The sequence below is a fragment of the Cornus florida genome, unplaced genomic scaffold (assembly GCF_030987335.1).
Source record: "Cornus florida cultivar Cherokee Brave unplaced genomic scaffold, ASM3098733v1 CherokeeBrave_3.0.0_Hap2_Chr03, whole genome shotgun sequence".
Lineage (NCBI taxonomy): Eukaryota > Viridiplantae > Streptophyta > Magnoliopsida > Cornales > Cornaceae > Cornus > Cornus florida.
Window position 1 is genome coordinate 21361321 of NW_026775573.1, and position 144179 is coordinate 21505499.

The following is a 144179-nucleotide window of genomic DNA, read 5'->3' on the forward strand; positions in this document are numbered from 1 at the left end:
TATTTAGGCTCTGTTAATTAAGAATACTGGGAAGTAAATTTTGTATTTACAAACACAGCTTCTCGGGGTTAAGTATTAGTTCCTGTGATGTGTTCTACGAGATGGTTTTTATGTAACGGTATTATATAAGCATGTAAATATTATATTTATTATGTTTTCATGCTTATCATGGAATGGTTGAAATTGATATTTATTTTGTCAATGCTCCATCAACTGCTGGATTGATTTAAGCATATTTGATAATGTATTTTAAAATGCTTAGTATGAGATTGTTGATATTGTTATTGTAAATACTTTGTTAACTTTTGGATGGATGAGATTGTATGCACCGGTATGGGACGGTGTCATACTAGGTTTAGATTAGCACAAATTGCTAAGTACAACCTATTTTGGGAATAAGGGCACGGGTTATTAAATACAATCCTCCTTATATATATAAGTCGGTACGGTTGGATACGCCGAATGACTTACTAGATTCCTTGTGGATGGTTAGGAACGGAGTTTAGATATATTCTTATGATACCGTGTCATGAGCGTGAGTCTCAGTGTCGACGGTTAGGGTGCGTATATGCAATTGGATGTGTAGCTGACTGTGAGGGTTGAGGTATACCCTGTTTAGGTTTAGGTACTCATGCCCACTCAGGTGCGTATTGTGTGATGCCTTCTATCCAGGTTGAGACCCTCTTCATTGTCTAGCAGTAGTGTGGATATATTTATGTATGGAGTATTAGTTATTGTTGAACTATTTAGTATGTACATGCATATCGAGTATCTGCTTGGATTGTAGTAGGATAGAACTTGTTCGTAGGCCTGACCCACTTCTATTTTTCAGGTGTACGTCAGTTCCAGGCCTGAGCTTGTTTGTGCTAAGCAGAGACGATCTTCCACTCTACCAACAATGTAGGACTTCTTTCCAGATAATAGATTTGGATTTTATCTTTAGCTTTACTTTCACTTCAGTTTGGGATTTTATTAAGGGTCCACTGGAGATGGATTCCCAAGTTGTTTAAATTATGGAGTTTTGGATTATCAGATTTAAGTATTTAATTATTAAAGGATTTTATATTTTAGTTTCTTCCAGCTTTTAAAACTTAATTCTTATTTCTTTTGTAATCTGTGTTCGTTATAACGTATTAATTGTTTAATATCACTCGGGTTTGGGGCTGGGCCTGATCAACCCGTGTCTCAGATCTGAGGGGTATCACAGTTGGTATCAGAGCACTCCAGGTTCAAGTGTCTCTAGGATGTTTCGTATTAAGTCTTCTGCGTAGCGTTTTCTCTTGATTAGAGCTTAAGTGAGGATTCATTGTATTCTTTACGGTTCGTATAGAAATGGTACTGATGTCTGTCTTTTCGTGTTAACAGATGGTTAACGCTAGAAACGGACAGAACATGCAAGGAACTAGGAAGGAAAGAAGAGCGGTACGTAGGCAACAATATCTTCTACGACGTCAGCAAATGGAGGAAGAACAGCGAATGCCTGGGTTTCAGGATAACATGGGTCAGTTTCAGGAGGAACAGGAGGAAGTTCAACAGGCTCAGGATCGGGTCAGGGATCCAAAGATTCCTCCACACCTCAATGACCTTGTTGCTCGGGCTATAGAAGTGGGGTAACAGTGATAAGCGCCGAATATTGCATATTCAAGCGCCCTTAATTGCATTAGTTAAGTCCATTGTTCGTTTAATTATGTAGATTACTTTCATTTGTATGTTTTTGTGCATTTTCAGGTTCAATTGCAATAAAGGAGCAAGAAGGGTGTTTTGTAGAGTTTTTGAATATCAAGGTGCCAATTCTGAAATTCTGGCAGCAGTGAAGCCCAAACTTGTTCGACATTTTGACCTACCAAACTCGAGAAATGGACTTCCCTCTTAACATGAAAGATTTAGATCTCTAAATCAGCTTTCCAAATCTTCAAGCGGTTCGTCATTCGGAGTTTGGAGTAGAAAGTTATGATCTTCTTATTAGAGGTGCTTAGAACTGCCTAGCAGCAATGAGTTTCTGCCTTGCTCTTCAATTTCGACCAACCAGACTTGAGAATTGGATCTTTACCAAATATAAAGTTTTTAGAGCTCTGAATTAGCTTTCTAAATCTTTAAACGGTTCATCATTTGGAGTTCGGACCAGAAAGTTATGGTCATTTTACCAAAGTATCTCAAAGCTGAGTAAGTTGACTTCGAGCGCTCGAAGTGCTTAGTTCGAGCGCTCGAACTATGGGCAGAATACTCTCCGGGAACCATCACTTTAGCCCACTTGCACCTTGTTTCCCTCATTTCTGATTTCTATCTTTATGGGTTGGTTGGAGATGTTTTTGGAGGGGAGAGGAGCCTTGTTTGGAGGTAGATAAGGGGAGGAAAGCCACACAATCTCATATCTCACTTTTGGATCAGATTTTTGGAGAGAGAAAGAGGAACAAGAAGAGAGTTCTTGGAGAAAAACCAAGGGAGCTCGAAAATGAAGGAAAAGGGCAAGCTTTTTCCTTCATCTAGGGCCACCATGGGTAACTAAACCCTCTTCTAGGGAGGTGATGAAACTCCTCCTTGTAAGCATGTCTAGTTTTTGATTTATTTTAGGGAATGAAATGTGTATTTGACTAGTTCCATAATCTAGAGCATGTTACATAATGTAATGGATGTTTTAATGTTCTAAAGATCATGTTGCATTAAATACTCTTGTCTTAGATGATTTAATCTCATGGTTGTATGGCTTGTAGTTTCATAGTGTCAATGGAGCTAAGACTGTGGAATGGTTTTAATGGCATGATTTTGAGTAGCTTGTTAATTCATTGCTTAAGAATTTCTTTTGATGGATTAACCTTGTGACTTGTTATCATGTGCTCTCATCAATTGATTACTTGTTTGACAATCTCTAGTTTAGTGAGCATGTTGAGGATTGCACCATAGTTTAGGTAATTTAAGCATGTGGAGCTTTGATAGGTCGTTCTTACATTTTAATTAATTGAATTTCTTGAAGATGTTATAGTAGTCATGAATTGTTATTCATCAAGGTCATTTCTACATTAATTTCCCAAATCAATCATATAATTAGCTTGTGTAGAGGTTTGGAGTGGATTCACTTCCCTAGACTTCCTTCTCTAAATCTTCTCTTTTAATCTCCTTCAATTTATTGTTTTATGCATTCTGAATTTGTAGTTTAGTGACAAACAAAAAAAACCCTCTATGAACACCCCTTATCACTCTAAAATGACTCTAGACACTTAGGTTGCCATAGATTAGCGCAGTCCCAGTGGTTCGACTTACCCGTCCAATAGCCCTATTTTACAATGATTCGTGCTATTGCGAAGGTTGATGTTTAATTGACTAACCGATCAAACAGCTGCACTTTGGAATCAGCCTCAGGTACAGCCGATACCGCTACCAGCACCGGTTGTTCAGACAGATTTTTGGGAAAAGGCTAGGAGTTCTTTCACAAAGGGGAGTCCATCTGAGTTTAAAGGCTCAACCGATGCGAGAGCAGCTCACCAGTGGAAACAGGACATTGAGCGACATCTTCGCTTGGTTCAGTGCACGGAGGTTCAAAAGCAGATGCTTGCTACCTTCAAGCTAGTCAGGGATGCACTACAGTGGTGGGAGTCAGTTACCACCGCAGAGGAGAGGATGGCATTGACTTACGATCAGTTCAGTGCACGCTTTGATGAAAAGTACTTCCCTTATGCAGTCAGGGCAGCTATGAAGACTGAGTTGCTAAATCTGCAGTAGGGGAACATGACAGTGGCGGAATATGAGCAGCAGTTCACACGCTTATCTCTCTTTGCACCGGAGGAAGTGGATACAGAAGATAAAAAGTGCAACAGTTTCGTCAAGGGACTGATGTGGTCTATCAAGAGAGCTATTACAGGTAGTCCAGTCTATACTACCTATGCTCAGGTGGTGGACGCCACTCTACAGCAGTATCAGTTGACCGTGGACATCAGACAGGCCAAGGGTGAGAAGCGGGGTGACAGAAACTCTGCTAACCAGTCAGCTGAGAAGGGGAATGGAAACGGACACCGACAGAATGACAAGGGCAGATTCCAGGGACAACAGCCTTAGAAGAAGCACAAGGGTGGTTCGGATGCTCCCGGGGATGTGGTACCTGTTCAGCGACAGCAAAATGGGGGACCACAGGCAAGACAGGGTCAACCACAGGCTAACCGACAGAGGAGGCCATTCGGTACTTTCCAGGGTAGTTGTTACACTTGTGAGGAGTATGGTCACACTTCCAGGCAGTGTTCTACAGTCACACAGGGACAATGACAGAGATAGGGACAGAGACAGCATGTGCAGTAGGGACAGAGGGCGTCAGTGCCTTTACCAGCTCCACAGGTTCCTCGAATTTAGGGACAGACACATCTGGCTTTTCCGACACCACCGCAGCCTCAGGGACAGGCACCGCAGCAGTTACATTATGGCAGGGTGTACAACCCTAAGCCACAGGATATGCAGGCACCTCAGGCTGTTGAGGGTAAGTTTCCTATACATGGTTTTCATGGACGTGTTTTATTTGATACGGGTGCTACACATTCATTTGTAGCTAGGACTTTTGTTGTTTTATCTGAGATGAAGATGAGGGTATGCACTAGACCTTAGGGTATTTCTACACCATTGGGCGATACAGCTATTATACATGAGAGTGATGGGCCTGTGGCACTAGATATTGGCAGACTCAGGTTTTTAGCTAATCTATTGGTCCTGGACATGCACACTTATGATGTGATACTTGGGATGGATTGGTTGTCTCACTACCATGCCCAAGTTAATTGTTTGGATAGGTCTATTGTGTTTACCATACCTGGTCAGAACATGTATGTCGTCGCCATGCCGCGTTCTAGCGGGGTCATTAGCACCTATTTGTTCCATGTGGAGGAGGAAACGGAGGAGGGGACTACTGTATCGTTGGATAACATACCGATTGTACAGGATTTCCCGGATGTATTTTAGGAGATTCTAGGGTTGCCACCTAGTCGCAAGATCGATTTTATGATAGACTTAGCTCCAGGCACTACTCCTATTGCTAGGGCACCCTATAGGATGACACCGGTAAAGATGAGAGAGCTGAGGGATCAGATTCAGCAGTCACTCAGCCCGGGTTTTATTCGTAGGAGTACATCACCATGGGGAACACCGGTTCTATTTGTAAAGAAGAAGGATGGTTCACTTCGCCTGTGTATAGATTACAGGGAGTTGAACAAGGTTACTATTCGTAACAACTTCCCTTTACCCAGGATCGATGATTTGGTTGATCAGTTACGGGGAGCCACATACTTCTCCAAGATTTATCTGCGTTCTGGGTATCATCAACTGAGGGTTAGGGAGAAGGATGTTCCTAAGACAGCGTTTCTCACGAGATATGGTTCTTATGAGTTCCGTGTCATGCCGTTTGGGACGACTAATGCACCTGCAGTGTTCATGGATTTAATGAACAGAGTCTTTCGGGCTTATTTGGATCAGTTTGTCATTGTCTTTATTGATGATATCTTGATCTATTCTAGGTCCGAGGATGATCATGCTAGACATTTTCGCATAGTCTTGCAGACGCTTCGTGAGCACCAGTTATATGCCAAGTTCAAAAAATGTGAATTTTGGCAGCGGGAAGTGAAGTTTCTGGGTCATGTGTTGTCAAGAAGGGGGATAGCGGTTGATCCAGCCAAGGTTTCAGCTGTGGTTGAGTGGGGACAGCCTACTTCACCTACTGAGATTCAGTGTTTTCTCGGTTTGGTAGGATATTATCGTCGGTTCATCCAGGGGTTTTCCAAGATAGCAAGACCACTCACTTATCTGACCAAGAAAGGTGTACAGTTCGTGTGGGATGAGCACTGTCAGCGAGCTTTTGATAAGCTGAAAAGGAAGTTGACTTCTGCACCAGTTCTGGCTACTCCACAGAGCGGGATAGAGTATCTTGTCTACACGGATGCTTCATTGCAGGGTCTTGGATGTGTTTTGATGCAAGAGGAGCGACCGATTTCTTATGGATCTCGGAAGCTTAAGCCTCATGAGCTTAATTATCCAACACATGATTTGGAGTTTGCAGCTGTGGTTTTTGCTTTACGTATTTAGAGGCATTATCTGTTGGGTGAGTCCTTCAGGTTATTTAGTGATCACAAGAGTCTGCAGTACTTGTTCACTCAGCGGGAGCTGAATATGAGACAATGTAGGTGGTTAGAGTTTGTGAAAGACTATCATTTTTCTATACAGTACCATCCAGGGAAAGCGAATGTGGTGGCGGATGCACTCAGTCGCCGACCTGTTGGTAGTCTTTTTGCTCTATTCACTACTGAGTGGAATGCGTTGAAGACGATGGATGAATTGTCAAATGCATTCATGGCTTGTATGGTAGTTACACCTTCTATCATTCACAAGGTTTTGAAGGCACAACTCACGGATCAACAGTGCATTGACAAGGTTACAGAGATAGCTTCCGGAGAGGTTCCATTCTACTATGTTGGGACTGATAGAGGTTTGAGGTACAAGGGACGGTTAGTGGTACCTTCTGCTGATGATTTGAGGAAGGATGTGATGACTAAGACTCACCACTCTGAGTTCTCTGTTCATCTAGGAGGCGATAAGATGTATCAGGATATGAAGCGGTAGTTTTGGTGGGACAGTATGAAGAAGGACATTGCTCTTTTTGTCTCACGATGTAGTACTTGTCGGATGGTCAAGATCGATCATCAGAGGCCGTCAGGAGCTCTACAGTCACTACCAATACCGGAGTGGAAATGGGAGAGCATTTCTATGGATTTTGTGGAGGGATTGCCAAACTCTTTCAAGGATCACAACTCTATTTGGGTTATCGTGGACAGACTGACGAAATCAGCTCACTTTTTGCCTATTCGTATTGACTACACTTCGGAGCAGTTGGCGAGACTTTACATTGCCGAGATTGTGAAGTTGCACAACATTCCATTGTCTATCATATCGGACAGGGATTCAAGCTTTGTGTCTGGATTTTAGAAGAGTTTTCAGCAGGCTTTGGTTACGGAGTTGCACCTTAATACTGTTTATCATCCGCAGACTGATGGACAGACGGAGAGAGTGAATCAGATTATGGAGGATATGCTTCGGTCATGTGTTCTTGATTTTAAGGGCCACGAGGAGGATTACGTACCGCTTATGGAGTTTGCTTATAACAATAGCTTCCAGAAGACTATTGGGATGGCACCATTTGAGGCGTTATACGGCAGACCGTGTCGATCGCCTGTTTGTTGGTTGGAGGTTGGTGAGAGCATATTCTTGGGTCCTGAGTTCATCAAGGATACTTCAGAGAAGATTGCTCTTATTCAAGATCGTATGCGTACTGCTCAAAGTAGGCAGAAGAGCTATGCTGATCGTCGCACTCGTGCTTTGGAGTTTCAGGTTGGGGATCAGGTTCTACTCAAAGTGTCACCTATGAAGGGTGTAATGCGCTTTGGGAAGAAAGGGAAGTTGTCACCGCGGTTTGTCAGTCCATTTATGATTACGGATCGCGTTGGAGCTGTCGCATATCAGTTGGCACTTCCAGATAATTTGGATCGTGTCCATAATGTGTTCCATGTTTCTATGTTGCGGAAATTTCTGCAAGATGAGGATCGGTATCAGCATATCGAAGTTGGGGAGATTGAGTTGCAGCTGGATGCAACTTATCTAGAGTTACCGTGTCGTATTGTAGATTATCGGGATCAGATTCTTTGTAATAAGGTTATTTCTTTAGTTCGTGTCTAGTGGAGTCATCACAATGAGGCTGAGTCTACTTAGGAACGGGAGGACGTCATTCGCTCGCAATTTCTTGAAATTTTGGAAGAAGGTAAGAGCGAATTCCAAGGACGGAATTCCTTTCGTTAGGGGGAAAGAATGTAATACCCCTAAGTTTCAAAAGGATAGTCTCGGTATTAATTAATTATTTTCTTTAATGCTTTAATTGTTTTCTTTTAATTAGTTGTTTTCATTAATGCTTTAATTGGTTTAATTGTAATTAGTTGTTTGGGTTAATCGGTTTATTGACTTTAATTATTTAATTGTTTTACTTGATTTAATTTTATTTGCTTAATTGTGTTATTTAATTATTTGTTAAATGTTTTATTTAGTTTTTGGTTAATTGGTAATTAAAGTAAGTTAAAGTTAATTGTTTTTCTAAATTCACGTTATGATAGGGTTGATTCGTTACAGTAGGGTTGGTGGTAAGTAGCCGACATGTTTTTTTCACTTAGATGGTGTTATGGGCCGATTAGGTTTCATGATTGGGGCTTCAATTAGGTTTAGGTTTTGTGTAACCTTATAAATAGATGTAATAAGGTTGTACCTAGGGTTTTAAAAACAAAACAAAAACCCAAGACACGTCTGTGGAAATAGAGAGGAGAAACAAAGGAAGTTTGCAGTAGGAATTGCCGGAAACGACGTGGAGATTTTTAACAAAAGTCTCAAAGGCAAGTTCTGTCTTAACTCTCTCCCTTAGGCTTCGTGTTCTTTGCATGCTTATATAGTTTCAGGATGAATTACATGTTTTAACGAAGAAATATATGATAACTGTTTCCATGATTTCAAACTGTTGGTCGTAAGTATTATGGGATAAACTGTTTAAAACTTGAAACTTTCCTGCATTGTTTTCTGTTTAAATCCATGTCAGTAAATATAATAAGGACTTAAACTAGGGTTGGAACGTACTGGGATCTAGTTACAGTTCCTAGGAACCTAAATAGAAAAGGGCCGGAGGAGTAGACGATGCTAGAAAAGAGAACACGGAGAAGAGGAGGGAGAGAGCCGGCTCCCTTTTGGATTGGAGCCGGCTCCTTTGGACTTGGAGGTGGCTCCAAGTGTTTTTAGAGCCTGCTCCATATTTTGTTTTCCAGTTTTTACGTTTTGTTATTTTTCTGTTGGTTTGCAGTGAGACAGATTCATGTGTATGGAATTTCTAAGTTTTCTAATAGAAACTAAATACTGTAATGGATGGTTTAACAGTGGTTTGGAGTGGGGTTAAAGTTCCCAGGGATTGAATAATACAGATTTAAACACCTAGTTTAATCATCAAAACTGTATAGAATTTTTTGTGTGCCTTGTAGACTTGTTTGGTTTTGGACAGTGTAGTTCGCAATTGTTTTAGGAGTTTCTGTGAGGGGTTCACTGCAAATTTCATATTCAAAGAATAGAAATAGATGCTAGGAATCTATGTCATCTTAAGCTTAAGTGGTAGTTAAATTCTTAGAATGTAGTGCATTAATCTGTTGAGCAGAAATTTATACGTATGAGAATTTACTGATATTTCTGTTGCATGTCATGGAATTGAACGAGACAAAATCTATTTAGGCTCTCTTAATTAAGAATACTGGGAAGTAAATTTTCTATTTACAAATACAGCTTCTCGGGGTCAAGTATTAGTTCCTGTGATGTGTTTTACGAGATGGTTTTTATGTAACGGTATTATATAAGCATGTAAATATTATATTTATTATGTTTTCATGCTTATCCTAGAATGGTTGAAATTGATATTTATTTTGTCAATGCTCTATCAATTTCTGGATTGATTTAAGCATATTTGATAATGTATTCTAAAATGCTTAGTATGGGATTGTTGGTATTGTTATTGTAAATACTTTGTCAACTATTGGATGGATGAGATTGTATGCACTGGTATGGGACGGTGTCATACTAGGTTTGGATTAGGTTAAATTGCTAAGTCCTACCTATTTTGGGAATAAGGGCACGGGTTATTAAATACAATCCTCCTTATATATATAAGTCGGTACGGTTGAATACGCTGAATGACTTACTGGATTCCTTGTGGATGGTTAGGAACGGAGTTTAGATATATTCTTATGATACCGTGTCATGAGCTTGAGTCTCAGTGTCGACGGTTAGGGTGCGTATATGTAATTGGATGTGTAGCTGACTGTGAGGGTTGAGGTATACCCTGTTTAGGTTTAGGTACTCATGCCCACTCAGGTACGTATTGTGTGATGCCTTCTATCCAGGTTGAGACCCTCTTCATTGTCTAGCGAGAGTCCAGTAGTGTGGATATATTTATGTATGGAGTATTAGTTATTGTTGAACTATTTAGTATGTACATGCGTATCGAGTCTCTGCTTGGATTGTAGTAGGATAGAATTTGTTCGTTGGCCTGACCCATTTCTATTTTTCAGGTGTACGTCAGTTCCAGGCTTAAGCTTGTTCGTGCTAAGCAGAGATGATCTTCCGCTCTACCAACGATGTAGGACTTCTTTCCAGATAATAGATTTGGATTTTATCTTTAGCTTTACTTTCATTTCAGTTTGGGATTTTATTAAGGGTCCACTAGAGATGGATTCCTGAGTTGTTTAAATTATGAAGTTTTGGATTATCAGATTTAAGTATTTAATTATTAAAGGATTTTATATTTTAGTTTCTTCCAGCTTTTAAAACTTAATTCTTATTTCTTTTGTAATCTGTGTTCGTTATAACGTATTAATTGTTTGATATCGCTCGGGTTTGGGCCTAGGCCTGATCAACCCGTGTCTCGGATCTGAGGGTATCACAGTCCATCAGTCTGAGGATGATAAGCAGTACTAAGGTGCAACTCTGTACCCAATGCCTACTGAAAACTTTTCTAGAATCCTGACACAAAGCTCGAATCCCTGTCTGATATAATAGACAATGGAATGCCGTGCAACTTCACAATCTCTGAGATGTAAAGCCTCGCCAACTGCTCCGAGGTGAAGTTAGTGCGAATAGGCAAGAAATGAGCTGATTTCATCAATTTATCCACAATAACCCAAATAGAGTTGTGATCCTTGAAGGAATTTGGCAACCCTTCCACAAAGTTCGTAGAAATGCTCTCCCATTTCCACTCCGGTATCGGCAATGGCTGTAAAGCTCCTGGCGGCCTCTGATGATCAATCTTGACCATCTGACAAGTACTACATCGTGAGACAAATAGAGCAATGTCCCTTTTCATACCTGCCCACTAAAACTGCCGCTTCATATCCTGATACATCTTATCGCCTCCTAGATGAACAGAGAACTCAGAGTGGTGAGTCTCAGTCATCACATCCTTCCTTAAATCATCAGCAGAAGGTACCACTAACCGTCCCTTGTACCTCAAACCTCCATCAGCCCTAACATAGTAGAATGATATCTCCCCGGAAGCTATTCTGCAACTTTATCAATGCACTGCTGATCAGTGAGTTGTGCTGTCAAAACCTTGTGAATAATAGAAGGTGTAACTACCATACAAGCCATGAAAGCATTTGATAACCCATCCACCGTCCTCAACGCATTCCACTCAGTAGCGAATATAGCAGAAAGACTACCGACAGGTCGGCGACTGAGTGCATCCACCACCACATTCGCTTTCCCTGGATGATACTGTATGAAAAAGTGATAGTCTTTCATAAACTCCAACCATCTGCGCTGTCTCATATTCAACTCCCGCTGAGTGAACAAATACTGTAGACTCTTGTGATCACTAAACAACCTGAAGGACTCACCCAACAGAAAATGCCTCCAAATGCGTAAGGTATAGACCACAGCTGCCAATTCCAAATCATGTGTTGGATAATTAAGCTCATGAGGCTTAAGCTTCCGAGATCCATAAGAAATTGGTCGCTCCTCCTGCATCAAAACACATCCAAGACCCTGCAACGAAGCATCCGTGTAGACAAGATACTCTATCCTACTCTGTGGAGTAGATAAAACAGGTGCAGAAGTCAACTTAGTCTTTAACTCATTAAAAGCTTTCTGACAATGTTAATCCCACACGAATCGTACACCCTTCTTAGTCAGATGACTGAGTGGTCCTGCTATCTTTGAGAACCCCTGGATGAACCTCCTATAATATCCTACTAGACCGAGAAAACTCCGAATCTTGGTAGGTGAAGTAGGCTGTCCCCACTCAACCACCGCTGAAACCTTGGCCGGATCCACCGCTATTCCCCTTTCTGACACCACATGACCCAGAAACTTCACCTTCCATTGCCAGAATTCACACTTCTCGAACTTGGCATACAACTGGTGCTCTTGAAGCATCTGCAAGACTATCCGTAGATGTCTAGCGTGATCATCCTCAGACCTAGAGTAGATCAAAATATCATCAATGAAAACAATGACAAATTGATCCAAATAAGCCCTGAAGACTCAATTCATCAGGTCCATGAAAACTACTGGTGCGTTAGCCGTCTCAAACGGCATGACACGGAACTCATAAGATCCATATCTCGTAAGAAATGCTGTCTTATGAACATCCTGCTCCCTAACCCTTAACTGATGATATCTAGAACGCAGATCAATCTTGGAGAAATATGTGGCTCCCCTTAACTGATCAAATAGATCATCAATCCTGGGTAAAGGATACTTGTTACGAATCGTAACCTTGTTCAACTCCCTGTAATCTATACACAGTCGGAGCGAACCATCTTTCTTTTTCACAAATAACACTGGTGCTCCCCAGGGTGAAGTACTTCGGCGAATAAAATCCTGACTGAGTAGCTGCTGAATCTGATCCCTCAGCTCGCGCATCTCCACTGGTGCTATCCTATAGGGTGCCCTAGCAATAGGCGTAGTGCCTGGAGCTAAGTCTATAACAAAGTTGATCTCACGACTAGGTGGCAACCTTAGAATCTCCTAAAATACGTCCAGGAAATCCTATACAATCGGTATGTTATTCAATGATACAGTAGTCCCCTCCTCTATCCGAAACAAATAGGTGCTAGTGTCCTGTTAAAACATGGCATTGCAACGACGTAAACATCTTAACTAGGTATGGCAACCACAATAGACCCATCCAAAACAAATAACTTGAGTATGGAAGTGATAACCAATCCATTCCAAGTATCACGTTATAAGTGTGCATGTCCAGGACAAAAGATTGGCTAGAAATCCGAGTCTACCACTATCTAATGTCACAGGCCCATCATTCTCCTGGAATATGGCAGTATTGCCTAACAGTGTCAAAATATCCTAAGGTCTATTGCATATGTGTGTCACCACCCAATCCATGAAAATCCCCTATTTTCGAATACTCCGTAAAGCAAAAACACACAAGATAAAACGAAATGCCTGCAATCGTCCCATTTTAGATTATCATTCTATCCTGGGACATCCCCATTCCAAACCAAACCTACCATAATGATTTATACAAGTTCTCTTACAAACTCCTTAGAAATCATCCTGTCTCAACACCATGTACTTACAAGCAATTATCTATTCGCCTGTTCAAAACCAACCACTCCACTGTGATCAATCATTGATTAGCGCATCATACACATACCAATACAGTTTAAGAAAACCATACGTGTATAGAACACAAAAATACTATCACATAACACAGTAAGGATAGCCAAAACCACTAGTTCACTTTATTAAGAACATCGTTGGATCATAAACCTTCAAAGGAAAAATAATTGTAAAATATCCTTTAATAAAATACCAATGTATGTGATCAAATCCGTACCACTTTATTAAAATCTCTATTACTACTAGCAATAATTATTACTCTTAAAAGAGTCTTTCTCCTTATTATCCGGTACCCTCCTGCTTGGACGGCCCGATATCTCCTCGTCTAGGGCACTGCCTGGTAGTGTGGCCGTACTCTCCATAAGCATAGCAAGTACCCTTAAAAGTACCAAATGGCCTCCCCTACTGGTTAGCCTGTGGCTGATCTCGTCCTGCAGGCGGTCCCCTATTCTGTTGTCTCTGAGATAACCCAGGACATTGGTTGGATGTATGCCCATCCTCTCCGCAACCAAAACAATGAACTTGAACTGTAGTTTGCACCACTGGTTCTGCTTCGAGTGTCCGCTGCACGGGTGACTGATTCTGAAATGCAGTTGCTACACCTGCAGCTACAACCTGAGCAATGATGTATACTAACTGGGGAGAAAATGTTGGATTAGTGCCGTGACTGTAACCTTGATCCTGAGACCCCTGAGTCTGTTGTACATCTTCCTACTCGGTACGCAACTGACCTCCTTCCCCCGGCTCCTTGTCTTGAAAGCTAGGTAGTTGCTGCTCTTCCTCACTTTGCTGACGCCGCAGGAGATATTGTTGCCTACGTGCTGCTCTCTTTTCCTTTCTAGATCCTTGCATGTTCAGTCCTCTAATAGCGTTAACCATCTATTAACACGAAACGACAGACATCAGTACCATTTTTAAACAAACAGTAAGAAGTACATGGAATCCTAAACTTAAGCTCTAATAAAGAGAAAACGCTACGCGGAAGTCTTATACGATAAAATCCTAGAGACACTTAAACCTGGAGTGCTCTGATACCAACTGTGATACCCCTCGATTCTAGAGCCACGGGTGATCAAGTCCGAGCACAGATCCGAGAGATACCAAACAATTAATATGTAAAACGAACACGGAATACAAAACTGAATTTAAAAAGAAATAAATAATATAGCTGAAAAGAAATCTAATTACAAAATCCTCAAAGGTTATTATTGTAAAACCAAAACTCCAAAACTCCACAAGGTTAACAACTCGGGAATCCATCCAGTGGACCCCTTTTTAAAAATCCCAATAGAACCTAAAATAACAGAAATAAAATCTAAAGCTAAACATAGAAAGAATTCCTACGTAGTCGGAGGAATAAATGTTTGTATCTGCACTGCACGTCCAAACTCTAACCCTGGAACTGACGAATACCTAAAAAATAAGAGAGTGGGTCAGGCCCACATGCAAGTCCTATTCTACTACAATCTATACAGTAATCCGATACGCAGATACATCATAGGAAGACTCAACAATATCTAGAGTAGTCCATATGTAAATATATAATACACACTATAGGACGCTCGCTAGTCCAGTAGGTCTGTCTCAGCCTGAGTAGAGATACCATGCAAATCGCACATAATGTGGTCATGTGTACCTAGACCTACCAGGGAACAACACCTATGTCCAGTTATCCATCCTAGGCGATATACGCGCCTTAACCATGGTCTTGAGACTCAAGCTCATACCATGGCACCATAACATAAATATATAAAGTCCGTGTCCTCCTAATACAGAATATCATCCATCTGATATAGTGGCGTGATATCTGTATAACAATTCATCCCAGAAATCCGAGTGTGGCATTCAGTTATTTACTGACCTGACACCAACAGAACTCGGACTTAACTTTTATTTTTAATCCGAACCTCAATCCAGATTAGGTAGGCTTAGTGTCAGAACTAGTCCGTACCTAGTATGCCACCATCCTATACCGGTGCACACCATCCTCCATTTACCATAGTTGACAAAACAATTAAATAGTTATCAACTACATTCCAAAATAAGCACAATTACAATCTAACATGCGTAAAACTGAATCATGCATCTAATAATAGATTTAGAAATCCTGTTCCAATCCTTTAAATTAACGAAGTACAACTACGCATTTAACTCCTCCAACCAGTCCATAGATTTACACAGTTATGTATATTTCCACATCAAACACTCTAAATTAAGCATAAATATTTCAAGTAACCAACTATGCTCAATATAGTGTTACAACACGATTAACAGTATTAAATCATGTAAACATAAATTGCTAAACAAATTTTAGTAAGCCATTTAAAGTAACTGTCCAACCTTCCACATGCAAGCTTCCTGTTTAACCCTATGTTGTTTCATGCTATAACATAATTATATTAACATGCTTCCCAGTATTTCTACATGCTTATAACAGTTACATAGACCATAAACTGAAATCTAAACAACTTAAAATTAATCCAAACTGCACAACCGAACCCCAAACCATCAAAAAATCACAAAACCGGAGAAAAATAGGGTTTGAGCTACCTCCAGAACATTGGAGCTGGCTCCCCCCTAGGTGGAGCCGCCTCCACTTTATGTGGAGCCGGCTTTACCCCTTGTAGAGCCGGCTCTACAAACCCTAGAGCCGGCTCAACCCTTTTGGTGAACCGGCTCTCCTCTTTTGAGAGCTGTATCCCCTAACCTGTTCGTCTTCTTCGCCTCCGGTGAAGTCCAGAGTCACCATACAGTTTTTAAAACTTATTCCAGGGTTCAATTGATGTCCTAGACTTAATTAAAAGCATGCATTCAATTCTAAATACACAAAGGTTAAGCAAGATTACAATCAGTGCAAACAGATTCTTAAACAAGAATAACTTCTTACACAAAACAGATTTATGCAACGATTTAAAAATTGATTCAAACATGCTTAGAAGATCAAAATTAACTTTAATTTAATCTGTTTTAATGCTTGATTAATCCATGGGGTCTAAATAGGCATGCACAGAATACGAATTAAAGGGAATGAATAGAATAGTGACTTGCCTTGAGTTTCAGTTTTGAAACTCTAAACCACTGTCTCTAAAACTTCTGTCCACGTTCGAGACTCTTATTCTAAATCTCAAGTGCTCTTGGTTCAATCCAGAAGCACTCCGTCCAGTGTATCCTTGAACCTCTCCGTCAACCTTACTAGTTTTCACTCTCTATATCTCTCTGACTCACGGTATACGTATCAATGAATAGGGTTTTTCTATGTAACCCTTAACCAACGTATAATACTGTATTTATAGGCTTTAGCACAACCCTAATTCTAATACAAAACCAACCTTAAGTCGGTTACATCCGTGTCAATAAAACCCTAATATAAATACATATGTGCCTCCATACAGTCACGTTAAAACAATTTAAATATAATTAACTTAATTCAATTAATTCAATTAAAATAACTAAATTACATCAGTTAAACAATTATCTAATAATTAATTCAATACAATTTATTCAAATATAAACAATTTCAAATAATGCAAATATAAGCAAACCGCCAGTTAAATAAATAAAACAAATAACAACAATTAAATAAATAATCAAATAAACAATTAAACAAAAATAAATGCAATGTAAACAATATTTATTAATTGATATGAAAGAGTTTATATATATATATATATATATATATATATATATATATATATAACTCTAAAATCTATCTGATAAAATTAAAATTAACCTATTTATTATTATGAATTTTTTAATAAAAGAAAATATAATTTTCACAGTAAAATATAGAAGCTCTGCCAAGGTGTTTCAGTATTTATTTATTTATATAAAAAATATTTATTAATTGATATAAAAAAGTTTTTAGCTATACTATTATTAAATGTGTAAAGAGTTTCAGTATTTAAGTATCTATTTATATAAAAAATATTTATTAATTGATATGCAAAGAGTTTTTTTTAGAAAATAAAAAAAAGTCTATCAAACTTTAAAATCTATCTAATAAAATTTAAATTAACCTATTTATCTATTTATTATTATGAATTTTTGAATAAAAGAAAATCTATTTAGACAAAAATTATTAATATAAAAAATATTTATTAATTGATATATTTTAAAATAATTTTTCTAAAACTCTACCACAAATTAACTTTTATTATGAGTTTCTTAATAAAATTAAATCTAATTAGACAAGGATATATTTAAAGAAAATAAAATATTTTATATAAAACTCTATCACAAATTAAATATTTTATTTTCAATAAAACACTATCACACTAGAGAAAGATATAATATTTAAAGGGTTTCTATAAAATTCTAACACAAATTACCTATTTATATATTTATTAATAGTTTTTTAATAATAGAAAATCTTATTAGACAAGTATTATTAATATAAAAAATTATTTATTAATTGATCTAAAAGATGGTTTTAAAAGATTTTCTACAAAACTCTAACACAAATTACCTATTTATCTATTTATTATGAGTTTTTTAATAAAAGAAAATTTAATTAGACAAGAATTATTAATATAAAAAATATTCTTTAATAATTATTAATATAAAAAATATTTATTAATTGATATAAAAAGTGTTTTTAAAAGAGTTTATATTAAACTCTAAAACAAATTACCTATTTATTTATTTATTATAAGATTTTTAATAAACGAAAATCTATTTAGACTAGAATTATTAATGTAAAAAATATTTTATTTTCAATAAAACTCTATCACATTAGAGAAGGATATATTTAAAGAGTTTCTATAAAACTCTAACACAAATTACTTATTTATCTATTTATTATGAGTTTTTTTAATAAAAGGAAATCTAATTAGACAAGCATTATTAAGATTAAAAAATTATTTATTAATTGATATAAAAAGAGGTTTGAAAAGAGTTTCTATAAAACTCTAACACAAATTACCTATTAATCTATTTATTATTAGTGTTCTAAAAAAAGGAAATCTAATTAAACAAGAATTATTAATATAAAAAATTTTATTAATTGATATAAAAAAAAAGTTTTTTAAAGAGCTTCTATTAAACTGTAACAAAAATTACCTATTTATCTATTTATTATAAATAGATTTTCAGAAAATAAAATAATTTCTATAAAACTGTACCAAAAATTATCTATTTTATTTTCATTAAAACTCTATTACATATAACCTGTTTTTATCTATTTATTATGAGTTTTTTTAATGAAGGAAATCAAATTAGACAATGATATATTTAAAGAAAATAAAATATTTTTTTAGAAGAGTTTATATAAAACTCTAATACAAATTACCTATTTATGTATTTATTATGAGTTTTTTAATAAAAGAAAATATAATAACTAGAGAAGAATTATTAATATAAAAAATATTTAATAATAGATATAAAAATAAAATAATTTTTCTAAAACTGTAGCTCAAATTACCTTTTAGTATGAGTTTTTTAATAAAAGAAAATAAAAACAAGCTATATATGGATTTATTTAAAGAAAATAAAATAATTTCTATTAAACTCTACCACAAATGACAAATTATTTTATAAAACTTTACCACAAATTATCTATTTTATTTTCTATAAAACTCTATCACATTAGACAATGATATATTTAAAGAAAATATATATTAATATAATAATACATATAAATAAAGTATAAAAGTGTAAAGATTTTAGCATTTCTGTATTTATTTTTTAATATAAAAAAATTTATTAATTAATTCTAAAATAGTTATCTATCACATATAACCTATGTATTTATCTATTTAATATAAGTTTTTTAATAAAAGAAAATCTAATTAGATAAGGATATATATAAATAAAATAAAATAATTTTTATAAAATAATTACAAAATATATAAAAAGAAAAATTCGATAAGTTACAAAATATTCATCACGTGCATCGCACGTGCCTTTTACTAGTGTGTATATATATATATATATATATATATATAATTTGATACGTAATTTGACAGTGGGAGCCCATATTTGGCAAATATATAATAATATAATAATACATATAAATAAAGTATAAAAGTGTAAAGATTTTAGCATTTCTGTATTTATTTTTTAATATAAAAAAATTTATTAATTAATTTTAAAATAGTTATCTATCACATATAACCTATGTATTTATCTATTTAATATAAGTTTTTTAATAAAAGAAAATCTAATTAGATAAGGATATATATAAATAAAATAAAATAATTTTTATAAAATAATTACAAAATATATAAAAAGAAAAATTCGATAAGTTACAAAATATTCATCACGTGCATCGCACGTGCCTTTTACTAGTGTATATATATATATATATATATATATATATATATATATATATATAATTTGATACGTAATTTGACAGTGGGAGCCCATATTTGGCACATTTCACTCCTTGAAGTGGAATGACATAAATATCCTTAACTAATAAATAGATAAGAAAAAAATAAAAATAGAAAAGAAAGAATGCATATTTCATCTTCCTTTAATAATATGAGAAAATCTGAATTTAAATTTAACTTTTAATTTGTCATTTTAATTTTACTTTTACCAAAAATTCAGTGCATACATATGTTCAAAATTCAAATCAGACATATCAACCCCCTTTTGCTTTTCGGGCCCATAAGTGATGATATTCCATTGCTCAGTGGGTCAACCCGATTGCAATCCAAAAACTCAATTCCGGGAGGGCATTCTTATAGACCAGTCTAAACGGTGTATAATCATCCTCAATACCAAAAGTCTTATCCCCTCGTCTAAAAACCCTAAACTTTCAGAAATTGTTCAATTTTCAGGCGGTACAATCATATCAGCTTTCTGCGTCCCCACGATCAATGAGCTTTCAAACGGAGGTACCTTTACTCTCTATCACTCTATATATATATATTGTATATGTGTGTGTATTTTACACATACCTGTGGGTCTCTATGTGTGCACACACTTACATTGACTATGCCATTTACTTCTGTTAATTGATCATTTGTCTAACACCTGTGTCACTATATTAATTTTTTATTTTAGATTTTAAGTAGTGTTGTCTAAAAAAAGAATTGTTCTTTATAATGTGTGCACACACAATATTGTTTTGCTGGTAGTCAACTTTTTTTTTAAAATTGGGTTGAATGCAATGTCTATCCTGTTTCAGCTGAAGAGAACAAAAAATAAACAAAGAAAGAGAGTGTTTTTTTTTCCAACTTCAACTTGCATAATTAACAATTGAAAATGACTTCGCTCTGAATATATTTTTATATAAAGGTGGGGAAATCAATAACCTGATATGGGTTGAAAGAGCAAATATGTGGAACTTTTTTACAGAAAGGGTGGGAAAAATATAAATAAATAAAGAAGAAGAATTCACGGCCAAAAGTTTCAAATGTTATGAGAAATGAATTAAGTTGGTCCGTTCTCTTTTTTTTTTTTTTTTTTTTTCATAAGTAAATCACACACCAATTCCTCGAACCCTCAACATTTGAAGCAGGAAATACCAATTGGGTTGAGCGCGTAAACCTTTTGTAATTAGTTTGTTTTTCAAGCTATATATAAAGAAAACGAATCCGAATTAAAGATGAAATCTAGAGAGACGAATGAAGCTGGAGTAAATGAAGTTGCAGAATCTGGTCCAATAATCTGAAACCTGTTACTTATTCAATAATTTGAGTTATTATAGAATGGTGAGCAAACGAAACTATACAACCTGGTTCTTTGGCAGTTAGGGATCTTTTTTATACTATCTGAATGGTTGATGAACTTGATGGTTAAAACACGGTAAACACCCAAGATTTAATATCTTGAAAATAATCAGTAACTAGTTCCAAATTTCCAATTATGTTATATGTATTTTTATTTGAAACCATTAAGTTATTATTTTTTGAAATTATTTTAGTATTGTGGGCATTTGGATGCTGTGACTTCAATGTGTTGTGCCTGGCTTCATGCTGATTAATGGGAGTCCCAATCAGAGCTTTGGGACAAGCATGAGCTGCAGCTACTTCAATGTAATTTGGAATTAGTATAAATATCCTAACTTCTAGATTGATGGTTCATTAAGTTCATATGTGTTGACTATTCAAGTACTTAAGTTACACCACTTTGATAATTTACACTTCTTGAAAAGTTGTTCATAACAAAGAATAATTCCCGTGCAGCCGGTTAAGTGCGGATCATCCATATGTTGTGATAGTCAATACGAATGTGTGTTAGGCTTGGAGGGAAGTTTGTCTGACTACACATAAGGGATCATGTTGATAACATAATTACTTAACATCCTTTAGTTACTTGATCTTTTAGAATAATAGCTGTTGACATGATATTGAAGCAGAAATATATTGAACTCAAATCTTATCATCTTAATTGTAAAATATATATATATATATATATATATATATATATATATATATATATATAATTTTTATTTTGGCAAGCAACTCACACACACTGGTTGCCCCTATAGGACTTGAACCCTCAACCTCCACTTTGAGAGGTAGAGGAGATACCACTGACTACATCCATTGGTAGTAACAGTTTGTAGCTATGCTTTCTTAAAATTATATTTATGGAAACAAAAGAACTAGTGTCACGCCCCGCAAATTCTAACACAAGAATCCTTGTCTTATACTAAAACTTGGTACGTGACTCACATCATTCATCCACCATAATCCATGATTAAATCAATAAGAAAACATTTTTTATTCAAAAATCTATCAATCCAAATGAAATTTATTACATCCCCAACTAATTCAAAATTCCACCAACTAAGTGAATCTTATTACAAAGTGTTCACTAAGAAACAATAATAAAATCATAATGTAGAAATCCGGAAATCTCCTTCTCTCACTGAGCCTCCTTTGCAAGCTAATCCATATGCACCTGAAAGTAATAAAGGGGTGAGCTCACAAGCTCAGCAAGAAATTGCTAAACACTATCATCGTTCAGCAAGCTAATCCTTACTTAAAATCCGTATATATATACATATATAAGTGACCGCGAAATATTTACTAATCATCGTCATTCTAAAATATTAACTCAACCTGTGAAATTGTAACCCATCTAGAATTTAAATTACTAAAATTCCCACTTACCTCACATGAGCCCCTGGCTCCCCTCAATCAGTTGGCGTTTTAATGCCATTACCTCACATGAGCCCCTAGCTCTACTCCGAATAAATGGTGTGAATTGCATAGTCCTGACTACCAAATACACACATGTGGCTGGGTTGTACGTCTACTCACCCAGATGGCCCCTGACCACGTCCATATGCTAAGGGCACCTTTAGCCCAATGGCCATAACAAAAGAGTAATTCACTCCTGTAGACAGTCCCTGACTGCGCTCAACAAACTCATTATCGTGTAAGTCCCAGACCGCTACTGCTCCAACTTGTTTAATCACTTCAATTAAACACTAAATATATTTAAACAATTCCCACTCATAATATTATGAGTTTATCCAATACCATAATTAATAATTAATTTATTAATTAATAAATACCAACATACCAACTCATAGCCCTAATTACATTAGGTTGTAACCTATACTCTAAATTTCAACTTCAATATCATTAAATTTGTATACTACCTGCTATACCAACAAATTTAAGGTCTGCCATCAACATAAAGCCAACCTTAAATATCTAATTCTAATGGCTCCAAAATGTACCAGTAACTATGGGCTTAAAGAAAAATTATATATATATCAATGACTGTATTAATTCATGACATGCAAAACCTCACAACCCATTTACTGCCAACACCACCTTCATCCTTAATCTAAATTTAATTCATTCATTACTCCAATTAATAGGTCACTTGCATTTCTTAAACTTCTTCTGCACCTACTGACATAAGTAAAAAAAAAAAGACATACATATATATATATATATATATACACACACATACATATAAGTGACCATAACAATAAAAACACACTCGCGATGGGCAGGTCCTGGACCGTGCCTAACTAAATCAATAGTTCGACTAATCATTACCATTTATTCTGTTTTCGCCATTTACTGCACTCACTTGCATCAATCCCAAGTATTTAGTTGTTGTAAAGCCTACTACTAGCTTATGGTTTCTTACTGAAGCTCCCAATTCTTGATCTGGACTCATTCAATAATGGCTAGTATTTACCCGGACAACATTCTAACATAATCACTGAGCTATTTTCTAAATCGGTTTTGCTACCCTACCTAGTATGGTATCTTGCAATTCAGATGACACATATGACAACTTTCTAAACCAGTATAACCAGCCAATATGTACTCCCAATCATGATTAATTGGCTCACACTAATTCATGACTATATAAAGAAAAACTGAGTTCATCTATCAAACTTAATATAAAACTAACAATCTTAATATGATTGAAAACTACACCGTAACCATACACTTGCACATTGCATTATTGAACTGTTGTATAAATCCACTAGTAAATTAATAAACCCCGCAAACAGTATAAAACATCATATAGTTCCTTATCATCAATTTAATTCTACACTTACATATGCAATCTCCAAAGCTCAGACTAAAATCAATTTCCACTTGATCTATATTCAAATCATAAACATTCATGATAATAACCACACCAAAAATATACATAAAGAAATATAAGCAAGAATTAACTTGCCTGACAATGGAATCTGCTTAAGCCTCTTCGTTACTCACAGAATAGTATTGCGCCTCTTCATTACTCACAGAATAGTATTGCCCGTAAAAAAAATAATGCCGATACACCAAGTCTAGATATATATCTAGTAGTTGAGTTCTATATGGACTCTTAAAAAAAAAAAAAAAAAAAAAAAAAAATCAACTAAACTGATAGCCTGATATCTCTCAAATTCCATTATACGATAACCCTCATAATTCCACATAGATATATATTATATGGATAAACATGAATTCAAAAATTAAAATATATATATATATATATATATATATATATATATACACAATATATATCTGGTTGTTACAACTAGCTTACTCATATACCAAAAATAAATAACTAGCTACAATATAAGAACCAGCTTACTCAAATTTGGAGTCGTAGGAGTCAGAATTTAATAGGGGATATGATTATATGTAGTATCAATTTTGGCGGCTGTATAATTCAGAATAATAAAAAGCATTTAACTGAATGCAACACCTTATGAGGCTTCCCTGGTGTTACAACCTCTTGGATTGGAAGTATGACTAGAAGATTATTCAGCATGCCTTGTCTTATCATTGATGGTAGTTTCAACTGTACTTATGTGATTTCGATGCTTGCTTTGGTCTTTTAAGTGTTGTCTGTATATTTTGATTTTCTATGTATTGTTTACATTTTTGCTGATATATATATGTGTGTATATATATATATATTTCGAAACTAAAACTTTCAAATATGATTCTAGTTAATTCTATATTTTTAATGTATATTTTCTTTCTTTTCACTATAATCCTCAGGGAAAAAATTGGTCCGCCTTTGCTTTCTGCCAAGTTTTGTGTTGTGTCAAAGGCTTGGGGAAGGCAATCAGTTGAATTAATATATATATATATATATATATATATATATATATATATATATATATATATATTGATCAGGTAGGTACTCACACACACTGTTGCCCACGCTGGGACTCAATCCCCTCCCCTCCTCTTTGTCTATTCGATAAAGATTCATGGAATAAACCTTTTAAATTACTACATATGACATTAAAAATGAATTTTTCTCAAAGTTATTCCAATAAAAGAAGCCTTAAAGATGGTGGGAAAATAAAAAATTGGTTCTGGAAAATTATGTTAGTAGCTCCATTCTGACCCACATTATTATGCTCTGGCTAATATTTTCGTATGAAGAATGGAGGATGATGTTGGACAGTTGCCTTATTCTAGGTATCCTTTTTGTTAAGAGGGATCATCTATGTGTAAAGTAATTTTAAATTTATTAAAATATGCATCATTGTTTATCAGCGTACTAAGCACACTATATCTGTTTAATCCTTCACATTTATTACAAATAAATGTGTAGGATAATTTCACTATTTAGTTCTTTATTATTATTATTTTTTCCCTGTGTGTGTGTATTTCCTTTCACTTTGGAGGAACAATGTAGATTAAAAAATAAAAAATAAAATAAAAACCATGGGAAATGATGGGCCCTTGTATTTTCTTCCTAAACGAAGAAGCTGCCTTCATGTCTGAGGAATCACTTCAACATTGATGTCCTGTAGAACTCCCATCATAAATTGATAACAGGATATTTAACTGCACACGTGTTTCTGAAATATCGAGACACTGAAGCATGAAAATTAATAAAAAGGAAATTACTTCTGAGAAAGCTTTTATTCAAGACCTAAAGATGTATGATCATTTAGATTGATCAATATTTTACAAGAACTAAAATTCGGAAAACATATAAGAAACTATTCAGACTGAAGAAATCGGAAGCTTTAAAGCTGTAAGGATACCAACGGCCAGTGGCCTATTGGTATCAGCCTTTACCCTCCAAAGGGAGGTCAGGGGTTCAAGTTTCAAAAGAGACAAGTGTGTGAGTACAAACTAGGAACAAAAAAAAAAGCTGTAAAGATTGTCTACTAAATTCTACCACAAAGGTAAACCAAATATGATTTTGATGCTGACACATGTCTTCGTTGTCTGTTTCAGGATGCAGTAGCTCTATATGATGGAAGGCTGAGAAAGTGTTCACGGGAGACTGGAATGTACTTGACAACCCAACCAATCGGCCATGACAACACACCAATTCCAATGCATGCACCCCACTGGCCCCAATTCGGCCTTTCAGTATTAGCAAACCTCTTTAGAAGCTCCACCATAACCACTTGAAGAACTACTGTCATCCCAATGATCCCTTGAAACAGTTTGTTCTTCAGTATCCCTTTAAATATGTTCTTCCTCTCCAGCTTCCGTGCATTAAACTCATTAAAAACTTGGCAGAGAACAAAACTATTGAAAATGAAGGTGTCCTTGACTTTCTCGTTCACATGAAAGATAGATCTTCCTTTGAACTCCAAGATCAGCAAAATGGTGACTTGATACAAAGCCTGAGCAATTAAATTCCTCCACATGACTCTTGTTATGAGCGGTTCAGTTCGACCGACAGGTGGCTTTTCCATTAGATCATTAGTGGGTTGCTCAGTGGCCAAGGCTAAAGCCCCCAAAGTATCCATTATGAGATTCACCCACAACAGCTGGACTGCTGTAAGTGGGACTTCACCAGATGATAGTGCAGCAACAAAGTTGATGACTAGGGCAGCGACATTGACTGTGAGTTGAAATTGGATGAACTTTTGAATGTTGTTGTACACACACCTGCCCCACCTCAGAACTGTCACCAAAGATGAGAAATTATCATCCAAGATGACTATATCTGAGCTCTCTTTTGCCACTTCTGTGCCTTGGATCCCCATGGAGAGCCCAATATCTGCTTCTTTGAGTGCCATTGCATCGTTGTTTCCATCGCCCATGACTGCTACCACGTGGCCTTTCTGCTTCAAACATTGCGCCATCAGAAGTTTGTCAAATGGGGATGATCTGGCCATTACACGGATAGACTCAACCTTTAACATTCTGTCTTCCTGTGAGTAATTTCTGAACGTTACACCTTCTACTACTACATCATTTGAATCTTCAAAGGGTTTGAGAATTCCACATTCAATAGCTATAGCTTTTGCAGTGAAAATATTGTCACCAGTGATCATTTTTATGTCAACTCCAGCATTCCTGCATGACTGTACTGCTGCTCTAACACCTGGCCGACATGGATCCTTCAAACCCACAAGCCCTAATAATGTCAGTCCGCTTTCTTCGAGCTTTCCATTGCCTTGTAAACTTTCTCCTGCGACTTTTTTGCATGCAAAGGTGATGCATCGCAGGCTTTTAGCTGCCATATCTTTAATAATTGTTTCAAACTGCGCTCTCTCTGAATCATCCATTGCTGCGATCATCCCGCTTTTCACGTAATAATTTGAGCACATTGACAGAATCATCTCTGCAGCTCCCTTCCAGTGCGTATGCACTGTCTTCCCACCTTTTCTCCTCACCAGAACCCCACTTTGTTTCTTCTCCGAATTGAAAGTTTCTACGTGGAGAATTTCATTAACTTGCTTTAGTTCATCAAGATCCATGTTCAAATGAAACACGGCCCAAGAGAGACTGGCTGACTCAGTTGGACTACCAGAAATTTCAGGAGCTGATGTAGATACTGGTCTATAAACTTCTCCTGTTGTATTTAAACTAATACCTTCTTGGAGCAATTCAAGAAAATTAGGAGCAAATTCTGATGATGTGCTGTCCTTCAGTTCCTCTTTTCCCAGCCAAAACTCAGTGACCTTCATCTGGTTTAATGTTAGTGTGCCTGTTTTGTCTGTGCAGATTGTTGTAGCTGAACCCATTGTCTCACAGGCAGAGAGTTGCCTGACCATGGCATTGTCAGCCATCATTTTCTTCATCGAATAAGCAAGAGTCAGAGTAACAGCCAAAGGCAGACCCTCGGGGATTGCCACCACAACTATTGTAACTGCTACAGCAATGATATGCACCATGGCATTCATGATCTCATCAGCTTTGGTCTTGCTGCCGTTGAATTCCCGGTGCCCGCTATGGTCTTTAGTGTGTCCTGTGAAGTAACGAATCATCAAAACCGTGAGAACGAGAAAAGCCACCAACAAACCAATCTTTCCAATATAAGAAGTCAACTTGTTGAGGCGGGCTTGCAGCGGTGTCTGCTCGTCCAAGTCACGGCTTATGGAGCTCATCATCTGGCCCCATGCCGTGTTCATGCCTACTGCTGTGACAACCATGTGGCCATAGCCATCCGTCACCTTCGTACCAGAAAGCAGAAACGGATTTGTGGGCTCATTGACTTCAACATGGTCGCTTTCACCTGTCATGCTAGATTCATCCACCTTCAACGAGTGGCCATCCAAGAACAATCCATCTGCAGGAATCTGATCACCAATATTCAAGCACACTATGTCGCCCACTACAACCTCAAAGATTGATATGGGTTGTCGCCGCCCATCTCTCACTACTTCCACTTTTATGTCGCTGCTCTTCTCTGACAGTTTCTCAAACTGTCTGCTCTGCTTGAAGTTACTTATAGCAGAGACTGCAACAACTAACACAACAGCAACAATGATGCTGCCTCCGTCATACCACCCACCCCTGATACCATGCTGCTTAATCCCAAAGCCAAGAGAAAAAACTGCACATACCAGGAGTATGATAATTGTTGTGTCTTTGAATGCTTCAAGCACGAAACTGATAAAGCTTTTTGTAGGAGGCTTCTCATATGTGTTGGAGCCGAAAATGTCAATTCTGTGCTTGGTATCAACAATGTTGCTGCCACTGATACCAAACTTCTCATCGGTTTCAAGAAGGGCCGCAACTTGTTTCACCCCTCCATATTGTTGGAGAACATCAAAGTCTCTCTCTTTAACCAGATCCGCGATTGCCTTCTGGTCAATGGCAAGAAAGGGTATGTGATCATCGTCATTGTCATCATCATTTGTGGGTTGAATGTCGATTATAACTAATGGTGGGCTATGAATGACACTGGTGAGAAATTGGGTGTTGTTGAAACCCTTCTTGGACAAAGCAACTATGAAATATATCGCTCTGAAAGCCAATTTTAATCGTTTGTGGGGTCTGACAATGGAACAATCTGTGTTCTTGAACATGATTGTATGATGGTGTTGAGAAGAGTTATGAGGGGCATGAATGATGATGAAGAATAAGAGCAAGATTTGGAAGAAAGGCTGAATATAGAGGAAGAGAGTGTTTGAAATATTTTATGTTATGCAACACAGAGTGTTATTCTCTGCTTAAATAGAATTTTTAAAACGCTGAAATTGTTATGAAATTTCATTGTAGCTTCATGTGCGTTGCATGTACGTTTCTAAGAATTAGGGTTTTACCAAGTTGTTCATCATCCAAGAAAGCGCCCAGCAAGTTGTTGTTGACTCAGGTCGTTCGCTTCAAACAAAATGAATTATGAAATTCCACAGGCTTTTTTTTCTCTTGCCCATTGAATACGTCGTTTGACTACCAAAGGACTACGAAAATTTTAGGAAGGATGATATAATTTTTTACACTTATTATTTATTTATTTATTTATTTTCAGAAATTAAAAAAACTAGAAAAATGAAAAAAGAGATTTCTTTGTAACTTTCAAGTAAATGTGGCAGTTAGTTAAATAAGAAATTAGAGAGGGTGTGAAGGCAAGTCTTGAGAATGTCACTTAGGGTTCATGCTAATGGTGGTATTTCATTTTAAGAACGTCACTATATTTTTTTTCTTTCTTTCCATTTTTTTCTTTCTTTCCAGAGTAACACGTAATGTCCTTGACAAAGACTTCATATGTTTTCTTTTTATATTTGATCAAATTTATAAATTTTATATTGACATTTATAACCTTTGTTCATATCATGATAACATTCTTGTCAATTATGTTGACCATTTAGTCATTATCGTGTTTCATGCAACCTACACATCTTGTCTTACGAGGAATAAAATTGAAAAACAAGAAAGTGAAGTCATTTCTCTTTTCATTCCAATTCTTTAAAATTTACAAAAGCAAAAGCGAAAGTGATACGAAATGTCTATTATCCATACATTTATACACACGAAAATGAAAACAATTTCTCAAAACCAAAGTGATTCTCTTACTTTATTTGATCCTTGTTTGATCTTCTCTTAGGCTTATTTTTTTTGTGATAGCATTCTTCAATCTAACGAAACCGAGTAAGCACCTATTCTTTGGACTCTTGATTGATGAGTGCAATGCAATGAAATCTACTTCAGACAAGCAAGAGTGGCATTACACTCCTTGTTGCAATGGTCGTCGGTGAACGTGAACATGAGGTTGAGGTAGTGGAGGGGTTAATCCAAGCTCTCCAACCCCTACCTAATCCACATTTAATATTTTGAACTCGAGTTTGAAAAGGGAAAACGAATATCAGGTCGATTCGGGTTATTCTTGAGTTGAGTTACTTGTATACATAAAAAAAAAATATTTAAAATCTATCAAGATGTACAACTGTCCGATTTGAGTTATTCGTATACATAAAAAAAATATTTAAAATATATCAAAATATACAACTGCCCAAAATCAGCTATCACCATCACCCAACCCAATGAACTGAAACTTTTATCTTGTTGATTATTCAACCCACACCATGCATCGATTGAGGCTTGAACTCCTAAATTCTCCTTTAAGATGTCAAGTTTATACCAGTTAGAGTATTGCTCATTTGATTCCACCCGCTTACATGCATAAGGCTTCGATGTACCTGTTTTTTAGTTTTTGAATTGCATTGTACTCTTGAGCCTGGTTTTGTTTTTGACGATGATTATCTTTTTTTTTGGGCCACTAATGTGGACATTCTTTCAATTATTCTTTTTTCTTTGTCCATCTTTGCTGGGCCATGGGAATGCCTCGTGTTTTTATTGTAATTATATTTTTGTTATAGTATTACACTATTTAATTACCGGGAAAAAAAAAAGTTTGAGAATTGGTAGTGAAACTCTTTACAAAAATAAATAAATAAATAAGTTTAGTTACTAGTAAATAATCTTTAAAGGCCATTAAAAAGTAACAATTTACTAATATTTAAAGATCATTAAACAAATGGTCGTCACAGTTGCATACCCTAAACAAAAACACTATTGTACCGGGAAAAAAAAAAGTTTGAGAATTGGTAGTGAAACTCTTTACAAAAATAAATAAATAAATAAGTTTAGTTACTAGTAAATAATCTTTAAAGGCCATTAAAAAGTAACAATTTACTAATATTTAAAGATCATTAAACAAATGGTCGTCACAGTTGCATACCCTAAACAAAAACACTATTGTACCTATATTTAAAGTTTCCTAAACAACTCGCTTTTTTTATTTTTATTTTTATTTTTTTTATTTTAATTGGTATTCACACACACTTGTCTCACTTGAACTCCTGATCTCCTTTTAGAAAGCGCTAGGTCACTAGCCCACAGCCACGGACATGTAAGGGGACCCCCTCTGGATATATATATATATATATATATATATATATTTTGTGTTATATACTTGAATTTTTTTTTTTTTTTTTTTAACCATGCCGCCCCGCCCCCCCAAAATTTTACAAATGCCTCCGCTAAATGAGTTCTCAAAATATTATTTTATCTCTTTCACAAATATATATAATATATCAGATAATATAATTTTAGTCTTTAGTCTTTTTTTTTTTTTTTTTTTGTTAAGAGGTAAGTTTTTAGTCTTTAGTCTTTGGTCTTCGACAGTTGTTATTAGAAAGTTGCTCCCTAGAAAAATGTTTTTGGATCCGTCACTGTTAGCCCGTTGTCACCCTTTTTAAATTTCCTAAACCAACTTTACCAAAAAAGACAAAAAAAAAAAAAAAAAATCTCTACAATCTTTCACTTTTAGCTTGCAAACTTCCACTTCACTTGAAATACTATTCATGGGCCCACATGCACACACTATTCTCACACAATTACCATACTATTTATCACTCAACCACTCGCCATTTTTTTCTCTCAATTCACATTTGTGGTGAGGACCCATTTGTTGTCCTACTACACGGACGATGGAGGCACAACAGAGTGGCAATTGCCCACTGAATTTTTATTTTTATTTTTATTTTTATTTTTAATTATATACCTACAAAAATTTTACTTTGCTCCCACCTAAAATTACAAAAAAAAAATTATACTAAATTGACTTTTCTCCATTCAAAACTTTTTGGATCCGTCTCTCTGCTAGTACATTAGGAGGCTTTCGATATGAGTCTCTCGTATTAAGCTTGAATGAAACACTTGTATGTTGAGTGCGCAATGGCTTTGAGAGTTAAAAGCTAAACATGAAAAAACAATTTCTCGATTGCTGAACTGCAATTCAAAAAATGTAGATTACAAAACTAAAGAATTCCTTTCGTCATAACTAAGTCTAAAATTAGATGGTATGTCTTTAATCGACTGAAACTGCCCTCACCTTCCAAACTGTAAAAGTAGATTTCTTTAATGTGTTCAGTATAAAACGGTAATGTCTAACAGGCAGAGTCTGTAAATTTGTATATATATAATTCGAGATAAACAACAAACAATGAAATATCCATACCGATTATTACAATTGGGAACTGTTTGCACAATTTTTGGCTCTTGAGAAGTGCGGGCGTGCTAGAGTCCTTGACCCGAACTCAGGGTATGAGCCGAACCATATTTCCCATGTTAGATTAGTCCTAAAAATTGGTTAGGCGACTCCGAGGAGGCGGGGAAAAGACCTCCTACTGGGTTAGCGTTGCCTTGGTAACAAGGACTTAAATTTTTCTCAAATGGTTGATGAAGATGATGCGAAGAGTAAAATGAAGGAGAAAATAATGGTGGCAAATTGAATGAATACATCTTGTTGTTAAAACAAAGTGATATTTCATTAGTATGTAACGAAAATACAAAGTACAAACTAGAATGTAACAGAAACTAAAGCATGGGAAATAAAAGTGGAAACATTGATAATCAACTAATATTAAAGAGTAAGACAACAACTACGATAAGTTTACATGAAAGCTGATAAACTAAATAGAAGATGAGTTATAAAACTACACTATGAACTATTGTTAGGAGAAAATAAAAAAGGCCAATGGCCTAAAGGAGAGGAGATAAGAAAGAGAAGCATAATGTTGGTTTTTGGGATCCCCTTGCTTATAGCCTTGGTTGGATATTTATAGTGAATTTCTCTTCAACGCACCAACCATGTTACCATTGCTTGATGTGTGCCACATCATCACCTTGCTCATTCTTCACCCTTAGATAAGGAAACTATGAAAGTGTGTTGCCCAAGATTTTAGACTTTCCTTACATTGCATACTAACATTGGTCAAACTAAAAACTCACTTTTTAACTTTACCCAATTCTTGTAATATCATCATTTGATAGCTATGTAACATATGGGTGTTTCAAGATGACAAGGTCACCTTTTCATTGTTGTTGGCCCAAAAATGCTAAAGATAATATGTATATGAATGTGGGTCAAATTCCGGTGTTAACAGGAACCAAACCCACCTCTTTTTGTTGTGTCAAACACTGTCAAGGCTCTCTCTATCTCCCTCACAAATTTCATAAATCACCTACCCTCACTCAACGGAGAAAAAAATAAAAAATACAAACCAAAAATGATCGAAGAAAAACAATATTGAAGAATCGCATAATTTTTTATGAATGAAATAAATGTTACTCCTTTCGTCTCATAAAAAGTGTCACTTTTAGGGAACCGTGACTCTCACAAATTGAACTGATACGATTCCCGAAACATGACACTATTGTCAGGACGGAGGTAATATAATTTACACTGCAGTTTACTTAACCAATCTAACGAGTTGATGGTGAAGCACAGTTTAGTAATGGCAATCAACCAAAGGTTGATTTCTTTGATCTTTCAGTATGCTAGGTATTAGCATCCGATCGGACTTGTTCCTTCCTTTGATATATATATATATATATATATATATATATATATATATAGGCAGAAAAAGAAAACTCTAAATTACACAAATTATAAGATAATAAATTGAACACTAGAATAAATAAATATTTTTCCTGAATGAAATAATATAAACTTCAATATTAGTCTCATGATCCAACAAGTTGCTTTGATTTACATTCTCCACACACTCTTGAAGTTTCTGGTGAAACCAGGAAACCATACATCATTCCATGTGCTAATTTGCTGTCCATTGCCTTCACTGCAAAATCTATAGCTATTGAATGTGGTATTCTCAAACCCTATGAAGATTCAAATTATGCAGTAGCAGAAGGTGTAACGATCAGAAATTACTCACAAGAAAGAGGGAATGTTAAAGGTTGAGTACGTCTATCCGTGTAATGGCCAGATCATCCCCGTTTGACAAGCTTCTGAAGGTGCAATGTTTGAAGAAGGCGGCCAAGTTTCCAACGATGCACCTACACTGAAAGAAGCAGATATTGGGCTCTCCATGGGGATCCAAGGCACAGAAGTGGCAAAAGAGAGCTCAGATATAGTCATCTTGGATGATAATTTCTCCTCTTTGGTGACAGTTCTGAGGTGGGGCACAACATTCAAAAGTTTCATGTGAACGAGAAGGTCAAGGACACGCTGATCAATTTCAATAGTTTTGTTCTCTGCCAAGTTTTTAGTGAGTTTAATGCAAGGAAGCTGGAGAAGAAGAACATATTTAAGGGGATACGGAAGAACAAACTGTTTCTAGGGATCGTTGGGATGACAGTAGTTCTTTTAAAGAGGTTTGCTAATACTGAAAAGCTGAAATGGGATCAATGGCGTGCATGCATTGGAACATATAGAGCTTCTGCATCCTGAAACAGACAACCACAATCAGGTGTTGCAAACATGTTTTTGATATATATATATCTATATATATATATATTGAAATATCGAGACACCTGAAACAAGATAATTAAGAAAAAGGAAATTATTACTCAGAGAAAGCTTGTGTGCTTTTGTGATTATGATGTTTGTCTTCAACTTCAACATTCCCTAACTTTAGCCTTGAATCAAGGCATTGTGGTAGTGGGTGGGCAATAACAAATGCAAAGTGAACCAAGCCACCGAAAGTAATCAGCACTAGCTAGCACTGATTGTGGCCATATCACAACAAAATCAGCCTTCCAGTACTAGCAAGCCTCTTTAGAAGCTCCATCATAACCACTTGAAGAACTACTGTCATCCCGACCATCCCTAGAAACAGTTTGTTCTCCAGTAACCCCTTAAATATGTTCTTCTTCTCCAGCTTCATTGCATTAAACTCATTGAAAACTTGGCAGAAAACAAAACTATTGAAAATGAGTGTGTCCTTGATCTTCTCGTCCACGTGAAACTTTTGAATGTTGTTGTAAACACACCTGCCCTACCTCTGAACTGTCACCAAAGAGGAGAAATTATCATCCAAATGATTATAACGATCTGAGCTCTTTTTTGCCACTTCTGTGCCATGGATCTCCATGGACAGCCCAATTATCTGCTTCTTTGAGTGTGGGTGCATCGTTGTTTCCATTGCCTGTGACTGCTACCGTGTGGCCTTTCTGCTTCAAACATTGCACCATTACACGGATAGAACCTTTAACATTCCCTCTTTCTTGTGAGTAATTTCTGACCGTTACACCTTCTGCTACTGAATGATTTGAATCTTCATAGGGTTTGAGAATACCACATTCAATAGCTATAAGCTATTGCTTTTGCAGTGAACGGATTTGTTGCCTCCTTGACTTCAAGATGGTCGCTTTCGATCACCCAGCATGCTAGATTCGTCCGTCTGTGCGCATGTATCTTTGAATGCTTCAAGCACAAAACTGAGAAAGCTTTTTGCAGGAGGCTTCTTGTTATGTGTTGGAGCCAAACACCACGAATTCTCTGCTCTGTTTCATTTACGGCTGCAACTTCCTTCACTCCACCATATTGATGGAGATCATCAAAAACAGAGCAAAATTTTTTTCCTATGAAAATGAAAAGAATATACAAATAGTGACTAACACTCAAAACTCAAATACACCCGGCCAATAACACTCTTTAGTGATTTTTTTTTTTTGGTAAATTTAAAATATATATATATATATATATATTTCCTTAAATAACACCCTTTAGTGTTTTGTCGAAGAGACGTAAGGGTCTCACAAATACCTCACTCCCCCAATGCCTCACTTCTTCTGCTCTTCTCTATTTATAGAGAAAACCTACCACTTGAAATATAATGTGGACCTACACTTTGACACTTGTAAATGTGGCAGCCGAAATATATACAGTGCAAGAGAGAGAAAGAGTTCACACTTGAAATGTTTTTTTTAGTATTATATCCTAATATTTTTATAATTTATATATATATATCTATAAAATTATGCTACTGTCGCCCCAAAAATTAGTAAAAATTTCACATTGATACCTAACTTATGTTTCTGGATCTGTCCGTGCAAACATGTGACTGTGTAACATTTAATCTATTTTCTGTGATTTGTCATCACCTACACTTGTTGACTTTGGAGCCACCAATATTTCGTTTAAAGCACACTGGACAAAGAAATTATGAAATCACTGTCCTTGAACATGATTGTGTCAATGTGTTGAGAAGAGTTAATGAGGCATGAAAGGTGAGTGACAAAGGCTGAAAAGAGAGTCAAGATCAATTACTCTTTTTGCGGTACATACGATTATAGAGGAGGTTTAGTTATCAGTTGTTTGCTTAAATAGGATCAGGGCTTTTGCTGGGAAACATTGTAGTACCCAAATTATCAGACATATCGCAAGCTGTAGTATCAGAAAAAATAAACACACATTTAAAGAGACTATATAAGAGATTTGCAAATAGGAAAAATTATATATATATGTATTTATGTATGTATAATTATACCAATTTAGGAGACTTTTTAGGGTCATATGGAGTGAACTTTTAAATTTCAAATAAATGGAAATTTTAAAATCATTGAGTTGGACATGAATAAACAGTTATTTTGAAAGGAGGCGATATTCGTACTCTACTTCTCAACACTTGCATTCCTTATTAAAATGAAATGATACATCTAATCCTAACTTTTACACCTGAATAATTTTTTTTTTTTTTTTTTTTTTTTTAAATTACACAACAACTCTTCTAAATATGGTTAGTCTCCCCTCTCTCCAATCATTAATGTTTTTGGTCATTTTGACGGGATTCAAAAATAAAATGCCCATTCGGAAAAAAATAAAATAAAATAAACCCAAAAAAAGCTATATATAAATTATCTTTTTTTATCGAAACTTAAGGAAGAAAAAAAAAAAAAAATTCTGTTGAATAAATTATTCTTTTACGTGACTCAAAATATAATATAAAAGGTATCAAAAAAAAAAAAGAAAAAAAAAAGCCTCGAGGTTTGGTTTATCCATGGCCCAAGGTACCTCCAAAGGGGGCTGATATGCTTAGTGAGCTTTGCTCGGAAATCTCACCCAAAAAAAAAAAAAAAAAAAAAAAAAAAAATTACTAATGAATAAATTATTTCTTTTGGTAGGATCAGAAAAAAAAAAATGTTGTTTCTATTGAATAAATTATCTATTTCGACACAAGTTTTTTTTTTAAAAGGAAAAAGTATGGCACAAAAAAAATGACTGGGTTGGATTAATGAGTTCGGTGTGTATGACTTGTGTTAATGATGCAAGTGTTTTGGGCTGGCCATTTGCATTGCATTGTATTGCATTGCATTTTCATTTTAAGTATGTAAAATTGTATTAATGACATTGATTAGATTGATATGTGATTTGAATGCTATAAAATTTTTCTAAGTTTGATCTCGGTTTTTCTAAATTCCCGATGTGTGTTATGTGGCTCAAAGAAGTCCAAAGTTGGCACCTTAATTAGATATTTTCTATTGAGCCTCCGTGCTCACTCCTTCCATTAACATTTTTCAGGTCACGGCAATGATGTGATTGACAACGGACCTTCACAAGTATAGGTAGAGTTGACGGAAGCATCCTTTTGAAAGTTTTGTAACCAATGTTTATTGACTTCAATTCTTTTGTAAAGATGACCTTAAGGGTCTTAAACTTGTAATCTTATTCTTTTGGGATATATTATGTATATTTTGGACAACGATATAATGACCTATTTTGACCATGGATGGAAAAACGAGTTATGTATATAAATGAACTATTTTGACTACGTAATTCAAATGATTATGAATTTAGTAGGGTAGGTGATTGAATGATTTTGCATACTCATGTTTATGGTTGTAATGGGAACTTTGGAAGTCATGTATATATCATCTTTAAGTAGGTTAGGAAGCACCCTAATGATCTTTCATGGGACCTATGAAGTGTCCCTAACTCTTTGCACTCAAATTAGGCTTTTCTGGACCATTTTTCTTATTCTGGTCATTTTGAATTAGTTTAACCCCCTTGAACCTGTTCAAGAGTGAAATTAGGTTCCTAACATGGGTACACTACCCATTTTGAACCGGTTCAAGTACCCTAAACTGGTTCAAGTTCCACAAAATCAGGTTGTCTTGACAAACTCAAGTTTTGGACCCCAACTGTTAGTAGTCATAACTCATTCATCTTAAATCCAAATGGGGTCATTCTTAAGCCTAAATTGAATAATTATTCGTTAGCTTTCCAATGGTACTTTAGATTCCATCTACTCTGAGAGTTATAGTTGTTTTAGTGAAGTAATGTCGAGAAATCCTCCAAATCAAGAATGGGTATTTGTGGATAACCATGATTAACTCCCATAGAACCTCTTAAAATATCATGGAGTTACTAGAATGGATTATATACAGCTCATTTGACTCACTTAGAGTTACATTATATCCCCTTTGATATAAATTGACCATTTTACCCTTGTGTGACCTCGGGTCGGATTAGGATTCGATTAGCGATCTGAATCTCCCGAATTTGGATCGTTATAATTCATGCTACCATTTGTTAGACATTTTGACAATATAAGGAAATATAGATTTAAATTTAACCTTTAATTTTTCATTTTAGTTCTACTTTTATAAAAAATTAAGCACACATCCCATGCTCAAATTGGAACTATTTTGAATTTATTATTCTCTCTTCTGTTTCCTGCCTATACCCACAAAATGATCCATTTTGTAATGGGTCAACCCGATTCCACTAAAAACCCAAATCTGGGAAGGCACTATTTATACCAGTCTAATGGGGTATAATCATCCTCAACCTCACAGCAACCAGACTTGTATGTCTTGTCCCCCTCCCTTAAAAAAACCTTAGAAATACAGAAACTATTCGATTTTTAGGCCGTACAATCATATTAGCTTTTTGGGTCCCCACTTTCGAACAGAGGTACAATTAGTCTCTCTCCCTATATATATTGTATATGTATAATATTGTATATACATCTCTGTCTACACGCACTTAGACATTGACTATGTCATTTAATTCTGTCAATTGCTTATTTGTTTAACACAAGTTTCATTATATAAACTTTTATTTTATTTTTTAAGTACTATTGTTTGAAAGAAGTATTGTTCTTTATAATGAAATATTGTTTGGGTGGTAATTAATTCTTTTAATTTATTATAAATTGGGTTTGATGCAATGTCTTACCTGTTTCAGCCAAACAGAACAAAGAATAAACGAAGAAATAGAGTTATTATTATTATTTTTTCCCAACTTCCAGTTGTAATTTAACAATTGAAATCGAATTCTCTGTGAAAATATTTTTATATAACCTAATTTGGGTTGAAAGAGAAAATAGTTTCAAATGCTACTGGAAATAAATTAGGTTTGTTTAGGGCTGCAACTTGGGTGGGCTAACCCAGCCCAACCTGAAATTTTGAAAATTGGGCTTTAAATTCACAAATCGGGTTCAGATTCGGGTTTGGTTTTGTCAAAATCCAGACATATTCAGGTTGGGCTCGGGCTCAACCTGAACCCAACCCAAAACCCCAAAAAAAAGAATTTTTTTTTTCTCCTTTCTCTCTCCTCTCTCTTCTTTCTCTCTCTCTCTCTCTCTTTCTCTCTTCTTTCTCTTTCTCTTTCTCTTTTTGCCGCTTGAAACGTGATTGCAAATGTGCCTTTCAAATTCCAAACTCTCTCTCTCTTTCTCTCTAAATATACGTATATGAATAGATATATGTATATGTTTCTCTCTCAAGAATCTATATTTCTCTTCATTTTTATCACTAGATCCATCAACACAAATATTCTCACTTTTTGCAACTTGTAATTTGACCAAACTAAAAGATCCGGGTTTTGATTTTTTGAAAACTGAAAGATATGCCGAAATGATGTGCCAATCTGGGTTTTGATTTTTTAAACAATCTAGATCTGAAAGATCTGGGTTTTGATTTTTTGAACAATCTAAAATGATATGCCGATCTGGGTTTTGATTTTTTGAACAATCTGAAATGATATGCCGATCTGGGTTTTGAACTTTTGATTCTTGCAGAGAGATAGATATAACTGAAATATATGGGTTTTGAACTTCTAATTCTTGTAGATTTTGTAGTTTGCAGTTGGAGAGAGAGAGAGAGAGAGAGAGAGAGTGCAAGTTTAGAGAGAATAGAGATGGAGGTGATAGGGGAGGTTGAAATGATTTGCCCTAAAAAAAATATATATATATATTTTTTATAATAATATAATCAAATATATATAATATATATAAAATAATATATTATATATATAATATATATAAATTTTTGAATTTTTTATTTTATAAAAAAACTCACTCAACCCGTCTACCCGACCCAACCTGCCCGAAAATATTCAGTCTAGGTGATGATCATAACCCAAGTTGAGTACAATTCGGGCTGGCCCAACCCAACCCGCTTCGAGTTAAGGTTGGGTTGGGACTGGGCAAGTTGCAGCCCAAGGTTTGTTCACTTTCTTTTTTATAGTTAAATTACACACATCAATGCCTCATTGAGGGGACTCGAACCCTCAACCGTGGTAGGAGGAAAGACCAATTGGGCTAAGCCTTTGGTGATAAGTTTGTTTTTCCTCTCTCTATATATAGAAAACGGATTGTTTGGTTTGAGTGGAACTTACAAGTTATCCCCCAAATGTATGAAAAATTAAAAAGATAAAATCTAGAGAGACAAATGAAGCTGGAGTAAATGAAGTAGAATCTGGTCCAATAATCTGAAACTTTTTACTTATCCAATAATTTGAGTTATTACAAAATGGTGAAGCAAATGAAGTTATAGAATCTCGTTCTTTGGCAACTATGGATCTTTTCTAACCATCTTGTTTGTTGATAGTTAAAGCACGCAAAATTTAATATCTTGAAAATAATCAGTAACTAGTTCCAATTATTTTATATTTGTTTCTTTATATGAAACCATGAAGTTATTATTATTTGGATTTATTATAGTGTTGCCGGCAATGTTTTCCTGGCTTCATGCTGAATGATGGGAGTCTCAATCAGAGCTTAGTGTCATGCCCCGCCTATAGAGATTATGCCATGCAGGCGTTGAGTAGGACGCTGCTTGGCAACTGCATGGCTAGTGGAATTGCTAGAGTCTTTTGCAGTAGTCTAGAGTTGTGTGAAAGATTCTAGATATATGTAGAAGTGTGTGGAAGGTCCTAGAGTTCTCCAGAATTGTATGGAGTAGTATGGAGAGTTCTAGAATGTTGTAGATACTTGTAGATATATATGGAAGTGTGAAGAAGGTGGGAAAAGATTATAGAGAATCGATCTTCACCGTCGGTTAGAATGCATCTTAGCTGTCCATTAGGGATGGGAATGCCTATAAATAGGAGTAGGACTTCATTTTGTAGCCAACAAGTCCTAAAGTGAGTCTTGAGAGCCTTGTAGAGAGTTTGAGAGCTAGCCTTGTACAAAGCATTCTTTCAAGTAATAGAAGTGTTCTTTCCTTGCCAACTTAAGTGCCTTAGTGTGTGTGAGTGTGCAAGCCAAGTGAGGAGAAGGCGAGGGTCACTACAACCCTAGTAAGCGCACGAGGGGAGTGCGTTGGCTAAGGTGTGCACTGTAGTTAGGCTGATCAGGTACTTGTGAGAGTAGAAGCAACGTCTTGGTGCCTCACGGGAGTAGCTAAAGTGGTGCTGAAACTCTAAGCCCGTGACAGTTGGTATTAGAGCAGGATCGTCAAGGGAGCTTGGAGTAGACATGGCTAGCAGAGGAGACCACAAAGTCCATGTCTTGGAGTAGAGCTTGGAGGAGAAGCTTGCCACACTTGGTTTACACGGAGACCAAGTTCAACAGGCTCAAGAGAAAGATTGCAGAGCTTTACGAGCTGATTGATAGCATGGCGGTCAAGGCGCGAGAGAATGAAAGGGAATTGCATGATCGGGTAGATGACTTGCGCGTGGAGATTGCCGAGTGTAAGAAGGAGTCCTCCCAGGCATGCGAGGTCGTGGTGGAGCCAAGGAAGAAAAAGGTGCCGGAACCCAAGGAGTATGATGAGGCAAGGAATGCGAGCCAGATTGACAACTTCTTCTGGCACATAGAGCGGTACTTCGAGTGTGTGGAGATTGAGGATGATGAGAAAAAGGTGCAGACAGGCACTATGTACCTCACAGACACTACCACTCTATGGTGGAGGCAGCGCTTCACTGGTAGGGGCGCAAGAGCGGTTGACACATGGAAGGAGTTCAAGAGGTAGTTCTACCCTGAGTCTGTGTTACTTGGACTCGTCGTTTCCGGCGAGGGTGTCCGTGTCGACACGACATGACACAGACACGGACACGGACACGGACTCGGGATATGCGTTCGACCTTGTACGGTCAAGATCGGACATGGCTATTGAAGAAAACCCTTGTTTCAGTGGTCAGAAATTACTGGTTCATCGCGATTTTAGGAAGGAGGTTTTGGAGAAGATGAGGGTTCTTCACGCGTTGGTTTTGCATAGAAACCTACCCAATTTGGAGCGTCCCACTCACACGTAAACTTGACACCACTCACGCGTAAACTTAACAGCCTGTCATTGTCATTGAGATTCGAGAAACGTAATAGAGTATGTATATATATATGGTAATAGTATATATATGTATATATTTATGGTAGTATATATATGATTGTAGCATCTAAATATCTATATATATAATCATTTAGTGGTTTACCAGTTGTAACCCACTAACCATGTTAACCGTTTGAACATAATAAATAGGTGTAAATTTACATTTTTAACCTTATAATTTATGATGAAAAAATTAGAAAAGATTGTGTAGTATTAAGTTGTGTTTTTGCCCCTCAAAAGATCTGGTTGGGACTTTTTTTTTCTTTCTTCCCATTGTGTGTGTATTTACATATATATATATATATATATATATATATATATATATATATATATATATATATGTGGGGTTTTTGACAAGAATAACTCTATTTATTACTCTTCTTATGTTTGTAAGTTAATACAATTATGTAATTTTGTACTCATAGAAAATCTTCTCCCCAGTTTTATTTTATTTTTTGTTTTTCCCTCTCTGTTTTCTTCAAAGTTCATATTGCCGGCCAGTAGTGCAAGAAACACTGTGAGATCGCCATCGCCCAGGGAGCATTGCAAGAGGGGTAAGCGGAATCCATATTTTAATCCCTCCGGCATCGACTGAGCAGTTGTCGATTCATTGGATTCGCCCGGACTCAATATTTTAATTATGACTTCTCACCAGAATCCATGAATTCCGACCGGAATCATTTTTTTGTCGTTGATCTCGTCTTATTGAACATGGAGTAGTAAAATAAACTATGAGAAACTTGAGTTCCATTGATTCCAATCTGAATCCATGTTTCAAATCTGGTCTGTATACATGGTATTATGAATTTGATTTACAAAGCACTTTTATTTCAATGTTTTCTTTCTTAGAAGCACCAGAAAGCCCACAGAAGAAGGTTCACGACGGCAGACACAAACTAATGGAAAGAGGAGGAACCCCACTTATATTGTTGATACAAGTGGGTCACTTTTTGTCCATTAAAATAATAATTTCAGTTTAACCAATGAATAATTTAAACAAGGTTATTTTTGGGCATTGGACTTTGTACATTATTTTACCATCATCAATACAAAAAAATATATACAAATTTGTTATAATAAAATACACAGTAGTTTATAACTTTATATGCATGTGTACTTATTTATTAATATTAATGCTTGATTTTTAAAATATAAAGGAGAATGATCAAAAGATAAGACTAATTTGTTTTGACTTTTCAAAGTGGACAACTAATATGGAAAATTTAAAAATAATATTGTCTAAAATAATAAAAGGTTTTTCCCATAATTAAATCTCATAAATCCATTAAAAAGGGTAAATAAATACTTATGCATTTTTTATATAACTTTCATATAAAAAATATTGAAAGTAAACTAATTTCACATTAATTACTAATCATGTTTGAGGTTTATAAATATTCTAAAAAATATTATATACAATATATTTAAATTAATTAATTTTTTATCCCATATTTGAAGCTCGGTAGCTTACACACCCACTTATTGCTAAGAAAATTATATAATTTTCTTATTACTCATTAATCATGTTTAAGGATATAATTATCCTCCAAAAAAAAAACTTAAATTTATATTACTTAAGTTTCTTTTCTATTTAAATCTCACATACCCATTTATTAGTAAGATAATTATATAAATAATTACACATTAAATTATTTATTTTGTATACAAAAATATTATAATAAAATTAAGTATTTAACTAAAAAAGAAGAAGCTTATATTTAAGTATTTAACTATATAATTCAACACATGGAATTAAGAAGGTCACACTTAGTAAAGTGATTCATATATAACTATATAATTAAACACATTGAATTATATTTGTCCTAATTAAACACATTGAATTAAGGAGGCTATAATTGTATAGTAATCCTACATGACTATATAATTAAATACATGAAATTAAGAAGGCTACACTAATATAGTGATCCTATTACCTATATAACTATATAATTTAACACGTTTAATTAAAAATCTCACATTAGTATAGTGATCTATATTTACCTATATAATTAAACACATTGAATTAAGGAGGTTATACTAGTATAGTAATCTTATATAACTATATAATTAAACACATGAAATTAAAAATCTCACACTAATTTAGTGATCCATATATAACTATGTAGTTAAACACATTGAATTAAGGAGGCTAAAATAGTATAGTAATCCTATATGAATATATAATTAAAGACATGGAATTAAAAATCACACACTAGTATAGTTATCTATATATAATCAAACACATTAAATTAAGGAGGCTATACTAGTATAGTGATCCTATATAACTATATAATTAAACACATGAAATTAAAAGTTAACTAATGAGACTATAGTGAGCACTGATCAATTGATAACTATATAGTAATTGAACTCATGAGACTATAATAATCATTACATTACTATTGAGACTATAGTAATGAATAGATAAGTATATAGTAATTGAACTTATGAGACTATAGTAATCATTAGTTAACTAATGAGGCTATAGTAATCACTAGTTAACTAATGAGGCTATAGTAATCACTAATCAATAGATAACTATATAGTAATTGAGTTCATGAGACATTGTAATCAATAGATAACTAATGAAATTATACTAATCAATAGATAATTATATAGTAATTGTGAGACTATAGTAATCAATTAAGTTAGATGATGAATTAATCATTTAGATGATTTATTGCTAATTATTATTACTTTGCCTATTCGAATTTAATCACTCAGATGATTTCTTACTAATTATTATTACTTTGCCTATTCGAATTTAATCACAATGAATAATTGAATGATGAAATATTTAATTAAGAATAATTACTTAAATTATAGGTAAAGAAATAAAATATTTATTATTAAATTAATGTTGCTATTTTATACACTAATTTTGTGACTTCAGATCATTACAGGTACGAAAGTTGTTTGAATGTTATCTTAATATATAATATTAGATTTTATATCAGTGAAAAGGCTGTTTGGAGGTGACAGCTTAGTCAGGTCATTAAATGCTATTGTGACATATTTTGTGGCTTAAAGCATATCCCATGCACCATTCTTACACGCCACCATTTTTAGAGGAGCTCCAGCTTACGCCATTTTCATCTTCTCTCTCTTTTCTTCGTGCATTTTTATGTTACTCTGACCTGCATATTTTTTATGTTGCTATTCTATATACTCTGATCTGCAAGACTGCAACACAAAGAACACTTGAACATGTATATATAACTTCTCTCCCTCTCAATATGGTTATACAACTGAATCAACTCATACTTGTATACTTTTATTTTATGCACCTCCAATAGAATAATTTTATTCTTTTAAGTTTTCAGAATTTATTTTGATAATTTTATTCTTTTAAATTTTATTATGTTCATTATAATTTATAACAATAAGTATATATAACTTTTTTTTCTCTCTCTCTCACGCAAAACTAGTAAGACAGAAAAGAAGAGGAAGAAGGTCACTATTCATAGAATCAATTGTCTACCAGTAGCCAGAAATCCGAAAGCCACCTTTTAGTAACTTGGGAAGGCACCAGTTAGAATCAATTGTCTCTGCCAAGAATATAGTGACCGTATGTACTATTTCCTTTATGCATTCATTGGTTATGCAACTGAATTAACTGATACAACTAAATCAACGAATAATTTTATTCTTTTAAGTTTTGAGAATTTTTTTTGATAATTTATTCTTTTAAGTTTTATTCTGTTCATTATACATATCATGCATTTATGTATACACTTGTGCTTTAGAGTTTGGATATAATGTTCTCTCCATCTCAACAATCTATCAAAGGGAAATAAAAGACAAACCTACGACCATCAAAAGCTTTAGGGTCAGAATTTGATGACAAACCACTATGGAATCATGTGAAGGTTCTTAGCCTACCAACACGTGGAAGTGGAAACAGAACTTGGTCTTGCAATTACTATAACAAAAAGGTTACTAGATCCTATTCAAAAGTGAAGGGTCATTTATTGAAGATTCCTAATCAAGGGGTTGAAGCTTGCAAGTCTATCAGTAATGATGTATTTCAAGCATTAAAGAAGGAACATGACTATTTTGAAAGCAAAAAAGGTCAAGAAGAATTGAATGTGTAATACCCCTAATTTTAAAAGGATAGTCTCGGTATTTTATTAATGGTTTTAACTGTATTTTTAATTCTTTATTTGATTTCTTGGCTATTTGTTTAATTATTTTATATGAATTAATTGATTATGTGTTTATTTGAAGTACTTGTTTAGTTGAATTATGTGTTAGATGATGTGTATTGGTTTACTTGAATGTTAGGTGTTTTGTTGTAATTAATGTTTAGGAATTAAATGTGTTAAATGGTTATTTTATTTTATTTTATTCTAATGGTTATGGATATTACTCATGGGCCAACTAATTGGGTTCCATAGACTACTTGGATAAGGGGTTTAATGGGTACAAATAATTACTCATGGATAGGGTATATGTATATATATAAAAAGAAATATACATATATATAAGGAAAGTCCTTTAGTGATAATTTGATGTATTTATTTTATTTATATAAAAAGGGTATACATAGATTATACATAATATATATTTTAGTTACCTTTTTAGTATTTTAATTTAATTTAATTTCTTTATTAGCTTGACTTGGATTGGGAAAAGGAATATGGTTATTATTTAGCCTATAAATATATAATTATAGGGTTGGAGAAGGGGACTAGAAATATATCACGTAATATATTTGAGAGAGAGAGAAAAAAAGAAGGAGGAAGAAGGAAGAGGAAGTGGAAGAAGGAGGTTAGGAATTTTTTTATCAAATCCCTAAAGGCAAGTTCTTGTTCTACACTTCTCCTTTGATTTGTGGAATTTATATCTCTAGTATAATTTTAGGATTATTTAAAGAACAATTAAAACTGTAATTTATAATTTAATTGATCTAGAACATAGGTTTTATAAATTATATTTTTCATGGTTGTTCTTGTTGTATGAATTGATAAATTCATGATTTGATTTGATTTCTTTATGAGTTTATACATGTTTTAAATGATGTATTTTCATATCTGAGTATTGATGGAACCTAGAAACATGCTTTGGAATCCTCAAACAATAAAGAATAAGTTCATAGTAGAATTTTAGGTTGATTCGCGTAGCAGTGCTCGAACTACTGTTACATTGCTCGAGCCTTGGGGGCAAAGCTCGAACCATGGATGAAAAGCTGGAGCCTGAAAGGAAAAGCTCGAGCAATTAGATGAAGAGCTCAAGCCTAAAAAGAAAAGGTCGAGTAATTAGGTGAAAAGCTCGAGCCTAAAGCAGGAAGCTCGAGCCTGAAACAGGATGCTTGAGCAATTAGGACAAAAGCTCGAGCCTTACCTGGGGAAGTTTCGTAAATAGCGTTGAATTAATTTTCATTGTATTTGAGGGGTCCTAAACATCAAGTAAAGACTAAATAGGAGTTTAAATAAATTCTAAACAAGCTTAAGTATAACAATGCATGCTATTTGATTCTTTGAGGAATGAATGGATTTAATCTTTAGTTTGTTCTAACAATTAAGATTAAATGTATAGCATGAATTGTATTTGGAGAATACTTACTTGACTGTATAGTAAAATATCAGCATGTTTAAGATTCAATTTGCGCAGGATATGTGATGTAGGAAGCTTAAATAAATTATAAGACATTCCTATTTTGTGATAACATGATAACATATTATTATGTTTGTTTCTGGATTATTTGATGTACTTCTTTAATTGTTACATCAATTATTGGATTGTATGGATGTAGTGCACCAGTATGGGATGGTGGCACTTTAGGGATGGATTAACTTATCAGCTAAGTCCTACCTATTCTATAAGGGAATGAATTAACTAAAATGTTAAGTCCTACTTATATTTGTGTCAGGTCAACTGAACAAGTTGGATGATACATAATGGATTATTTTAGATTGAATAGAATATATATATATATATATATATATATATATATATATATATATATATATATATATATATACACACACTTATGCTATGATATGAGCTTGAGCCTCAGGATCAGTGGATAGGGTGCGTATATGGCCAGGGATATGTAGCTAGATATAGTGTGGTTGTGTGTCCTGGTAGGTCTAGGTACTCATGCCCACTTTATGTGCGTTTTGCATGTTACCTACTATTCATATTGAGGCAACCCTATAGTCTAGTGAGGTTCCTTTAGTATGTGTATGTAGTATGGACTATATAGTTATTGCATGGGTTAGCTATAGATATATAGTTTCTCCAGTCTTTGTTTGGGTTGTCGTAAAAAGAACTTGTTCGTGGGCCTGACCCACTGTTATTATTTTTTCAGGTGTTCGTCAATTGCAGACATAGAACTTGTTCGTGCTGAGCAGAGACAGTTCATATTCCGATTCTACGTGGGATTCTCTTTAAGTTTTAGTTTTGAGATTATTATTATTATTATTTTTTGTTTTAGTTGGGTTATCATTAGGGGTCTACTAGATAGATTCCCGAGTTGTAATGATATTAAAGGTTTTGGATATTTCATTTGGAGGATTTATTGTTTAGTTTTCTTTTCTGTTATTTTATTTATTCTTAGTTATTTATTTTGTAATCAAATGTTTGTTTATATACTTAATTGTTTGCTATCCTTTGGATCAGTGCTCGAACTTGATCACCTGTGGTTCTAGAATCGAGGGGTATCACAGCTGGTATCAGAGCTTTTCGGGTTCAGGTGTCTCTAGGGATTTATCGTTTTAAGACTTTCGTGTAGCGTATTCTTTTATTTAGCGCCTAAGTTTAGGATTCATTGTATTCCTTTACGGTCCGCTTAAATCGTACTAATGTCGGGTCTTTCTATATTAACAAAATGGTTAACACTAGAAGAAGACGGGACAATTAGAGAAATAGGCAGCGAAGAGGAGCGACACGTAGGCAGCAAGATTTCCTACGGCTTCAGTAAATGGAGGAAGAGCAACAACTGCTTGGGTTTTAGGAGGAAGATGGTCAGTTGCACATTGAGCAGGAGGAAGTACAACAGACTACTCAGGAATCTCAGGATCGGGGCTATAATCAAGGCAGGGATCTAGAGTTCCCTCCCCATATAAATGACCTCATTGCTCGAGCTATAGAAGCAGGTATAGTAGCTGTATTTCGCAATCAACCACAGGTTCAGCAAGCACCTATCCCAGCACCAGTGGTTCAGACTGATCCTTGGGAAAAGGCTAGGAGTTTTTTTACGAAGGGTAGCCCACCTGAGTTCTCAGGCTCCACCGATATGAAAATAGCTCACCAGTGGAAGAAGGATATCAAGTGACATCTTTGCATGGTTAAGTGCACAGAGGTTCAGAAGTAGATGCTTGCTACCTTCAAGTTTGTCGGAGATACACTCCAGTGATGGGAGTCAGTTACCATCGCGGAGGAGAGGACTTCATTGACCTATGATCAGTTCAATGCTCGCTTGGATGAGAAGTACTTTCTATATGCAGTCAGGACATCTATGAAGACAGAGTTCCTTAATTTAGAGCAGGGGAACATGACAGTGGCAGAGTATGAGTAGCAGTTCACGCGTTTTTCTCTATTTGCTCTAAATGAGGTAGATACTGAGGAGAAGAAACGTAATAGCTTCGTTAAGGGGCTTATGTGGTCTATTAAGAGATCTATTATAGGTAGTCCAGCCTACACTACTTATGCTCAGGTGGTAGATGCTGCTCTACAGCAGTATCAATCGACTGTGGACTTTAGACAGGCTAGGGGTGAGAAACGGGGTGACAGAGACTCTGCTAATCAGCCAGCTAAGAAAGGGAACGGCAATGGACACCGACACAATGATAAGGGCAAATTCTAGGGACAACATTCTTGGAAGAAGCACAAGGGTGGTTCAGATGCTCACAGAGATGGGGAACCTATTCAGAGGTAGCAGAATGGGGGACCACAGGCAGGACAGGGTCAGCCACAGGTTAACCAACAGAGGAGGAAATTTGGCACTTTCTAAGGGAGTTGTTATACTTGTGGAGAGTTTGGTCATACTTCCAGACAATATCCTAAAATAGGACAGGGACAGGGACAATATGTACAGTAGGGACAGAGGGTACCATTACCTTTACTCTCTCCACAGATTCCACGGATTCAGGGATAGACGTATCCGGCTTTACCAACACCGCCACAGCCTTAGGGATAGGCACCGCAATAGTTATATTATGGCAGGGTGTATAATCCCATGCCACAGGATGTTCAAGCGCCTCAGGCTATTGAGGGTACGTTTACTATTCATGGTAGATCTGGTCATATTTTATTTGATACGGGTGCTAAACATTCATTCGTGTCTAGTAATTTTGTTGCATTATTTGGGATGATGACACGAGTATGTGATAGACCTTATGGTATTTCTACACCTTTGGTGATATAACTATTTTACATGAGAGTGATGGGCCTATGACACTAGATATTGGTAGACTTCGATTTCTAGCCAATCTATTTGTCCTGGACATGCACACTTATAATGTGATACCCGGGATGGATTAGTTATCTCATTACCATATCCAAGTTAATTGTTATGATAGGTCTATTACTTTCACTATACCTGGTTAGGATATGTTTGTCGTTGCTATGCCCCGTTCTAACGGGGTTTCTAGCACTTATTTATTTTGTATAGAGGAAGAGACCGATGAAGAGATTACTGTGTCATTGGATAGCATACCAGTTGTACAGGAATTTCCAGATGTTTTTCAAGAGATTCCAGTGTTACCACCTAGTTGAGAGATAGACTTTGTTATTGATTTAGCTCCAGGCACTATACCTATTGCTAGGGCACCGTATAGGATGGCACTAGTGGAGATGCGTGTGATACCCCTCGATTCTAGAGCCATGGGTGATCAAGTCCGAGCATAGATCCGAGAGATACCAAACAATTAATATGTAAAATGAACACAGAATACAAAACTGAATGTAACAATAACTATTAAAGCTGAAAGAATTCTAATTACAAAATCCTCAAAGGTTATTATTGTAAAACCCATAATCCAAAACGTCCATTTATTTACAACTCGGGAATCCATCTAGTGGACCTTTAATAAAATCTCAAATCGTAACGAGAAGAACTGAACCAAGTCCAAAGCTAAATATAGAAAGTAATCCTACACAACCGGAGGAGTAAGTGTCTGTATCTGCTCTGCACGTCCAAGCTATAACCCTGGAGCTGAAGAACACCTGAAAAATAAGAGAGTGGGTCAGGCCCACATGCAAGTCCTATTCTACTACAATCCATACATAAACCCGATACGCAGATACATCCTAGATAGACTCAACAATATCTAGAGTAGTCTATATATGTATAAGTACACACTATTGGACGCTCATTTGGAGTTCAGAGCAGAAAGTTATGGCTGTTCTACCAAAGTTGTGCAAAGCAGGTCAAGAGGAAGAAGCTCACTGGGCTAACTTCGAGTGCTTGATGTGCTTAGTTCGAACGCTCGAAGTGCTAGTTCAAGCGCTCGAAGTGCTTAGTTCGAGCGCTCGAACTCTGGGCAGATTCCTCTCCAGGAACCATCACTTCAGCCCACTTACACCTTATTTCCCTCATCTCTGATTTCCATCTTTATGGGTTGGTTGGAGATGTCTTTTGGTGGTTTTTTGTGCCTTGTTTGGTGGAGAGGAATGTCTATAGAAAGGAGGGGAACCACACAAAGAAGAGATATCTCATTTTTGCAAGATTTTTGGAGAGAGAAAAGAGGGGAAAAAGATAGAGTTCTTAAAGCCAAGGAAAGGGAACTCAAAAATGGAGGGTGCAACCAAGCTTCTTCCTTCTTCTAAAGTTCCCATGGGTAACTAAACCTCCATCTAGGGAGGTGATGAGGCCCCTCTCTTGTAAGCATGTTCTAATTTAGGTTATATTTTGGGGATTACAATGTATATTTTTATGGTCTTTTCATAACCAAGAGCACTTCATTTCTTGTAATGAATGTTGATATATGTATGGATGATTTCTTTAAGTTGATTATCTTATTCTAGATGATGTCTTATATTAATCATATTGCTTAAGTTTTCATGGTGAGAATGGAAGCAAGGTTATGAAATGGTTTAATGGCATATTGATAAGGACTTTGATAGATCATTGCTTAGGTGAAACCTTTGATGAGTTATGCTTATTTCTTACCTTCATGTGCTTCATCATTTTATCTAGGGCTTGATAGCCTTTCATTCAAGTAAATGTGGTTAAGCTACACCTTAGTTAGGTAGTCTAAACATGTTAACCTTTGATGGATTATGCTTGCTTCAGATTTAATGAACTTCTTGAGGATATTATAGCAACCAAGTGTTGCTATGTTTCATGACCATAATATATATTGTTTTTCCCCCAATTTAGCTCTAATCTAGCATGTGTATAGGGATGGAGGCGGATTCACTTCCCTAGTCATCTTTACTTGTATTTCATCTCCCTTAAACTCTTGCAAACTTTTAATTTATGCAGCTTAATTTCATAGCTTAAGTGATAACCAACAATTCCTCTATGAACACCCCTATCATTCTAAAAAGACTCTAGACACTTAGGTTGGCATAGATTAGCGCAGTCCCAGTGGTTCGACTTACCTGACCAATAGCCCTATTTTACAATGATTCGTGCTATTGCGAAGGTTGATTTATAATTGTAATCGACTCAACCGATCAATTTTTAGCGCCGTTGCCGGGGACTGCAAACGATTTAGTAACCGAAGTTTTAGGGTTAATTTGAGTGTGATTGTTAATATCATGAATTGTGAATATTTCTTGTGTAGTTTGACCATCTTTGTGTTTTAAGTGTTTATGAGATTCTAGGAACTTGGGGCTCACTAAGGGAACGCTAGCAAATTTGTAAGTCTAGGGGACTCCAGGTAAGTTTCTTGACCTTCTAGTTTCGAATTTGTAATATATTGTGCATGTGTTAACCTTAGTGATAATTCAGTTTTAAAGCCCTGGTTGAGGCTATTATCTTGTTTAAATTTCCTGTACAAGCATCGGTCCTTGTCGTGGCCATTTAAATTCTGTCTTGATAATTGAGGAGAATGGGAATATTGTATGTGGAGTTGGGAATGATGAATAGTAGCATTGATAGCATTATATATTGTTGATGTTTGGCCATAGATCGCTCTCCCTACCAACTCTTGACTCGCCAGTTGACATAAATTCACTTGAAAGAACGCTTAGATGAAACCTTAGGGAATCTTCTAGCGTAAGAGAGCTTGAAACTGAATTTAACACAATGGATGAAAATGTAGGAGATGTTAGAAATGAGGGAATTAGGGCCGAAATTCCAAATGAAGAGCCAATGACTCTCAGGGACCATTTCATCCCTACTACATATGCTTCACCTTCATGCATAGTGATGCCAAACATTGATGCAGCTCAATATGAGATCAAATCAAGTACTATTCAAATGCTTCCATCTTTCCATGGCCTTGATAATGAAGATCCGTACAAGCATCTTGATGAATTCCTTGAAATCTGTTTGACCATCCGGTTGAGAGGTTTTCCTGAGAATGCACTCCATCTGCATCTTTTCCCATTTTCTTTAAAAGATAGGGCAAAGTATTGGTTAAACTCACTCACTCCAAATTCCATCACATCTTGGGCTCAATTACAGCAAGAATTCCTTAAGAAGTATTATCCGGTGAGTAAAACCAACCAAATGAGGCGTTCCATTCTTAGCTTTTCTCAAACGGATGGAGAACAACTCTACGAGACTTGGGAAAGGCTACAAGACCTTCTTAGAAAGTGTCCGCATCATTTAATCCCAAAATGGCAATTAGTGCAAGCTTTCTATGCTGGCTTAACCGAACCCCATAGATTCATGGTTGACTCTTCTTGTGGCGGGATGTTCATGTCCAAGAATGCAGATGAGGCTTGGACCCTACTAGAGAATTTAAGCAAAAATTCACTTCAACATAATTCTCGTAGGGCTCCGACCTCAACCAATGCAAAGAACACCAACCCGTGTTAACTAAAATCAATAAGGGAGGAATCATCCCAAGTAGATGTCATAGCTCATAAATTCTATCAATTGATGGTACCACATCTCTCTCCTTCATTATCTCAAAATTCGGCAAGTTCGGTATGCTCATCATGTACTAGTCCATTCCATCTCACGGAAGATTGCCCCACACCGGAACAATATTCCAATCCAAATGAAGAGCAAGCTAATGCCATGTTCTCAAGATCCGGGAATAATCCCTATTCCAATACCTACAATCTGGGATTGCGAGATCACCCTAATTTTTCGTGACGACAACAAGCCCCACAAAATTCCCAATTCCAAAATTAAGGGCATCAAAATCAGCCCCATCCTCAATTTCAAAATAGGCAATTTCCAGCCTCCTCAAACTACCGTCCTCTGTATAATCCAAATGTCTCTAATGAACCTCCGGTCTACCCAACTGATGAAATTGTGGCTGCAAACAAGCAAATGATGGAGTCATTAAACAAGCAAATCATGGACTCCAACAAGCAACTCTTGACATCTTTGCAGCCTACTTTTCAAATGGTTCACTCTCATACTCAATCCATAGCTAAGCTCGAAAATCAAGTGGGCCAAATAGCTAACTCTGTGAACCAATTGCTTCAAAAGGACAAGGGTAAGCTTCCCGCTCAACCATTTGAAAATCCTAGAGGGATACATGCGATTGATGAAACCCTTCCATCGAGTGGGCCGAGTCATGAGCATGTTCAAGCAATTACCACCCTTAGGAGTGGTAGAGTGGTTGACAACAAGGTTGATGGAGACAAAAATGGAAAAGAACCTCCTTTGAGAAATCCAAATTCAAGCTCTTCCAATCAAATTCCAAGTTTTTCTTGTCCAAATACCATTCACGGAAATCCCACACATGTTAACCCAAATGTGAAAACTACTTATGAGCCAAAAGCTCCATTTCCGCAACGTCTTCAAGAGTCAACACACATTGGGAATAAGAATTGTAAAATTCAAGACATGTGGAAAGTTTTCAAGTAAGTGAAGATCAACTTGCCCCTCTTGGATGCTATCAAGCAAATTCCTCCCTATGCGAAATTTCTCAAAGACTTGTGCACTCAAAAGCGCACTTCTAAAAGTCATTTGCCAAAGAAAGTGAGGTTAACTGAAAATGTTAGTGCTATCATTCAGCACAGCACTCCTCCAAAGTATAAGGATCCGGGTACCCCCACAATCTCTTGTGTCATTGGTGACAACAAAATCGAGAGGGCCCTCCTTGACTTAGGAGCTAGCATGAATTTAATTCCATACTCAGTTTACTTACAGCTTGGCCTGGGAGATTTAAAGCCGACTTCCGTGGTTTTGCAACTTGCCGATAGATCGGTCAAGCATCCACGAGGCATTCTTGAGGATTTTATCATCCAAGTGGACAAATTCTACTTCCCGGTAGACTTTGTGGTTCTTGACACGGAACCGGTCCACGATCCAAAAAAGCATATTCCAGTGATCTTTGGTAGGCCATTCTTAGTTACAGCTAATGCATCAATTAATTGCCGAACCGGGGTGATGGACATTGCTTTTGGAAACATGCAAGTCAAACTCCATATCTTTCATGCAACTCAACATCCTTCCAATGAGGATGATTATTTTCTTGTTGATGTCATTGATGAAGTGGTTGAAGAATCTCTCCCCTTCATTCTAAGCAAAGACCCCCTTGAGACTTGCATGTCTCATTTTAACTTCTTAAACTTTGATATTGACCAATCCATCCAAGAAGTTAATTCTCTGCTTGATGTCGACGCTATCATGGATTTTCCCCCTTGGAAAATTCTAAGAGAGCCGCTTCCTTAGCTTTCCACTACTCCTCCGGTTCCGTCTTTGAAATCTCCACCACTACTTGAGCTTAAGCCGCTCCCGGCTTATCTCAAGTATGTATTCCTTGGTTCAAATCAAACTCTCCCGGTCATCATTGCATCGGATCTTCTAAAGGACCAAGAAACCAACCTTTTAGTGGTGCTACAAGAGCACAAAGAAGCTATTGGTTGGGCAGTGGCTGACTTGAGGGGAATTGACCCCTCCATCTGTATGCACCGCATTCATATGGAGGATGACGTAAAGCCTACTAGAGAGGTTCAGCGCCGGTTAAATCCTAACATGAAGGAAGTGGTAATGAAGGAAGTAATAAAATTGTTAGATGCGGGAATCATCTACCCCATCTTTGATAGCAAGTGGGTAAGCCCCACACAAGTTGTTCCCAAGAAATCCGGTCTCACCGTTGTTGAAAATTCAGCGGGTGAGCTCATGCCACAACGAACCACCACCGGGTGGCGTGTGTGTATTGATTACGGAAAGCTCAATTCGTCAACTAGGAAAGATCATTTTCCATTACCATTTATTGATCAAATCCTAGAAAGGCTAGTCGGCCAAAGTTACTACTGTTTTCTCGACGGTTATTCCGGCTATAACTAAGTGGCAATCGCCCCTCAAGATCAAGAGAAAACAACATTCACATGTCCCTTTGGAACTTTTGCATATCGACGCATGCCTTTTGGGCTATGCAATGCTCCTGCAACGTTTCAAAGATGTATGATATCCATATTTTTCGATATGGTTGAAAAATTCTTGGAAGTTTTCATGGAAGATTTTTCTGTCTTTGGCTCCTCCTTTGATTCTTGTCTCAACAACTTATCTCTTGTACTCCAAAGATGTAAGGAGACAAATCTAATTCTAAGCTGGGAGAAAAGCCATTTCATGGTCCAAGAAGGCATTATTCTAGGTCATGTCATCTCTAAACGGGGAATCGAGGTAAACAAGGCCAAAGTTGAGCTAATTTCTAATCTTCCTCCTCCGAATTCCGTCTGTCAAATCCGTTCTTTTCTTGGCTATGCCGGATTTTATCGTCGTTTCATCAAAGACTTTAGCAAAGTCTCACAGCCCTTGTGTAATCTCTTAGCCAAGGATGTTCCATTCGATTTTGATGAAGCTTGTATGGAAGCTTTCATTAAACTTCACACTCTCTTCTCATCTGCCCCAATAATGAAACCGCCTAATTGGTCTCTTCCTTTTGAGATCATGTGTGATGCATCCGACTATGCATTAGGCGCGGTTTTGGGCCAACGTATGGACAAGCTCCCATACGTCATTTATTACGTTAGTCGAACTCTTTCTGATGCTCAATTAAATTACACAACTACTGAAAAAGAGTTGCTAGCTGTAGTTTATGCCTTGGACAAATTCCGCTCCTATCTTCTAGGTTCCAAGGTCATAGTTTTCTCGGATCATGCCGCCTTTTGGCATTTGCTAAAAAAAAAAGAGACCAAACCCCGCTTGATTTGATGGATACTCTTACTTCAAGAGTTTGACATTGAAATTCGGGATAAAAAAGGGGCAGACAATGTTGTCGCCGATCATCTCTCTCACTTACTCATTGAAAAATCTTCCGATTTCGCTGTTGTCCGTGATTCTTTTCCGGATGAGCAACTCTTCCAGATTTCCCATGCAAATCTTCCATGGTTTGCGGATATTGTTAACTACCTTGGGGTAGGTAAAATTCTAACTCATTGGTCCAAACAAGAGAAGGACCGGTTCTTTTCCCAAGTCAAGCATTTCTTTTGGGAAGATCCGGAGCTATTCAAATACTGCCCGGACCAAATCATCCGGCGATGTATTCCCGAAGTTGAGACCACAAGCATTCTCAATTTCTCTCATACTCTTGCTTGTGGAGGCCATTTCAGTGCCAAAAAGACCGCTCACAAAGTTCTTCAAAGCGGATTCTATTGGCCCTCTTTGTTTCGAGATGCATACAATTTCTGTAAATAATGTGAAAGATGCCAAAGGCTCGGATCCATGTCCCAAAGAGACATGATGCCCCTCAATTCCATATTAATAATTGAAATTTTTGATATGTGGGGAATCGACTTCATGGGACCATTTCCATCTTCTTATGGCTACGAGTACATCCTTGTAGCGGTGGATTACGTTTCCAAATGGGTGGAAGCCGCGGCCACCAGAACCAGTGATTATAAAGTTGTGATCGAGTTCATTCAATCTAACATCTTTAGTCGTTTTGGTACGCCCCGAGCAATCATCAGCGATGGCGGATCATATTTCAGAAATCGTTATCTTAAATCCGTCCTTTCTAAGTATTCCGTCACCCATAAGGTTGCTACACCTTACCATCCTCAAACGAGTGGTCAAGTAGAGGTTTCTAACCGGCAGATAAAGCACATTTTGAAAAAAATGGTTCGACCGGATTGCAAAGATTGGTCACTAAGACTAGACGATGCACTTTGGGCTTACCAGACGGCTTATAAGACACCCATTGGCATGTCGCCATATCGACTTATCTTTGGCAAAGCGTGTCATCTTCCAGTAGAATTAGAGCACCGTGCTTTTTGGGCCATAAAAAGGCTAAATTTTGATCTCAAACAGGCCGGCTTTAATCGTGCTTTGCAACTGAATGAACTTGAGGAAATCCGAAATGTTGCATACGAAAATGCCAAAATCTATAAGGCAAAGACTAAAGCTTTTCATGACAAGCACATTGTTAACAAGTCTTTCGCCCCGGGACAAAAGGTTTGGCTTTTCAATTCCCGCTTTAAACTCTTTCCCGGTAAACTCCGGTCAAGATGGGATGGTCCATACATCGTCACTACTGTCTTCCCTCATGGAGCAATCAAACTCCAAGATCCGGTAAGAGGATCACTCTTTAAAGTTAATGGCCAACGACTTAAGCCTTGCATTGACGGCATAGTCCCAACCCGAAAAATTGAGGAAGTCCTCTTGACAGACCCAATTTACGAGGATTGATGCCTGTTCTTGCTTTGTCTAGCTATCGACTTTAAATTTAGCACAGCAAGAGAAGCACTTCTTTCTATTTCCAGGCTTCTCTACATTTTCATTGCCTGGGCTTTGAAATTTTCTGGGAAATTGCTAAGGAAAGCCAAAATTTAACCTTATCTGGAATTATCTTAAATTGTGTCCAACAATTCAAACTGGTTCTCTTAGGCCTTCTACAACCCTTGTTTTCATACTTGGAAATTTTTAGCTCCATCCGGCAATTTTATTGGATCGTTGGAATGCTTCACATGTGTATAGCCTCTAATTCTTAATGCATTATTGGAAAATTTTCTCCAAATTCCATTCATGTATTGAAGAGATGTTGGCAAATTGGCAATTTCAGTCTTTGCTCACTGGTCAAATTTCGAGCACTCAAAGTCCAAGCTTTGAGCACTTGAAACTTCCATTTTTCAGTTAAGAGCCTACTGTCTGAAGTTCGAGCGCTCGAAGTACACACTTCGAGAGCTCGAAAGTCCATCGAAGCTCAACTTCGAGCGTTCGAAACTCACTGCCTCAAGTTCAAGCGCTCGAAGGCCTAACTTCGAGCGCTCGAACCCCCCTTCCCCAGTTTTTAAATTTGATCTCTCTCTCTCGCGTCTTTCCAACTCCCCAACCCACGACCTCCTCCCTCCATTTCCACCTTTTCTCTCTCCCATTACTTCACTCCTACCCCCCCCCACTCCCTCTATCACCCACAACCTCAACCTTTCCACCTTCCTCTCTTCCTCCATTAACTCCTACCCCCCCCCCCCACTCCCTCCATCACCCACATCCTCAACCTTTCCACCTTCCTCTCTTCCTCCATTAACTCCTGCCCACATCCCACTCCTCTCCTTCTTCTTCATCCATCCCTTTATATATGACCATCACCCCCACTATTCCTCCTCATTCCATCCGTGCCTCTCTCTACTCTTTTTCCATGGTATGTCTCTTCCCTCTTTCTCTTCAATCTTTGTGTTTTTTATATTACATTTGAGGAGTATGGGTATCAAATCTTTGGAGTTTAATTGTGCTTGTTGCTATGCTCTATCATAGAGAGCATTGTGTCTGAAATTTTTTGGGTTCCTTCATAGATTCCTCTTATTCTCACATCCTTTCTTTCTTTATACATACCAGGTGCTCGCTGAAATTCCCCAACCAAGTTCGCCTCTCCAAATGTCTCGTGCTGGCCCTTCCCGTCGTCCTAGACCCTCTGAGGATGTTCCCGTCGTTCCTTATGAACAGCCCCGAGCCCCTTGGCTCGACAAAGAGCTCAATTATGAGCTTCTCTTCCCGCTCATGAGTGTCTTTGACACTCTTCCCACCACTTCATGGGCTGTCGCGGAGCTAGTTAACCGGCGTCTTCAGCACATTTGCCAACCCGTTTCCAAGGTCACCTACCCCCGTGTGGTGCGGCTTTTCTTCCAGAATCTTAATTGCCCCGAAGAGCCGCCGGTCACTTTCACCACATCCATTGACGGCATCCCTTTTTCCTTCACTCTTACGGACATGGTGGCAGTCTCTGGCTGTCCTCTGGAGTGCCCCGATGACATTTGCAACGTGGATGACCCTCATTGCCCTCGGAGCTTTACCCTCAAATCCACCCTTCCGGAGCGAGTTTGGTTCCTTGACTCCATTCTCAAGCATAATGTTTACCCTTTGGCGCACAGCACCGAGTGCCGAGGCCTGATGTTGCAAGCCTTGTATGCTATGGACCAAGGTAAATGGTTCTCTGTCCCAGAACTCATTTGGGACACATTTATGCGGTTTTGGGACGAGTGTATCAACGCACGGCAGCAGCATCTTAAAAATCGGCCTTTGCCATTACCATTCTTTGTTATCAAGCTCTTGAAGTACAAGGGCTTCATGGTTCCTCCTTATGAACCAAGGGGCAAAAAGATTCAAATTTTTACTCTCCGCCGGTGGACCAATGTTCTAAGCCATTCTCGGAACCCTCGGCTCGCTCCTCCTCCTTTGCCCCACTCTCCATCTCCTCCTTTTTCTGAGAATGACCCCATGGCGGAGGACGCTGAAAGGGACGAGCCTCCTGTTGATCTTCCGCCAGACCAAGCCTTCATCCGGGCTAGTCTTGCCCGTCTTCATGAGCGGATGGATCGTTTTGAGATTTCTTTGGCCGACTACACTCGGACTGTGCGTGAGGACTACTTCCGTGCCGAAGAAGACCGTCGCCTTGCTGCAGATGACCGACGTGTTGCGGCGGAGGACCATCGCATGGCACAGGAGGCCCGGCGTGAGACTCAATCCCTCCTCAATGCCATCCTCGCCCGTTTTCCCCCGGCCCCGTAGATAGTTGCCAGTGTTGGACTTTATCATTTTGTTTCGTATTTGTGTATGTTTCCTTTCTGTTTTTCTTTTACTTTTCAACTTTAGGATTGTGAAATGCACAAGTTGCTCTAGTTCAACATGATTGACTCTCAGTTCCTTTTGTAATCATGTTATTATGAATAAAAATCCTTTAGCATTTCTGTTATCTTCTTTTCCGAAATTTTCCGTCCATATTTTAATGTTTATTACTATTTTTGTCGTTGTTCTGCCTTTTCTTCATGTCCCATTACAGGTGGCACATTTCAAGTTTGGGGGACGCATTTTGCGCTTTTATATAGCTGGAAACCTTTGCCTTCGTCGCTCCACTTGGTATTTTTGTTCCTTTTATCCCCTATGCCCTTTATTTTTCCATCCTTGTCTCCTATATTGAGGACAATGTGTCCTTCCAGTTTGGGGGTGCAACTTGCATTGTTGGTTCCATATTTTTGCTAAGCAATGACAGTATAATTTGAAACTTGGCGGAGATAAAGCATATGTTTAATACCGTGGATATAGAAGCAATTGTGAATTTTTGAAAATAAAGAAAAATGTGATTTTAAAGTGATCATGTGGATTCAAATTAGTCTGTATAAATGTCTCAATTAGATTCTCATTGGATTTTCCACTCTTTTATGCTTCACAATGCACAGATGCACATTGGAAACTTAATCGTGAGGCATGTAACTTGATTAACCGTGATCTTGACCTAGTCAATCTGAATTGATGAACCTAATAGATGGATACCTTTGGTGTGAAAAAAAAAAATAAAAAAAAATAAATTTTGACCAGTTTGAGTTTGTAACCTTTCCAACTTGAGTTATTAAGCCCTAGGAGTGTCTCTACACTCAGCACCCTAAAGCCATCTGGTTTGGGAGTTGTTGGCCTAACGCTTGCTATATGGGTTGGTCAGAAAGCTTAAAAGACTTAGACATTGCACAGTCATTCAAAAATATTTTTATAAACATGGTTTGTTGGAGTTCGTAGCCTTGCCAATTCGAGCTATTAAGCCCTAGGAGTGTCTCTACGCTCAGCACCCTAAAGCCATCTGGTTTGGGAGTTGTTGGCCTAACGCTTGCTATATGGGTTGGTTAGAAAGCTTAAAGGATTTCAGCATTGCACAACCATGTTATGTATCATTTTTGAGTTAAAAAAAACTGTCAACAAGCAACAAAGTTGTTTGTAATTTAATTCATGCCTTAGGGACTTCATTTAAAATGGAATTCAACGATTTGAAGACTTGTGTCTTGAAACTGGAAAAAGAAAGTAAAAGCCGCATGTTGTGAATCCAATCCACTTCCACTGAAGCTAGAGTTGATTTCCAGTTAAGAGATGACAATTGAGTTATTTATATAGACTAGGATGTTGATGCGTGTTTATTGAAATGTGTTTAACCAATTTTTTTTTATATCAATGCTTCATATATCCATGGTAGTCTCCTCAATGACCCTGTCTCCAGTCCTGTGTCTGTTTCGAGTTATATTCGAGCTATGTATATATTTCATTTTGCCATAGTTGATTTTGTGGTAGCATTTCCATTGTTGTCATTTCATTGAGTTTTTCATTTTAGTTTTGCTAAGGGACTAGCAAAATGTAAGTTTGGGGGTGTGATAAGCGCCGAATATTGCATATTTAAGCGCCCTTAGCTACATTAGTTAAATCCATTATTTGATTATTCTTTATAAATTATCTTTATTTGCATGCTTTTATTTATTTTCAGGTTCATTGGCCAAAAAGGAGCAAAAATGGTGTTTTATTCAATCTTTGAATAGCAATGTGCTCAAGGTTAAGTTCTGGCAGCAGCAGAATCTGACTTTGCTTGCCATTTTTGACTGATCAAACTCGAGAACTGGACTTCCATTTAAACATGACATATTTAGAGCTTCCATTTAACTTTCCAAATCTTCAAACGGTTTATCATTTGGAGTTCGGAGCAGAAAGTTATAGCTATTCTACCAAAGTTGTGCAAAGCAGGTCAAGAGGAAGGAGCTCACTGGACTAACTTCGAGCGCTCGAAGTGCTAGTTCGAGCACTCGAAGTGCTTAGTTAGAGCACTCAAACTCTGGGCAGATTCCTCTCCGGGAACCATCACTTCAGCCCACTTGCACCTTGTTTCCCTCATCTCTGATTTCCATCTTTATGGGTTGGTTGGAGATGTCTTTTGGTGGTTTTTTGTGCCTTGTTTGGTGGAGAGGAATGTCTATACAAAGGAGGGGAACCACACAAAGAAGAGATATCTCATCTTTGCAAGATTTTTGGAGAGAGAAAAGAGGGGAAAAAGATAGAGTTCTTAAAGCCAAGGAAAGGGAGCTCGAAAATGGAGGTTGCAACCAAGCTTCTTCCTTCTTTTAAGGTTCCCATGGGTAACTAAACCTCCATCTAGGGAGGTGATGAGGCCCCTCCCTTGTAAGCATGTTCTAATTTAGGTTATATTTTGGGGATTACAATGTATATTTTTATGGTCTTTTCATAACCAAGAGCACTTCATTTCTTGTAATGAATATTGATATATGTATGGATGATTTCTTTAAGTTGATTATCTTATTCTAGATGATGTCGTATATTAATCATATTGCTTAAGTTTTCATGGTGAGAATGGAAGCAAGGTTATGAAATGGTTTAATGGCATGTTGATAAGGACTTTGATAGATCATTGCTTAGGTGAAACCTTTGATGAGTTATGCTTATTTCTTACCTTCATGTGCTTCATCATTTTATCTAGGGCTTGATAGCCTTTCATTCAAGTAAATGTGGTTAAGCTACACCTTAGTTAGGTAGTCTAAACATGTTAACCTTTGATGGATTATGCTTGCTTCAGATTTAATGAACTTCTTGAGGATATTATAGCAACCAAGTGTTGCTATATTTCATGACCATAATATATATTGTTTTCCCCCCAATTTAGCTCTAATCTAGCATGTGTATAGGGATGGAGGCGGATTCACTTCCCTAGTCATCTTTACTTGTATTTCATCTCCCTTAAACTCTTGCAAACTTTTAATTTATGCACCTTAATTTCATAGCTTAAGTGATAACCAACAATTCCTCTATGAACACCCCTACCATTCTAAAAAGACTCTAAACACTTAGGTTACCATAGATTAGCGCAGTCCCAGTGGTTCGACTTACCCGACCAATAGCCCTATTTTACAATGATTCGTGCTATTGCGAAGGTTGATTTATAATTGTAATCGACTCAACCGATCAATATACGCACCTTAACCATTGTCTTGAGACTCAAGCTCATACCATGGTACCATAACATAAATATATAAAGTCCATTCCAAGTGTGTCATTCAAAAGGTTTATTAATCTGACACCTAGTTATAAGTAGGACTTAACTTTTGTAGTTAATCCATCTTATTTCAATATAGGTAGGACTTAGTGTTTGAACTAATCCATCCCCAATATAGGTAGGTCTCAGTGTTTTGAACTGAGCCGTCCCTAATATGTCACCGTCCCCATACCGGTGCATAGACATCCATATAAGTAGGACTTAACTTTTTATAGTTAATCTAACTCATTCTAAAATAGGTAGGATTTAGTGTTTTACTAATTCATCCCTAGTATGCCACCATCCTATACCGGTGCATATAATCCTCTAAACAACATACTCGTTAAAACAGTAATTGTTCCTTATCAATCATTAGCCAGGATATGCATAAATATAGTTCAATACATATATTAGGGCATTAAACATTTATGACAGAACCTAAAAATCACCTTCCGAATATTTAAATTGCTAACATGAGTTATAGCATTTAAATCCTCCACATAATCCAGTAATTGACATAATTAACAGAATATACGTCTCAATTTATTTCAAACCAAGCATAGATGATTTCACTAATTTACTATACCTGTAACGCTGTTTAATTATAGTTAAACAGAAATAAATTATATATTTCAAAAGCTTCAAGTATCCGCAAGTAATTGAAATCTCTGACATAGTGAGAAATCTATAGTTTTTCCCTAACTTCCACTTGTTCCAAACCTTAGTCCAATTATGAAATAATGTTTTTACATCATCATACCAATCTGTTACAGTCCTTGGCATTACTTGAACAATTTAAAACGGAGTGCAGATACACTGAATAACCCAAACAGCCCCTAAGGATAAAAAAACTAGATCATTTAAGTGAAAGCAGGCTCTTTTAAAAATTGAAGCCTGCTCTAATTCACCTAGAGCCGGCTCTAGGACCTTGAAAGCCGACTCCAAGGCACCAAGAGCCAGCTCCACCTCTTTGGGAGCCGGCTCCAAGGGTTTTGGGAGCCTGCTCTCCCTCCCTTGGCAGCCGTCGTCTGTTTTCACCTTGTCTCCTTCGACTCCAGTGATCTCCAAGCCTCTGTAACGGGTTTAAATTCTTATTCCAGTGTACGTTTAACATTCCAGATTAATTACTAGACAACCATATGAATCGCTGATCTCAAATAAGCAAGAATTAAACATATTTACAGAAGAAACCAACTAACAGAAACCTAAAGAATTTTGGTATATCAGTTTCATTCAACGAGATTCATTATCAATCTAAACATGCGTAACAAATTGTTTAAATATTCATTAAACTCCTGGAGTCCATCTAAGCATGCAGAGATCACAAGTTTAAGGGAAAGAGAAGAATAAAAACTTGCCTTTGAGTTTCAGTTTGACACTCTAAACTGTCGTCTATGAATTTTTCGACAAGATTCCCGACTGTTGTTCCCCCTCTGTTGCTCTTGGTTTCACCTACGAACAACCTCTCCTTCCTCCTTCTTGGTCCAACCTTGGTCTAGACCAAAACCTAGCTCTCCTCTCTTTATCTTCCTCTATTTCTCTCAGTACCTCTCTGTATCTCTGTTCTACAAAATTTACGTTTAATTTTTCTAAAACCCTAGACGACAGTACTGCATATATTTATAGGTGAAAACCATAACCCTAGTTCATGTGTAATTTAGAGACTAAGCCCTAAGTCCAAACCTAGTCGACCCATGAAACTATACGTGAATTGTAATCCAAACGTATAATTGTAACCTAAAAAAAATACTAACTTAACTTTAACACCACCAGAATTATAGTAATTACTACCTAAGTTTAAAACAGAAAAAAAAACAATTAATACAACTAGTAATTTAAATAAACCAATTAAAATAATTGTATTAAAAATAATAATAAAAGAAGACAATTTAATTCAAGTAATTCACATAATCACCATCTAATTCAAATAATGTATATAAGTCAAATAATAACAATTAATTCACACAAACAAGTAACTAAACAATTAATGAAATACCAGGACCATCCTTTGTAAAATTAGGGGTATTACAATGCGTGAGCTGAGAGATCAGATTCAGTAATTGCTCAGTCAGGGTTTTATTCATATGAGTACTTCACCTTGGGGAGCACCAGTTTTGTTTGTGAAGAAGAAGGATGGTTCACTTCACCTGTGTATAGATTACAGAAAGTTGAATAAGGTTACTATTCATAACAAGTATCCTTTGCCCAGGATCGATGATCTTTTTGATGAGCTGAAGAGAGATACACACTTCTCTAAAATTGATCGATGTTTTGGATATCATCAACTTCAGGTTAGGGAGCAGGATGTTTCTAGGACAACGTTTCTCACTAGATATAGTTCTTATGAGTTTCGTGTCATGCTTTTCGGATTAACTAATGCACCAGTAGTCTTCATGGATTTAATGAACAGAGTCTTCAGGGTTTACTTAGATCAGTTTGTCATCTTGCTAATTGATGATACTTTAGTCTATTCTAAGGCAGAAGATAATCATGCTAGGTATCTTCTTACAGTGTTACAGACGTTTTATGAACACCAGTTATATGCCAAATTTGAGAAGTGTGAATTTTGGCAGCGAGAAATGAAGTTTTTGGGTCATGTAGTGTCAGAGAAGGGGATAGCGATGGATCCAGCCAAGGTTTTAGCAGTGGTAGAATGGGGACAGCCTACTTCACCTATAGAGATTTGGAGTTTTCTGGGACTGGCAGGATACTATAGTAGATTCATTCAGGGGTTCTTAAAGATAATAGGACCACTCACTCATTTGACTAAGAAATGTGTACGGTTCCTATAGGATGAATACTGTCAGAAAGCTTTTGATGAGCTAAAGAATAAGTTGACTTCTGTACCGGTTCTATCTACTTCACAGAGCTGGATAGAGTATCTTATCTACACAGATGCTTCTTTGTAAGGTCTTAGGTGTGTTTTGATACAGGAGGAGTGACCAATTTCGTATAGATCTCGCAAGCTTAAGCCTCATGAGCTTAATTATCTAACACATGATTTGGAGTTGGCAGCTGTGGTTTTTGCCTTACGTATTTGGAGGCATTATCTGTTGGGAGAATCTTTCAGATTATTTAGCGATCACAAGAGTCTGCAGTATTTGTTCACTCAGCGGGAGCTGAATATGAGACAGGGCCGATGGTTAGAATTTGTGAAAGACTATCATTTCTCTATACAGTACCATCCAGGGAAAGCGAATGTGGTGGCAGATGCACTCAGTTACCGACCTTCTGTGAGTCTTTCTGCATTATTCGCTACTGAGTGGAATGCTTTGAAGACCATTGATGAGTTGTCTAATGCTTTTGTGGCTTACATGGTAGTTATACCTTCTATCATTCATAAGGTCCTGAAGGCACAACTCACGGATCAACAGTGCATTGATAAAGTTGCAGAGATAGCCTTTTAGGAGGTTCCATTTTACTATGTTGGGACTGATGGAGGTTTAAGGTACAAAGGGCATTTAGTAGTACCTTCTGCTAACGATTTGAGGAAGGATGTGATGGCAAAGACTCACCGTCTTGAGTTTTCTGTTCATCCAGGAGGAGACAAAATGTATCAGGATATGAAGCGACAGTTTTAGTGGGCAGGTATGAAGAAGGACATTGTTATCTTTGTCTCTAAGTGTAGTACTTGTCAGATGATCAAGATTAATCATCAGAGACTGCCAGGTTCTGTATAGCTACTACCTATACCAGAGTGGAAATAGGTGAGCATTTCTATGGATTTTGTTGAGGGGTTGCCTAATCATTTAAGGATCACAATTCCATTTGGGTCATCATTGATAGGTTGACTAAATCAGCCCATTTCTTGCCTATTCGCACTGATTACACTTCAGAATAGTTGACAAGACTTTACATAACAGAGATTGTGAAGTTGCATGGTATACCATTATCTATTATATCAGATAGGGATTCGAGCTTTGTATCAGGATTCTGGAAGAGTTTTCAGCCGGCTTTGGGTACCGAATTGCATCTTAGCACTGCTTACCATCCTCAGACTAATGGACAGACTGAGAGGGTTAATCAAATCATGGAGGATATATTTCGTTCTTGTGTCCTTGACTTTAAGTGTCATTGGGAGGACTATTTGCCACTTGTGGAGTTTGCATATAACAATAACTTTCAGAAGACTATTGGTATAGCACCGTTTGAGGCATTATATAGCTGACCTTATAGATCTCTTGTTTATTGGATAGAGGTTGCTGAGAGTAGATTTTTAGGTCCTGAGTTCATTCAGGATACCTTTGAGAAGATCGTTATTATTAAGGATCGTATGCGCACTGCCCAGAGTAGGTAGAAGAGTTATGCAGATCGTCGTACTCGTGCTTTGGAATTTTAAATGAGATCAGGTTTTACTCAAGGTGTCCCCTATGAAAGGAGTAATGCACTTTGGGAAGAAAGGAAAGTTGTCACCACGTTTTGTCGGTTCTTTTATGATTACGGATCGAATTGGAGCGGTAGTTTATCGTTTAGCACTTCCGGACAATTTAGATCGTGTCCACAATGTGTTCTATGTTGAGGAAATTTCTTCGCGATGAAGATTGTTATCAGCATATTGATGTTGGTGAGATTGAGTTGCAGCCGAATGCAACTTATGTGGAACCACCATGTCGTATTGTTGACCGTAGGGATCAGATTCTTCGTATTAAGGTCATCCCTTTGGTACGTGTCCAGTGGAGTCATCACATTGAGGCTGAATCTACTTGGGAACAGGAGGACGTCATTCGATCAACCTTTCTAGATATAATAGATGAAAGTAAAGGCAGATTCCGAGGACGAAATTCCTTTTGTTTGGGGAGAAGAATGTAATACTCCTAATTTTAAAACGATAGTCTCGGTATTTTATTAATTGTTTTAATTGTATTTTTAATTCTTTATTTGATTTATTGGCTATTTGTTTAATTGTTTATATGAATTAATTGATTATGTATTTATTTGAAGTACTTGTTTAGTTGAATTATATGTTAGATGAAGTGTATTTGTTTACTTGAATGTTAGGTGTTTTCTTGTAATTAATGTTTAGGAATTAAATGTTTTAAATGGTTGTTTTATTTTATTTTATTTTATTCTAATGGTTATGGATATTAGTCATGGGCCAACTAATTGGGTTTCATGGACTACTTGGATAAGGGGTTTAATGGGTACGGATAATTACCCATGGATAGGATATATGTATATATGTAAAAATAAATATACATATATATAACGAAAGTCCTTTAGTGATAATCTGATGTATTTATTTTATTTATATAAAAATGATATACATAGATTATACATAATATATATTTTAGTTACCTTTTTAGTATTTTAATTTTATTTTTTTTCTTTATTAGCTTGACTTGGATTGGGAAAAAGAATAGGGTTATTATTTAGCATATAAATATATAATTATAGGGTTGGGAAAGGGAACTAAAAATATATCACATAATATATTTTAGAGAGAGAGAGAAAGAAGGAGGAAGAAGGAAGAGGAAGAGGAAGCGGAAGAGGAAGAGGAAGAAGAAGGCTAGGGTTTTTTTTATTAAATCCCTAAAGGCAAGTTCTTGTTCTACACTTCTCCTTTGATCTGTGTAATTTATACCTCTAGTATAATCTTAGGATTATTTAAAGAACCATTAAAACTGGAATTTATAATTTAATTGATCTAGAACATATGTTTTATAAAATATATTTTTCATAGTTGTTCTTGTTGTATGAATTGGTAAATTCATGATTTGATTTGATTTCTTTATGAGTTTATATATGTTTTAAATGATGTATTTTCATATCTGAGTATTGATGGAACTTAGAAACATGCCTTAGAATCCTTAAACAATAAAGAATAAGTTTATAGTAGAATTCTGGGTTGATTCGCGTAGCAGTGCTCGAACTGCTGTTACAGTGCTCGAGCCTTGGGAACAAAGCTTGAACCATGGATGAAAAACTCGAGCCTGAAAGGAAAAACTTGAGCAATTGGATAAAGAGCTCAAGCTTGAAAAGAAAATCTTGAACAATTAGGTGAAAAGCTCAAGCCTGAAGCAGGAAGCTCGAGCCTAAAACAGGATGCTCGAGTAATTAGGACAAAAGCTCGAGCCTGACCTGGGGAAGTTTCATAAACAGTGTTGAATTAATTTTCATTGTATTTGAGGGGTCCTAAACATCAAGTAAGGACTAAATAGGAGTTTAAATAAATTCTAAACAAACTTAAGTATAACAATGCATGTTATTTGATTCTTTAAGGAATGAATGGATTTAATCTTCAGTTTGTTCTAACAATTAAGATTAAATTATAGCTTGAATTGTATTTGGAGAATGCTTACTTGACTGTATAATAAAATATCAGCATGTTTAAGATTCAATTTCTGTAGGATATGTGATATAGAAAGCTTAAATAAATTATAAGACATTCATATTTTATTATAACATTATAACATATTATTATGTTGGTTTCTGGATTATTTGATGTACTTCTTTAATTGTTACATCAATTATTGGATTGTATGGATGTAGTGCACCGTATGGGATAGTGGCACTTTAGGGATGGATTAACTTATCAGTTAAGTCCTACCTATTCTATAAGGGAATGAATTAACTAAAATGTTAAGTCCTGCTTATATTTGAGTCAGATCAACTGAACAAGTTGGATGATACATAGTGGATTACTTTAGATTGGATAGAATATATATATATTATATATATATATATGTACTTATGCCATGATATGAGCTTGAGCCTTAGGATTAATGGATAGGGTGCGTATATAGCCAGGGATGTGTAGCTGGATATAGTGTGGTTGTATGCCCTGGTAGGTCTAGGTACTCATGCCTACTTTATGTGCGTTTTGCATGTTACCTACTATTCAGGTTGAGGCAACCCTATAGTTTAGTGAGGTTCCATTAGTGTGTATATGTAGTATGGACTATATAGTTATTACATGGGTTTGCTATAGATATATAGTTTCTCCGGTCTCTGTTTGGGTTGTCGTAGAAAGAACTTGTTCATGGGCCTGACTCACTATTATTATTTTTTCAGGTGCTCCTCAATTTCAGACATAGAGCTTGTTCGTGCTGAGCAGAGACAGTTCATATCACTCTTCCGATTCTACGTAGGATTCTCTTTATGTTTTAGTTTTGAGAGTTTTTTTTTTATTATTTTTTATTTTATTTTTAGTTGGGTTATCATTAGGGGTCCACTAGATGGATTCTCGAGTTGTAATGATATTAAAGGTTTTGGATATTTCATTTGGAGGATTTATTGTTTAGTTTTCTTTTATGTTATTTTATTTATTCTTAGTTATTTCTTTTGTAATCAAATGTTTATTTATATACTTAATTGTTTGGTATCCCTCGGATCTGTACTCAGACTTGATCACCCGTGGTTCTAGAATCGAAGGGTATCACAAAATGTAAGAAAGAAGGAAGATTATTTGTCCTTGCTTGAAGGATCAGATTTGTTGCAATGTAAAAAAAGAAGGGCATCAGCTCCAAGAGTGTTAGAAAATGCATTTAATATAGCACAAAGAGATATGACAGATAAGCAAGTTGCTCGCATGTTCTATGCAGCTGTTTTATCCTTCAACTTGGTAAGTTGCCCTTACTTCAGAAAATATTCACTCATATTAGCCAACAACAAGTTATTTGGCTATACTCCTCCAACATTCGATAGATCATAGTTGTTAAATGCTTAAGGCGCATAAAAGTACAAAGGCCTCCTGGAACCCGAGGCACAAGGCGCAAGGCGAGGCGCGCGCTCGACTGAAGCAAGGCGCACGTTGGAAAAAAAAAAAAAAAACCTATCTATAAAGATGCAAAAGTTAACTAAATCAATTACTTAAGTTCAATATTTAACATAAAAATGCCAAAGCCAACTAAATCAAGTACTTGAGTTCAACAGTAAATAATTAAACTTATTAATATAAAGATGCAAAAGTCAACTAATGAGAATTATGAGATAAAACTAAAACAAACATAGACAATAAAATACTAGGCATCTTTTAAAGTACAAACTACATTCAAATTCAAGATAACAAAATAAATCCATGTCAATTATTGGTGTTGTAACAAAATAAACCAGATTTCAATTAGCAAAACCAGATTTCATGTTAATTATAAACCAGATTTCAATTTCAAAGCAATATTAACATTTCAATTTTTCTTTTTAGAAAAAGAAGACACAGAGCTGCAGTCCAGTTCCAAACTTCTAGTTCAGTTAAAAAATAAAAGAAAAGAAGACACATATTTCATATAAAAAAATAAAATAAAACAGATTTCATAAAAAAAAAAAAAAAAAAAAACTGTGCGCAGAGAAAGTTTGCTATAAAGAAAGAGAGAAAAGAAGAAGAAGAAGAAGAAGAAGAATGAGAGAGAAAAGAAGAGAGAAGAATCTGTAGAAGAAGAGAGAAGAATCTGCCGAAGAAGAGAGAAAAGAAGAGAGAAGAAGGAGAGAAAAAAAAAAGAGATAGAAAAGAAGAAGAGAACAGTGACTTACCTGGATTCGGATCAGGATTCGTAAGAGAAAGTCAGCAGATTCAGATCGTGTCTTTGCTTCAAGCCTTCAAATCGCAAGCCTCTGTCTTTCTCTTTACTTCAAAGTTTCTTAGCCCTAGCCGATTCACTTCACTTTTACATTTTCCTTTTGCTTTTATTTTATTCTTTTCTTTTAGTAAAGTTGTCTAAAAAGTATAATAAACAAACATCAAATAATAAACTAATAACAAATAAAAAGAAGCGCGCCTTTTCCACGCCTAGGGCCTCTCGCCTCTTACATAAAGGCGCACGCCTGTTCAAAGGGCATCGCCATATGCATACAAAGGCGCATGACTTGCGCCTGTAGGTGCCTTGCGCCTTGGGCGCGCACCTTCGGCGCTTTTGACAACTATGTGATAGATTACGAAGAACATTGCTAGACCAGGAGAAAACACATGTGAATCGCAAGCTCCAACCGATAAAAGATACTTAGAAAAAGAAAGGCATGTCCCTTTGTTCTGATGGGTGGTCGGATAGACAACGAAGGCCACTGATAAACATAATGGCTGCATCAGTAGGTGGTGCAATATTCTTAAAAGCAGTTGATGCAAGTGGCAACATAAAGGATACTGATTATGTAGCAAATTTGTTCATACCTATGATCCAAGAAGTGGGTTCACAAAATGTTGTTCAAGTGATTACTGATAATGGAAGTAACTTTAAAGCTGCTAGGGGCATAATTAAAGGTATATATCCTCACATATTTTGGACTCTATGTGTTGTGCATTGCCTAAATTTAGCTCTAAAAAGATTTGTGAACCATCTAAAAATTCACCTCAATATGCTGAATGTAAGTGGATTGCTGATTTGGTGAGTAGTGTGCAAAATATAAGAACTTTCATTGTTAACCATGGCTTGGTATTTTCAATTTTCAACACTTACTCGGAATTGGGTTTGCTAAGAGTAGTGGAAACAAGATTTGTATTAAGCATTATTATGGCAAAACGCATGAGGGAAGTGAAGGATGCACTTGAGAAGATGGTGATGGATCCAAGTTGGAGAATGCATCTAAAATGGGATGGAAAATCAACAATTGAAATCAAGGCTAGGGAAGTTAAAATTTCCAATGTGAGTAATAGTTAATGGGCTGATTTAGAATATCTCTTGGATTTTACTGAACCTATTGTTGAATTTCTAAGGTTAGCAAACACTGATGCTCTTGTTCTACATTTGATTTATGATATGTGGGACACAATGGTTGAGAAAGTTAAATCTAGAATATTTGAACATGAAAAACAAGATCTGCTCACTGGCCAATCTAATTTCTTTGACATCATTCACAATATTTTGGAGACAAGATGGAATAAAAGCAACAATCCACTGCATTGTATGACTTATTCATTGGTTCCTAAATACTACACTGAAGCTTGGATTGGAGGTGGAAGTGATGGAGTTCCACGGCTCTCACCACATAAAGATCAAGATGTTTCTTTAAATAGAAACAAATGTTTCAAACGATTGTTTAGCAATCAAGATGATCTTTGAAAAGTTTATATCGAATATGGAGCTTTTTCAAATGGATCTGGTTATTTTAATGAGCCTCATGTTATTGATGCAAAATTGTATGAGAAACCAATTTCATGGTGGGCTAATCATGGTGCTTCAACACCAATGTTACAAGCTTTAGCATTCAAGTTGTTTTCACAGCCCGCATCATCATCTTGTTGTGAAAAAAATTGGAGTACATATTCTTTTATTCAAAGCATCAAAAGAAACAGATTGACTACAAGTAGAGCTGAGGATTTGGTCTTTGTATATTACAACCTCCGTCTCATGTCAAGAAAAAAGAAAGAATACAAGGAAGGGCCAACCAAGTATTAGGACTTGTGTAAGTTCATAAACTAATTACTTTTAAATTTAAATATCTTCAACAGGACTTTCATAGATATTCTTCTACTACATTTTTTGTTACATCACTATTAATTTATTTTGTTTAATAGGTGGTGATAAGTTTGATATTTATGGTAATACTCTTAGAGAACTTGCGGAGCTTTCCATCAATGAGCCTGAGTTAGAGCTTATGACATTTGATGAAGAGTTTGAAGAGAGTACTACCTTAGGGACTGAACCAACTGAAGAATTCCAACAAGGAATGATGGATTGAAGAAATGAAGCAAAAGATGAACTATACCTTTTGGCTTTTGTTTTTCTTATGTTTATCTCTTTATATGAATTATGATATAACTTTTGCCTTTTGTTTTAAATTTTTGGAATGTTGCCTTGCAAGTTATTGGTACTTGCTTACTTGGTAGTTGGTGGCACTTGGCAGTTGGTATTGGTAATCTATTAGTGTATGACTTTATGATATGAATGATATAATTATGGACCTTGTGGTTTAAAGTTTAAAGTCTTTGAGTTCATTATGAAATTCAAAACTCTAAAGTCCTAAGATTCCTAAGTTCCTAACATTTCTGTCTTTATACAGTTCTACTCAACAATTTTGCATTTGTTTATTTTTTCATAAGTTCAATAGTTCAAAACAATATGTCAATATAACATAAATTTCAAATAATATTTCAGCCTTTTCAGGTGCAAACTTTTGAAGTGCAGAGTCTGACTGTGGACCTGTGGTGTTGTATCTGTATGCTGTGTGACTGAAGAGTGAAGATTGAAATCCGAATCTATGTGGTGTAAGTGTGAGAATTTAGCCGATTAACTCAATTCAATAAGGTACTTATATAGTTATTTAACTTATTTAACAATTATGAATTAACATCATCTCTTACTTATCTAAGTTATCTTGTTAGTTGCTGCCTGCTGCCTTATGCCATGCTTAGTTGCCTATATGATTAAATCTATCAGACTATCACTAATATGATTTTTCATTTTTTAATATTTTGTACGCTGTGTCCAAGTACCCGTGTCCGAATTTTGGACAGTTTTATTCCGTGTCCCCGTATCCTATAATTGAATAGATTGGTGGATCCAACCTCCAGACATGTACCCGTGTCCGACACCCATACCCGAGTCTGGGTAACATAGCTATGATGTTTCCAAATTATGCCATTTTCTAAATTTTGGAATTTTCTAATTTTTCGAGGGCATTTTCATCTTTTTGCATTCTTCGTACCGGACATTGTGGAGTGTGCCGGTTGTGTCTGAGAGATGTTTGGGGCATTTCATTGAGTCCAGAACTCTTTGAAATGATAGGGTGATGATTTTTGCATTTTTCAGCTTTTCGGACCGGACATTCCCATGTGGGACCCACTACCGGAATTGTCAAGTAAAGGGGTTTTAGTTGGATCCATTTACATCATATTTATTTTATTTAATGTGTTTTAAGTAATTGTGAATTAAATGTGTTTTTATGTGTGTATATGGTATAAATTGAAAACAAAAGAAAAGGAAAAAAAAAATAAAATAGGAAAATTGATGGGACCCACCTTAAAGGCCAAGAGGCCAAAATTGGCCTCATTTTCTCATCTCATTCTCTCTCTCTCCAGCAACCCTCTCCCTCTCTTTCCTCTTCTAGATTTTTCTTTTTCTCTTTTTGTCTCCAACTTCCAAACTTGATTTGTCTTTCAATATTTGGAGATTTTGAGTGCTGTTTGAAGCAAATAGTAGATCACGCCGAGATCTACGAATTGATAGGACCAATTAATTGTTTGGTGCACTTTGGGATTTCGAGATCTAGGGCACAAATTGGTGGTTTTTTGCATATCTTGAGGTAGGGGTTTCTAATCCATGCATTCTTGTGCTTATGTGAGTTAAATTCTTGTTATTTGTTGTTGATGTGCTAGATTGTGTTGATTTTGTTTTAAAACGGCTTAAATGTGTATATCAAGCATGTAATTATGTGTATTACTTTATTTGGATGGAAAACATGTTTAAGTGCTAATTTTCTATGCTCATTTTGTTGTTAATTTGCTAGAAATATTATATGAGAGCATGTGAAATTTTCTTGTGTAGTTTAAGTTGAAAAATGATAAATACAAATGTATGGCATGACATGTCCATGCATGAACATTGGGAGGAAAAATGGGAGTAGTTTGTTGGACATGAAAAAGGGGAATTTTTGGGAAGAAGTTTTGATTAAAATGTTTTTTTATGAAAACCCGGTCGCCGTGGAGTAACCAAAGGGCCGTGGTGTTAATATAGCCTAGTGGGAACTAGGGAGAGTACCCTAGTGTGGTTGAGCTATCTGGGCTCCAAATGATGCTTCGGAGGTACCAACGGTCAGGGACAGTAGCCAATCCTTCTCTCGTGTCGCTGCGGAGTCACCAACGGACGGGCTATATTAACATTTTGAAAAGTGATGAATGGTTTTGGAAATAGGAAGCGACATTGCATGACATTGCATTCCATTGCACTGCATGGCTTGTTATGACTTGGATTGTTTGTTGTTGATATTATGGTTAAATTTTCTCCACGGAGTTGTATGATCCCGTCCTCTAATTTCCTATTCTTTAGTTTGGATTCTCGGGGTCACAAGAGGTGTGTCTTAGGCACCTCCTACTGAGCTTTATACTCACCCCTCTTTTATTAACATTTTTCAAGACACGACAATGTAGTGGCCGACGATAATCCACCACCGGTGTAGACAGGTTGAAGGACTTGGACACCTTAGTGCTTAATGCTGATTTTACTCCCTTTTGTTGTAAGTGTATTAGGGATCATTTTGAATATATCACATGGTTAGAAATGGTCTTGGGACCATTCATTTGTATTTTGTGGTCTCATCATGAATTCAATACCCATGTAAGGCCTTAACGCCATATTTTTAATGTATGACGATTTTGCTTAATTGTAATGATGTATTGGACTCGTGTATGGTCTTATTCGATTTTAGAATCACTTGGTAATGTTAATTCCATCATTAAATGAAGATTTGGGACAGGTTTGGGCTTTAAGTTAGGTCACCAAGGGACCAAGGTTGAGCCAAGGTGTAAAGGATTACAATTTTAGGCTGATTGGGGCAGTTTGGAGGTTCTGGGCATCTTGAACCGGTTAAGCCCCATTCAAACGGTTCAAGAGGGGGTCTTTGGTTCGAGAATGGGCATACTGCCCATCTTGAACCTGTTCAAGTCCTCTAGTGAGTGCATTTTAGTTGTCATCTTATCTGCCTTGATTATTTAACTTCAGATGGTCATAACTTCTTCGTTTGGAACCCAAATAGAGTCATTCTTGAGTCCATTTTCAAGGATTTTGAGTTACCTTTCCAATGAGACCAACCTAATCTGCAAATTCCATTCATGTTGAGGATTATGATTATTTTAACGGAGTAGTGTTAGAAATTGTCTTGAACTGGTAAGGGTACTTTTGGGAAATCATATCCACTGACCATAGAACCTCTTTAAGTGTCATGAAATGATTAAGAATGATTATTTCAAACCTCATTTGATTTTTTTAAGGATGGATTACTGACGAGGCCGCTTGTATACGCCAAAATAATGTAGTGAATGTGCAGTTCAAGAAAAGTCTTTTAGGTCAAGTTTAAATTTAAAAAAACCACTACCACCACTACTAGTAACGTAGCAAGAGTGAGTAGGGATTGTCCCAAGGGATTATACGTGTTGGAATTTAACATCGACTCTAGTGGGTCACAAGATTGCAAAGGAGAGATTGATTATTTGAATTAAACTAAAATTCAGTTAATTAAAATGTAATTAAAATAAACTAAGTTGAGTTAGGAATTTAAGCGATGAGAAGTGAGGTCTTGGGGTGCATTGGAATCGCCACCAAGCTCGTTCACCAAACCACACACTTTCAAATAATTTGGGAAAAACCTTCTTGTGAACAAAATGCGACTACCAATTGTAATGTTAAGCATGGACCATCAAATTCAAAAATAAATTGTCTACCTAACCGACAAATAAACTAAATGTAGCACAACCCATCAATTCTAAGCATGACCCATCAATTAGTAACAATTATAGCACACATCAATTTAGAGAATCATGGAATTTATAATAATAAGCCATGGAATATCAAAGCAAGTATAGATATTCTACCTACCTATAAGTATGAATTAAATTGTAGAACAACCCATCAAGCATAAGAATAATCCATCAAATTAATTGACAAACGCATCTAATAAAATTCATGTCTAGCCATCACTAGATTCTCAATTAACCACATATAGACATGCAATTAATATAGAACAACTAGCGTAGAGATCAATTCCCAAATAATCAAACATAAGACAACATGTAATCACAAAGAGAATCAATAGGAAGAATTAAACCATATGAATCATGTGAGACATAATTCCCAATTTAATCACACATAGACATGTAAATACACTAGAGAATTAATAAGAAGAATTATACCATAGAATCATAGAAATATACCAAGATTCATTAAATTCACAAGGCTAGAACACAAATCACAAGATAGTATTCCCCAAAAAGTATAAAAGAGATAGAGGTTTAGATTACAAACTTAGGGCTCATCCAAGCCCCAAGGAGAAGTCTAGCCAATCATGGAGGAGGTGGATGTGGTCATGAAACATGGCTCTATCTTCTTTTTCATCTTCTTCTTGGAAGCTCTAGAGAGAGAGTGTGTGGATCTAGAGATGGGTTCTTAAGATATGCCTCCACTTCCATCTTTTCTTCTAATCCTAATCTTTAACTTTCTAGAGAGAGAAAGTAATGAAAATATAGAAATTACAATGAAAATATATGAATCTCTCTACAAATATGGTTGAATCCCTCTTATATACAAGGCTTTGAGAGCCTAAAAATGTGATAACTCACCCCTAAGATCTTTCCTTTCAAGCACAGCCTGAGTTGGTTTCAAATAAGCTTTAGATCTGTTTTTTTTATAACTTTTACGAACAGTTCGATCGATCTAACTTTTCTTCGATTGATCCAACTTTTCTTCGATCGATCAGGGTTCGATCGATCCAACTTTTCTCCGATCGATCTCATTTGGCAGTTTTTCAGCATTAGCCTCCTTTTGCTCTAGATCAGCCTCTTTTTTGCTCCAGATTCTCACCAAGACTTAGTTTGACTCCAAAAAGGCCTTTAGAAACCATTTTTAGCCCGTTTTAACTTTATTGACCTAAAATAGACAAAAAACATAAAATTAGACTAAAATGGGAAAATAAGATAGAATAAGGTCTTAGAATACTCAAGCTTATGAGGTTTAAATGCGCACTTTTCAGTACTCATCACACCCTCAAGCTTAAATATTGCTAGTCCCTACTAATAAACTTTAAAGCAAAGGAATGAAATGAACAACTACACAACTATGATCTAGAAAGCAATAAATGGATAACGCCACTTTCGTAGGGAACACGATTGTATTTAACACATACAACAAGCCTTTAAAACCCCTAGGTTACCCCTAGTAAACGAGTGAAGTCTCGTGAGGGTTTTCAGAAATAATACCCATAAACATTAAGCTCATTTTCACAAAAGAGGCACCAATATTGCAAACAAGCATTGGGAGAAAATTACCTCAAGTATGCAATTTTTCAACTCTTTCCAAGCAATCTCCCAAAATTTCAACATCAAGCAAGCAAGTATGGTCCTCCACACATCAAGAAAATAATCATGCAAATCAAAATAACTCTAAAATTCTTTTTTAGTGAACCGGCATCAAATATGTTGCTATCTAAGCTAACTAAAGAAATGATCACATTCTTACCCTCAAACTAGCGCACAAATCTAGTACCGATCATCAAGAGTGGACTTTTTATTAAAGCTTTATTCATCTAGGTGCGCTTATTCTTTTCACTCATTTTTCAATTTTTTTTTTTCCTAATCCTAAGGATCAAAGATGGAAGCATGGTGCAATGTGTTGATCTATTAAGCTTTCTAGCGATCCATGAGATTGAGCGTTAGGTCAATGACTCCCAAACTGGACGGCTTTAGGGCACTAGGTGTTAAAACACCCCTAAGGACTCACAAGCTCAAATCAACTAGGCTACAAATCAAAGCAATCTCCATCTAATCATTTCCTACTTCTCACTTTTTGGGAGAAGTCCTCACTTTTTATTTGCTTTTGCAACTTTTTTTTTTTTATTTATAGTAAGTTCAATTATTAACCTAGAGTTTTGGCCCTCCACCTTTCGGCACGAGAAGTTCAATGCCTGATGAGGCTAGAATCCTGGCTACTCAATGAAAAGGGTTTGTTATCCACCTTTATCAAGAATGAAAGCTTTCAATGCACTACTAGCTCAATTAGGATATAATCAAATCAATAATCAACAAAGCATGTACCCCACAAATGAATACTAGTGTGTGCCTGTGCTAGTACAAAATCCTAAAATAAATCTCAAAACAATCACAAAATCAGGATGATGTGGACTATAAATGCAAGTAAGATATCAATCTTTCGAAAAATTTACTTATAAATGGCATCCACACGGCATACAAGGAGTATTGGACTCTCAAGTCAAACAATTTTTAAATTTTAAGTAATATAGTCCTTAAAAGATCAAAGTCATAGCTAACATGTATCCCAAATCTCAATCATGCAATTAAGTCTCAAACTTAAATAGAATGCAACAAAGTCACCTTACCCCCAAACTTAAACCGCACATTATCCTCAATGTGCAATGAGTACAATGGAAAAGATGGAAAGATTATACCGTAGTGGAAAAGACATGAAGCCCGGCAATGATCCAATATGAAAAGGGTCTCCCCCAAACTTAGAATTAACAACCTATTTGAATAACCACACTAGCAAACTCACATCAAATATCAAATGTGATAAGAATAATCAAATCATGCATTCTAAGGCAATATAACACAAGATGCAAGAGAGATATGAGATCAAGCCCTAACTAAAGCATGAAAGTACCATGACTACACATAAGGGCGCAACGGTGAAAAGTTTTTATATTTTTCTTTTTATGAAAGCAAGTATACACAAAATGCAAGAAAAACAAAAAATAAAATGCATGAACAAAATGCAAAAAGAAAAATAAAGAAGGCAAAATGCAATGAAAGAATATGTACAATGTAAGAAATGAAAAACAAAAAGTAAGAAATGATGCAAGAATAAAAAAAAAAATAAAAACTCTTTTTTTTTTTTTTCATTTTTTTTTTTATAACATAACAAGTATGTACACACACACAATAAAATGCAAAGAAATAAAAATGCAATAAATAAAAATGCAATGAAATAAAGAATGCGAATTTTTTTAATTTTTTTTAATTTATTATTATTATTATTTATGAAAGTATGTACAATGAAACAAAATGTAAGAAAAATAAAGAAATAAGAATGAACATAAACATGTAGGATACAAGAGATAAAAGACACAATGTGTCATGTGGGCGTTAAGTTTAACGTCTTTAGCAAGACGTAATACTATTTTAAAAATGTGTTTTTTTTTTTTTTTAAAAAAAATTTTATTTTTAGACAAAACAAATACGTACACAAACAAAAATAAAAAAAGGCAAGTAAATAAAAATACAAGAAGTAAAAACGCAAGGAAATAAAGAATGCAAAGAAATAAATTTTTTTTTTTCCCAAAAGAGAAAAGTAACTAAATAAAATAAAAGAAAATGACAAAAGTAAAAGAAAATGGAAGATAAAATAAAATAAAAATAGAAAGAAGAAAAAGTCAAAAAGTCAAAGGGACAAAGCTGTGATCGATCTAAGGATGATCGATTGAAACTCAATCGATCCAAGATGTGAAAACCTGTAGACAACTTTGAACGATACATAGAGATCTGAAATATACAGAGATTCAAAAATTTTCTAAGTATGGAAGTGAGATCGATCGAAGGGATAACTGGATCGATCGAGAAATAATTGGATCAATCTGGAAGAAAGTTCGCACGATACACAGAGAGCTAATTTTTACAGAGAATTGACTGCAGAGAGGTTCGATCGATCGAATAGACACTTGTGATCGATCGAACTGGCACCAAATGCCTAATATTGAGATGAAAGTGTAGAAAATCCTATGCTAAGCCCTAAGTGATGGTAACAAGAATGGAGATTGAAAAATAGATGGAAGAATGTACACAAGAACGAAAAATAAAAAGAAACGAGGGAGGAATAGAGTTTTGAAACTCTACGAATACTAGTGTTTAATGTTTCTAGCAAGACGTTGGGTCAACTCACTAATCAAAAGAATAAAAAACCGGATATGAAACATCCTTATTGATCCTCTTTTCACTTTTCTCATTTGATGTCCCACTTACAACAATGAAATCATCCTCCAAAAGAATGACTTGAAAAGAAATGAAAGAGATGATATTGTTCCTTTCATCCACGATCTTGAAAACAAAATCAATTATGGTTAGGCTTGCCTCTTTGTTGTGTTCTTGAAACACATTCAAATGATCATTCACTTTGATAATTGGTGAGACAATGTATTTCAAAGACTCATTTGGGATATAAAGAAACACATTTTTTACATCCTTTTCCTCTTCCTCAAAAACCACCATCTCCTCACCTTCCAAGTTAGCTAAGGAGTCCATTAGAGAGTTCATTTCATTTTTGGAGCTTTCAAGGTTAAAACCACAATTTTCATATATTTCAAAATAGCATGTCTCAAGAGGGTCTTTGGAGATAATAGAAGGAAGGTTCTCTTTAACAAGTTCCTCCTCCTCTTCGTCTACCTCTAAAGTGGTCAACATCTCCTCACTCTCTAAAGTATCAATAACCAAGATAAAATCATGATCAAAATAAGGAAAGTCCTCATTAATCATGTTGTGCTCTATTGGATTAGCCATTGGTGGACTCATTAATTCCTCAAATTGCTCACTTGCTACTTCTTCCTCTTCACTCTCATCATCCTCATCTATATAAATTGGAGTTCTTGCCATTTTTTCATTTGCCTCTTCCTCATCCTCTTAACGAGAAAGAATACTTGTAATTTGCTCAACTTGAGCTTCAAGCTTGGCTAAAGTTTGAGAATGAGAATTAATAAGTGGAGTTTGTGAAATATGCACATCAAGTAAAGCTAACATTTTTTCTTTAAATCTGGGTAAGTACCTAGAAGGTGGTGGATTTGGTTTTTCATAAAATGGTGGGGGAGGGTAGTAGTCATAAGGAGGATCAAAAGAATGATCAAGTCCATAATAAGATGATGCATGAAATGAATTGGACCCAATCTCATAAGATTAAAATATGATGGAGGAGCATAAGGTGAAGGGATGTAATTTCTCCCCAAACTTAGATCAAACAATTCCTCTATTCACACTTAAAATTCAAATGCAAGAAAAAAAAAAAAAAAATTGGCCTCCACACGGGCCGATGCTTGGACTTTAAAATAAAGCAATGAAATAAGCCTCAACAAGGGCTATCACAAGCATGCAAAGAAGTGAAACAATTAAACTACAAGAGTTCCAAGAATTGCTCACAAAGGTCCTTAAGTAACTTCAAATTCCAATGCTAGCTTTAAGCTCCAATGATTGCTTTAAGATCCAAAGTTTGCCTTTCTTGTAGTCAAGTACCTAATTGATAAATAATAATGTGAACAAGAGAAAAGAATATACAACAGAAAATAAAATAAAAATAGAACCAATCAAATGAACACTATTGTCGAGTAAAACTCCAACAAAACCGTTAATTCAGGGCAACGGCGCCAAAGTTTGACGAGGCCACTTGTATACGCCAAAATAATGTAGTGAATGTGCGATTCAAGAAAAGCCTTTTAGGTCAAGTTTAAATTTATAAAAACCACTACCACCACTACTAGTAACGTAGCAAGAGTGAGTAGGGATCGTCCCAAGGGATTATACGTGTTGGAATTTAACATCGACTCTAGTGGGTCACAAGATTGCAAAGGAGAGATTGATTATTTGAATTAAACTAAAATTCAGTTAATTAAAATATAATTAAAATAAACTAAGTTGAGTTAGGGATTTAAGAGATGAGAAGTAAGGTCTTGTGGTGCATTGGAATCGCCACCAAGCTTGTTCACCAAAGCACACACTTTCAACTAATTTGGGAAAAACCTTCTTGTGAACAAAATGCGACTACCAATTGTAATATTAAGCATGGATCATCAAACTAAAGAATGAATTATCTATCTAACCGACAAATAAACTAAGTGTAACATAACCCATCAATTCTAAGCATGACCCATCAAATTAGTAACAATTATAGCACACATCAATCTAGAGATCATGGAATTTGCAATAATAAGCCATGGAATATTAAATCAAGTATAGATTGTCTACCTACCTACAAGCATGAATTAAATTGTAGAACAACCCATCAAGTATAAGAATAATCCATCAAATTAATTAACAAACCCATCTAATAAAAAAAATGTCTAGCCATCACTAGATTCTCAATTAACCACGCATAGACATGCAATTAATATAGACAAACTAGTGTAAAGATCAATTCCCAAATAATCACACGTAAGACAACATGTATTCACAAAGAGAATCAATAGGAAGAATTAAACCATATGAATCATGTGAGACATAATTCCCAATTTAATCACACATAGACATATAAATAAACTAGAGAATTAATAGGAAGAATTAAACTATAGAAATCATAGAAATATACTAAGATTCATTAAATTCACAAGGCTAGAACACAAATCACAAGATATTATTCCCCAAAAAGTATAAAAGAGATAGAGGCTTAGATTACAAACTTGGGGCTCATCCAAGCCCCAAGGAAAAGTCTAGCCAATCATGTAGGAGGTGGATGTGGTCATGAAACCCTCAAGGGTAAGCTCCAAATATGGCTCCATCTTCTTCTTTATCTTTTTTTTTTTTTCTTCTGCTTTGAAGCTCTAGAGAAAAAGAGAGTGTGGATCTAGAGATGGGTTCTTGAGATTTGCCTCCACTTCCCTCTTTTCTTCTAACCCTAATCTCTAACTTTCTAGAGAGAGAAAGTAATGAAAATATAGAAATTACAATGAAAATATATGAATCTCTCTACAAAAATGGTCGAATCCCTCTTATATACAAGGCTTTGAGAGCCCAAAAATGTGAGAACTCAGCCTTAAGATTTCCCCTGTCAAGCACAGCCCTAGTTGGTTTCAAATGAACTTTAGATCTACTTTTTTTATAACTTTTATGAACAGTTCGATCGATCCAACTTTTCTTTGATCGATCAGGGTTTGATCGATCCAAATTTTCTTCAATTGATCCAACTTTTCTCCGATCGATCTCACTTGGCAGTTTTTTAGCATCAGCCTCCTTGTGCTCCAGATCAGCCTTTTTTTTGCTCCAGATTCTCGTTTGACTCCAAAAAGGCCTTAAGAAACTATTTTTAGCCTGTTTTAACTTTATTGACCTAAAATAGACAAAAATATAAAATTAAACTAAAACGGGAAAATAAGATAGAATAAGGTCCTAGAATACTCAAGCTTAAGGGGTTTAAATGCGCACTTTTTAGTGTTCACCAATTACCCTCTGACAATGTAAAATGACCAATTTGCCTCTAGTGTGTCCTTGAGTTTGGTTATGGACCCGGTTAGCGATCTAGACCCCTGGTTTGGGTCATTACAAAGTTGGTATCAGAGCAATGGTTTGAATACCATTAGGACGATGAGTAAAGGCCTACTTAAGATTGCATGGGAAGTTGAGTTGCATGTTTATATGCTTATGTGCTAAGTGTTTAATTTTTTGTAAAGCATGCCTAATTTCTTATTTGCTTACCTGCTTATGTGTTAATTACTTGTTAAGTTAAAGCATGTTTAAGCCGCATTTTTATGTTGTATTAGTTCTGCGAGTTATCACCTACGACTAGGAAAGGTATCTGCATTGTGAGCATGGGTGATGTGAATAGCACGATCTTTTGAGTCCGGTTTGATCTGGACGCGTTATTCCATTAAGAGTCTTTTTCCTAGAGACTGGTAACGGTGAAAGGGTTTGATCTTAGGTGTCTTCCGAGATGGAAGTCCTCATTTTCTTGCACAAGTGAGAGTTTGTGTTGTGTTTCCTCGATGTAGTGAGTGGACTCTTGAGATGATAGATTAGTAGGGTGTGGTGTGTGAGTCATGGGATCCTTTCATGCAAGTAAAGTTGATTAGATGTCACAGGACGTGTGGTGATATGTAGTGTATGACTTGTGAGGTTTAGGTGTTGTACGGGTCGAGCAAGGTTTGTATTTGGATTTTTATTTAGAAGTTCACTGATATTTAAGGTTGTGAGTTTGCCTCTTAGATTGCCGTTTTGGGAGTAAAAATTGAGGTTGACATTGAGTTGGTGACAAGATGAGTAGGTTACACCTTTTGTTTTGATTTCAAGTGAGGAAGGTAGAAGCTTAGTGTGATGTTGTTTGGTGACCATAGGGTGTTGGTCACAGATTATGTTGAGCTAGGATGAGGAGTGACCTCTTGGGCTTGGTGGCCTGTTCTATTTGATTTCTTTATTTTGAGGCCCTATGGCCGGGTATGCGTGAGCGTGTGCAGGTGGCACCAGAAGGCTACCACACTGGGCAAGATGAGGGCACACAACTCAGATGAAATCTATGTGGACATTCCATTGTGTTAGATGGTAGTCATAGCGATTGGTTAGGAAATGATAGTGTTAGGGGTATAGGAGTCGTATACCCTTTTTTTTGGTCGGATAGGTCAATTATATGTATGACTTGAGTGTCCAGTTAGATACCAATGAGAGACCATTATTTTGTGGTGGTAGTAGAGTGTAATTTGTGTGGTTGACCATTTGGCGTGGTGTCTGTTGTCCCTCTTAGGGATTATTCCTGTAGCGTTGCCATATAAGATTCTTATTTTTTTGTAGTGGGTTATTGACTATGGTGTTAGGTATTATGAGTAATGCGTGTTTCATGTCGGGTTGAAAACATTTTTGAATGAACGGTTGGTAGTGGAGGCTTATTATTTCCAAAGGATTGGAGTTTGTGCATTTATTTTGGGAAGGATGATCATGGGGGTATTGTACTTAAGGTTCCTGTTTTGGAGAGTAAGTCAATTTAGGGGTGACCCTAGTATTCGGAAAGAAAGTGGTGATTGATTGCATCGTTGATGGTTTTAAGGAGGCAGTTGGGTGTTGAGCATTTGGGATTTTCATGCTCATTTTTGTTTTGAGGATTTGTCGGCATGGCATTGCCGTATGGATGTTCTTTTCTAGTGGTGAATAGTGGTTGTTGTGGGGGAGTATCAAGAATAATGGTTATTTTCTTATTATGATGGTAATGGCTCAAGGATGTTTGAGCAAGAATCGCTTAGCAATGGCTTGATGGTCCGGTGGAATGATAGGTATAAATCGTTGTTAGAATGAGTGACAGTGAAGGTGTAATGGTGTGGTGTTTGGTGCTGATGAGCAGAACGGTTTAAGGTATAATCCGAATATGGGTTGAAGATTATGAGTGTTGTTGTGTGTTGACAGGTATGTGATGGGATTGTGCTTAAATTGAGGTGATTGCGGACAGTTTAGTCCTTAGAGCCAGTGAGAGCGGTGTTGCCATATGGGCACTTTTTTCTTTTAATGAGTAGCGGGTTATTGTGACAGAGGTCGCGGGTCTTGTGTGCACGGAGATCGAGGCAGTGTCGCCTGGGTAGGTAGAGATGGAAAGGATGGTGAAGTGTCATTTTATAGCATAGAGGCTGTCAATTGGGAGTGACTGATTCTAGGTGGAATGGGGCTTGGTGTCCGAAATGCTATGATTATTTCTAGTGTTAGTATGTCGTGAGCGTCGGTGCTCTTACCTAATTGGTTTTGGTTAACAGGGGTATCGCGGTGTATTATATGTGAGGTTTTTGTGTTGGTAGAGTGTATGATGGTACATTATGGCGAGGTCGCCTAGAATCGAGGTCGTAGTCCCGTATGTGTCTCCAGTTGGTTCTTCCCCTTGTGTGTAGGGAGTTCATTTCATCCCAGGTGAGATTGAGTGTCCAAGGTTGGACGATTAGTGAGTAGCGTGTGATAGGGTGTCGAGTGCCTTCAGGTGTGAATTGTCAGTCTTTTGTGAGAGCGGGGTTGTTACCCTTTTGATTTGTTCTAGTCCTGGTATAGACGTCATTCATTGTAGGTCTTGTTCTCCTTTTAGAAGTTGTGTACGTCCGCAAATGGGCAGACTTATGTGCAGTTGTTGTGCAGTTAGAGTTCACCGGTAAAGGTTTAGTTGAATCGGTCAACTCACTTCCATGGAGGGAGGTGGAGTCTTTGGTTTTGTGGTGCTTGTTCTGAGAGTGTTCTTGATAGGTGGTGTGTGTGGCATGAGTTGCCGATTAGGGATTGTATCTCCGGTGTTTGGCACTGGCGGTGATGGCTAGGGAATGTATCGTGAATGACAGATTGAGGATGATTAAGTGATCTAATGTGAGTTATGTACTTGGGTGTTTTTATAGATATCTGATTTGAGCAGCGCTTTGAGGACAAGTATCGATGTTGCCTTAGAATTTTGTGATTAGAGAAAGAAAATGTGTGATTCTATTGAGGAGTAATAGGAATGATTGACTTTGGTTTTGAGGTTTTCGGTATAAGATGGTCGTAGTGTTTGTTTTGATGAGGTAAAACTTGGATTGAGTAATATTATGAGTTATTTACCTAGTATGGGTGTTATGAGAAAATAAGAGATCTCTCGTGCTGGTTGAGGATTGTGACGTTTGGTGCTGTGTTGTTTTTTTTACCTTGTTATGAGGTTTATGATTGAGGAATGATTAAGATTCTTAGTACTGGTATGTGATTATATATTTGTTGAGGTTATTTAGAGTGACGGATTGATTGGAGAGTCGATCTCGTGGTTGTTTTGTGGATTGTGTTTGAGGTTTAGACCTGAGGACAAAAACGATTTCTGTGTCGAGGTAAGATTGAGGATGGGAATGGCCTAGCCAACCATTTCTCCCAAATCAATCCCTCCTTAGCATGATGTCTGGTCAAAGGTTAATGATTATTTTAATTTATCAGGGATAGTGAGAGCAAGGTATTGGGTGTTATGTCAGTGTGATAGTGTGGACTTAGGTGGTTGTCTCGAGTAATGAGGTGTGCTAGGTAAAACCAAGTGTCCGATAATGGGGTTTGTGGTACAATCTTTGATTATTGAAGATCTTGTTTTGAGAATTTGTGACTTAGGTACAAGATGATCTGTTTTATTATTTTGGTGACTCATGATTATGTAGTCGTATAGCCGTATGTTGGATGGTAAGTGTTGGTCTGACTGAGAGGTGTAGATCTGAGTTTGAGTCTGATTGTGTGGTGGATAAGGCTTCTTGTCTAGGACTTGTGTGTCCTTTAAAGGGATGGGTTGAGATAGGATGTTGTCATGTTCAGGGGTTTTGTGACCATTCTTTTTTCGAGCCTTGTGTAGCAGTATAGCGGGGACTAATGTTGGTTTTAAGTCTAGTGTAGAATTTAGCGGGTTATGTATATGATGTTGTGAGTGATGAGTACCCTCATAGGGTGGTGATCATTAGGTTTTCTGGCGGCAGAGTGTGATTGCCTGTTGGCGCCGGTGTCAAAGGCAATATGGTTGTTGAGTTCTTAGTCTCGGGGTTTTTTAAAGTGTTCTCAGAAAGTGTGTGGCTGTGGGCCTCCTTCTTTTAAGGAGGGTAGATTGTGATGTTGCCAATTTTTACCATTTTCCAATTTTTGAAATTTTCTTATTTTTCGAGGGCATTTTTGCCTTTTTGCCGTTTTTCGTACCGGACACTGTGGAGTGTGTCGGCTGTGTCCGAGAGTTGTTTAGGGCATTTCATTGAGTTCAGAACTCTTTGAAATGTTAGGGTGATCACTTTTGCATTTTTCAGCTTTTCGGGCCGAACGGTCCCGTATGGGACCCACTACCGGAATTGTCGAGTACAGGGGCTTTAGTTGGATCCATTTGCATCATATTTATTTTATTTAATGTGTTTTAAGTAATTGTGAATTAAATATGTATTTATGTGTGTATGTGATATAAATTTAAAACAAAAGAAAAGGAAAAAAAAATAAAAAAAGGAAAATTGATGTGACCCACCTTACTTTTAGAAAAAGGGCCAAGAGGCCAAAATTGGCCTCATTTTCTCATCTCACTCTCTCTCTCCCGCAACCCTCTCCCTCTCTGTCCTCTTCTAGATTTTTCTTTTTTCTTTTTATCTCCAACTTCCAAACTTGATTTCTCTTTCAATATTTAGAGATTTTGAGTGCCGTTTGCAGCAAATTGAAGATCACGCCGAGATTTACAAATTAATCAGAACAATTTCTTGTTTGGTGCACTTTGGGATTTTGAGATCTAGGGCACAAATTGGGGGGTTTTTGCATATCTTGAGGTAGGGGTTTCTAATCCATGCATCCTTGTGCTTATGTGAGTTAAATTCTTGTTATTTGTTGTTGATGTGCTAGATTGTGTTGATTTTGTTTTAAAATGGCTAAAATGTCTATATTAAGCATGTAATTATGTGTATTACTTTATTTGGATGGAAAACATGTTTAAGTGCTAATTTTCTATGATCATTTTGTTGTTAATTTGCTAGAAATATTATGTGAGAGCATATGAAATTTTCTTGTGTAGTTTAAGTTGAAGAATGATAAATACATTTGTATGGCATGACATGTCCATGCATGAACATTGGGAGGAAAAATGGGAATGGTTTGTTGGAAATCAAAAAGGGAAATTTTTGGGAAGAAGTTTTGATTAAAATGTTTTTTTATGAAAACCCGGTCGCTGCAGAGTCACCAAAGGGTTGTGGTGTTAATATAGCCTAGAGGGAATTAGGGAGAGTACCCTAGTGTGGTTGAGCTATCTGGGCTCCAAATGACGCTGCGGAAGTACCAACGGTCAGGGATAGTATCCAATCCTTCTCTCGTGTAGCTGCGAAGTCACCAATGGACGGGCTATATTAACAGTTTGAAAAGTGATGGATGGTTTTGGGAATGGGGAGCGACATTGCATGACATTGCATTCCATTGCACTGCATGTCTTGTTATGACTTGGATTGTTTGTTGTTGATATTATGGTTAAATTTTCTCCACGGAGTTGTATGATCCCGTCCTCCAATTTCTTATTCTTTGGTTTGGATTCACGGGGTCACAAGAGGTGTGTCTTAGGTATCTCCTACTGAGCTTTATGCTCACCCCTCTTTTATTAACATTTTTCAGGGCACGACAATGTAGTGGCGGACGATAATCCACGACCGGTGTAGATGGGTTGAAAGACTTGGACTCCTTAGTGCTTAATGCTTATTTTACTCCCTTTTGTTGTAAATGTATTAGGGATCATTTTGTATATATCACATGGTTAGAAATGGTCTTGAGACCATTCATTTGTATTTTGTGGTCTCATCATGAATTCAATACCCATGTAAAGCCTTAAGACTATATTTTTAATGTATGACGGTTTTGCTTAATTTTAATGATGTATCGGACTCATGTATGGTCTTATTCGATTTTAGAACCACTTGGTAATGTTAATTCCATCATTAAATGAAGATTTGGGATAGGTTTAGGCTTTGAGATAGGTCACCAAGGGACCAAGGTTGAGTAAAGGTGCAAATGATCATAATTTTAGGCTGATTGGGGTATTTTGGAGGTTCTGGGCATCTTGAACCAGTTCAGACCCATTGAACCAGTTCAAGAGGGGGTCTTTGGTTCTAGAATGGGCATACTGCCCATCTTGAACTGGTTCAAGTCCTCCAGTGAGTGCATTTTAGTTGTCATCTTATCAGCCTTGATTACTTGACTTCAGACGGTCATAATTTCTTCGTTCGGAACCCAAATAGGGTCATTCTTGAGTCCATTTTCAAGGATTTAAAAAAAAAAAAAAAAAGTTGCAAAAGTAATAAAAAAGTGAGGACTTCTCCCAAAAGGTGAGAAGTAGGAAATGATTAGATGGTTGTTGTCTTGATTTGTAGCCTAGTTGATTTGAGCTTGTAAGTCCTTAGGGGTATTTGAATGCCTAATGCCCTAAAGCCGTCTGGTTTGGGAGTCATTGACCTAACGCTTGATCTCATGAATCACTAGAAAACTTAAGAGATCAACACATTGCACCATGCTTCCATCTTTGATCCTAAAAAAAAATAAAATAAAAAAAAATAAAAAAATCGAGTGAAAAGAATAAGCGCACCTAGATCAGTAAAACTTTAATAAAAGGTTCACTTTTTGTCTTGATGATCGGTACTAGATTTGTGTGCTAGTTTGAGGGTAAGGATGTGATTAATTCTTTAGTTGGCTAAGATAGCAACATATTTGATGTCGGTCCACTCAAAAGGATTCTAGAGTTGTTTTGATTTGCATGATCATTTTCTTGATGTGTAGAGGACCATACTTGCTTGCTTGATGTTGAAATTTTGGGAGATTGCTTAGAAATGTTTGAAAAATTGCATACTTGAGGTAGTTTTCTCCCAATACTTGTTTGCAATATTGGTGCCTCTTTTAAAAGAATGAGCTTAATGTTTATGGGTATCATTTCTAGAAACCCTCACGAGACTTCACTCGTCCACTAGGGGTAACCTAGAGGTTTAAAAGGCTTGTTGCATATGTTAAATGCAATCGTGTTCCCTATGAAAGTGGCGTTATCCATTTATTGCTTTCTAGTTTATACTTGTATAGTTGCTCATTTCATTTCTTTACTTTATAGTTCATTGCTAGGGACTAGCAATATTTAAGTTTGGGGGTGTGATGAACACTGAAAAGTACATATTTAAACCCTTTAAGCTTAGGTATTCTAGTACGTTTATCTATCTTACTTTACCATTTTAGATTGATTTCATGTTATATCTCTTTTTAGGTACTTATCCCGAATATAAGCTAACTTAGCCAAATAAAAGCTTAAATGAAACAATTCTGAGATGAAACAAAGAAAGGAGCAAAGTGGAGAAAGAAAGAAGCAAAAGGAAGAAAGGTGGAATTCAACATTTTGATCGATCCAAGATGAAGGTTCGATCGATCCAACACCATCTTTCGATAGATCGAACACCTTTGTCCTCATCTAAATGATTGATCTTATCCATTTGTACCATCCTACTAACCACTTTTGTCCTTTTGCCAAAAATATCTTCAAAATATCTCAGGCTTATCTTTATCCAAAAAGCGTACCCCAGTTGGATCGATCCAGCCTCAGTTCAATAGATTTCCAGCCAAGTTCGATTGATCCAAGTTCAAGGTTCGATCGATCGAACTTCCTCCAGTGCGAAAAAGTTAAAAAACCAGCTCATTCATTCCGTCCTCTATCCAATCATTGGGGAATATGCCTTGCACGACCCCAGCTCATTTTGTATGTCACTTGACCTACCTATAAAAGGAATATGATGCACTTTTTGAGGGGAGATACATAGAATTCTAGAAAGGCAACTTTTGAGGCTATTCTTAGTGTAGAATAAAAGAAGAAGGAGGCTAGAGACACCATTGGAGGCATTTCATTTTCCAATGAGCAGATTTCATTCATGGAGCTTGCCCTTGAGGGTTAGAGGAACATCACCATGAGTGGCTAGACATCCTCTTGGGGTTAGAGTTAGCCCTAAGTATGCTTTCTATACCTTAATCTAGTGTATTATTGAGGGATTAGTGTTGTAATACATGTTTTGACACTTTGTTATATATAGATCTTATTTATTCAATGATTTATATGGTTTAATTCTTTCAATTGATCATTTCATTCTATCTATAAGTCTATGTATGCTAGAATAAATGTTCATGTATTTGTCTCTATTTCTTGTGTTATTGATGCATGTCTATGTGTATTAATGCTATAGATCTAGAGATTGTCAAAACATAGTGCTTAATGGAATGCTCTTGTGATTTTCTTGATGGTTCATACTTATTCCTCGATGGATTGTGCATCTCCCTTAGTTTATTTTCATGCTAGTAGTGTAGATGTAGTGTAGTTGTAGTGTAGTGTTAAATGAGAGGACAATCCATGCTTGTTGTTTGATGTTCCATACTTTTGAATGCAAGTAGCATATGTCTCTAACCTTGTGGTGTATTAAGATTGTGAGCTTAATGAAAGGTTAATAGCTTGTTTTGATCTATTGTGCCTTTCACATGTTGTTTAGACAATATATGCTTCATTGCTTAGATATATTGTGTCTTTCACATGATGTTTAGACAATACATGCTTAACTGGTCATCCTTGCTTGTTGAATCAACCAAATACACACACATACCAATATTGCAACACACCATTTGCCCTCATTAGTCACTTGTTAATGGTATAGAAATGCATTGCTTGGTGGTGATCTCTAATCCCTAAGACTCTTCTCTCTCTTATTTACCCTTAATTGCATTCTATTACTTAGTTTAATTCAGTTTCTCTCTAGTCTAATCAACCAACCAACCATTTGTTTGATCACTCGACCTCCTAGCCCTAATCTCGATTCCACAACACAATTCGACCTAGCACAATCCACAATCCCTTGGGACGATCCTTACTCGCCCTAACTATATTTTTAGTGAAGGTAGTAGTGGCTTTTATAAATGTAAAACTTGGCCCTCGCCTTAATGCAAACACTCTCCAAACTTGATGGTAGTGCGACGGACCGGTCAATACCAACCTAATCCACAATCAAAAATTGCAAAACTACTCTTTTTTAAAACTTAAAAATAGCTAACAGCAACAGATTGCAAAATACCAGCAAAAAAAATGACACTGTTTAACATTACAAATGTCCCATATCCCACATCATTTCAAGTACTTTTTGGATTCTGAGATCCTCCTATCCTATTTCCTCTAGCTCCCAATTGGGCAAAATACATGTATGTATTTCTTTATTATGTGGTAAACCAATTTGTGGCTCTTTTCCTTTGTGTGGTCCTAGTGAGAGTCCTCTTGTTTGTGTATTTGATGGACATGCATTCTTTCTGTCTCTGTGTGTAGTTGTAACAAAAGAACCACTTTGTCTCTATGACTATCACATGCAATAAAAATTAAGGTATTAAGGCATTGTATAATAATAATAAGGAACAAAAGAAATATAAAAACAGACAATTCAAAACTTTGAATAATAATAATTTTAAAAATAATCATCAAAATTAAAAAAAGAATTTATAAATTGCCCAACACCTTGCAGGTGACCTCATTATCCAACTTAGCAGTACTGTTATTTAAAACATGTTTGAACAATTACATAATACTTTTGAGTTTACTTAAGAGGTTGAATATTTCCATTGGAGCCCTTGAAAAATGCAATCTATTACTATATCAGATACAAAAAGACAGCACTATCATGTAACATGAAGAAAAAAAATTTGCCCAATGAATACAACTATGAAAGAATTCACAGATTTGTACCAGATATGTATATTTGATATTAAGAGACAAAAGACAACTTCAAAAAATAATAATAATAATAATAAAAATCACTGATTCCTACCAACAAATGGCTTTTCGAAAATTTTCACTGACTGTGCAAAATATATAACATGGAAAAGTGCAAATGAACATTGAGCTATAGTACTAACAACTAAGTTATACTAAGAAATTGTTCTACAAAAATTATATCAGAAGTCGAGGAAATTACATTTTATAAGCCTTAATGGATTAAGATGGAGATACTGAGGTTCTGGTGAATTCAACATTAAGAAAAAGGGAGTCAAACAGAAAGTCTTCAAAATCGATTAAGTTGATCCATCACATAACAGTCCAACTTAAATTTACCAATTTGCACTTCTACACATTATATGTTGAAAATATTCAATCTCAAATATGCTATCTTACAAAGGCACTTAGGAGTACTCATATATTCCTAATTCATTAATTCAATACATATTCTTCGGAATTAATCTGAATAAGCACGTTAATGATAGGTAAAACACACTTATAAGAAGCATATATAAAGTATCACTTAACCCAATCGAACAGATAAAAGGAAAAAAAAACACTTAAAGTTTTTATTTTTATTTCTTTTATTGAAATTGTTCTAAAGTTCTTTTCCTTGGATGTTGATGGTCGTAGGGTTTACCCAATAAGGGAAGGAGGAAGAATCCAATGTCCTCATACCATTTGTTATGGGAATGGAGGTTCTACCCGGTATTTTGAATTAGAGAATAACTTTAGGGGGTTTCAATTACCATTGGAAATGCTCAGCTCAGAGGATAAGTAATGGAACTTTTCGTTGATGATCTTATGTTAATCGTAACTGGGATGTTGAATCTGTTAAAATACTGACTGAATCAATAGCTCAATTTAGTTCTAACTTCTATTTCTAATTTGATTCCAAATAATGCAAAGAGGTATCATATTCTGATCTGGTATAAAGACTGCTACTCAAAACCTAATTCTCAGAAAGCTTAATTTCTCTATTAGGACCCTCCCAATTAGATATTTGGGAGTTTCATTATTGTCTAATAGAATGAATAAGGAGCACTGTGATCCTCTAATTAATTGAGGAAATTGCTGCTAAGATCCAGTTTTAGACTACCAACTACTTGTGCTAGAAGGTTACAACTTATAAAGTCTATCCCATTCTTAGTGCAAGTTTATTTGGCTTCCACCTTTGAATCTAGGACATTCAAAGTTCAAACACACAATCAATTACCAATTAAGCACCTAAATTGAACTGGCCCACAAATATTAATAACATCAGTTTCTCGAGTCAAATAAATAAGTTAAGAATTATCCTTTTTCAAATAAAGTTTTATGATAACACCATGATAATGATGATTTTTATTTTTGGGACGCACTGAAAGTGTTTTTGTTGCTTCTACAACTAAATAACAACACAAATCTTCCAACCTTCAAACACAAAAACACACACACAAAAGGAAAAAGAAAAATAAAAAAAAATGAAAATTTTGTTCTTTATATATTAATAAATTTTGTTACTTTATAATGTACTTCGTTTCATGGACAATTGGGTACCTGTCTTAATTGACAAATTTATGCTTCATGCGGTTAACATCCAATTTATTATTAGCAAGAAAAAAACTAGAATAAAATATATATATATATATATTGAAAAATTGAAGAAATCAATTACAAGTATGAAGTGATGAAAGCACTCTAAAATATGGTAGGACCGTAGGATGCTGTAATTGTAAAAATTATAATCCACAATAAGGGCATTCAGCTTGTTCAAGACTCAAGTTCAACCCAAATTTACCAATTAGTCTTTCAAATCCTGTAAAGGGAGATCCTGTTTCAGTCATTATCTTCACAAATATTTATAACTAAAATTCATAAAATAAAATAAAAAATAAGTATATAAAAAAGATCATAAAATTTTTCACCAAATAGGGTTTAGTTTGCAAAACAAGAGTTACAGGTACAAATCCCAAAACAAGATAACCATAAACACGAGAAGCTAGAATAAACACGAACAGTCGTCTTAAGACATATACACCAACTTATTAACTATTAATAGAAAATCGAACATGACACAGATATTCAAATTTATATGTCAAGTCTTCATTTAAGCTGAGTCTTATGCAGTAGTTCTGCTGCAAAATAGGAACTACATGCTTTAGCTTTTATGTTACTATAATTATAAATTAAGGAAGGCTATTCTAAGTGTAAAGAAATAAGAAAGTGTGCATCAGAAACAAAGAATTAAAGAAAGAAAATGGAGTTAGCATGCTTAGGAATGCTAGGCTCTCTTCAAACTGGCAACTGTATGCTAAACTAAAAACTACTTCAACCCTTGTTTTCTTTGGATATATTCTTGTTGAAACTCAAAATTTGTAATTTGGTGGTTTGACAAATCTCACACATACATGTTACTTTCACAAAAATAAGTGTACATGAGTCTAGTTAACTGATGGGAGATATTCTGATGACGTTTCTTGAGTCTCCGTTCAAGTTTCAAGCTTAAATAATTTATCTTATCATGAATTTATAAATAAGGTCACATCAAATCCAACTTCTAAATATTAATTTTTTTGTCTTTCTTAAAGGGCAATAAGAAAATTGAAGACCCAATCAGGGTCATCTCTCCTTTCTGCATTTCGATCAGCAAAAGGAGAAAAGGTTCTGGAAGTGGAAGGGACAATCACCAGCCAGCTGGTTCTTCAACACGTGGGAATTTCTACGTGGCCTGGTATATTTTTGTGACAGTTCAACTCTTTAGTATTCAAAATGCTACTATATATATATATATATATATATATATATATATATATATAATTTGATGAAAAAAATGGGTCAGGTGACATGGTGAAAGCTTAGATTGCCCACTATAAGAAGACTTTTTTAAGTATGAGATCAGCCATTTCGTAGGCTGTAAACAAGCTAAAAGATTGGTGAAACGCATGAAAAACTTAAATTAACAGGATAATCTGCCAAGGAATGCTCTATGATGTCTCTAATTACAACAATACCAGAGTCAGGAGCCAATTTGAGTTGACATGGAACCTGTTTGTAACTAATTGAGCTTAGTTCATTCGCATGATGGGCCTAGACTTCAGATTGAGCTTGGCTTGGTTCATTTAATGAATGAGCTGTTAGCAAGACAAGCTACAACATGCTATTGAATGTTGATTGTATATATGCTAATACTAACTTTCAATAATATACACTAAAAAGTTATTTCTCTTATAATGTATAGAATCATATATCAACTGAGAAATCTTTCTGTTCTTTGCTGGTCTGCTTCATTTCGATGGTTTTACTTTCTTTTATATCCTTTTGATTTCAAAAAAGTTAAGGAACTGAGAAAAATCTATGGTATCAGATATCAACTCAGGAAACCAGTGAACCAATAAAAGAGAAAGCAACAGACTTAAAGTAGCTTTTGTGGAGGCAATAAAGCCTCCCCTACTATTGTGTTCTTTGAAAGAACTTTTCTAGATTCATAGCATAAGAAATGAATTCCTTATCTAATAATAGACTTTCCTGTATGCCCCACTTTTCTGAAAGTTGAAACAGACAACTATAGCATTTTCTAAAAAACTAATTTTTTTTTCCCACCTAAAGAAGAACTCTTTAATGATCATGCTCTTACAGAAAAATATGAAAGGACAAGTGCTGGGATTTTTTTCATACATTTTGTCTTCGAAGCCTGTGCATTCATAAGAGCCAAGTACTAAAAAATTACATTCACTATTTAAGTATCTACTCTAGGAAAATTTTGCCTTTGTTGGTGGGATAAAACTGAGTTTTAAAAATTAATTTTGTTACGCACAAGAGAGCAACATTTTGTTTTGCACATTTCAAACATATACAACAAACAGAGCAACAACAATCTTGATTGCAAATTAGAAATTATATATATATATATATATATATCTATATATCTATATATATATATATGATTGCAGAATAGAAATTATAAGAGGAGAATATATATAAACATAACTTAGATGAAAATCAGACATCCAATTGGAAAAAAAATAAAAATAAAAATAAATTATAACACTAAATTAGGGCCATAATCATCTAAAAAATAAACGTGTGTGTGTATGAGAGAGAGAGAGAGTACTTACCATATTACTAGAACAACAATAAATGAATGGCAGAAGTGGAGAAGTGCTTCGCTGGGTTACTAAGAGGGCAAAGAGAGAGGGCGCACCAATAACGGTTAAACGTGAAGAAGTGTTTCGCTGTTATAGAGGGGGAAAGAGAGGGTTTGAATGAGGGTTAGGGCTCAACGGCTATGCTTCAATCCTGTTCCAGAGAGGGGGGAAGAAAGAGAGAGAGGGCTCTTCATGAATGAGATAAGGGAGGGTTAGGGCTCCATGTTCGGTGATGCTTCGCTGGTTAGAGAGAGAGGGGGCGCTGATGTGAGATTAGATTTGTAATGCACGACTGAGTGTATTTTAGGGCATCAATGCTTAGAGTTGGGTGACTAAATTAAATGGGGGCAATAAGATAAATGTGTTGGAATAGTGAGAAGGGCATTTTAGGCACCACAAGTTTTAAACAGTAAAAATTCATGTGCCACCTCAGCTTTTGGGTCAAACACATTTTAGGGAAACTATGGAACTTTGACTCAGCCTCTAAGTAAATATGAAGCCCTAACCCCATTTATATGTAATAATCCTTAGAATAAGTAAAGTCCTAAATTCAAATCTCACCATCACTGTAATAATTAAAATTGAAACACCAATGCCACACATGAAAGCGTGTTAGAAGATAGAAAAATTAAAGTGACTCCTTCTATAATAGCTTGAACTTTTAGAGGAGAAATTGGTTAACAATACCTTTAATTATTCGCTTCATCTCATCTCTCTCGCCATCCATGAGTTTGATGATGCCGGACTAGTCATAGTAACTTGAACACATGGCTAGTATCATTTCAGCAGCTCCTTTCCAGTGGACATGGAAAGTGTTGTCGATCTTACTTTTTATCAGAACCCCACTTCGTTTCTTCTGCAAATTGAAGGTCTCCACATGGAGTATGACATAATTTTGTTTCAATTCTTCAATGTCCGTGTCTAATTCTTGGACAGCCCAAGAAAGGATAGCTTTCTCAGTTGGACTACCCGATAATTCAGGCTGAGACCCTTCAGTGGCTTGGTAAAGACTAGCTGTAGTGTTCTGACTCACTCCTTGGTAGAGCAATTCAAGAGCATTAAGGGATACTATGTCCCTAAAATTGCCTGCAATGTGATCTTTGCCTAGCACAAATGTGGTCACCTTCATTTTATTCAAGGTAAGTGTACCAGTGTTATCGGTGCAAATGGTAGTTGCCGAGCCCATTGTCTCACATGCTGAGAGTTTCCTAAGCATTGCTTGATCAGCCATCATTCCTTTCATGAAATAGGCCAGAGTGAGTGTCACTGCCGATGGCAAACCTTCAGGAACTGCAACAACAATAATTGTCACCGCAACAACTATAATACGTACCATGACATTCATAACATCATCAAATTTGGTCCTTTTATTGTTGAATTCGCGATTTCCATTCCCATCTTTGGTGTTCCCAGTGAAGTAACAAGTTAACAGCACAAGAAGAACAAGAAAAGCAACAACCAAACCAACCTTTCGGATACAAGATGACTGTACTGCTGCTCCAACACCTGGCCGGCATGGGTCCTTCAAACCCACCAGCCCTAATAATGTCAGTCTGCTTTCTTCGAGTTTTCCATTGCCCTGTAAACTTTCTAGTGTGACTTTTTTTGCATGCGAAAGCAATGCATTGCAAGCTTTTAGCTGCCATATCTTAAATAATTGTTTCAAATTGGACTATGTCTGAATCATTCATTGCTGAGATCATCCCGCTTCTCACGTAGTAATTTGAGCACATTGCCAGAATCATCTCTGCAGCTCCCTTCCAGTGTGTATGAATTGTCTTCCCACCTTTTCTCTTCACCATAACTCCACTTCGTTTCTTCTCCGAATTGAAAGCTTCTACGTGGAGAATTTCACTAGCTTGCTTTAGTTCATCAAGATCCAGATTCAAATCAAACACAGCCCAAGAGAGAATGGCTGACTCAGTTGGACTACCGGAAATTTCAGGAGTTGATGTAGATACTGGTCTATATACTTCTCCTGTTGTATTGAAACCAATACCTTCTTGTAGCAATTCAAGAAAATTAGGGGCGAGTTCTGATGATGTTGTCTCCTTCAGTTCCTCTTTTCCCAGCCAAAACTCTGTGACCTTCATCTGGTTTAATGTAAGGGTGCCTGTTTTGTCTGTGCAGATTGTTGTAGCTGAACCCATCGTTTCACAGGCGGGGAGTTTCCTGACCATGGCATTGTCAGCCATCATTTTCTTCATCGAATAAGCCAGAGTCAGAGTAACAGCCAAAGGCAAACCCTCTGGGATTGCCACCACAACTATTGTAACTGCTGCGGCAATGATACGCACCATGACATTCATGATCTCGTCAGCTTTGGTCTTGCTACCATTGAATTCCCGGTGCCCGCTTTGGTCTTTAGTGTGTCCTGTGAAGTAACGAATCATCAAAACCGTGAGAACGAGAAAAGCCACCAGCAAACCAATCTTCCCAATATAAGAAGTCAGCTTGTTGAGACGGGCTTGCAATGGTGTCTGCTCGTCCAAGTCACGGCTTATGGAGCTCATCATCTGGCCCCATGCTGTGTTCATGCCTACTGCAGTGACAAGCATGTGACTGTAGCCATCTGTCACCTTAGTACCAGAAAGCAGAAATGGATTCGTGGCCTCATTGACTTCAACATGGTCGCTTTCACCAGTCATGCTAGATTCGTCCACCTTCAACGAATGACCGTCCAAGAACAATCCGTCTGCAGGAATCTGATCGCCAATAGTCAAGCACACAATGTCACCCACTACAACCTCAAAGATTGATATGGGTTGTCGCCGCCCATCTCTCACCACTTCCACTTTTATGTCGCTGCTCTCCTCCGACAGCTTCTCGAACTGTCTGCTCTGCTTGAAGTTACTGATAGCAGAGACTGCAACAACTAACACAACAGCAACAATGATGCTGACTCCATCATACCACCCTTCCTTGAGGCCATGCTACTTAATCCCAAAGCCAAGAGAGAGAACTGCACATACCAGGAGTATGATAATTGTTGGATCTTTGAATGCTTCTAGCACGAAACTGATAAAGCTTTTAGCAGGAGGCTTCTTGTATGTGTTGGAACCGAACACATCAATTCTGTGCTTGGTATCATCGTTGGTGCCACTGATGCCAGACTTCTCATCCGTTCCAAGAACGGCTGCAACTTCCTTCACTCCTCCATATTGATGGAGAGCATCAAAGTCTCTCTCTTTAACCAGGTCGGCAAGAAAGGGTACGTGATCATCGTCATCGTCATCGTCATTGTCATCATCATTCATGGGTTGAATGTCGATTGCAATGTATGGTGGGCTATGAATGACACCGGTGAGAGATCGGGTTTTCTTGAAAACCTTCTTGGACAAAGAACTGTGAAAGCCAATTTTAATCGTTTGGGGGGTCTGAGAATGGAGCAATCTTTGCCCTTGAACATGATTATATGTAGATGAACAAGAGAGATGAGGAACAAAGGCTGAATATGTGAGATGTGATGCAACATTGTGTGTGTGTGTGTTTTTTTTTTTTTTTTCTTATGATGAAACTGAGTTATTCTTGCTTATATAGGAATTCGAAAACGCGTATGAGAAATTTCTCTGTAGGTTCGCGGAGATTACTTGGATACATGCCTCCCCAAGCTATCATGTAGTAGTAGTTAGTTGCAATTAAATTTCTAAGCAGTGGAATATGAATTGAATTCTCCAAACTTGTCTTCAAGCCCATTGTTGGAAAATCCACCCGTCTTTTTAAAACGATATTCACCATTACAAGACTCACCAACCACGCGCACAAACTTCAAAATTTTACCAGATGAAGTCTTTGAGTTTCCTACATTGATTATTGTTTATTTTAGTTTTGGATCACAATTATTTTATTATTAATTTTACTAGATTATTGTTTATAAAATTTATTAATCAAAGAAATAATAAAACTGAACTCTTATAAATATATATTTATAATGACTCTATAAATTTTAAATATCAACTATTTAAAACAAGTTGCTAATTAGTTATTTATAAAATAAATTTTTTTTTATAAATTAATTTTTAAGTTTTGATCACGTGTGTGTGTATATATATTTATAACTTTATGGGATATATGAATAGAGGCTAGCAAGGATTATAATAATAATAATAATTAAATAATTTTCAAAAGTTAATCTAAAAAGGTTTATTCAAAAAACCGTTAATAATCATAAATGGGTTCATTCAAATCACCTTTAATAACATTAAATAGATAATCACATCAAAAAAAAAAAAAGAAAAAAGAACCAACCCAATTTGAAGGGTGAACTTTAAGGAATTCTCTGGTTTGTATTTTGTTTTGGGTGTTTTCGTTTTTAATTGGGTACCAATAAAAATGTTTTATTTTGTACAGTGTTGAAACATTTCAAGTATAGTGACCAAAAGTCGAAATACCAATTTGGTGTGCTAACATGTTTCCGCGCGGTTGCAGCAGTACAATGGTTATGGTTTAGCTCATTATTTAATATTCTTCTTTTTTTCCCAACAAATGAAATAATATATATGTTTCCAGGGGCATAGGGGTGTTATCAGGGATTCAAGAGATAAGTTTTTGAAATTTCGCTTCCGAACCGCACTCCAAACTTAAAAAAAAAAAGAAAAAAAGAAAAAAGAAAAGAAAAGAGTTGTTGCTCTTTCTCTCTCTATCCGTCAATTGCACCAAAACACCCGGAACCAAAACCAACTTGCTTTAACATCCTGATCAAAAGTATTTCTCAACAATTTGAGAATTAGAATAATTTTATAGTGGACTCAAGCTTTTTTAATTGCTCGGATTCTATTCTTTCTTATAATGAAATCAAGTAAACATTTCCGAAAGCTGAATGGAAAAACAAAATTATTCTTTGGAAAAGTATTCATCACTTTCTCCTTATGCTTACCCAATTTCTAGTTTGGCTAAAGGATCATGGGCCGTGTAATTGCTAGGTAAGTGCAATGGAGTGGAATTCATATTAAGCACCCAAAAATATCCATATATACGTTATCGATATATATATATATTTGGCAAACAAACTAGGAGAGATTTCTGTGTATCTTCCTGGTGGAGTTAGTTACAGTCCTTCATGGATTTGGTGAGTCATGCACCTATTGCATGCAAAAGAATTGTCTCTCTGATTTTACGTTTTAAGTAGATAACTGACATGGTCAAAATAACTTGTTTGGAAGGGCAGAAAATTTGAACACCCTAATTGAAATAAAATTCTGTAAATGTCCCTAAAATTCCCAATTTTTCCATCATTGATTCAGTTGGGTTAATTATATTCTTAGTTCAATAGATTTTTAACCTATTTGCAAATCTAAGTATAACTTTAAAAAATTTAAATTTCTTGAATTACGCATCATTGTACTATTTATTTTGTCATAATAAAACTTATACTTTCGTACCCAAAAGATAATAATAATAAATAATAATAATAATAATTGAGCTTGTGGTCATAGGGATTTAGTTGTAAAGTATAATACTAGCATTCCATTTGGAGAATGTGTTAGTCTAGTCTTTTCAATGTTTGATCTAATATAGAAAAATCGTATTGACACGTAAATTACACCAAGAAAATGAAGTCCTCATGTGTTTGTTTTTACAATGGTACCTTGTTCTTGCATATGTAAATGCCGACTGTTTTCTTGTTAGATTAAAAATAAAAAATAAAAAAAGAAAGTAAAAAATTCCATAAATTTACAAAGCAAAAGTGATGCAATACGTCCATATATATATATATATATATGTGTGTGTATACATACACATACCGAGAATATATGTATGTATTTTCTCAAAGGATGTATCGCTCGGTACGTAATTTTTTTTTTAAGATTACATATACCGAGAGTATATGTATGCATTTTTTCAAAGGATGCATAGCTTGGTACGTAATTTTTTTTTTTTTTTTAAGATTTTAATACCGTTACATATCTTTATGAATAGGTCGGTTCGATCAGTTCACACCGATATTCGTTCGAATCTGTTACATTGTGACTGCGAGCGATACCGCAACTGATACCATAGGATCGAGGGAGGCTAAAATTGTCCAACACCAAAATGATATCATTCCACTTTGATTTCAGTACGATTCAAATCTCCAGAGTGTATCTAATTAAATGTAATTTCTAATGTGGCATTTCCAAAGCATTTTCAGAATAAGGGTGCGTTTAGTAATGTTTTTGTTTTCTGTTTTTGCAGTCTCAAGAAAGCAGAAACATAATTTTGTTTTCTTGAGTGACAATAAAAAAACAAAAATGACGTTTATTAACACTTGTTGTTGTCACAATTTTGATAACACAAAATAATAGCACTGTTTAATAATACATATTTGTTACAGATGTACATAACATTTTTTAATTTTTAAAATTTTTTTCATTAGTACAAAAAAACATAAAATATGTATGCAATTCAATTATTTTACAAATATTAAAAATACTCAATACATGATAATAAAATATAATATTCAATTTAAAATTACAAATCCTAATAATACTCAATATATAAGGACAAAATAAAATATATAAGGACAAAAACACCGACCAATTATGTATATAAGTGCATGCATATGCACCATCTATACATTTATTATAAAATCTATAATATATTTAACGTATATTATATTATAATAATTTTTTTTAAAAAATAAATATATATTTTTGTTAAATAAAAAATAATTTACACTAATAAATAATATAATATAATTATATATTAAAAATATAATTTTTGTTAGTATTTAATATGTAGCATTAATATATAACATGAATAACATATATTTTATTTGAAAATGAACAGTGTATATGTAATAATAAATGTGAAAACGTTTTCTATTTTTGTGAAGAAAGAAGAAAACATGAGAACACCTTTTCTATGTTTTCTTCTTTCTTCACAAAAATAGAAAATGTTTTATGTTACAGAAAGACAAAAACATATTACTAAACATGTTTTTTGTTTTTGTTTTACTTTTTAAGGGGTTGACAACAGAAAACAGAAAACGTTTCTCGTTACTAAACGCAGCCTAAGTGTATACACAACTTGTTTGAGAAGGCAAAAAAAAATTGAACACCCTAATGAGAATTAAAATTCAGTAAATGCATCTAAAATCCCTAGTTTTTAATCATTGAATTAGATGGTGGGGTTAATTATCTTCTTAATTCAATACACTTCAAACTATTTATAAATGTCAAGTTTAACTTTAAAATCGTTAAGGCTAGTTTAGTGTGGTGGAATGAATTGGAATGGAATGAGAATGGAGGTTGGAATGGGAATGGGAATGGGAATGGGAATAAAATGGAATGGTCATTCTTTTTGTTTGAAGGTGGAATGATCTAAATGGAATAACCATTCTCTAAGAATAGTGAGGAATGATGATTTCAACTTTAAAATTGACACCAAACACGAGAATGGAAAAAAAACCATTCCATTCCACTTTTTTTTATTCCATTCCACCACACCAAACTAGCCCTAAATTTCTTGAATTGCTTCAGACTTAGGGTTTAATGGTAACACTGGTATTCCATTTCGAGAATGTGCTTAATGGACCAACTTTTATACCACTAAATATATATATATATTCCTTTTTAGGGTAAAGTGTAATGACTTTACCAAAGACTTCATATCTTTTTTTCCATAGAGTTGACCAAATTTCTAAATTTTCTTTTCACATGGAATCCATCAATCTATGGTCTTTGATCATATCATAACAAATTTTTGTCATTTATTCTTGACCATTTAGTCATTGCCGTGTCATTTACACATCTCGGCATGCAAGAAATAAAATTGAAAGGCAAGAAAATGGAGTGCTCTCTTTTCATCATTCCTACTACATTCAATTATCTATGGATAATATTTGTCTACTCATTGATAAATAGGTTATCTATATTGACCGTTAAAGTGGTCAAATCACAAATATACACAGTCTATGATTGCAAAATCAGAAAAGTCATAGATAAGGAAATCATATGGGATGTTTGAACTTATTTCAAAAATTGTTATTGTCCTTATTTATTACTCTCTTGATTTTGGAATCACATATTATGTGTGTATTTATGATTGAACCATATCAACGGTTAGTAGGGATGACCTACTCACCGGTGAGTAGGCATGTATTGTCCATTCTGTATAAATTTCCAAAGGAAAAGCAAAAAATGTTATAGTAAGTCCATACATAGCTACACAGGATGAAAAAGGAAAATGGTTTATTAAGTATACTCATGCTTTTGGTTAGAGGACAACGAAATGAAATCATTCCACTTTGATTTCCATAACATTAAAATCTCCCATGTATTAGATTAAATGAGTTCATAATGAGGATTTAACGAATAATTGAATTTTTTTGAGTAGTTATACACTAAGTCACATAATTCGTGATTAAGGGCACCATTCCCAAGCTCCGCGCAGATCGGCAACTTGGCTTAATATGCTTTTTTGCCTAGTGTCCAAATGCTACTCACATAATGATTTAAAAAAAAAAGTAATGATTGGTACATAGTTCGATAGTTGGACACATCTGACTAAATTTATGTGAGTAAGGAATGACGTCATAATACTATCATCACATTTAATGACATCATGATGATATCATCGTCCACTCAATTTTTTATTTTTAAATTGTTTTGCACATTTAAGATTTTCTAAATTAGAATTTGAGGGCCGGACTTTTTGGCTTGAAATTTCTTCTCTATATTCGTTCCATATTTACTTCCTGATTCTCTTACCTTTCTTTTTAATCGGCACCTAATTCTCTAACTCTAAATGTTGGCCCATTTTCTATGATTAATACATAATGTAATGAAATCGAGTAAGCACTAATTCTTTGCACTCCTAGTTGGCGGCATGGTGGGGGTTCATTATTAGCTTCCTTGAAGTTTGGACAAATTACACATTGATACATCATTCAACTTTATTATTTTGATCTCCCTTAAATTTATTTGCCAACGATCGAAACGTAGTCGTGGAAGGAAAAATTCCCACCCACCGAGGCACAACATAAGTGAATCTCCAATCACAATCCAACACGTGTCATAGTTCAAAGCCTGTGTCATTGGTAAACCAATCTAGCCCACGCCAAGGGAATGGGCCGATTGGCCTAGAAGCACGGGCCCGACCCAAGGAAATGGGTCTGGCAAGCATGTAAGGCAGCCCATTGGATCCAAATTGAATCCATCTCCTAGTAAAAGAAGAATTTAGTAAGTTAAGGAAACAGATTGAGGAACACGGAAAAACTTAAGCAAGAAGAAAAGAGTCCAAATACGACTAAACTAGGGTTTTATTTGTATATATAAGGACAAAGAAAATAAAGGTTTTTTTTTTTTTTTTTTTTGTCGTTTTCTCCATTAATGTTGTTTGAGTGTATTAATTGCAGAGATTTTGTTTGATGTAGAATGAATTGTTGAAACTTATATGACCTGGGACCGCTAAAAGACCACACGGGCATACTGACCAAATCTAGAAATGATGATTTTTTAATCCAAAATGAGGATTTTTTTGACTGACAAGGAATTTTTTTTTTTTTTTTTTATTATTAAACAGTAAATAGTCTATGTGTTTTCCGAACAAGAAGTGTTTTCATTGATGTGCATTAGTCATGTGTGCATGTGGAAAAAGCTTAGGGCCCACAACCTTATCCGTTAAAGATTCTCATTTTATATCATCTTATGCTACGTTTGGTGTGCATGAATGGAATGCCCATTCCAACCATTCATTTGTTTGGTATGCAATTTGAAGTGGGAATGGTCATTTCATTGGAATGAAAATCCATTCCACGACTAAACCTATAAAATGACTATTCCATTCCCTTCCCAAGTAATTATTTTAAAAAATTGACTTCCCAAAAAAACCTCAGGTTGGAAGTCTAAAAACCACCACTACCTTCCACTACAACCACCTCCGCCTCTCACCACCACTACTACCTTTCATCACTGCCCACCACTTTCCTCCACCACCGTCATTCACCACCACTTCCGCCACTGCCACCTTCCACCACCGCCACCTTCCACCACTGCCACCGGCTTTCTCCACCGCTACCACAATCCACCGCTGCCACCGCCTTTCACTACCGCTACCGCTTCTCACCGCCACCACCAGCCTTTCACAGCTACCACTGTCTTTCACCATCACCACCCTTACCGCCTTTCACCACCACCGCCGCCGCTTTCCAATATCGCCACCACCTTCCACCACAACCACCACATTCCACCACTATCTTCCACCACCAACTCCACTATCTTCCACCACAACCACAGTCAGGGGCGAAGGGAGGGGGGAATTTTTTTTAAAACCTCTGTTAATAATACATAATTTAGGTTATTAATTGTAATTACAGTAAAAAAATTAAAGCTAGCCCCTTAAATTTTTTTAAAATCTGTATTATGGTATTAATTGTGATTTTAAGTAGGAAAATTAAAGAAATTATTGTAATTCTTTTCATTTTTTCCTCTCATATTATACATAAACATGTTTTTAAGAGTATGCATTAAAAAGACGTTGGAAATTTTTTTTTTGCCCCCCCAATTAAACATTCCTGGCTCCATAGTCACCTCCATTGGCTTCCACCACCGCCACGTAGACCACTATTTCCTTCCACTACCACTACACTATTGCCACCGCCTTCCACCAACACCGTCGCTGCCACCTTCCACCATTGTCATCAACGCCGCCTTCCAACATTACCACCAACACCGTCGCCGCCACCTTCCACCATTGTCATCAACGCCGCCTTCCAACATTACCACCTACACCACTACCGCTTTCCACCTCTACCACCATCGTTGCCACCATCCACCACAGCCACTGCTAGCATATATTTTTAAAAAATTATAAAAGAATATCGTTTTCTTAATTTAATTTACTTGTTACTAAGAAGAATATTTTGGTGAACTCAATTTGAAATTTATTCCGTTCTAAATTTTAAATTGGTCCAACCAAACGCTGAATGGTTATTATCATTCCATTTCTATCGACTTCATATTTACAATCAAACAATAGAATAAAAATGATTCTCATTCCATTCCCACTTGCATTTCATTTTATTCCTGCATACCAAACGTAGCATTGATGTAACAACTAAAGTGCAAACAAAATAATAATAATACTTATTATAAAATAAAAAATATTTTTTATTATAATGGTAAAGAACGGTATATAATTTAGACAAAAGTGCAAAAAAAAATTCTTTTACTATCACAAAAGTGAAAAATAATCCCCTGAATTATCTTGGGTTGCAAATCAACCCCTTATCTATATAAAACGTTACAAAAAAGACCTTCTCGACCATCGGACCACATTTTTCGACATCTGTTAATTTGCGCCTGTATATTTTCAATTAATGCTCAAATTATCCTTTTGAATGACTATTATACCCCCGAAAAAAGTGCAAAAAATCCTGAACTATTAAGAAAGTGAAAAATAACCACTGAACTATACAATTTATTTTTGTTATTATTTTAAATTATTATTATTATTATTACTATCATCACTACTACTATTATTATTAGTAGGGCTGATCATGAATCGGATCGGATTGTTTTGGGGATAAAGTTCAAATCAATCCGGTCCCCACGGATTGGTGAACTTTAAAGCCAAACCGATCCGTGGGGACCTTCAGTTCGAACCAAACCGATCCGTGAAATAACGGATCGGATCGATTCGGTTTTCACGGATTAGGCTTTTCAAACAACTCAATATGATTATACTTTATGGCCATTAAAATATCAAATTAGTAATTAAAAACATGTAACTAACTTTTTAACATATATCACCACAAACTTAAATTACCTAATAATAAAATAGAGTTGTAAATCATTCAAAAGTGAAAATAATATTACAGTATCAAATATAAATTATCCAAATAGAACAAAACAAAACACTTAAATAGTAATATAATTAAGGTAACAAATCTAATCGGTTCGGTTAACGGATCGAATCGATTTTTTTAGGGCTCAATCCGTTAACCGAACCGCAAATAGCGGATTACTATTTTTCTAAACCATCACCGAACCATGAGATCTGAAAAACAAACCGAACGGATAAGATTGGTTCGGACTGGATTGACGGATTATTTGCTCACCCCTAATTATGAGATATTATTATTATTATTATTATTATTATTAGTATTATTATTATTTGAACTATTTTATTTTTTTATTTTTATAATTTATAAGCTTCCATAAACTGTTTGTAGGCATATAGATCCATCAAGCACTAATAAAGCAATTTATTTTTGTTATTATTTTTATTATTATTACTACCACTACTATTATTATTATTATTATTTATTTATTACTATTATTTGATAATTTATGAGCTTGCAAAAATTGTTTAGAGGTATATGGATCCATCAAGCAACTAATCAAGCAATTTATTTTTGTTATTATTTTCAATTATTATTATTATTACTACTACCATTAATAATACTATTATTAGTTATTATTATTCGTATTGTTAATTCGCAGGGTTTCTAAAAGTGATTCACATATCTTGCAATTAACCAATTTATTTATTAATTAATTATTATTATTATTATTACTACTACTACTATTAGGCAAAATTGCAAAAAAAAAAAAAAATAAAAAAAAAAAAAAATAAAAAAATCCTGAGCTATTGGTTAGTTACAAGATAGGTCCTGAAGGGTACTATGGGTATTGTACATTTATGATTGATGAGCGCTGAAAAATGCGTATTTAAACCCCTTAAGCTTAGGTTTTCTAGAACCTTTATCTATCTTACTTTATTATTTTGTTTTGATTTCGTATTATTTTCATTTTCAGGCACTTATCCCTAAAATAAGCTAACTCAGCCAAATAAGAGCAAAAGGAAGCAATTCTAAGATGAATCAAAGAAGAGGAGCAAAGTAGAGCAAAAGGAAGAAAAGGGTGAAATTCAGCATCTTCGATCGATCTCAGAGAAAAGTTTGATCAATCCAACATAATCGATCTTAACACTTCAAAGATAGATCCGAGCCATGATGTCATTTCCAGAGATCCCAAAAGTTCGATCGATCCAACTTCCTTTTATGATCAATCGAACATTCTTGTCCTTATCCAAATGATTGATCTTATCCAGCTGTACCACCCTACCAACCACTTTTGTCCTTTTCCCAAAAATATTTCCAAAATATCTCAGATTTGTTTTTATCCAAAAAGGTGCCGCAAGTTAGATCGATCCAGCCTTAGTTCGATAAATCTCAGCCATATTCGATCGATCCAAGGTCAAGGTTCGATCAATCGAACTTCCTCCAGTGCGAAAAAGTTAAATTTCCAGCTCACAAAAGTTGTCCTTTATCCAATCATTGGGGAATATTTGCTATACGACCCCAGCTCATTTTGGGTGTCATTTAACCTACCTATATATGGATAAGGTTTAATTTTTATGAGGAGAGGATAGCATCGGATAGAATATCATATCATTCATCTAGAAAGGGAATTCTTAGTGAAGAAGCAAAGGCAGAGGAGGCTAGAGACACCATTGGAGGTTCTTCATCAACCAAGGAGCAAATTTCTTCCATAGAGCTTGCCCTTGAGGGTTGGAGGAGCACTATCATGAGTGGCTAGACATCCTCTTGGGGTTAGAGTTAACCCTAAGCATACTTTTTACATCTTGATTTTATGTATTATTGAGGAATTTGTGTTGTAATACATGTTTTGACATTTTGATATATATATAGATCTTGTTTATTCAATGATTTATATGGTTTAATGTTTCCAATTGATCATTTCATTCTATCCATATGTCTATATATGTTAGAATTGATGTTCATGTGCTTGTATCTAGATTTTGTATTATTGATGCATGTCTATGTGTATTGATGCTATAAATCTAGAGATTTTCAAGATATATTGCTTAATGGAATGCTCTTGACATTTGCTTAATAGTTCATACTTATTTCTTGATGGATTGTGCCTCTTCCTTAGTTTAATTAGTTTAATTTCATGTTAGTAGCTTAATTGTAGTGTACTTGTAGTGTAGTTGTTAGATGGGAGGATAATCCATGCTTGTTGTTTGATATTCCATGCTTTTGAATGCAAGTAGCATATGTCTCTAACCTTGTGGTATGTTTGGATTGTGAGCTTAATGAAAGGATTAATGGCTTACTTTGATATATTGTGTTTTCACCATGTTATTTAGACAATACATACTTAATTGGTCATCCTTGCTAATTGAATCAACCAAACACACACACCAATGTTGCAACACATGTTTCCCTCATTAATCACTTGTCAAAGGTGTAGAAAAGTTATGTTTAGTGGTGATCTCTAAACCCTAAGATTCTTCTCTCTCTTACTTACTCTCTATTGCATTCTATTGTTTTTACTTTAAGTTTAAATTGTTCTCTAGATTAAATCAACCAACCAACTCTTGTTTGTTCACTCGACCTACTAGCCCTAATCTTGATTTCATAACAAAATACGACATCAATCCCTTGGGACGATCCCTACTCACTCTTCCTACGTTAGTAGTAGTGGTGGTAGTAGTTTTTATAAATTTAAATTTGACTTAAAAGGCTTTTCTTGAACCACACATTCACTACATAATTTTGGCGTATATCAAGCGGCCCCGTCAATGATATTTTATGACTTTTATATAAATTAATAAGTGGTGGTATTTTGGTAATTTTGACTCTCTAGGTGCTAGAAAATGTGGTCCGATGATTGGGAGGGTCATTTTTGTAACATTTTGTATAGATGAGGGTTGATTTGCAACCTAGATAGTCCAAAGGGTTATTTCCCACTTTTGTGATAGTAAAAGAGTGTTTTTTGCACTTTTGCCTAAAATTTGTGATAAAAGAAGTCCTCATAGATGGTATTATTCTATGCCATTATAAAATAATACTTGTTTGAGGAATCCATTTTTAATAGCTAACATGTTATGATATGATTGGATCATGTTAAGTAAATTTAACTAATTTAGGATTAATTATACTCAAATAAAGTAAAACTAATAATTTATTATTTTAATTTTCTTTTTAATTTTTTTAATAAGAGTTTTGAGAGTATTTTTGTAATACCCCTAATTTTAAAAGGATAGTCTCAGTATTTTCTTTTACGATTTTTGTGTATTTTTTTAAAATTTATTACTTGATTATTTGTCTATTTGTTTAATTGTTAATTGTTACTTGTTTAAATTGAGTTATTTGTTTATTTGAAATTATATGCTTATGTGGCTATTAGTTGTTAATTAAATATTTAAATTAAATGTTTAGTTCTGTTTTTATTTTAATAGAGTTGGGCTTGGACAGTAGTAATGGACCAACCGTTTGGGTCGCATGGACTACTTGGATAGGAGGTTAAATGGGTACGACTAATTACTCATAGATAGTGATACATATATATATGAGGTATATATGTATATAGGGTTATTATATATATTAACTATCGTTAGTAATTAATATTAATAATAACTCTAAGTCAAAAATATATATATATTTTATATATAGTTATAATATTATATAGAATATATATAGGTATATTTACAGTAGTTCTTTTTAGTCGTATTATTTGCAACTTAGTATGTTTTAGTTTCCTTTTCTAATTTTGTTTTCTTTTCCCTTAAGGTAGCAGACTTGGAATACGTATAGGACTAGGTTAAATTGTGTAAAGCCTATATATACATGTTGTTAAGGTCTGTAAAAGGGGGCTAGATTGTATACGAAATATATATTTCATATGGAGAGAGAAGAAAGAGAGAACCGTGAGGAGAGAAGGGAGAACTCGGCCAAAGCTCAAGGCTGAACCAAGGGAATAAGGAACGGGGTTTCCTTGTGGGTTAGAATCAGAGTAGTGTGAGGTTTGACGGCAATCCGAAGTCGCTGAAAAATCTAGGAAAACGATGGTGAGATTTTAATCCAAAATCTCAAAGGAAAGTTCTATATCTTTCTCCTTCCCGTTGACCTGTGTTCTGTGCATGCCTAGATAATCTCCAGGATTAATCAGAGGTTTAACTATATTATGTGTTGTTGCTTGAAACTATTTTATTTTATTTATTTGTTTAATCTGCTTATCTTAAATTGTTGTTAATAATGCATGCTGGGTTGTTATAAGTTTCTAGGGTTATCTGGGACTTAGCTAGGATGGTTAGAGGTCTTAACAAAGAGGGTCAGAATGATTGGAAGTCACCGGAGCTTCGGACCATAGATGGCTTCGAACCACTGATGGTTTCGGATAACATATGACTTCGAACGTATGGCTTCAGATGTATGACTTCGGACGGATAGTTTAGACTACGGATAACTTCAGCCCATGGATGGCTTCAACCCACGAATATCTTCAGACCACAGATAGCTTCAGCCCACGGATAGTTTCAGCCCACAGATGGCTTCAGACCACTGATGGCTTCAGACCACGGATGGCTTCGGACAATGGATGTTTTGAGGTCCAGAACGGTTTTGGGTTAGTGAAGGGGATTCTGAATAATATTTTCTGATATATTAAAACCCAATAATGCATAATTTCATCTATATGCTAATGATTTGAACAGTATGAAAGTTTAAATAATTTTGCATGCTGTTAACGGATATAGATGATTTAATTGCTTCACTTTATTTTAGCAATTTATCGGACTATGACATAATTTTTAAATCTTGTTTTGGATGCATAATATGGTTATATCCATATCAGATTTTAATCATGTTTATTCTGGATTTAGTTGATGAATTATTTAATTTTGTTCTGTCAATTACATAGATGTTGTGGATCATATGCACCGGTATGGGACGGTGGCATACTAGGGATGGATCTTACCTACTCTAGAATAAGGGAATGGATTAACAATAATATTATATCCTACTTAAATCGTGTCAAGGCAACGAACAGTTGAGTAACACTACTTTGGTTACGGATGGATTATATATATATATATATATATATATATATATATATTTATATTTATGGTACCACGATATGAGTTTGAGTCTCAGGATTGATGGTTATGGAGCGTATATGCATTGGGATGCATAGCTGGCTATAATGGTAGAGGTGTATCCTATTAGGTCTAGGTACTCATGCCCACTTCAGGTGCGTTTTGCATGTTGCCTTCTATTAAGGTTGAGACCCCCTTTATAATCCAGTGAGAGTCCCTTAGTGTGGATATATATATGTATGGACTAGATAGATATTATTGAGTTATTTAGGATGTATCTGCGTATCGGGTCTCTGTTTGGATTGTAGTTAAAATAAAACTTGTTCGTGGGCTGACCCACTTTTATTTTTTCAGGTATCAGATGGTTCCATTCTTAGAGCTTGTGTAATATTTCCAATTTTCATCATTTTCTTTTTTTTTTTTCGAAATTTTTGTTGTTACAAGGGCATTTTCGTCTTTTACCGTTTTGTGTACCAAACACTACGGAGTGTGCTGGTTGTGTCCGAGAGTTGTTTGAAGCATTTCATTGAGTCCAGAACTCTTTGAAATGCAAGGGTGATTATTTTTGCATTTTTTAGTTTTTCGGGCCGGACGGTCCCGTATGGGACCCGCTATCGGAATTGTTGTTTACGGGGATTTTAGTTGGGTTCATTTACATCACATTTATATTATTTAATGTATTTTATGTGGGTTTTATTTGGTTGGGTGCATGTATATAAATTGGTGGCAATTAATAAAGAAAAGAAAAAGAAAAAGAAATTATTTTTAGTGGGACCCACATCTTTGTTACAAAATGGACCAAGAGGCATTTAGGCCTCATTTCTCTCATCTTTTTCTCTTTCTCCCGTTGGACTCTCTCTCTATCACCTCTCAAATTCCATTTTATTTTTCTTTTTGCTTCAAGGTTTTAAATCTTGATTCCTCCTTTATTACTTGAAATTTTTGGAAGCCGTTTGCGGCAATTCGAAGATCGCGGCGAGATCTACGAGTTGATCAGAGCAATTTCTTGTTTGGTGTACTATTTGATTTTTGAAATTTAGGGCACAAATTGGGGCTTTTTGCTTGTTTTGGGATAGGAGTCTCTAATTCCCAATTTCTTGCACTTTTGTGAGTTTTTTTTATTAAAATTGTTGTTCCACATGTTTAATTTGAGTTGGTTGTCTCTTAAATGATTTAATTGTGTATGTGAAGTGTGATACCCCCCAATTTCGAAGACATGGGTTGATTAAGTCCACGCTCACAAAGTCAGGGGATATCAAAACAATTAATATTTAGCAAGTACAAAATACAAAGATGAATAACAAAGAATAGATAAAAGGCTAAAGAAACTAATAAATAATAATTCCATTAACTAAAAATCCTCCAAAGGTTACAACTCGGGAATCCAATAGTTTAAGGACCCCTTAACCAATATCCATTAATCCAAAAATCGTAAGTAAAACTAAAGTCAAATGACTTAACAACATCCTACTTTGAAATAAATGAGAGTAGATGATGGATAAGCCTCCAAACTGCGGATCCTCAACCTTGAGACTTGAACTTCTACGAACCTGAAAAATAAAATAAGGTGGGTCAAAACCCACGAACAAATTCCCTCTAACAAGCCCCTGAAAACCGATGAATAACACATCTCTAACCACAACCATCCTAATTCCAATATTAGCCTTTAATAAATAGTGATAAGTAATAATACATAAAATTACCAATAATAATTACTACCTTCATAATCCCAAACCGTGAATCAATAAATATCTATATAGATTTATATATATATACACATGACCATCCTTAACATAAACCGTTTTCATCTCATGGAACTCCACTTTCCCAAAATTAATCCAAATGGTTAATTAACCATGAATAATACCTTGCTCAATCCTAGGAGCATTTTATTTCCTCCTATTCACATAACCATAACCATCCATTAATAATACCATGCTCAATCTTAGGAGCATTTTATTTCCTCCTATTCACATAACCATAACCATAGATGTTTATTAATCATCTAATTCATATAACGTTACATTTATGCTTTAGCAAATAATTCATGCCTCCACAAGTATAATATTTATATATACTTAACCAATTGACATTCCAATTATATTCTAGCAAATAACCAATGCCTCCAATAGTATGTTCTTGTCCATACTTAGTTAATGACAACTCAATCATATCCTTGGCAAATAATCCATGCCTCCAATAGTATGTTCTTATCCATACCTAGTTAATGATAATTTATTTATATCTCTAGCAAATAATCCATGCCTCCAAATCAACCATATCCCATAAGCATAAATTGAAAGCACAACAAAGCATGAAATAAGCAACATAGGTACAATACAAGCATACACAAAAAGATATAAAATAATCCTCTAAGCTTTCCATCCCAATTATAGCATGTTAACACATGATAACTATCATAGAACAATTTAATAAATTGTTTAAACATGCTCCTAAAACCAATAGCCATAAGCATCTAAACTTTCCTTTAAATTAATTTATGAATTAATTTACTCATTCCTTTGTCAATCCATTTAGCGTTTTTAATATTTATACGCATTCCAGTATTTAATTAGGTCCATTAAAACCCTAAAACTTCACTAAAACACCCGTAGATCAATACTGGACAACCAAAACCCGAAATCAAGTAGCAGGGCAATTGAGTCGGCTTAGTTACCAACTAAGTCGGCTCTCTACCCAACTGGGTCGGCTGGGTTGGCAACCCAGTCGGCTTAATTGCCAACTGAGTCGGCTGGGTTAGCAACCCTGTCAGCTCAATTGCCAACTGAGTCGGCTCAGTTGAACCTAGGTCTTCTTCTTCCTCGCGACAGTAGCTTCCGGCCTCTGTACCTTGTTTGTTTCGCCTCCGTTTCATGTAAGAACAATCCTAATTAATTCTAGGATGATCTAATACATGATTTAGCATTTAAATATGCAATATAAACAGGATTTTATTCCAATAAATCCATCCAACCATAATATATATAAACAATATATATACACACATAACTAGTTTCTTTCCATGCTTTTAACCCTATGCCTAGGTGATTTGCATGAAATTAAAATCTAAATTATGATACCCAAGGTATAGAACTCATGCGTTCTAAGAGGAGAGGTAGAGAAGAACTTGCCTGAAGTTTCAAAACGAAACTGACGCACCGCAAGCTTCTCAATTCTGATTTGCAACTCCTGCTTCTCTCTGTGTTGCCGTTGTCTCCTTCCTTGGTCCAGCCTTCCCTCTGGTTTGGCTTTCCCTTCCTTCTTCTCTCCTTCCCCCAGCAACCCTATTTCTGCCTCCTTCTTTCTCACGTAATAACCCTTTCTAAGGGTTACACAATAGATATATATATATATATATATATATATATATACCTAGCCTTCTAACCCTAATCTAATAACTCCCCATATGTATATACGTAATATACATATAAATAAATATATATGTAATTTATTTATATATATAATCCTCCTTAAATAATAGTCCAAAGATACGTATATATATATATAATGTACATATACTTACTATATATATATATATATATATATATATATATATATATATATATCATTTAATATATATATAATAAATTCCAGAATAATGATATTTATATGTATTTACGTCATATAATATATATATAATAAATTCCAGAATAATGATATTTATATGTATTTACGTCATATATATATATATATATATATATATATATATATATATATATATATATATATATAATTACTTGGTGCGACCAAGCGTGTGCACAAAATAATGCACAACACTTTAGGTTTAGAAATAATATCAAGCGGGCACCATATTTTAAAATTTATAAACCGCTAGACACTTATACTATGTAGTATGAAGTGAGAAGGGATCGAACCCAAGAGATCTAAACAATTATAGGTTTTTCAGAATTGAATTCTACTTTAGTGCTTATGTGATTGCTAAAAAGGTTTGGTTTTGTGATTAGACTAATTTTAAACTTAATAATGCAAATAAAGAGTAGAGTATAAAAGATTGGAAAGAGACTTAGGGTGTAGGATTCACCACTAAGCACATTTCCTAACTCATTAACTTTTAACTAATTGGGGAATAAAAATGTGTAATCTAGAATGTGGCTAATAATTGCAATAAAAAGTATAAACCATCAATTTTAAGCATGAATCAATTACCTAATGATAATTAAACTAAGTGTAGTGTAATTCACCAATTCAAAGCATAATTCATCAATTTAAGTTACAATTTCAACACACATTAATCTAGAGAGTAATGCAATTGTGACAATAAGTATGGATTTCAAGCACTAGTATGGATTGTCTACTTACCTAGGAATTAAATTGCAATTAAATTAATTAACTTTAAATTAAACTAACTAAGCCTGAAATTAAACTACTTAGACAAGACATTAACCTAATTTTGTTGTACAACCCATCTAATAAAAGCAATTTCCATCAAATCAAAACACAATTACATCTAATTAATGCAATGTATAGCCATCACAAGATTCAAGTCACAAAGAAATCAAGTGTAGAAATTGATTATCATTCAAAAACATATAAGACAATATGAAATTGACATAGACAATCAAATGAAAGAATTAGTATATATATATCAAGGCTATAACATAAATTACACAAATTAATCCCCAAAAGTCAAGAGTTAAGAATTAAGTTACATGCTTAGGGTTTATCCAACCCTAAGTTGAAGAATCAGCCACTCATGGTTGACGGATGCAAGATGTCAACAAGCCCCATCCTTTGATTCATCTGGCTCCTCTTCTTCTTCTCTGAGCTTTTCTCAAGAACCCTAACTTTTTCCTCTTCTTGTTTTTTAGAGAGAATAATACGATACAGAATAATAAAAAAACTTTATACCCATAAAATAATATTCACCTAAATAAAATAAATACTAACCCTAATCTAATGGCTCACTGGGCCCTAAGTAACAACCCTATTAAAGCCCAATAGTTCACAAAATAAGCCCAAACAATAAAAAAAATCTGTAATATTGCCAAGTCCTGGGGGATCGATCCCCCACCCTGGGGGATCGATCCTCCCAGAGTTGGAAATTTCCTTTAAGCCCTATTTAGCTCCTTTTTGCCTCGAGCTCATTAGTTTGCTTCTTCATCTTTGGGAACATCATCAAAGGCTTGAGATTGACCGCTTTTGAAGAATAAACACACTATACGAGCAATGGGCTGCGACCTCCTTTTTACCATTTTCTGAACTTTTTCTGAATATCTTTGCTTGACTCTAAAAAGGCTTTAATGGACCGTTCTTAGCTCATTTTAACTTTATTGCCCTGAAATACACATAAACATAAATTAGGACTAAAACATGAAATTAAAATAGATACAAAGACTGAAATACCCTAGCTTAGATGCTGAAATGTGCAACATTTAAGCACTTATCACGCCCCCAAACTTAGATATTGCTAGTCCCTAGTAATGAACTACAGCATGGAAATGAAATAAACATATATACAACTATGAACTAATAAAACAAATAAATATAACACCACTTTCGTAGGGATCACGGTTGCATTTAGCATATGCAACAAGCCTTTTAAACCCCTAGGTTATCCCTAATGGACGAGTGAAGTCTCGTGAGGGTTTCCAGAAATGGTACCCACAAATATCAAAAGCTCTTTCTTACTTGAGAAGCAACGACACATATTAAACAAGTGTTGAAAGTAGACTACCTCAAGTATGCAAATTTCTGTCATTTCTAAGTTATTATCAACATTTCAACATCATGTAAGCAAAAACGGTCCTCCACACATCAATCAATTAATCATGCAAATTGAATCGATTCTATCATCCTTTTAAGTGAACCGGCATCAAAATGTGTTGTTATCCTAGCAAATCAAAGTAATGGCATAGCCTTACCCTCAAACTAGCATGCAGATATAGTACCAGACATCAAGACATTGAATGAACCTTGTTATTTAATCAAACATTTTTTTTTTTTTTATTGATTTCATTTTTTTATTTTTTTTTATTTTTATGTATGACCATGTGCAATGTCCAAGTTCCTTAAGCTCTTTAATCACCCCATGTAACAAGCGTTGAGCCAACGACTCTCAAACCAGATGGTCTTAGGGCGTTAAGTGTAAAGACACTCCTAAGGGCGTAATGACTCGGAATGGCTAGGCTACGAACTCAAACTAATCATACATCTTACATTCTTCCCTTGTCTTCCTTTTTAATTAGTTGACATGTTAAAAGAATGCAGTTTTTTTTTTTTTTTTTTTTTTTTTTTTTTTTTGCAAGGTCATTTTATCAAGAATGAAAGCTTTCAAAGCATACTAGCTCAATTGGGATAAACCAAGACAATAATCAACTAAGCATGTACCCCACAAATTGAATGCTAGTGTGCGCAAGTGCAAGTGTAGAATTCTAGAATCAACTCTCAATGCATTTTCAACCAACAAGATGATGTGTACCACAAGAGCAAACATGATATCAAAAATTAAAAATTTACTCCTAAATGGCATCCTAGAACATACAAGAAGTATTAGACCCTAACAACTTGCTTTTCAAAGGAACTATACTTCAAAAGTTCGAAATCATTACCAAACACATCTCAAATCTCATCATGCATTTAAAGCTTAACTTAAATAGAATGAATCATGATGACCTTACCCCCAAACTTAAACTGTATATTGTCCTCAATGTGCAATGAGAATAATGAAAAATAATGGAAAGAGTATACCGTGACGGTAAAGACTATGAAGTCCGGCAATGATCCAGTAAGAAAGATGTCTCCCTCAAACGTAGATGTAAAAACCTATCTGTATAACCATACTAGCAAACTCACAGCAAATATCACAAGGGATAAGTAATGCATACAGTTCAAAATAATATATAACACGATGCAAAGAAATATGAGATGAAACCCTTTATAAAATCGGAAAACATTCCTAACCAGTCAGAAGGGCATATTGGAAATACATATTTTTGATTTTTTTTTTTCACAAGAATGGGATTGATCTCCCATATTATTATTATTATTATTTTTAAACAAAGAAAAATATACTAAACTAGAAAGAAAAATATATACTAAATTAGAAAGAAAAATATATACTAAATTAGAAAGAAAAATATATATACATAATAATAAACAAATAATAATAAATGGAAAGAAAATTAATTTTTGTTTTTTTTTTTTTAAGAAACAAAGAAAAAGAATATGTATATATAACCTATAAAAAATAAAATAAAAATGAGCTAAGTTTAACGTCTCTAATAAGACGGAATGTTACTGAATTTTTTTTTTTTATATTAAAAATAAATCAATTCAAAATTTTTTTTATTTTTAAATTATCAATGCAATTGTTTTTAACAACACTTCAACTTGTTTTTTTTTTTTAAGAAATCATCAATCCAATTTTTTTTAAAACCACAATTCAAAATTTTTTTTTTTATTATTTAAATTTTTTTTATGTATTTTTTTATTTAATTTTATTATTATTATTTATTTATTTACATTTTTTTTATATATATATTTTTTATTTAACACAAGCTCGCCGGAGAAGAAACCGGCAGCGCTGGGTAAACCAGTTCAAGAATCGCCGGTGAAGATTACCCACAAGCTCGCCGGAGAGAAGCGCCCAGCCGAAATAGGACTCATCCACGTCAAGGACAAGCACGGCCGGAATCGCTGGAGAATGACCCAGCCGAGATCGCTTGGAGAAAATCCCGCCGGAATCGACAGAGAACAAACCAGCCGTGATTCACAAACATGCCCGAAAGAAACGGCGAATCACGGCCAGAGAAGAATGATGAATCACGGCCGGAGAAGAACGACGGATCACTGCCGGAGAAGAACGACGCCGAATCCCCGTAGAACGATCCAGCCGCGCGACAGACTACCCAACCGGCGCTGGAAAACGGAGAAATCGAAATCGCCGGGAAATAACCCAGCCAGCGCTGGAAAGATCCAACCTTAATCGCCGGATAAATGGCGAATCACGAGTTCGCCAGAAAACGCCGGAGAAAATGGCGATGTAGAAACTCGCCGGAAGGAACAAGCCGGGACGCCGCCGGAAGAACCAGATGAGAGAGACCCGAGACGGAAAAAGAATAGCTCGGCCTTTTGGCCAAGAGCTTGCCGCAAATAAAGAACCCGGTGACTGTAAGTTGCGCTTGAAATTTCAGAGACGACAGCCGAAGGTTGGGGTGGTTTTGATTCAGCCGGAGCTGGTGATGGTAATGTGGTGCTCGGTGTTGAGATATGAGAGGCGACGGCGCCAAGGTGAAAGAGGGAAGAGGGAAGTGAGGGCTAAAACGAAACGCTCGATCCCTTAAGTGAGGGATCGATCGTTTTAAGCAAAAAATGGCCCCTATACGGTGTAATTAGAAAATGAAGCATATGAAAAAAGGGGATAGATCCTCATGGTCGGGGGTTCGATCCACGTGGGTTTTTTTTTTTTTTTTTTTTTTTTTTTTTTTTTTTTATGCTCTTTGCCAGAAAATGGGATTGATCTCCCAATTTTTTTTTTTTTTTTTTTAACAAAACTAAAAAGAAATATATATACACTAAAATGAAATATATATATATATATATATATATACACTAAAATAATGAAAACATGTAAAGAAACAAAATGAAAGAAAAATAATAAAAAAATGAAAAAGGAAAGTAAACAAGCACTATACATGGGATAAAAGATTTTTTTTTTTTTCTAGGCGATGGTCACCCAATGCCGGGCGAATGATCACCCGACACCTGATACTTTTGCGTAATTTTTTTTATTTTGTTATTTATTATTATTATTATTATTTTTAGTTTTTGTAAACTACAACAAAGTATGTATAAGCAAAATAAAAATGTAAAGAAATAAAAATGCAAATGAAAAAAAAAAATAAGGGAGAAATAGAGTTGTGAAACTCTACGAAAAATACTAATGTTTAACGTCTCTAGCACGACGTTGGGACAACATGCTAATCAAAAGTATCAAAAACAGGATATGAGATATCCTCATTAATTCGTTTGTCTATCTTCCCAAGTGGATCCTCTCTCATAACAACAAATTCATCTCCTAAAAGAATGGCTTGAAAAGAAATGATGTAAGATGCAATTTGTTTCCTTTCATCCATGGTATTGAAAATGAAATCAATAATGGGTGGCTTTGCACTTGGCAAGGCAATGTCTTTCAAAGACTCAATTGAATTATTAGGGAACACACTCTTTTCATCCCTTTTCTCTTCCTCAATGATCACCATCTCTTCACTTTCCAAGTTACCTATGGAGTTCATTAGAAAGTTCACTTCATATGTGGAGCTTTCGATGTCAAAACCACATCCTTCATACATTTTCAAAAGGCACATCTCAAGAGGGTCGTTAGAGATAATAAAAGGAAGGTTCTCTTTTACAAGTTCCTCCTTTTCCTCTCCTACCTCTATAGTGGTCAACAACTCCTCACTCTCTAAGGTATCAATTTCCTCATGTTCAAGATTACAAGGAATGTCCTCATAATTCAATTTATGCTCTATTGGATTAGTCACTAGCTTACTTACCTCACCCTCTTCTATTATCATGTTTTGCTCACTTTGATTAGTCATTAGTTGACTTGCCTCTTCTTCCTCTTCCTCTTGACGACGAAGAGTACTTGCAATTTCCTCCACTTGAGCTTTTAGCATGAATAGCCTATGAGAATGAGAATTAATAAGTTGTCTCCTTTCATTAAGTTCATCAATTAGAGCAAACATATTATTTTCAAATCCGGGAGAGTAAGTTAATGGAGATGGTTCTTCATAAAATGGTGGGGGAGGGTAGTAGTCATAAGAGTGATCAAGTCCATTATATGATGATGATTCATGAAATGCATTGGACTTACTCTCATAAGGATCATGATATGATGGAGATGCATAAGGATAAAGGGTAAAATTTTCCCCCAAACTTAGATCAAATAAGGGCTCCATTCACATTCACAATCCAAAAACCATAAAATAATTGCCTCAACAATGGCTCATGCATATAACTATGGTGCGACCAAGCATGTGCACAAAATAATATCAAGCGTGTGCACAAAATATGGTGCAACCAAGCGTGTGCACAAAATAATGCACAACACTTTGGGTTTAGAAATAATATCAAGCGGGCACCATATTTTAAAATTTATAAACCGCTAGACACTTATACTATGTAGTATGAAGTGAGAAGGGATCGAACCCAAGAGATCTAAACAATTATAGGTTTTTCAGAATTGAATTCTACTTTAGTGCTTATGTGATTGCTAAAAAGGTTTGGTTTTGTGATTAGACTAATTTTAAACTTAATAATGCAAATAAAGAGTAGAGTATAAAAGATTGGAAAGAGACTTAGGGTGTAGAATTCACCACTAAGCACATTTCCTAACTCATTAACTTTTAACTAATTGGGGAATAAAAATGTGTAATCTAGAATGTGGCTAATAATTGCAATAAAAAGTATAAACCATCAACTTTAAGCATGAATCAACTACCTAATGACAATTAAACTAAGTGTAGTGTAATTCACCAATTCAAAGCATGATTCATCAATTTAAGTTACAATTTCAACACACATTAATCTAGAGGGTAATGCAATTGTGACAATAAGTATGGATTTCAAGCACTAGTATGGATTGTCTACTTACCTAGGAATTAAATTGCAATTAAATTAATTAACTTTAAATTAAACTAACTAAGCCTGAAATTAAACTATTTAGACAAGACATTAACCTAATTTTGTAGTACAACTCATCTAATAAAAGCAATTTCCATCAAATCAAAACACAATTACATCTAATTAATGCAATATATAGCCATCACAAGATTCAAGTCACAAAGAAATCAAGTGTAGAAATTGATTATCATTCAAAAACATATAAGACAATATGAAATTGACATAGGCAATCAAATGAAAGAATTAATATATATATATATCAAGGCTATAACATAAATTACACAAATTAATCCCCAAAAGTCAAGAGTTAAGAATTAAGTTACATGCTTAGGGTTTATCCAACCCTAAGTTGAAGAATCAGCCACTCATGGTTGACGGATGCAAGATGTCAACAAGCCCCATCATTTGATTCATCTGGCTCCTCTTCTTCTTCTCTGAGCTTTTCTCAAGAACCTTAGCTTTTTCCTCTTCGTGTTTTTTAGAGAGAATAATATGATACAGAATAATAAAAAAACTTCATACCCATAAAATAATATTCACCTAAATAAAATAAATACTAACCCTAATCTAATGGCTCACTGGGCCTTAAGTAACAACCCTATTAAAGCCCAATAGTTCACAAAATAAGCCCAAACAATAAAAAAAATCTGTAATATTGCCAAGTCCTGGGGGATCGATCCCCCACCCTGGGGGATCGATCCTCCCAGAGTTAGAAATTTCCTTTAAGCCCTATTTAGCTCCATTTTAGCTCCGAGCTCATTAGTTTGCTTCTTCATCTTTGGGAACATCATCAAAGGCCTGAGATTGACCGCTTTTGAAGAATAAACACACTATACGAGCAATGGGCTGCGACCTCCTTTTTACCATTTTCTGAACTTTTTCTGAATATCTTTGCTTGACTCTAAAAAGGCTTTAATGGACCGTTCTTAGCTCATTTTAACTTTATTGCCCTGAAATACACATAAACATAAATTAGGACTAAAACATGAAATTAAAATAGATACAAAGACTGAAATACCCTAACTTAGGTGCTGAAATATGCAACATTTAAGCACTTATCATTACTATATATATATAATCCCCCTATATAACTATATATATATACATATATATACTTATATAATTCAATCCATCTATTATACATAATATATATTATATATATATTCATGCATAAATCCATGGGCCTCAAAGCCTTATAAATCCTCCAAGGCTTCCCATATAGCCCACTACCAAATCCTTTAATCCATTTCCAAGTCCAGTCCATTTAATAAAATAAGTAAATCAATAAAACAACTAATTACATGTATCACATACACAAACAATCAACAAAGTCATTCCATATAACCAAGGTCAACACAACAACAAATCAATCAAAAATCAAGTATCTAACACACACACACAATCATCATTCCAATAAATCAAATAACAAAATAAATTAATTTAAACTAGTAAATCCATTTAAACCCATTTAAACGCAATTTATTTAATTAAATAATTCCTTTAAAATCTAGGGGTATTATTACATTCTTCCTCCCTAACAAAAGGAATTCAGTCCTCGGAATTCACGAATCTTTGAAATGAAAACTTTGATTATTTATACCAAATTTCCATTGTTCCTTTTCCGTGTGGAAATAACCCCATCCAAACAAACATAACACATAATTTATTTTATTATGAACACGTTAAGCTAATTTGTAATTGTTGCATTTATGTGCAACCTAACCTCACCAACTTATCTGCGTTGGTAACTATCCCCATAGCTACATTTTCTTGCAGCAAAATATATATAAAAAAAACCCGTTTGCACACATGACGCGAAGTATATATAATAGCGCCAAAAGGAGGTTATTGCCTAATAAAACAAGATATACAATATCCAATGACTGAGGGAAACAATCCTCCCTCCTTAACAAATCACCTTACTTGGGAGATAATATTGAGTAATAACTCACTTCCTATCCCCGAACTCGAATATATGAGTTTATGCTAAATACAACCATTCCGCTTATGCTAGCGGTACACATAAGATCTCGAATAAGAGTATCTTACAACAATGTGTCCTTAAAATGTATATAAGACCAAGAACTTCAGTACTACCCAACCATGTACATGATTAATCATCCGAATCCTTAAACCGTGCTATAACAATAATATTTTAACAACCAGTACTATAGTCCAACTGCGGAAGCTTATTTATTACTCTCCATTATCCTTGTCATTGATGACCTTTTCCTGTCACATCCACGTATTGTAGCGGTAGATATCCTGACTTGGTCATACTATCAACCTTGACCAATACAAAAATAGAATTCCTAATGAAATGTCGGTAATCCGCTAATGTAATTTACGGAGGTACCTTCCCATATCCATTTGAATATCAATAAGTGGCACTGTTGTTGCCTTGTGATCCCATCACATCCTCCTGAGTAGTTAAGGCTGAGAATTAATACCCCAGTCCTGACCACCTCCCTCACAATTATTACTAAGACACATTAGTCATTCCCTGTATCTCATTCCTTATTAGATTTCAATACTTAAAGTGAAATGCTTCAGAGAAGCAACATCAAATCTAGGTTAACCCCAAAATGTTCCCAAAAAAAATAACGAGACAAGAAGTTAGAACTTCCCACATCTCTGGTATCCATCCGTGATCCATTTCATACGTATGGACGTATACCATATGCCTTCATATTATGGCCCCCACAATATGATACTATAGTAATTACCTCTATTTATATAAGGCACAACACTACTAAAACTCCATTTCATGGGTTTGTACAAAATGGTCATGGTAATTAAACTTCTAAGATCCACCAGAAAGGAAAGTCGTTCCTTATCGATTAATAACGATTTACGTCAATGCTAAGTTTCAACCAACTCTTTAATTTATTGTAAATTATCCAAACAAAAATCCTCCCATACCACTATACACTCTATTTGTCATTAGAGTGATCGATCCCACATTATCAGAAATTCATTTGCCAGATAATTCAAAACTACATTCCCCTTTTATTAGGGTTATACCAAAGTCTTGAATGAAGACATTTTAACCTGATCCGTAAAAATAGAAATTTCTTTGAGATAATTGCATGTTCCCCCTTCGTTGAAATACTTATTTCAACCATCTCCTTAAAGTCAGAGTCAAAATTCATCTTTGACTCAAAAATAACCCTCAAGTTTAAAAAAAAAAAAAATTCTCGTAATTAACGAGAAACTAGTACCCAATCCTTTGTCCTTTTCGTGGACTCCTTATCTATAACGAACTATACACCGATCCTGGGAATGAAAATTTTCCATTACATCCCAATCCTTCTTTATCAAAACATTTACCCAATCTCGATATCCAATGTGTAAATATATGTGGTTACGTGCCTACTATTCATGTGTAGATTGCACTAACACCCACTGGTGTAACATACTAACCATCAATGGTTTATATAAATTACCGTCATCAATCAAAACGATCCAAATACAAATGAATGTGATGCACTTGTATCTAAAAACATGTTTATGTATAACATGAATATAAAACATACCCTCAATTAATGCGAGGTGCCCATGCATCATATGGTGCAACGTTGTACACCTTGCCCTGATGCACCTGATGAATTGGCTACCCCTGTGGTGGCCATGCAACTGGCAAAACTGGATAAGCCTGAGCCTGTACATGTGAGAACTGTGGAGCCGATAATGGTTGCTCCTGTCCCAGTTGCCCATACTGTCTCGAAGCCATCCTAGGACAACGTTTGGATGAATGCCCATATTCTCCACACTTATAGCAATGACCTCTAAAAAGGTCTATCTGCCGCTGTACTTGACCCTATCCATTTAAACCAGTAAATCCATTTAAACCCATTTAAAGACAATTTATTTAATTAAATAATTCCTTTAAAATCTAGGGGTATTACATGAAGCATGCAACTATATGTATTTGTTAATTATAATGGGAAACATGCCTTGATTCTTTATGCCTATTATGCACTTAACTTGTTAGAAATGATGTATGGAAGTTTGTATAATTTTCTTAGATTTGCTTGTGAGGCATGCTTAATTGTGTAGTATGAAAATCCCTCATTTCTATGACATTGAAAGTATGAGACATGTATGCACATCATGGGGCATGAATGGAGGAAAATGATTTGAAACAAATGGAGTGATTAAAGTGATTTTATGAAAACGCGGTCGCCGCGAAGTCACTAAAGGGCCGGTGTGTTAATGTAACCTAGAGAAAATTAGGGAAAAATACCCTAGCGTGGTTGAGCTAGCTGGGCCTCAAATGACTTCGCAGGGGTACCAAAGGTCAGGGACAGTGGCCAATTTTTCTCTCGTGTCACTGCGGAGTCACCAACGGACGGGTTATATTAATAGTTGGAAAAGTCATGGATTTAGATTTTGAAAATGGGGAGTGACACACATGGCATTGCATTCATAAATGACATTATTTGTTTTGAACTTGAAAAGTAATGTTGTATTCTTTCCCGGCATAGCATGACCCCGCTTCCTATTGTTTTATTCATTGTTTGGATTCACGGGGTTACAAGAGGTGTGTCTTAAGCACCACCTACTGAGCAATTCGATCACCCCTTCATGTTTAACATTTTTCAGGACTCGGGAAGAAAGTAGTGGATGTCGACTCATTATAAGGTCAAGGAGGACTAGAAGTCCAATTTTGTCACCTTTTGTATATTCATCATTCTTTTGTAACGTCTCCACTCTTAGTAAGGTGTATTCATTTTGTAAAACAAGACCATGCATTGTAACTATAAACTTTATGGCAATTTAATGTAAATTGAGACTATGTGATTATTTAATGATGAATGGGATATGAAATTTTATTTTGTTCAATCAATGACACCTATCAATTGTATAAGGTCATATCATGTTGTTGTGAATTCGGAAGTAGATTGTAAAACAGGTCCAGTGGTGATTTGGCTCACAACTAGCATAGTTGGAGTCCATTTAAGTGAGTTCAGGGGTGTGAGGCCTTTTTTCGGCTGGCTGATCCTCACCATCAGTCGAACGAAACCCTAGGTTTGACAGACTGAACCCCTCCATCAGCCGACCGAAATGCCAACAGTAGCAAGTCCCGAGAGCATGCAAGTTTCATAACCATTTCAGCCGACCGACCATATAGGTTAGCCGGTCGATCCTGCCTTGTCAGCCGGCTGACTGTTCCTCTTTGACCTGTGTATTTGACCTCTTTGTAAGGTTATGTCTTAGGGTAATTGAAGACCCTAGATTTACTTGTATGATAGATATGGACACTGGAAATGGATGGTATAACCTAGTTGACCTCAGGTCAGGGTAAGGCCCCGATTAACGGTTCGGACCCACGGGTTCAGGTCGTTACAGCTTGTTTGTGCTGAGCAGAGACGGTCACTCATTCTTTCGACTAAGTAGGCCTGCTATTTATGTTTAGTTTTGGATTTTATTATTTAGTTCAGTTTTCTTTAGTTGGGGTTTTTATTAGGGGTCCACTCGATGGATTCCCGAGTTGTTATTTTATTGGAGGATTTTATGGATTATGTTGGAGGATTATTTAAATAGCATTATTGAGGATTATTATTTAGAATTTTTTTCAGCTTTTATTATTTTATTTCTTAATTCTTTTTTACTCTTGATTGTTTAAATATTAATTGTTTAGTATCCCTCGGATCTGTGCTCTGACTTGATCACCCATGGCTTTAGATTTGAGGGGTATCACAGTTGGTATCAGAGCACTCCAGGTTCAGTGTCTCTAGGATTTTATCGTATAAGACTTCCGCGTAACATATTCTTTTTTTTAGAGCTTAAGTTTAGGATTCGTTGTATTCTTATACAGTCCATTTAAAATCGTACTGATGTTTGTCTTTCTGTGTTAACAGAATGGTTAACGCTAGAAGAGAACAGAAAATGCAAGGAAACAGGTGGCAAAGGAGAGCCGCACGTAGGCAGCAAGATCGCCTACAGTGTCAGCTAATGGAAGAAGAGCAACAATTGCCAGGGTTTCAGGAGGATGATGGTCAGTTTCACGGAAAGCAGGAGGATGATGGTCAGTTTCACGGAAAGCAGGAGGAAGTTTAGCAGACTTAAGGTCAGGGAGGAGATCCAAAGTATCATTCTCATCTCAATGACCTCATTGCTCGGGCTATAGAAGTAGGGGTAACATCTACACTTCAGAATCAACCACAGGTTCAACAGGCACCGTTACCAGCACCAGTGGTTCAAACGGATCCTTGGGAAAAGGCTAGGAGCTCTTTCACAAAAGGGAGCCCACCTGAGTTTTTTGGCTCCACCGATGCGAAAGTAGCTCATCAATGGAAGAAGGTTATCGAGCTACATCTTCAAATGGTTCAGTGCACGAAGGTTTAGAAGTAGATGCGTACTACCTTTAAGCTTATCGGAGATGCACTCCAATGGTAGGAGTTAGTTACCACCGCAAAGGAGAGGACTTCATTGACCTATGAGCAGTTCAGTACACGATTCAATGAGAAGTACTTTCCATACGCAGTCAGGATAACTATGAAGACAGAGTTCCTTAATCTACAGCAGGGGAACATGACAGTGGCAGAGTATGAGTAACAGTTCACGCGCTTGTCTCTTTTTGTACCAGAGGAGGTGGATATAGAGAAAAATAAATGTAATAGTTTTGTTAAGGAAATGATGTGGTCTATTAAGCGATCTATTACCGGTAGTCCAGCCTACACTACATATGCTCAAGTGGTAGACGCTACTTTACAGCAGTATCAGTTGACCGTGGACTTCAGATAGGCTAGGGGTGAGAAGCGAGGTGACAGTGACTTTGCTAATCAGTCAACTGAGAAAAGGAATGGTAATGGACACCGACACAATGACAAGGGAAAATTCCAGGAACAGCAGTCTTGGAAGAAGCATAAGGATGGTTCTGATACTCACAGGAATGGGGCACTTGTTCAAAGGCAGCAGGATGGGGGACCACATGTAGGATAGGGTCAGCCACAGGCTAACCAACAGAGGAGGTCGTTTGGCACTTTCCAGGGTAATTGCTACATTTGTGGAGAGTTTGGTCATACTTCCAGGCAGTGTCCTAAAGCAGGACAGGGATAAGGACAACATGTGCAACAGGGAGCATCGGTACCTTTACCCGCTCCATAGATTCCATGGATTTAGGGACAGACATATCCTACTTTACCCGCACTGCCATAGCCTCAGGGATAGGCACCACAGCAGTTGCATTATGGCAGGGTATACAACCCCATGCCACAGGATGTTCAGGCACCTCAGGCTGTTGAGGGTATGTTTCTTATTCCTGGATCACAGGGTCGTGTTTTATTTGATACGGGTGCTACTCATTCATTCGTGTCTAAATCTTTTGTTACATTATCCTGGAGGACGACGTGGGTATGCGATAGACCTCATGGTATATTTACACCTTTAGGTGATACTACCATTTTACATGAGAGTGATGGGCCTGTGACACTAGATATTGGTACACTCATATTTCTAACCAATCTATTAGTCCTAGACATGCACACTTATGATGTGATACTTGGGATGGATTGGTTAGCTCACTACCATGTCCAAGTTAATTGTTATGATAGGTCTGTTGTTTTCACCATACCTGGTCAGGATATCTACGTCGTCGCTATGCCACATTCTAACGGGGTTACTAGTACTTATTTGTTCCATGTGGAGGAGGAAATGGAGGAGGAGATTACTGTGACATTGGATAGCATACCAATTGTACAGGAATTTTCAGATGTTTTTCAAGAGATTACAGGATTGCCACCTAGTCGAGAAATAGACTTTGTGATTGACTTAGCTCCAGGCACTATGCCTATTGCTAGAGCACCATACAGATGGAACCAGTAGAGATGCGAGAGCTGAGGGATCAGATTCAACAATTACTCAGCTAGGGTTTCATTCGTAGGAGTACTTCACCCTGGGGAGCACCAGTCTTGTTTGTGAAGAAGAAGGATGGTTCACTTCGCCTGTGTATAGATTATAAGGAGTTGAACAAGGTTATTATTCGTAATTAGTACCCTTTACCCAGAATTGATGATCTTTTTGATCAATTGAAGGGAGTTACATACTTCTCAAAGATTGATCTGCGTTCTGGATATCATTAACTTCGGGTTAGGGAGCAGAATGTTCCTCGAATAGCGTTTCTCACTAGATATTGTTCTTATGAGTTTCGTATCATGCCTTTTGGATTGACTAATACACCATCAGTCTTCATGGATTTAATGAATAGAGTCATATTTAGATCAATTTGTCATGGTTTTCATAGATAATATTTTAATTTATTCTAAGTCGAAGGACGATCATGCTAGATATCTTCACATAGTGTTACAGACACTTTGTGAACACCAATTATATGCCAAGTTCGAGAAGTGTGAATTGTGGCAGCGGGAAGTGAAGTTTCTGGGTCACGTAGTGTCAGAAAGGGGAATAACGGTAAATCCAGCCAAGGTTTCAGCAATGGTGGAGTAGGGATAGCCTACTACACCTACCAAGATTCAGAGTTTCCTCGGATTAGCAAGATATTATCATAGGTTCATTCAAGGGTTCTCCAAGATAACAGGACCACTCACTCATTTGACTAAGAAGGGTGTACAGTTCGTATGGGATGAACACTGTCAGAAAGCTTTTGATGAACTAAAGAGCAAATTGACTTTTGCACCAGTTCTGTCTACACCACAGAGCGGGATAGAGTATCTTGTTTACACAGATGCTTCTTTGTAAGGTCTTAGATGTGTTTTAATATAGGAGAAACGACCTATTTAGTATGGATCTTGTAAGCTTAAGCCTCATGAGCTTAGTTATCCAACACATGATTTGGAGTTGTAAGCTGTAGTCTTTGCTTTACGCATTTGGAGGCATTATCTGTTGGGCGAGTCTTTCAGATTATTTAGCGATCACAAGAGTCTTTAATATTTATTCACTCTGCAGGAGCTGAATATGAGACAGCGCAGATGGTTAGAATTTGTGAAAGACTATCATTTTTCTATACAGTACCATCCAGGGAAAGCGAATGTGGTGACAGATGCACTCAGTCGTCGACCTTATGCGAGTCTTTCTACTTTATTCACCACTGAGTGGAATGCTTTGAAGACAGTTGATGAGTTGTCTGATGCTTTTATGGCTTGTATGGTAGTTACACCTTCTATCATTCACAAGGTCTTGAAGGCATAACTCACGGATTAGCAGTGCATTGATAAAGTTATAGAGATAACTTCTAGGGAGGTTTCATTTTACTATGTTGCGACTGATGGAGGTTTGAGATACAAAGGGCGTTTAGTAGTACCTCCTGCTGACGATTTGAGGAAAGATGTGATGACTAAGACTCATCACTCTGAGACAAGATGTATCAAGATACGAAGCGGCAGTTTTGGTGGGCAGGTATGAAAAAAAGACATTGCTATTTTTGTCTCTCAGTGTAGTACTTGTCAGATGGTCAAGATTGATCATCAGAGGCCGCCAGGAGTTCTACAGCCACTACCAATACCAGAGTGGAAATGGGAGAGCATTTCTATGGATTTTGTGGAGGGATTTCCTAATTCATTCAAGGATCACAATTCCATTTGGGTCATCGTTAATTGGTTGAGTAAATCAGTTCATTTCTTACCTATTCGCACTAACTTCATTTCGGAGCAGTTGGCGAAACTTTACATTACAGAGATTATGAAGTTGCATGGCATTCCATTATCTATTATATCGGATAAGGATTCGAGCTTTGTGTCAGGATTCTGGAAGAGTTTTCAGCAGGCTTTGGGTACAGAGTTGCATCTTAGTACTGCTTATCATCCTCAAACTGATAGACAGACCAAGAAGGTTAATCAGATCATGAAGGATATGCTTCATTCATGTGTCCTTGACTTTAAGGGCCATTGGGATGATTATCTACCACTTGTAGAGTTTGCATATAATAATAGCTTTTAGAAGACTATTGGTATGGCACCGTTTGAGGAGTTGTACGGCCGACTATGTCGATCTCCTATTTGCTGGTTAGAGGTCGATGAGAGCAGATTTCTGGGTCTTGAATTTATCAAGGATACTTCAGAGAAGATTGCTCTTATTCGAGATCGCATGCGTACTGCTCAGAGTAGGCAGAAGAGTTATGCTGATCGTCGTAGTCGTGCATTAGAGTTTTGGGTTAGAGATCAGGTTCTACTCAAAGTGTCTCCTATGAAAGGAGTAATACGCTTTGGGAAGAAAAGGAAGTTGTCACCGCAGTTTGTTGGTCCATTCATGATTACGGATTGAATTGGAGCTGTGGCATATCGGTTAGCACTTCCGGATCATTTGGAACGTGTGCATAATATGTTTCATGTGTCCATGTTGTGGAAATTTCTGCGAAATGAGGATCGGCATCAGTATATCGATGTTGGTGAGATTGAGTTGCAGCCGGATGCAACATATTTGGAGCCACCGTGTCGTATTATCGACCGTCAGGATCAGATTCTTCGTAATAAGGTTATCCCTTTAGTGCGTGTTTAATGGAGTCACCACAATGAGGCTGAGTCTATTTGGGAACGGGAGGATGTCATTTGCTCGCAGTTTCCTAAAATATTGGAAGAAGGTAAGAGCGAATTCCGAGGACGGAATTCCTTTTGTGGGGGGGGGGGGGGGGGGGGGGAAGAATGTAATACCCCCTAATTTTAAAAGGATAGTCTCGGTATTTTCTTTTATGGTTTTTGTACATTTTTTTTTTAATTTATTACTTGATTATTTATCTATTTGTTTAATTGTCAATTGTTACTTGTTTAAATTGAGTTATTTGTTTATTTGAAATTATATGCTTATGTGGCTGTTAGTTGTTAATTAAATATTTAAATTAAATGTTTAGTTCTGTTTTTATTTTAATGGAGTTGGGCTTGGACAGTAGTAATGGATCAACCGTTTGGGTCGCATGGACTACTTGGATAAGAGGTTAAATGGGTACAACTAATTACTCATGGATAGTGATACATATATATATAGGTATATATGTATATAGGGTTATTATATATATTAACTATCATTAGTAATTAATATTAATAATAACTCTAAGTCAAAAATATATATATATTTTTATATATAGTTATAATATTATATAGAATATATATAGGTATATTTACGATAATTCTTTTTAATCGTATTATTTGTAGCTTAACATGTTTTAGTTTCCTTTTCTAATTTTGTTTTCTTTTCCCTTAAGGTAGCAGACTTGGAAAACGTATAGGACTAGGTTAAATTGTGTAAAGCCTATATATATATGTTGTTAGGGTCTGTAAAAGGGGGTTGGATTGTATACGAAATATATATTTCATATAGAGAGAGAAGAAAGAGAGAACTGTGAGGAGAGAAGGGAGAACTCGGCCAAAGCTCAAGGCTGCACCAAAAGAATAAGGAACGGGGTTTGCTTATGGGTTAGAATCAGAGTAGTGTGAGGTTTGATGGCAATCTGAAGTCGCCGAAAAATCTAGGAAGACGGTGGCGAGATTTTAATCCAAAATTTCAAAGGCAAGTTCTATATCTTTCTCCTTCCCGTTGACTTCCTAGATAATCTCCAGGATTAATCGGACTGTAAAATGGAACTTGTAGGCATATTGATTCAGAGGTTTAACTGTATTATATGTTGTTGCTTGAAACTATTTTATTTTATTAATTATTTCATTTGCTCATCTTAAATTGTTGTTAATAATGCATGCTGGTTATTTTAAGTTTCTGGGGTTATTTGGCACTTAGTTAGGATGGATAGAGGTCTTAACAGAGAGGGTCGGAATGATTGGAAGTCACTGGAGCTTCGGACCGCAGATCGCTTCGGACCACTGATGGCTTCGAACCACAGATGGCTTCGGACTACTGATGGCTTCAGACCACTGATGGCTTTAGATAACATATGACTTCGAATGTATGGCTGCGGACGTATGGCTTCGGATGTATGGCTTCAGATATATGGCTTCAGATGGATAGTTCAGACCACGGATAGCTTCAGCCCACGGATGACTTCAGCCCACGTATAGCTTCAGACCACGGATGGTTTCAGCCCACGGATGACTTCAGCCCCCAGATGGCTTCAGACCACTGATGGCTTCAGACCATGGATGGCTTCGGACAATGGATGTTTTGGGGTCCAGAAAGGTTTTGGGTTAGTGAAGGGGATTTTGAATAATATTTCCTGATATATTAAAACCCAATAATACATAATTTAATCTATATGCTAATGATTTGAACTGTATGAAAGTTTAAACAATTTTGCATGCTGTTAACGGATATAAATGATTTAATTACTTCACTTTATTTTAGCAATTTATCGGATTGTGAAATGATTTTTAAATCTTATTTTGGATGCATAATATTGTTATATACATATCAGATTTTGATTATGTTTATTCTGAATTTAGTTAATGAACTATTTAATTTTGTTCTGTCAATTACATGAATGCTGTGGATTGTATGCACCGATATGGGACGATGGCATATTAGGGACGGATTAGTTCAAAATACTAAGTCTTACCTACTCTAGAATAAGGGAATGGATTAACAATAATGTTATATCCTACTTATATAGTGTCAAGGCAACGAACAGTTGAGCGGCACTACTTTGGTTATGGATGGATTATATATATATATATATATTTATGGTACCACGATATGAGCTTGAGTCTCAGGATCGATGGTTAGAGAGCGTATATGTATTGAGATGCATAGCTGACTATGATGGTAGAGGTGCACCCTGTTAGGTCTAGGTACTCATGCCCACTTCAGGTGCATTTTGCATGTTGCCTTCTATTCAGGTTGAGACCCCCTTTGTAGTCCAGTGAGAGTCCCTTAGTGTGGATATATATATGTATGGACTAGATAGATATTGTTGAGTTATCTAGGATGTATCTGCGTATCGGGTTTCTATTTGAATTGTAGTTAGAATAGAACTTGCTCGTGAGCTAACCCACTTTTATTTTTTCAGGTATCAGACGATTCCAGTCTTAGAGCTTGTTCGTGCTGAGCAGAGACGATCACTCATTCTTCCAACTACGTAGGCCTGCTATTTATGTTTAGTTTTGGATTTTATTATTTAGTTCAGTTTTCTTCAGTTGGGGTTTTTATTAGGGGTCCACTCAATGGATTCCCGAGTTGTTCTTTTAGTGGAGGATTTATGAATTATGTTGGAAGATTATTTAAATAGCATTATTGGGGATTATTATTTAGAATTCTTTTCAGCTTTTTTTTATTTTATTTCTTAATTCTTTCTGTACTCTTGCTTGTTTAAATATTAATTGTTTGGTATCCCTCGGATCTGTACTCAGACTTGATCACCTGTGGCTCTAGATTCGAGGGGTATCACAATTTTGGACCTTAATAATAATTGTTGATATATTTATAATTATTTTGTTAAATTTAATCAAATTAAAATATAAACTTTTAAATTAGACTATTTTGTTATTTAAGACTATTATCTCTATCTGTACATATAATTAATTTTCTCAAATATTAATAGGATGACACTTTGTTATTATTATTATTTTTTATTTTGGTAAACACTTGCACACACCTATATTTGTCTATTGTGCAACCGTTGTGAGAGAAGGTACTATTTGGCCTAATAATTGCAGTAGATAAATGTTTGGGCAAATTACACAAAGAACCCCTCAAGTTTTCATCTTGTGCATGTATATGAAAGGTGGAACAATACATTGGTCCAATACCATTATGGTTTCATGGACCTTACACAAAAACTTTCATTTGTGAGCTGAGCGTAAAATTAGTTTGGGATAAATTTATTTTATTTTTTTTTTTTTGACAAAACTAACTTTTTTTTTGTTGTGAAAAGACTAAATTATTCATTCATGTTAACTAAAATTACGTATTCTCCTCGACAAAAGTACCCTTCTTCCATTTGGATCATCTGACTTTGGATATCAGTATCGCCATTGCCCCGTCTCTCTCATTACCGAACGATGCTCTTTCTACTTTAAGAACTTCTCTTTCTAATTTATTCATCAAGAAGAATGGATTGTTACCAGATCACATATATGTATATATCGTTGAAGGCTTACAAGGTCCTTGAGCGAAAATGTTGCAAACCAGAGTCTAGGGTGAGATTGGCCCAAAATTGAAAACCTAGATCACCAATAGTGGCAAATAACAGATACTTAAAATAAAAAATGGCAATAAATGCCTCTGCATATGTGTATATAGGTATATATATGAATTTTTAGATCTATATATATATATATATATATATATATATATTTGCATATACATATATCTATCTATAAATATTTGTATAAAATCAAAACCCTAAATTTTTAAGGTTAACATATTTGTTTGAATTCGGCAGATAGTGGTATATATGTGTGTGATATTGCCCCTGTGTGTGTATCTATATATATATATATACACATGTAAGAAGAAAGAAAGTGAAGGAGTCCCTACTCGAGTGTTTTTCGAGAAGGGGCAAAACCATAACTTTAACAATACACAATTTTTTTAGATTTTTTTTATTAAACAAATAGTTTAATTCTGAGGATAAAAATGTGAATTCATACCAATTGCTAATCACAAACGGTTAATTTGAGTCTTTTTATTATATTGTGGCATCTTCTGTATACATGCACGAGATGAAAAGCTGAGGATACTTTGTGTAATTTGCCCTAAATGTTTTAATAATAACCTCAACAAAGTATTGGACTTATAATATACCATGACTCATTTTTTTAGGTAAGTCACAATCACACGTCACAATTGGAATTTTCAGTCAGTATTTTCCAATCAAACCAATAAACATTGACTTATACCCAGTCTAAGTGACTGAAGAACTATTATGAGTGGAACTATGTTGAACATACTTCATAAGGATAATTTCTCAGAAAATTTGTTGCAGAAAAAAAAAAAAAAAAAAAATCTCCGGAGATGTTTTTCACATAAGGTGGCAATATTTTAATTGGGATTGGAATTATTGCTATTGCATATTTATCAGGATGGAAACTAAGTCGATGGACTCTTTAGAGTTAATGTGACAATGATATTTCTGATAAAAATAGTGGGATTGAAAATGTTGGTTGATTAATGTTTTTACCTCTTTTATCTGAATCCACTTGCATAAGTATAATTAGGGGTAAAGTACCTTGACACCCCCTAAGGTTTTCCAAAAGGACACGCAGATGAAAGTTGGCCTATTTTGGGACAATGACACCCCCTCAAGTTTGATATAGCTACCAAAGACACCCCAATATTAATAGATTGACATTTTTGCGCTTTGACATTTATATTGACCAATTTAAATGTTGAAATGACAATTATAACCTCATACCCTTAACAATTTGCTTCCTTCTCCTCTCTGCTATCTCTTCCTCTCAACGCCAACACACACACACAGATACACATATACAGATACATATATATATACACACACACACATACACACAACCACACACACACACACACACACACACACACACATATATATATATATATATATATATATATATATATATATATACAGATACATATTTATATACACACACACAAGGCGACAGGATTGTGAGTTTCCTCAACTCTTCCTTCACAGCCAGAAACTCAAAGAAGACCACCATCTCCGGCGGATCAAAGACAAGTAGATTAGCGACGAATCGAAGACGCCGTCAATGAAGAACCCAAGTAGTTCGGCGGTGAAGTGTTATGAGGTCCTCCCAGTCCAGGGGCAAGCGCTGGAGTTAGGGACGGTCCAGAAGCCATCGTGTCGAATATAGGCAGAACTGGAGCTGCGCCAGCGGGGACAGGTGCCGCAAGTTTCTTCGACAGGTAGGTCCGGACAGATCTGGCGGATGCGAGTTCGTCGTTATTATCCTCGGCTCCAAAGCCGACTTTGCTTCTGTTGCCCAGATATAGACTATAGAGGGGGGGGGGGGGGGTGAATAGAGTCTTAGCAAACTAAGGTCAATTTTGAGTTTTAATTAACTAACTAGAACAAAGTTTAACATCCTTGATGAATATTGAAGAAAGTAATCTGAATTTTAAACTTCATGGGACAATATTTATCAAACAAAATAAGAAGCAATAAATGTAAGAGATATAGATAGAGATAGAGATTGCAAACATATACTCAGCGATTTTAGCGAGGTTCCAAAACTCCTACTCCTT

The 144179-nt window shown here is 35.7% G+C and overlaps 1 protein-coding gene and 1 pseudogene across 1 annotated transcript; both read right to left on the reverse strand.

Moving 5' to 3' along the window:
* Positions 1 to 25444: 25444 nt before the first annotated feature.
* Positions 25445 to 29021, reverse strand: LOC132299883 (putative calcium-transporting ATPase 13, plasma membrane-type). Its single transcript, XM_059796756.1, has one exon. The coding sequence runs from the start codon at positions 28832 to 28834 to the stop codon at positions 25796 to 25798; it is 3039 nt and encodes a 1012-aa protein (XP_059652739.1). The 5' UTR covers positions 28835 to 29021; the 3' UTR covers positions 25445 to 25795.
* Positions 29022 to 34789: 5768 nt separating this feature from the next.
* LOC132301249 (putative calcium-transporting ATPase 13, plasma membrane-type) lies at positions 34790 to 104377 on the reverse strand (annotated as a pseudogene).
* Positions 104378 to 144179: the final 39802 nt, after the last annotated feature.

Coding starts and splice junctions, on each gene's coding strand:
- LOC132299883 (XM_059796756.1), bottom strand. CDS start 28,834: ATGTTCAAGAACACAGATTGTTCCATTGTCAGACCCCACAAACGATTA.